The following is a 144,179-nucleotide window of genomic DNA, read 5'->3' as shown; positions in this document are numbered from 1 at the left end:
TGTGAGAATACAAGGCGAGCAATCAAGAGTTGCACAAGGACGAGGTAGGCGATCCTGGAAACAGGTATACTGGAGCCCTGTGCGGTAAAAGTCATGTCAGGCTATAAGTGAGGTGAGCTGTGAATCAGAAGTGAAAGGCTGCACAGTCAGAACACAACATTTTGGGTGTAAAACCAGTTAAGGTACATGTTGAAGGACCGTGAGAGAAGCAGCTGAAATAGGCGTGAGTAGGAGAGGAGGAGCATACAAAAAACTGCAAAACCCTGGGTCTCGGGTGCCTGGGAGTCGATCGGGGTGGCAACGTTTGAAGGGCTAGCTGAAATGAGAAAGGGGGAGGGTGAGGAGGGACAAAGAGGGAGCGGTGGTAGACCGGGTGAGTGGTGACAAAAAGAGAAATACTAACATTTGAAGCGGGGCGTGAATCCAAGCGGGTCCAGGGGTATAGTCCAATTAATGGATCTGCATCTGGCGGGACAAAAAGAACAGGGAGAGTGTACTGGGCTGGAGACAAAAATTAAAGGATGATGGTAATCGAGGTCGGATTGCGGAACTGTACATACCTCGATCAATTCAAACGAAGTGTGGGGGAGGTCCGGGTCGGGGGTGGCAGCGCCTGCTGAGGGAAAGGTTAAAGTGGTGAGGTTACGCCGGTGTTGCACGGATGGCCACAGAAATGGCGTGGAGCTGAAAAGGGCAGGAGCGTACCTGAGTGAATCGTGGCTGCTGGCAGGGCGCTGGGTCCCGGGGAGGCAAGACGGCGGGGCGGCACGTAGCTTGGAACACCGACAGCCGGAATGAGGAAGTGTGGGGTTCTTGTAGCTCGTGATTGGATGCGGGGCCGCAGTGACGTCGGGAGGGGGGCGGGGTGTGGGCGGGAGGGGAGAATTAAAGGGAAGTGGGAATGAGTATGCCTATAAAGGACGGTGAAACCATGGGAACTAAACAAACAAGGTAGCAAAGCATACTGTCAATGGAATGAGAGAAGGCATCGCCCCTCCCTAATAGCGAGTTGCAAACCCTATTTTTCGATTCGATAATAGGTTACCAACTCGCAAAATAGGGTATGTGCATTTCCCAGACCTATTTTGCGGTCGCAAACGGGCCGATTTCTTGTTTGCGACCACAAAAAATGGTCGTACATCTAGCCCTAAAGATGGTGGGTGTCTTGGTGAAAATCTGGAAAATGCGTTAGGGACACACTCGGCATGTGTTGGGGATATATCTGTGCCAAGAGGATCCTATGGGAGAAATCCATATTGCTCTCTACCTGGGTTCCTCCCATGGTTCCATCCCCACAGTCAACTATAACTTCCTTCCTTTCACATAGTATCTCAAACTGGTCCCTAATGAAATTAGCATGGACCTCTGACCCTACTCCTTGGAATCCTCCACCCTCTGTCCTGACATAAATCCTTCATCTTCTATGGAAATAGTGCTGAGGTCAATTCCAAAACCTGTGTTCTCCACTGCCTATTCGGGTCACCTTTGTGCTTAGAAACAAACCAATTGCAGTACTGTTGCAGATTGGAAATGGCCAATGCCACCTCTGCATTTTTGGCATCTAAACGTTAAGCATCTTATCGCTTGCTGCCAATAGTTAGACCCCTTTCAGAGGGCTACTGGGCCCAGCAGGGGTGGTTGAGGCCTTTTACTCCTAATGTCCTGGGGCCTGACCGACTATGGAACCCTAGCATCTGGGTCAGATACCCTTTCTTCACTTGACTCTCAGTGATAGCTGAGGGCGAGCAGTCAAAGGGTGTCTTGGGCAGGTGAGGCAACATGGGGGGGGGGGGGTTGGTGAACACGACTCATAATTCAAAAGGCACACAGTACAAACAGTAGACCAATATCCAATAATTACTTTTATTAGAAAAAGTAGTATTTTTTTCCAACTCTACACATGCAAAGGTCAGGGCTCTAGTATTTGTCAGGAAAATCCCTGTCCCACCCTCTTCCTTGTAACGTGTTCAGCCCCACTGACTGGTGGCTGCATCCAGGGAATACTTACTAGGAGGCTTTACTAAAGAGTTTCCCATGGACTCCTTAGTTATTAGTCAAAAATGTCTATGGTGTCGCGGCACCATTAGCAGCGAGTCAACTGGAGTGAGACAGGCCCAATTCCAATCTTACCTGTTCCAAAGGTATTGAAGCGTTCAGAAGTGCAGTGAGTGCCCTCTCTGTGACCACTCCTGAATTCAGATCCTGTTCGGCAGAGACGGGTTGCATGTGGTTCACGTGTCAGCACCTGGCAGGGGCAGGCTCTCTCCTCCAAGAGGTGCTGCCGGTTCGTTCTTGCATCTGGAGCAGCGCCCACTCGGCAAACATGAAGGGGCATATTATCAAGGGGCCGCGATAAAATTATTTCCGCTTTAGCGTCCGTTTTCGGGCGAAATGCGGTGATCATTTTATCGCATTATCATCAAAGACACGCCAGCGCGTGATTCCATGCCTTAGAAGCTAAGAAGGTAAGTGAAACTTGTTTTTTCATTTGTAAATGTAAATGTTTATATGTATGTTTTTTTATATTATTTATGTTCACAATCCAGTTTTTAGGGTCACCAACCGCAACTGGTAGTAGGTAATATTATTTACAGAATTCAGTGCTGCTAGTTTAAATGTTATAAATGTAGTGCAGTCAAACAATTTCACATTTCAATAGTCCCTTCACATTTTGTGTTACAGCAGTTCATTAAATTTTGGCACTAGGGTTGTTTGTCCAGGGTTTTGTGGACCTGGTGGGTTGAGTCCAGCAGGGCCCTGGTTTGGGCATTTTTACTAGTTCAAAAGAGCATGCACTGCACTGCACTACCTCTTTCATGTCATGTATCCCTCGCAGCTACACATACACTCAGCACTTGCACTAATCCCACATGTACTACACAGCACTGCTCTGTCTCTGGACTGTACCCTTGCTAAGCACACATGCATCCAGATGTGCAGTCACTACACATCTACTTGATGTAGGCCAACGGCGAGCTTAGCACACAGCAGCAGCATTTTTTTAAAGTGAGCGAGCCTGTGGGCCTCATTGCAGTGAGAAAATGATATAAAGGACATGTTCACTACTAATAAGCACTGTACTGAATGCTGCCACCAGCGCATTTGTGCAACTTAATTCTTGGTGAAGGCGGTTAATTTACACCACTCTGAGGGTATCGCTTTGTGAACCCTCCAGGTCCAACAAGCCTGCAATTGGTGAGACAGGCCTATGTCATAGGGCATATGCATGGTTCTTGTGTACCTATGACACAAACATCAGCATTAGAGATCCAGACGACAGTAAAGTTGGGCACTCAGAGCACAATAGTACACGTCTTTAACCATGCAGAGGGTTCTTCCGTCCCAACAAGGCCTTTAGCCCTTTGTCTGCCTGTGTGTGTGCTAGGGATAAATAATACTCTGCAGCACATCTGGTGCCTGTTCTTGGTCTCACTAATGCTCCAAAAACAAACTTTCACTATACATTAGCAAAATCCAATGGCTTTTTCATTTGTTACTTTTTACTGTGTTTTCACAGCGACGAATGTCAGCGAAAAAAAGGCTTCAAATGAGCAGCTCTTGCCTAAAAAAATCGGCACGTACTCTCTTGTCAATTGATCAAGCTGAAAAAAGCACACAATGAAGAAATTAGCACAATGGATGCCTCCAAAGACCAGGCAACAACTGCATTAAGGTTCAAATCTGCTTCCAAAGATGCACCACTCTAATAAGAAGCATTGGCAAGACCAATGGGTCTGAATTCAATATCTTTATTTTGCAATTTTAGTACATTTAAAACAATATACTCCATATGGCAACCAGCAGTAGCAGACAGGCTGTAAAGTAGTCACTCATGTAGTTCAGTGCAAGCACTGGAGTGAGGGCAGACCAACACATCAACTAGCCAGTAGCATTTGGTGACAAATGAACAGTCCATTGGACTGAGCCAGGACTTTATTGACAAAGTCTCCATCCAATGGCTTAAAGAGGCTAGTCAAAGAAAGCCAATGGTTGAAAGTGGCAGACCCAAAACACACTCGATAGACATTGCTAGAAATAAGTCTGTTAAACAGCTAGGCTGTCAAACCCATGACCTGAAAATGAACCGGCTGCATTCCACATAATGTCTCAGCAATCAGACAATTGATGCATTTTGTGGGTTAAAGCATGCGTCCTGTCATGTATGGCCAGTCAGGAGTGGTCACAATTGCCTCGGTGCCCTTGTATTATTCCTAGACATCATGCTTTCTTAGGATAAGTACTGGTAGTAAACCGCCGGTAATACCTTCCTTGTCAGCCATGCATGCACCTGTCTCGTCAGATCCTATATGTCTCATTGGAAGGTGAGCAGGTCGCCAGCCAGCATTTATTTAAGCACATTACACGGATCAGAGGGATAACCCCTCCTAATCCAAAAGAGTTCAGGAGTCTCATACAAGGAAGGAGATATGTAATGCATAATTCTCTGTGACAGGGCGAGTCGCAGGCGGGAAATCCTTGTGACGGCTGTGTCCCTGGGATGACGCTACACAGGGTTGTCACCCCAGGAGCTGGTGTCTACTGACGGTCAAGTGACTGCTGACAAATGACTGCATGCGAAGAGAGGATTACCTTTAGCTTGTGGATTCGATGTTCTCCACAGTGTGTCTGCTCCTGTCTTCGCAGTAAGGTCTTTGTGACAATGGACAGACCCAGGTCAAGTGGTGGCAGAAATGACCAGCGTAGATACCCAGAGGACGAGAGTGAGTTCCTCACCCCCTGGAGTCGTGGAAGCCTGCGCATGGGGCGCAGGAGGTCCAAAAGTGCCAGTTCCTTCCTTCTTCCCAGCATCCCTGAATACCCTGGCTTTCAGGACATCAAGGTGAGTGAGAAGAGTGAGCCACCTCTGATGCTTTCAGCGACACCTAACACTTGGCAATTGCTTCAGTCACTACTGAAGCAACTGCTAAAGAGCATGTGTCACCACATTTCACAGTGATCGCAGATAAAGGCAAAGCAGTGGGTGTTGCTCACACTGACACTTGGTGAAGGTCACATGTACAGTTGTTGCTGCTCCTAATTACAAAGGTGGTGCTCACAGGTACCACATGTACAGCTAATGGTGTGTGCAGATGCAGTAAGTGGTAGTTGCGTGTTTCGTAGGCATAGTTGTACCGTGGGTTCCACAGATGCATTTGGTGAGGTTGGCAGATAGTCCATGTTCAAATGGGGGAGGTAGAAAGTAAAACAAAACAAGCATTCGCAATGCAATCGATCTCACATTTGTGGAAGTTTGAGCTGTTGGAGTTGTAAATGATATTGTTTTTTATTTATGTTTAGTTGTTTGTAGTGGAGTGGATGTATGTTGTTTGCAGTGGAATTATGTGGTTTGAATTGGAATTGTTAGTTGTGGAACTGTGTGGGGGAATTGTGTGGTGTGTAGTGCATTTGTCTACTGGAAATATGTGATATGGTGAACAGATAGTGGTGGGTGCTGTATAAAAGAGATAGAAAGTAAGAATGAGAAGGATAGGTAGTTTCTGTATGGGCTGTAAAAAAGTAGCATGAATAGCCTGTGAGAAAGAGATAGAAGGGGAGAGAATGTTATAGCATAAAGAGGCAGCAGTTTGTAAGTAGAAGAAACTGAAAGAAGAGGCGGAGAGTACGTGTTTGTTGTTTTTATTATTTGAAAAGCTATGGTAAAGGAAGTGTGCAGAGAGACCTGAAGTGAACCAATATGAGAAAGGCTGGATTAGTGTGTGAGAGAGTAAGGGAGTGGAGAAAGAGAGAGAGAGAGAGAGAGAGAGAGAGAGAGTTTGGAACCTTATAAGAGATTAATAAAGAGATGTCCTTGCCTGTACTTAGAGGTGTGGTTGTACATGATTTTGGGGCAGGGTAGGATTGGGAACAAAGTTGGGCCTGGGCACCGAAAGAAAATGTGTCCCACATTTGTGAATAACAACCTTTCATGAAAAGTTGGTTAGTATTGGGAGTAATTTTGGGAGAAAGCTCTGATAAATTAAGCTTTCTAAACTCATGGGGTCACTAGCATTTGCTAAGAATAGGCACACCACTAGACACACCATTATTCCACTGCAACCCGCCCACAGGTCACCTCACCTAATATTCAAGCCAGAGCGGCTGACTCTGGAAGCAGGGGGCTCTTGGTTTGATCTCCGGCGGCAGCGCAGCTAGAATCCCATTACTCCGGGCAATAGCTCACTTAATCTCCCCGACGGCCCCCAGCGCCTTAAAACCCTTAAGGTGGTGATATGTGTGTGCTTAACAAATAGGAATTATTATTATTACTTCAAGTGCCGAAATTTGTTAGTCACCTTTTGGTCTCATAGTCTGTGCTTCCCCTCCCAAAAGATCCTTTAATGTCATGCCTTATATCAGGCCAAGAGTCAGAGAACCATATGCATTCTTCGTGTCTGGAGGCTTCTATTCAACCTCTAGCATTCTTATCATCTCTCCTCTAGGGAAACATCCTTTACAACGCAACTTTTACCACGCAGTGCCTTTACGACGCAACTTTTACAACGCAAACCATTACAACGCATTGCGCTGGGGGGCGCTCTAGAATAGGGAATAGGTTTAATGTACTATCCAACACCTTCCCTACTATCCACGGGGACTGGAGTTGGAATAGTAAATTAAACTATTCACTATCCAGCGCCCCAAAGCACTATGCGTTGTAATGGTATGCATTGTAAAACTTGCGATGTAAAGGTAGGCGTTGTAAAAGTATGCGTTGTAACGTCATACATCCCTCCTCTACCTTCCCTTTCTTCCTCCCTTGATTTCCTTTTCCTCTTCCAATATTTTTGTCTTTCCTCACCAGTCTGTTGTCTCACTACTCCATTTGTATTGCTTTTCATTGCTCTCCTCGCTCAATCCATTTTGTTACTCTCCTGCCATGTCCATTCTTCCTTCCCTTTTTCGTTTTGTCCCTGAATGAACGTTTTTTACAGTAATGTTTTAATGTTAAAAAAAAAGAACTGCTTTGTGTGTGCAATTCTTTATTCTTTTTGCCCATTTTGGTTGTTTGCGTTGTTTTAAAAAAAACTTTTTTTCAGTGATGAGCAGGAGCCTCCTCCCAGTTTTTAAGATGACGAGGTGGGAGCGGGCTGCCTGCTGCTGGAGACAAAAGCAGAGCCTCTTATATGGCCACCTCTTATAATCTGTTTCTGTGCACAGGCCCCTTTCGCCCCTCCACCAGGTAACCTTACTGCTACCTGTGATGCTCAAAAAGAGCACATCCACTCCAAGTGGCCTCATTATCATGAGACACTAGGGAGGAGGGGAGATCCACCACTTGCTGTGCCTGCTCAGTTTGGCTCACTGTCCTACTGCACAAGACAACGAGCCAGCTATTATCTGTACTTAGTTATAAATGAGTTCCAATCTTTCCTCTAAAGTTGCAGCAGCCTTTAGGGTCAAGCGCCAGCGGTAAGGCTGGCCCAGGCATATGTGATTTCATCTACAACTCACAAAAACAGCCCACCAGCTGGCTTTGGCCTCAGGCCCCTCGGGCAATGGCCGATTGCCCGCCCTGCCAATCTGATGCTGTTTGGGGGGGAACAGTGGTTTGTTTTACCCAAAATGTACCCTGGCATTTAAAGTAAGTATTGAAATTGTTAAAGTGCTCTGAAACGCACCACAAGGGATTAAATGGACTCGTTTATTTTTGCCACATGGTTTACTTTGACAGCTGAACTCTAGCCAGAGCACCACAGTTGAATAAACAAATAAAACCTTTCAAGCTGCAAGGAAGCATGTTTGATTAATTTCCACCTTTGGGCCAAAGGGGGTGCAGCTCCTTATGTGTGAAAAAGGCAGCTTTAGTGAAGACAGGTGCACCTCACAATGTTAACCTTGGCCTTTGCCTTACAAGATCACACCTCACTATACATTTACTCACCTACATTGACTCCTCCCCCACTCTTAAGGTTCCCACCCTTATTATTTCCTTGCAACTATTTAAAACCCCTACTCAGTCGTTAACTATTGATCTTTAAACCCTGTAACCTCTTACCTACTTCTCGAAACATCTACCTATCTAAGTATCTCCTTCTTAACTTCTTCTTATTGCTTGCTCCTGGAGTAACTTGTTCAGAACCATAAACTTAACCTGTAACCATGTAAAAACTACCTACCAACCGTCACTCAGAAAAGTCTCTCCTTCTCCCTGACTTTTCTATCCCCCCTCCCAGAAGACTTAGGGTACCTCTTTATGTCCACGGTCCTGTCCAGCTCCATCTTTTATCTGAATCAGATACAGTTCCATCCTGAAGTGAGACAAGTGTACTCCATCTCCCCTGAAGAAATCAACCACTGCATACTTTAACGCGGGGTGCTCTTCTCTATCGAAACCTTCCTCCCTACAAAATACTCTCATGTCCCTGTTGATTTTCTTCCTTGCTTTGTCAATTGCGGCGGGTGGCTCTGTCCCCCGCCACTGTCCCCGTGGGATTAATTCCATCCACATGACGAAACATCCAGACCATTGCTGCCTGATCTCCAATAAATCAATTTTCATTTGTTTCAACGACACCAAACTTTTGCATGCTACCAGATAATTTTCTCCTAAATGCACAATTAAAACATCAGGGCAAATGTGTTGTTTCAGTAAATTGCTCAAGCAAGGCAGGAGCTCAGGCCATCGCATACCATCCTTCTTGTGCCAAGAGATTTTAAATAACGAGGTGTTCAGCCCAAGGTTCAAACCTTTCTTCTTTTGAATTTTATGTTGTTTAGCCCATTTTAAGAACGAATGTCCAACTATCCATATGGACGCTCTGCCCTATCCGGCCCAACTAGCTAACCTGAAAAGACATACGTGAAAATACATGGAAATCTACATGTTGAAGTACCCCTGCTTCCCCAACCTGACATATCTATGAAAGCAATCAGAAGTCCTACGCCTTAATTCCATGATCCTGTCCCTACCCCAACCCTGCTGCTCTGCATCTGTAGCTACCCCGATCCTGAACGAGTGAGTGCCATATTCACCAGGGGCTTCACCAATCGTAACAAAGCTCTCTGCATCACACACAATAACTGCGCAGCATTTTCCACCTGTCCAGAAACCCTGCAGAAGACAACCCGAAACCCTTCACCAGCTATACTTCTCAGTTTACACCCCTGTAAGCGGCGCAATAACCCGGGGGACAGAAGGGAATACCGGACACGCACAGTAGAGGTTTTTTGGGATCTTTATTTTTCTATGGAGTAACCGTTTGCGGGAACTTCGTTTTGTCAGTCCCATAGGACCCAAATGATGTGAACAAAGTACAGGTACACCGTCACTAACACAACAAAAACATAAGAGACAGCTGGGGATCCTCTTCTCCCACTTGACCGTCTTCTTTGGGCCTTCCGAGGATTGGTACCGGAATGGCCGTTGGCGTCGGGTCATCGGTTAGCCCGGGCAGTCAGAATAAAAGGGGAAGGAAAACAAAACTGGGATTAGCTCGCAGTCCTCTTTTCTGTATCTAAGTGCTACCACCACCAGGACGCCGTGCAGGGAAAACGGGGAATAGCGTGTAGGTGCCTTGTGCTGGAAAGTGCAAAAACAACAATCACGCATGCCCTAATTTCCCGTGCTGCCCCACCACCACCAGAATGATACCTTTAATACTACTTGCCTTGGCCCACAACTCGGGATCAGAGCCGTGGCGTTGGGACCCAGGGCGTCCTCTCCCTTCTCTGGGCTGCCGGGTTTATCCGCAATGTACACAGCTCCAGGGGTCTTTAGTCTTCCTTCAGGATCACCGCTGGGCTCCTCTTCCGAATCATCACGCTCTCCTCTCTTCTCCATTGCCTCTGTATCTCGGATGCCTTTCCCTTCACTCTCGTCAACGCTCTCTCTGAGGTTTGAATCTCCGCCCTTTTGTTGGTTGGCCTCAGATGACGTCAGGATGTCCTTGTTGAGTTGACCCAGCGCCACTAGACCGCTGGGATCTTTCGGTGCGTTTACCGTGTCCAGGCCCACTTCCTTCCTCTTCTGGTCCGTCGGATCCTCAGAGTTCTCACAACCCCCAGGCAGACTGCAGACAAAGCTGGATCAGCGATGGCCTTCATTAACTCTACTTTACCTGTTCCCCTTTGGTCTGTCTTAGATTGTTTCAGCTTCACCGCTACCATCCCTAGCTCCCCCTCTCTAACCTCTACCTCCCTCCAATCCAACTCGGACGCTCCTTTTCTCCCCAAAAGCTCTGACACACTGAATGTGCCAAAATACAGCCAAGACATCAACGTAGAACACAACACTGTCTCCTCACTACCCTTGCATATCCCCAGTAGAACATCTAACAGCATGGCTAAAAGTGCTTCCGACACTGGCCTTCTGACCTAGGCCTGTTCCCCGTCTCCCTGGCCCATCCCTTTGTGTCCTATTGACTACATCCCCAAGTCTTGATGGTGTCCATCTCCACGGCCAGCCCATCAAACCTCTCCCACTATGAACAAAACAAAGCGTTCCCAATGTCATTGTCCACCCCTGGAACATGTCTGGCTTGAAACACAATATCATGTTTCACACAATTCAGGATGAAAACTCTCAGCAACCTAAGAACCTGCCCATCCCTGGTTGACTGTCTGTTGACCAAGTGCACGACCGCCATGTTGTCCACCCTGAAAATGACCTTCTTCTGGGCCCATATTGTGACTGCCACCACTAGAGGAAAGAATTCTAAGAACAACAATACTCCTGCCCCTATGCATCCAGTACCTTGGCCACTCTTCAACTCACCACCTACCCTGGATGTACAGTCCAAAATCACTAGCTTAGGTGCTGTCAAGGGAATGCCATTGAACTCCTCCAAAAACCTGCACCACATGCATAAGTCTTCCTTAGTGCCTGCGGACAAGCGCATGTGATAACGCGGCAGCGTAAGCCCCACCAATGACCTGCTCAGTCTCCTGCAAAATGTCCTTCCCATCTGTACTACTCTACATGCAAAAGTCAAATGGCCTAGCAGAACCTGTACTTCCCTAACTGCCACTTTATGTCTGGCCAACATGTCATCTAGCAGCATTTGCATGAGCAACTTTTTAGCTGTTGGTAGGCGTGCCTCCATTGCCACCACGTCCAATTCATTTCCCAGAAATGACAACACCGTGGTTGGACCTTGTGTCTTCTCTGGTGCCAAGAGGCACCCCTAGTACTCCCACGAGCTCTTGAAACATTGGCAACTATGAATGACAGTCCATAGAACCGGGTTGGCCAACCAGGAAGAAGTCGTCAAGGTGGTTATGTCACCGTCTCTTTACCAGTTTTCCAGAACACCCATTGTAGAAATTAACTAAAATGCTCAAACAAGGCACAGAAGAAGGAAAAGCCCATAGGTAACGCTTTGTCCATAAAAACTTGTCTGTCAAACTGAATGCCCAATAGCTGGAAATCATCTTGGTGTACCAGTAGCAGCCAAGAGGCAGACTTTCTATCGCATTTTGCCATCTCAGCACCTTTCCCCTCCTTCTCAACCAGTCCCCTGGCTACATTCACTAATGAATTTAAAACAGATACGAAATCATTTAATGAAGCTCCCTCAAGCCAAGACAAGTGCTGTATCAATCTAAACTGACCAGGGTCTTTCTTCGGGACCACCCCAGTATGTGAAATTATCAGGTCTCTAATCAGTCAATAAGTAAATGGGCCCTCTGTTCTCCCCTCGTTAACTTCCTTGAACAGCTTCTCCCGCACTACTGTTTTGTGTGAATTCACCGACTTTACTTTTTCTGTCCACCTGGTGGGCCATGGCCCTTCGTACCCCAGCCTAAACCCCTCCCTGAAACTGTGACTTCACAACAAGGCATCCTCCCTACTGGGATATGATGCTAACAATGCATCCAGGTCAAGAGCTATTGTGTGGAACCCTTGGCCAGGCTGTTGTCCTTGGCTGTTGTAGCCCAATTCGAAGCGTTGTACAAGGGGGCTCGCCCTGCACAGGTCAAACATTTGTGTCTGAATTGCTTTATTCTCTCAAGCAGGTACCCTTATTGAAATCGCAACCGGCTCCCTGAAAGCCCCCTTGTTTTTATGTTGTATATCCCCCTCCCCCTTGGGTAGGGCAGCTTTGAAAGGGGCGGTAGACTAATGGGAGCCCACTAGCTGTAGATTTGTTCTTCCCAAACGTAACTGACCCCCAGTGGTGGCCGCCACTAACAAAGGGTGGGAGCAGCATTGGGGTGGGAGAGAGAGCAAGGGGGGGACATGGCATGTTTTTTTGTTTTTTTTGTTGAAACCTTTATTGATGGCAAAAGAAGGGTAATACACAGCTTCACGCCTACAACCTGCTACGGCAGGCCGGCAGCTACCAACGGGGGGGATAGCGGTGACAGTTAGATGGTCAGGCAGTAAAACATTTTGACACAGCATGTCGCCTACAACCCAACAGGGCCGGCCGCGATTCAAAGCTAAAATAACCCGCTGAAATGTGCATTGCAATGCCTGTATGGAAGCAACATATAATCCAGCAGCAATATTCTGAGGTTTCTTTCTTCCTTTTTTGTAAAGAAACTACAAACAAACAACAAAGACGATTCCCTCCCATGATAGACCACCATACGCAGTATGTGGATCAGAGGACACTGAGATGAGGAGCCAGAGAGTGTCAATGAATGTATAGAGGGTCCTACGTAATCAGGAGGAGTGCATCTCCCCATCCATTGGATACTTCTTGCTGACATGGGAGGGTGGGGGAGGGGGGACTGGGGGGGGAGGGAGGAGGGGTGGGAGGCGGGAGGAGGGGGGGTGTTACACCATCAAATCGGAAAGAGTGAGAACGTGCAAAGGCCATGGAGGTTGGGACGTCCAACATATACATGTGAGGTGAGTAAGTAGTCCGATCCGAGGGGGGTGCGTTTTACATATCGGTCAGACGCTAGGCCTCGTGAGTCGATGAGGCTAATGGTCAAGTCGTTACCTGGTGCAGAGTGTGGGGCAATGTCCCGGGAGTGTCACCATAAGGCATCGGGTGCAGCTTAGACTAATGATAAAAAGGACGCCCAGGAGGGGGGGGGGGGTGGGGGGGGGGAAGGGATTCGGTGTAGGTCAGTGCCACTTGAGTTATGTGTCCGATAAATCCTCTCCCTGTTGGCGGAGGAGGTAGGAAGTGAGGGGGCCCAAAGGTCCTTAGGGCGGGATTTGTGTGGCAAGAGTTCAGCATAGTTATGGAGTTGATCTTGCCAAGTAGACATTGTGTTTAGCCACGTCTTGAATTTAGGCGCTCGGCCCCTGCCCCATCTACATGCCACTTGGCGCTTAGCTAACAGGAGGCTCAGTGCGAAAAATTTCCTGTGTGATTTTAGCGTAGGGACAGCATGGCCCAGCAAGGCAACCTTAGGACAGGGGTCAACGGCTACCCCGACCATATCGGACAGGGCACTAAATATCTCGCGCCAGTACTCTACTACCGCTGGGCATCTCCACGACAGGTGGAAAAAGTCAGCACCTTCGCCCCTGCATCTGAGGCATTTGTTGTTGTCTCGTAGACTGAAACGGAACAATTTGTAGGGGGTATAATACAGTCTGTGCAAAAATTTGAAATGAATTCGTCGTAGGCGGGCATTACCAGTCACTGCATTTGTGTGTGAGCAGCTGTCCTCCCATTGTTCGTCCGATAGCGGAGCGTCGAGGTCGTTATCTCAATCCCTACGAGCTTTTAACGGTGGGGGTGACGGGGCAGGTTGCGCATGTTTGTATAGCATAGACACAACATGTTTGGGGGTGTCCGTTTGTAACAGGTTGTGGAGGGGTGCAAAGATATCTGGCTCATCAGGGAATGCAGGAGTGACAGCTTTGACATTCTGCCGAAGCCGGACATAAAGGAACATATCCATAATAGAGGGGGGATACTCTCCAAAGAATTGTGCTGATGAACGGAACTGCCCTTGGAGGTAACGATCTCCCCACTTATGCAGCGCCAATTTCGTAAGTAGTTTACGGCCAATTTCCTCGCAGGAGACCCGCAGACGTGGGTCATGCGCGAGAGGCATACATGGAGAGTATAGGAACTCGACCTCCATGTGGTCCGCCAGGCGTTTCCATGCCTGAACTGTGTAGTCCACCGTAGTCGGGTCACGGTCTATGATACGCGTGGTAGCGTATAAATAACCCGACGGCTGCAGAGGCCGCATATATCCGTCTTCCACCGCCAAATGGGCCATGAAAGGAGGAGGATGAAACCAGTACGCTGCGAAGTGACACTGGGCACAGTCATAATAACATTGAAAGTTAGGGACATCAAACCCGCCTTGATGATATGGTAACATGAGGGTCTTCAGGCTAACCCATGCCTGGTTGCCTCCCCATATAAGGCGCGTCATTTGGGAGTTGAGGGCGCGGAAAAAATGGGGGCCTGGGCTGTATGGAATGTTAGTGAAGAGATACAGCAGCTTGGGAAGGACCACCATCTTAATCAGGGAGATGCGTCCCGCCATTGAAAGTGGGAGGTGAATCCACTTAGTGATGGTGTCGGTCAGTTTATCCAAGACTGTGCCATAGTTGGCCCTGTTGAGAGCCTCACGGTTCCGTGACACGATGATACCGAGGTATTTTAGTTCTTCAGCTTCCCATATCAAAGGGTAGTCCAGGGGGAATTGCGCGGTCTTATCTGTTAAGGGGAATAGACCAATTAATTTGGATACCAGATATGGCACCAAATTTAGTAATTTCACGGAGCAAGGGATTGAGGTTGTTTTTCGGCTCATAAACATACAAAGTTATGTCGTCGGCGTACAGCGCGACGAGTAACTGGCGCTCCGGGTATATTAGGGAACGGTGATTATGGTGTTGGCGGAGTTTGGCCGCTAACGGCTCAATGGCGATCGCGAAGAGGGCAGGGGAGAGAGGACACCCCTGTCTGGTACCTCTCTGGATCCCAAAGGGAGACGACCTAGCACCATTCAGCAGGACCGAAGCCGTGGGGTTGCAATAAAGTAATTTGATCCAGTCCAGAAAGCTATATGGAATGCCCATTCGCTCAAGAAGAGCCAGAAGGTAATCCCATTCAAGGGTATCGAACGCTTTGGTAGCGTCCAGGAAGACCGCAGCTGCTTCACAGTGAGGGTTAATATCTTGTAGCACTGCCTGAAGGGTACGCAAATTATGAGATGTCGCTCTGTTGGGGACGAAGCCTGCTTGGTCCGGCAAGACCAAGCGTTCCATCAAAAGGTTGAGGCGCGACGCTAGAACCTTCGCTAAAATTTTAACATCGGTGTTGAGCAAAGAAAGGGGTCTGTAGGAGTCGCATTGCTCCGGTGGTTTGCCTGGTTTTAGGAGGGAAGTTATGAGGGCTTCGCGCATGGTAGGCGGCAGAGTACCCTCCTCTAGGGCCGAGTAGTAAACTTGCTGCAGTATCGGGGCCAGAATATGGATGTAGGCCTTGTAAAAGTCTATTGGCAACCAGTCAGACCCCGGTGATTTGCCCGACTTCATGGACATGATGGCATCTTTTATTTCGTCCACCTCAAGTATATGGTGCAGGAATTTTTGCTGAGATGGACCAAGCCACGCAATGGCTGTGTCCTCCAGGTATGGGTGTAGGTCGATGGGGGCCAACCTTTGAGAAGTGTAAAGGGTGGAATAATGGCTCGTGAGGATGCGGAGCTGTTCTGTGAGATCTCGCTGTGGGAGTAGGTGTTCGTCCAGTAATATTGAGAAGAAATTGTTATATCGAGGGACTCGAATGGCGGATGCGAGCGCCCTGCCCGGTCTGTTCCCCTCGCCAAAAATGAGTGCAGTGTGCTGTCTTCTGAGGAACTTACACTCTCTAGCAGCGGCTTCTGTGTACTCGTTCAGCTTGTCCCTGAGCCGGGCATTGGTAGCGTGTCCTCGAACGTTGCGGGTTCTGCTTTGTTCCAGTTCGCGAAGTTCGGATTCTAGCTTACGCAACTCATCGCGTAGAGATTTAAGGACCCCTCCCCCCTTAGCGATGCACCAGCCCCGCACCGTGACCTTAAAGGCCTCCCACACCGTCGTGAGATTCGACACCGAACCTACATTGCGCTCAAAGAAGTCTTGGATATCCTGTTTGAGTTCCGCCCTAAAGGCAGAGTCTGTGAGATGGGCAGGGTTGAGGCACCAGCTCAGGTAAGGGGAGACCTCAGTGGGCAGACGTAGCGATACTAGGACCGGGGAATGATCAGAGAAGGTCATGGCAAGGTGTAGGGCGGTAACCAACCAGGGAGCCAGGATTGCGGAAAGGAGCACATAGTCTAGACGTGCCCACGTAGAATGCACGGCAGAGTAATGAGTGCCCTGTTTGAGGGACAGGTGTAGGTGTCTCCAGGCGTCTATGTAGTGGTGTTCAGCAACAATGGAGGACAGAATGCGTTGGGTATGGGAGTAGTGTGAGGCCTGGGGGACAGATCTATCTAGGCGAGGGTCTAAAGCAGCATTAAAGTCCCCACCCAATATAACACGACCTATTCCCAATGTTTGAATTTTGCCCCACATTGTGAGAAGCGAAGAGGTGCCGTCAGAGTTGGGGCCATAGTAGCAGGCGAAAAGGAATGTGTGTGTGCATGTAGTTTCCCCCAGACCATGCAGTATCTTCCGCATGAATCCGCATCCGTACCCGAAGGTGTAAACCTCACCCCTCGTCTTACCAAGATCGTGACCCCTCTAGCATAATTGGAGTAGGAAGAGAAAACCTTGCATGAGGCGAATAAGGGAGAGCTATCAGGCAGCAGGTGAGTTTCCTGGAGCATGGCTATTGATACTCCTTGTCTGTCAAGGTACCCCAAAATTTGTCTCTTTTTCCTGGGATTATAAAGCCCTCGGACATTCCAGGAGGCTAGTCGAAACTGGTGTGATGGTTGTGCACCCTCTACGTCACCCATTCACACAAATATCGAATTATGTAGCATATAATGGCACGGGCCAAGGCCAAAGCACAATTGATGGTATGGAAAGTACAGTCCCCCCTTAAAATCCCCCCGCAGCCCCCACCCAAAAGAAACATGTCAAACCTTGCAATAACATTAGCAGTAGTTCGAAGCATCATCCCACCCACGCCGGCAACCCCAACTAGCCAGGTATACAACAACCACCCACATACCCAGAATCATAACAAACCAAAGAGTATACCAGATACTACGCTTGCCCCAACCTTGAGAAGGGACGGGGAGCTTGGAGGGTTCGCCCATCGGGGGACCACGACTAGGGGCGCCAAACCAGCCAACCACCTCCCTACTTGCACCCACAGGCAGTCGGGTGTACCCCGGACTCCTAGCGCGGGACGGAGGTGGGCGACCAAGCGCTAAGGTATTCTAAAGACCAGCGGTATACGTGCAGATCAAGCATCTCATCTAAAGTTCTAGAAATTAGGCTACACATAGACAAAGGGTATAGCTCGCAGCTCTAATTGGATCAATATCTCAGTATGACAATTCAGTCTTGTTGTGACATAGGTGAAGGGGACCTAGATTGCCGCTGAGCCGCCTCCTCACCGTCTCTGTCCTTCCTATGCTGTTTAAGAAAGTCTTCCACCTGTTGTGGGTTTTGGAAAAAGTGATGCTTGCCGCCGAGCATGATTTTCAATTTAGCTGGGTACAGCATGGCGTATGGGATCTCCTGCGCTTGAAGTTTCTTTTTGACCCCAGCAAATTTGCGCCTGGCCTCCTGGACTGTAGGGGCAAAGTCAGGGAAAAAAGAGAGAGTCGTGTTGCAGTAGTGCACAGTTCCCAGTTCCCTAGAGTGTCTTAACACCGCATCGCGGTCTCTGTAGTTTAGAAAGCGCACAATGATGGGACGTGGCTGGGCACCAGGAGGAGGACGAGCTGCCAGGGATCTGTGGGCCCTCTCGACGATGAGATGTGAGGAGAAGGATTCTTTTCCAAACAGGTCCGTGACAAGAGTCTCTACAAAGGTCTCCATCTTGCCAGTGTTTGTGGATTCCGCAAGGCCTAGAATACGGACATTATTACGGCGGGAGCGCGCTTCCAAATCTTCATTCTTGTCTGCAATGAGTTTGAGCAGCTTGTCCATTTGAGTGACCTGTTTGCTAGTCGAGACAGCGCCATCTTCCAGAACCGAAATCCTGTCTTCTGACTCCTTGATGCGAGTGTCATGTTGCTCCAGCTTGGTCACTACTTTGTCCATGCGCGAGTTTATGGAGTCAATTTTGGAGTCTATTGTGGATAGGCTTTGCCTCATGTCCAGCAAGAGTGTCTTCCAGTCCTCCTCCTGCGGGCCCGAGGCCGCAGGACGGCCCTCCGTCTCTGGCGCAGTTTTCGAAGTTTTTTATCGTTGCGGCCCATATCTCGCCTGGGCGTCCGCGACGCTATATGAAGGGTGGAAGCCAGAGCGAAAGAGGGTCCAGACAGAAAGGAGGGGACGGGCCGCCCTCGACTCGGACAATGGATCGGACACTCGTGGGGCGCAATGGGAGCAGCAGGCGCCAGATGAAGAGAGGAAGGGTTCCAGGCAGGTCAAGCAGCCAAGAGGCGCGATTTCAGGGCGGCAGTAGTATTGCGGACCGACGTCCCACGCGATATCAACTGGTAGTGCCGGCCGCGTGGTCTGCAGCAGCGCTGCCTCAGCCCCAGGTAAGGTCAGCAAAATGAAGACGATGTAGCGTGTGGCCCTCCACCCAGGGGGGGAGGGGGAAGGGAGCCCCTCCGTGCAGACCGCCCCAGGGGGGGGGCGACAAGGTGTGGAGTGGCCGGCAGATAGGGCGAGTGGCAGACCGTGGCGGCGTAATGCCGATGTAGATTTGGGTGAGAGGGAGCCAAAGGTACAGCGGGGGTTGCCAGGGAGCCCCCAAATGAAGGTGACAAGGCAGTAGTGATAAGGTTACCGCAGAGGCAGCAGCAGGATCGGCAACGGAGCAGCAGGCTTTGATTCCGTGCGGGGTGCCTGCCACGTGGTCAGGGGCTGAGGGAGCCACCAGTCGGCATGGCGGGGGGACAGGCAGCGTCCCTGACAGGAAGAGTGACCGCAACCCCGGAGCTGGGATTGAGGGCGGTGATGGCCACGAGGTGAAGAAATGAGTCCCAGACAAAGGGGATTGCAGGTGGCAGTCAGGCACCTGGAGCGGGAAGCGCGATACGGAGCGAGCACCGCGCCGGGGGGGGGGGGGGAGGAGGTAGCGGCAGGGGGACGGGAGCAGACTAAAGGCCGCGCTCACCCGAGGTGTCCGTTGGGGCCCCCCCGGGCGTGAAGGAAGGCTCCGTTGATCCAATCTGGGAGCGCTCTCCCGCAGGCGAAAATCTCCCGGCAACGTTAGGTAGGCCGCAAAGCCGCGACCTTTCCTGGCGGCGTGGGCCGGCGCGCGAGAGCAGTGCTACCAGCGCCGCAGCCCGGTCAGTCCTCAATGGCTGCTGGCAGTGCACCGGATGGGAGTCCCCGGTCTGGAGAGGTACCGCTGTGATGGCCCAGGTGTAGCGGAGGCAGCGGTGCGATGCTTGCCCAGTTTTACCCGGTCAGATTGGCTGAAGGATGATGTAAGCGCTCAGTCCGGCGGGAGCCTCACGACAGTGCGGCCATCTTGGTCTGGCACCACCTAGCGCCCCCCATGGCATGGGTTAATAATCTAAAAACATATCTGGCACTACCCGCTGCCACCTGTGTTGCGTCACTCCTGCTGACCTCTTCCTGGGTCCCGGCAGCCCCTGGGACAGACTCCCAGCCAATCCATGTGATGCAGAGCAGCGCAGGGATTGGTCGGAGTGGGCTAAATAGATGCCCTGCTCAGATCAGGGAGTCTGTGGGGGGTTCTCCAGCCCGGCTGCTGAATGCAGCAGGGCTGGAGAAACCTAAGTGAGCATGTGTGTTTTGGTCTGCCTTAGATGGCCAGCTAAACACAAGAGCACTTAGGAAGTGCACGAGCAGTCCTCCTCCACCCACCCATGCCTCTCCCCTCCATGCACAAGTTGGCAAATGAACAAAATAACAATGCTAGAGCTTTGTTTTATTATTAGTTTGCTGGCTCTGCACCAGGCAGTGGGATGACGCTCCTCCGCCACTGCTGACCCAATCGTCTATTGGTACATATCTGTATCCATCTCGCCCAATTTGGCCTCCGGGGCCCAGGCAAGCCTGGCCCTAAACTCCTCATCGTATTGTGACCAAGAGTACCACCCATATGTTACCTGTGCCCTCCTAATCACATCCATGTATTTTAAAAGTGACACACACCTGTCTGGATATTTTTCACAATAAACACTCATCGGGAAGGCTGCCGTCCAATTTTCTATTGTCATAAGCACCTTAAGCCTCTTCGACAACTCCAGTTCCTCTTCCTTCGACCCTTCTTGTGCCCTGTGAAGCAATTTCAGCATCTCCACATATTCCCCTTTCCATATTTATTCCTTGAATGCTAGCCAAACGTGTGCGCCCTGGGGCTTTGTCGCCAACACGTAAGGAAGCTTCTTATTTTTACCCTGTGACTTTCTTTTGCCCCATCACCTTGTGACCTATTGCTGTCCATCTCAACCTCTTTTCCGTCATCTTTGTGTGTTGCCGTCTCCTGTCCTTTGTCTCCCGGATGCTCTGACATCGAAACCTGTGCTGTCTCCCCCCCGGTTTCTGTGTCTCTACGTGCCCACCCCAATATCTTTAACTTACAAACCTTTCCAGAGATGGACCTCATCATCAACCTCCTCTCCACCCGCGTTAATCCTCACTGACACCCTGTCAATTAGGAGAACCTTATATACACACCCCACAGTACCACTACCTTGTGTCAAGGTCGGCGTTCGCACTGGATCCAGCTGCCTAACCAGTCATGCATGGGCTCGAATGGCATCAGCCTGCACAGGGTATCCTCTTTTTCTGCAACAGACTAGGCACAACATTGTTACTGTGGCCCCCTACTCCCTCCTGTGCCCTGCCCCCCTGTTTCTTCCTCAATTATCTCTTCCATCGATACTCCCCTCGTCATAATCGAACTGCATGGTGTCAACTTTCCCACCCCTGAACCTGCCTGCCCGTTCACTTGTGCCTCAGCACTTTCCTGCCTGTGGTGAATTAATTCATAGAGATCTATCACCGGGTATCGATGGGCCGCATGACACCCTTCAGCCCCAGCCACGTGCTCTTGCCCTGCCCACCTCACCGATGACGCTTTCACATGGCAACGTGGTGACTGTCCCTCGATGCACTCCGGCTGGCCTCCCCAGACCGTGCCACCCCTTCACCTCGGTGTCAAGGTGTTGCTTGAGACTCACATGAGTCTGCCTTATCCTGTGGCTGCTGCTCTTGCAAGGGAAAAGAGAGGTCCAGCAAGCCTTGGTTAGTAGCCCTACCTGTTTTTGCCCTTCTTGAGGCCGGAGACCAGAACCAACAACCACTGCTCAGGGGTCACACTATCCTTCCCACTCAGTTCCTTCTCCCCACCTATTCCATGCTGTACTACCCCCATCCTTCACACCCCTGTCAAGTGTCCTCCCCTTCGCGCTGGGCCCTTACCCTCCCCTTTCCTCTGGCACGTATATATTTTGGGCGGTGGCATATGTTCTGCTATTTGGCTGCCCACCGGGCCCCTCTCTTGCTCCTCATCCTCGCTCTATGCCAGCCCAGCTGTCACTATGACAGATGCTGGGCCCCATTCCTGCCCCCTCCCTGTCTCCTCCGCACTCTCCCCTCCTCCCATTGTTCCCTGGCTACTGAATGTACTTCTTGTTTCCACCCCTTCCTCAAACCATCGCGACCTGAGCCCCCAAGGTGACCTGTCGAACCACCCTTACAGCTCTAATGATGCCGGGGATCAACACCAAGGCCCCACCGGATCGTCCCTTTTTAAACTTCTTACCGAGCCGGCCCCTCCTCGCTCAATGTCAGCTTCTGTCCGCTGCCCCCCACCGAAACTTAGCTCCTCGGCAGTGCCAGCCCCCCATCTTGTCATCCTTCCTCCCAACCGGCCGCTCACCTCCTAACCCCCCTCCCCAGACCTGCCCTTCCTGTTGATTCAACTTAGAGCCCCCATCACGTGAACCGGGGCCCCCTCCCCTACCACATCACCTGCTGCCACGTGCCTTGAAACCTCCCCCACCACTCCCCCTCACAAGGCCCTGCTCCCTCTTTTACACTGCCTATGTCAGGCATGTGTACAGCACACCCCTCTCCCTCCCTCGCTGCCTGTGCGGCTTGCCCGGCCACAGAATCTCCCATCAGTCTCGTGGGATGCACCGTGTAATGACACCGCCCTTCCCTCCGATGAATTGGAGAGTGGGACGCCGCATGGCAGCCCGCCCCGCCCCGCCTTCTTATAACCCAGGGACACTCCTCTCCCTCTCCCGCAGCCCCTGGGACGTACCGTCTTGGGCAGGTTGTGTTCCCTGGGCCTCGGCGGTGAGCATGCCAACACTGCCGGCTGCACACGGAGCAGGCCCCACCTTCCGCCGGGCTATCAGATTTACGAGGTACATGTGCTCCGCCTCCACAAGCAGGCACTTGGCCTCCTTCACCCTTGAATCGCTGCTCACCATTCCTGAAATTAAGTATGTTTTATAGCTAACTGACTGGCTAAATTAACCTCCATTTGCCCAGCTGGCTTCCTTGTCACCTTACACAAAATGGTGACATGGAGCCTGAAATGCTGGCTAAATAACCCCACTTCCAACAGCCCAAAACTAGCCCAACGAGCCCAATTGGGCCTGGGCCGCATCATTGGCCCAAAAAAATCCGGGATGCAAGCCTCCCTAGTGGTCGGCTGTCCCTCAAAACCCCATTTGAATGCCTTAACCCCTTCCATGCTGCCGCGATTCTGCTCCTGTGCTGAAGATTTTGGCGCGGGTGCGGTCAATACGGCCCCCAGCCATCATCAGCACACGAGCACTGTAGTGCATAACGGCTGGGGGCCGTCATCAGCATGCAAGGGGTTAAAGTCGCTTTTATTTTTGGGTCCGGTTCAGAGACTGCTTTAGCCGAAGACTGCCAGATGATAGACGGATATTTACACATTGTGTGATTGGCGAATTTGATTTAAATGGCTGCGAAGAGAATACAGCATAGAGTGCATTTGCCAACTTCTGGGCTATGGAAGAGATGATAAAACAGGATGAGATGGTGTAGGGTTCTACTAATGACAGTCCATATATATAATACAGATATCTAGTGTAAAAACATTGTAAGCACAATGATAAATGCTTAACAAAATAGCAAAAAAAATACCAACAGGCGAATGCAACTATAACCCTGGCAAAATTACTGATGCCAGAGCCCTAGAGCATCCACTTAGTATGAACACCAATTAAGCAGAGCATAAGAACTAAGGGGCATATTAACAAGATGTGCGTTAAAAAACGCACATCGCACATTTCACTATCGCCGGCTATCGCTGGATTTTTTTCGCCGTGTTAGCGCGTTATTATTAACACGCAACTCGTAGGCGATAGTAAATCCTGCGATAGCCAGTGATAGTGAACATTAGCGCGTGAAAACAAGCGTTGTTTTTACGCGCTAATGTGTGCCTTGATAATATGGGGGGGTGGATTCAGCTTTATGATCCACACCCCATGTTATCAATGCCTAACACCTGGTCAGAGCAGGCGTTGGGAGACCTGCGATAAACGAGTTTATCGCAGGTCTTTTCCTCCCAACATATCCAAACAATAGGAGTCAAGAGGGACATAAAGGACTAGATCGCCCTCCACTCAATCAAGCAATAATCAAAAATTGACCCAGTCCTCAAGGCAACACAGAAATATGTGGGACTGTAAACAGTTCTAGATTGTCAAAAGAGCATTCTAATTATATCTCTAATTATAGAAGTTATAACTCTGTTTCAGTCTATTGCCAAAACAAAAAATAAGCCCATCTCTGATAAACAGAAACCCGACCAACACAGTACAAACATCCACTAGAAGGACAACATTTAGAAAAAGGTGTGAATAGCTAGATGACACCTCACGGGCGCACCACCAATGGGACCCCTGGTTGGTACTCACCAGGTTGGCCCTGTTCTCATCATCGGTGTCAAATAGCTTAACGTAAACGTGTCCAAAACCCAAAGTAAAGAAGAAAACAGTGAATGGTGCAGTGTACACACAACATATATGTGACACGGACTAACAACGTTCAACATATAACACACACACTACTGCGCAACAAGATACAACTCTCTCTTTATTTATATTTTCTTGTTGCATTGCAGTAAACATGTAATATAAAAGGGGGAGTTATGAATACTACCTATCGTCTCATACTCAGCCCGCAGCCGACATGTTTCATTGCCTTAGGTATTGTATCAGGCAATTTCTTCAGGGCAAACGTAAATTTAAGGTGCCACTGCCAGCAATACTGTGCTTTAAAATGCTGAAAATCAAAAACATAGAACACATATATATATATATATGTAGCCATCTGCCGGTAGCATTACTGCATATTTAACTCTACATTGCACCCAGTAATAGACAAAAATGCTCGTTACCTAGAGACATCTTTAGCTTTCATACCATTACCAATCTGGCTCTGTGAAACTCTTAGACCCACTTCCAGTCGGTAAGTGTGGTCTTGCCTCCCTTCTATGTTCGCCTGGACAGGAGACACGAAGGGAAGACGCCATACGGGCGCGCATTAGAAACAGCTTTTCTAGTCTCACCGTCTTAACGTTATGTTGTCCTGCATCTGCGTGCTTACTAGTGGAGGGACTTCCAACGGCGTTTTCTCAGCACCGGAGCGCCGGGGCTAAGACGCGTAGTGTATTTATCTGTATTTCCGCATTGTATGGCTCTGATTGGGCAGTAATACCACGTGAAAGGCAAGACCCTGATTGGACCCGCAGATCACGTGACTGTCCTAACCGGCAAGCACCCGATGTTATAATTAATTTATACACTAGCATTCTATTATATTTTTGCGGTGGGGCAATCATAAATACAGAACACTACGACCTCCGCGGGGCATATAGAGGATCGGAAAGCATTGCCGATCCTCAAGCACAAAAGCCACATAATAGATCTCAGAAACTACGGGGGCCATATTGGAACGGTGTAGCTTCACGAAGTTATAGCTGGCTACAAGGGAGAACACACCTCAGTCTGCTAATTATCACCCACCTCGCTTAATTCCTAAGTCCCATAGAGAGCCTAGTGTATTAAAGCCCAGGCATTTAGGTGGAGGGATGTTTTCAGTATTTACATTTTAAAAGATGAAGGCCAGCTACACTGGGTGTCTGATATAATAATCAAAGGTACTAAGTAGCCAATAGAATCAGATAAATGAATAATTCCTATATTTACAGTGTGATATATATGTCATCGGATTTTGGATTATTGAGCCAAGGAACAACTATGTCATCGTAGCTTGTTCCATTCCAATAACTCATTAAGTCCTTGCTGTTCGCTAGATTCCTGGAAAATCCAGCGCGCTTCTTTAGTTGCCAACCGCTTTTCCATAGACTGCGCCTCGCCCATCACTCTTTCCAGTACTACCCATGTAAAGGTGTGTTTGTTACGATGACAGAGAAGAAACAGCCAGAAGCCTCGACGGTGCCTAACGGCCACTACCCCTGTGGGAATTGTTCCGTGTGCCACATCACGAATAAATGCAATACCATCCAGCTAAAATCCGGAAAAACCTGGACGTTAAATCATTTTAGCAACTGCAATACTACGAATGTAGTCTATAGATTGAGCTGTGAGTGCGGCCTCGAATACATCGGCCTTACGTCACGTAAGATCAAGCTTTGTATTCAAGAACATTTGAGCACGATACGACAGGGCAAGCTAACAACAAAGCTAGTGCAACACTGTCATCGTAACAAACACACCTTTACATGGGTAGTACTGGAAAGAGTGATGGGCGAGGCGCAGTCTATGGAAAAGCGGTTGGCAACTAAAGAAGCGCGCTGGATTTTCCAGGAATCTAGCGAACAGCAAGGACTTAATGAGTTATTGGAATGGAACAAGCTACGATGACATAGTTGTTCCTTGGCTCAATAATCCAAAATCCGATGACATATATATCACACTGTAAATATAGGAATTATTCATTTATCTGATTCTATTGGCTACTTAGTACCTTTGATTATTATATCAGACACCCAGTGTAGCTGGCCTTCATCTTTTAAAATGTAAATACTGAAAACATCCCTCCACCTAAATGCCTGGGCTTTAATACACTAGGCTCTCTATGGGACTTAGGAATTAAGCGACGTGGGTGATAATTAGCAGACTGAGGTGTGTTCTCCCTTGTAGCCAGCTATAACTTCGTGAAGCTACACCGTTCCAATATGGCCCCCGTAGTTTCTGAGATCTATTATGTGGCTTTTGTGCTTGAGGATCGGCAATGCTTTCCGATCCTCTATATGCCCCGCGGAGGTCGTAGTGTTCTGTATTTATGATTGCCCCACCGCAAAAATATAATAGAATGCTAGTGTATAAATGAATTATAACATCGGGTGCTTGCCGGTTAGGACAGTCACGTGATCTGCGGGTCCAATCAGGGTCTTGCCTTTCACGTGGTATTACTGCCCAATCAGAGCCATACAATGCGGAAATACAGATAAATACACTACGCGTCTTAGCCCCGGCGCTCCGGTGCTGAGAAAACGCCGTTGGAAGTCCCTCCACTAGTAAGCACGCAGATGCAGGACAACATAACGTTAAGACGGTGAGACTAGAAAAGCTGTTTCTAATGCGCGCCCGTATGGCGTCTTCCCTTCGTGTCTCCTGTCCAGGCGAACATAGAAGGGAGGCAAGACCACACTTACCGACTGGAAGTGGGTCTAAGAGTTTCACAGAGCCAGATTGGTAATGGTATGAAAGCTAAAGATGTCTCTAGGTAACGAGCATTTTTGTCTATTACTGGGTGCAATGTAGAGTTAAATATGCAGTAATGCTACCGGCAGATGGCTACATATATATATATATATGTGTTCTATGTTTTTGCATTTTAAAGCACAGTATTGCTGGCAGTGGCACCTTAAATTTACGTTTGCCCTGAAGAAATTGCCTGATACAATACCTAAGGCAATGAAACATGTCGGCTGCGGGCTGAGTATGAGACGATAGGTAGTATTCATAACTCCCCCTTTTATATTACATGTTTACTGCAATGCAACAAGAAAATATAAATAAAGAGAGAGTTGTATCTTGTTGCGCAGTAGTGTGTGTGTTATATGTTGAACGTTGTTAGTCCGTGTCACATATATGTTGTGTGTACACTGCACCATTCACTGTTTTCTTCTTTACTTTGGGTTTTGGACACGTTTACGTTAAGCTATTTGACACCGATGATGAGAACAGGGCCAACCTGGTGAGTACCAACCAGGGGTCCCATTGGTGGTGCGCCCGTGAGGTGTCATCTAGCTATTCACACCTTTTTCTAAATGTTGTCCTTCTAGTGGATGTTTGTACTGTGTTGGTCGGGTTTCTGTTTATCAGAGATGGGCTTATTTTTAGTTTTGGCAATAGACTGAAACAGAGTTATAACTTCTATAATTAGAGATATAATTAGAATGCTCTTTTGACAATCTAGAACTGTTTACAGTCCCACATATTTCTGTGTTGCCTTGAGGACTGGGTCAATTTTTGATTATTGCTTTTCCTCCCAACGCCTGCCTTGGTGATAGGGTGTTCCCACCTCCAACCACATTTTACATGTGGTTGGACGTGGGAACGCCCAATTTGCATGTCATTAGCGATGTTTCTCGCTGACATGCAAAGTGGGCTTGAGGCAGGCGTTGCAATGCCCTTGTTAATAGGGCGCTGGAAGTATCGCCGCTTTCTCAGCGAATTGTGCCGAGAAAGCGGCGATACTTCAGCTTGTTAATATGCCCCTAAATGCTGTTCTCAGGAGTAAAACATTCAAAGGCCGCATGCATTCCAATAGACTCACATTGTAAGTAATCCACACACACAAAAATAAAAGGATGCAGTCAATCTGTCTGTGTATGCCAGAAGTTTTCAAACTTTTGGAAGCTGAGACCCCCCCTGACAAATATTTCAGACGTAAGGACCCCCTCCTGACAAAAAATTCTAGAACTTGGTACTCCTCATCATCGACAACCATTAACACTTTCCAGTTCCCACCGAAAATCATTTCTACGGCGGGGAAATATTAAACCATGTTTAGCAAATCAAATGCTTGTGGCTTTAAAGTCACAGGCTAACTACACATAAATCAACAGTAAAACAATCCACCAGACCATAAAACAGGCCAGCAAGCAGCCAAAAAAAGCCCACACACTGACTGGACTGGCAACCCCTTTGGGCACTGCCAGACTACCCTATAGGCAGGGCTACTAGAATTATGAGGCAAGGGAGGTCCAAATTATGTGGCAGTTTTAAACTTGTAAAGGCCGAGCTGTATAGGTGTTTCGCTGGGTATGGGAGACAGCATGCATTTGTGCTTCCTGCTGACAATATTTGTGGTAATAACACAGAAATCAAGAGTAAAAAATAGTCTACAGACCATAAAACAGCCTAGCAAGCAGCCAAAAAAGGCCCACACACTGACCTGACTGGCAACCCCTTTGGGCACTGCCAGACTGCCCTATAGGCAGGGTTACCCGAATTATGAGGCAGGGGAGGACCAAATTATACGATAGGGTCGTCTAAATTGTGTTCACTTAGGTTCAGATGAAGTCTCAGCCTTCAGGGATGATACAGAATGGTAAGGGCTATGCATTGTGGATAATGGTTTCCTTAAGGATTCACAGAGATCCCTGGGACATTTAAGAAATACTGCAGATTGGAGTGGAGGAAGAGAGATTAGGATAAAAGGGAGTGGTTCTCGCCAGTTTAGAGAGCTTGATCTATTGTCTTAGAGTTATCTGAAAGGTGATAACCACATTAAACAACAACCATTTTCATTGCAATAGGTCCTGCATTTGCAAGAGTTTACACTATTTGCACAGTAAATGACAATGCGTTTTATTTTTGTGTTTTTAAACCCAACACACATATAAAATGCATTATTTATAATTTCAATAGCTCAAACTCTGGCAAATGGGAGACCATTTTAATGGCGGCCACGCCCTTTCCTTTAGACACTGCTCGCCATATTCAAGTTATAGTGAGCAGGGTCTAAAGAAACGGGCATGGCCAACATTAAAGTGAAAGCGCGGTATGAGGCACTTTCACCCAAAAAGTAAATAAAGGTTCTGTAGCGCGGACACTAAAGTTAAAGCAGACTGCGCTGGAAAATTACATTTAAAAAAGTGCGGCCGCTATACTTAAAGTGGACTGTGCTGCAAATGAAATAAATAAATAAACGCGCTCGATATAGTTAAAGCGAATCGCGCTGCAAATTAAATAAATAAGCTTGGGCGCTATATTGAAAGCAGACCCGCAGCTATTACTATTAAAAATATAAAAGTGGGCCGTGTGCTGGCTGCCTTATAGGATAGCACCTCGTATGTGGAATACTGGAAGATCATTAAAGAAAATAGGACTTACAGAGCAGACAAAACAGCACAAGTAAAAAGTCCGGTCTTATGGGAGGTTGCAAATGCAGACAAGGCGGTACCAAGGAGGGACTAGTAAGCCTATTCACGAATGAAAAGCAACGATTTCACAAAGACAGTAACAGGAGTCAATTGAAAAGATGAGCTTTGAGTCCATACCTCAATACAGCATGCCTCGCAGAGCAGCGAATGCGCTGCCCAGTCTCGTCCTAAAAAGGGGGGCAGTGGATGATGTTGATCTCGAGGACTGGGTCACTTTCCTCAACACACATGGATTATTAGTTGTTCGGACGAGGAGTGTTTATCTGTTCCAAAGCTGTTGGCGGAGACTATGGAGTGGATTTGGCGAACAGGATGGAGGGTGTATTGGCATTGTTTAGGTAGTTCTGACGAAGGGGGTTAATTTGTGAGGTAAGCACATTTATCCCACTGTTATTATGCCCGAGTTTCGCTTTAGCATAAAGCAATGTCGGGAATGAACATCATTCCTAAACATAGACTCACCAGGAGAAGATCTGCACAATGCAAGAAAGAACCTTAGAGCCCTGAACCTTTGCTATGTCCATCTCACATTCTACAACCTAAAGCTTTTTTTATGTCTTTGAACTATAATTCTCTGACTGCAGCCATGAGACCATCAACATTCATAAATGGCCTAACATCACAGCGTGGGTGCTATTAATTTGAAGTGTATGAAACTTTTGCCAACAATTTAACCGCCTCCGTGACTAGAGCTGAAGTGAACATCCTTCAATACTGGCGGTAGAGCACCACTGTTTGGGAGGTTTCAGATGTATTTTGTTCAACATATTTCACAGCTTCTGGGTGCTTGGCTCAAACCTTAACGCGGAGGTATTATTAACTTCCATGCTCTCCTCAGACCCATACAAAGTGCCATACAAAGTTATTTCACTGGACCCAGGACGGGAGTTGAACGGGAGCTAGTAGAGTTTGCAAACAGAGGGTGGTACATAGCCTCTGCACTCGATAATGGCTACATTATTTTCAATTTATTATAGGCTGCACAGATTAACAGACCCCGAGGTGTACGCTAAGGGAGAGTTATAACAGTCCAGCTTGTAGAGGTAAACATTTGGAAGGCAGCCGGAGTGGGAGTGTTTTCAATTTTCACAGGATTTTCAGGGCGCCAAGGTGGGATGAGTAGTCTTCTTGAGTTCAGCTGTGAATGAGAAATGTGATCAAACAGACTCCAGGGAAAACTGTTGCTACACTGACCTCTGGGGATGTGAGAAATTTGGACAGGTATAGTAGAAGTCATGGGTAGCAATTTACCCAAATTCCAGAGGTAGTAAACGTGACAAAGTATATTCTTTAGCCCCCAATGACATTACATAGTTGACCCTTTGCCACCCTTGAATAAAGAGAACAGGCATTTGCAATGCAATAGGTTTATGCGACTTTAAACTATAACATTGTAAATTACAATGTCTTTTATTTATGTTTTGGTTTTTAAAACAAAAGGCATTGCCATTTGCAATGCTAGTAGCTTAAACTCTCACAAATGCGATACCTATTACATTGCAAATGCTTGTTGCTGTGAGCCACCAGGATGCTTCGGGAAAATGAAACTGGATCCAGCAGAACCAAACCACGACCCTAAAGAAAAGGGTTGCGGATTAATCTAGGCAATAAGCCAGAATACTGATTCACATGGTTAGAATGCAGGATTGCAGTTGAATAGAGGTGCAGACCGATGCCGGACCTGCTTAATGCACCTGTTATGGTCTTTGAATCCTAGTGGTGGCTGTGGGGAGTAGAACATTGCTTGGACGACGGTGTCTGGCGAGTTTGAAGTCTGTTAGATGAGAGACATTAGTACATGTTCAACTACAAGTGCTTTCATGAAGCTTTAAGGACCAGCAGTGGGACGTCCTATCATTCGTTGTCTTGCGTTACTCGCTGCCTTTGTTGCCCTCACCACTTCCCCAGTCTTACCCCTCACCAATCCTTAGATATATTTTCTATTTTCCAAAAGCACCACAGATGCCCTTTAGTGAGAGTTCTGAGGTACCCTTGGCACAGCCCTTCCTACCCCTGCTCGCGGGATGAACAACAAATAAAGTTTGATTCGGTTTTGTATTTCCCACTCCTTGCCCTCAACCGGCCACCCTGCAGCAAAAGGAACCATGAATGTGGGAGAAGAGGCGAACTGTATTACGTCATTGTAGGTCAGGGGGCATGCAATCTCACTTCCACCGCCCCAGGCAGACGTGGGAAACCGATTCCGTTTCAGATTACGCATGATACGATTCACTTTCCACGTCCCCCCCTCATGTGTAACGATCTCAGTTTACAGGCAAGAAAGCAACATATACAGTTTTTTTACAGTTACCAAAGAGGTTCATTGACATCTTAAGTAGAGCGGGCACCTTTCCAGTAGCCTCGTAGCACTGAGCGCCTCCCCTCTGATGCGATGCTCTCTGTAAATCAGTAATTCTAGATTGAAACCAGACCCTTTTTCCTCGCCTCTCTGAGCAAGAGAACGACAGAAGTAGCCTGTGGTGTTAGGGAGGGCATCTCAGCCATGCGCACGTTGAGCCGTACACGTGCACATCGCCCTTCCAGGCACGTGCACATCTCCTGTCGCCCTTTCAAACAAAAATCGACGACAATAGATCTCGCCAAGGCGAGCAGCGCATGCGATGTGTCTCTAGGCAAATCCTAAAAATGAATAAATTGCACGGCTACACGTCGTCCAGGCGCTAAAACAACAGTGCAGTGGAGAAAGTCACAACAGTCTAGGACAGTGGAGAGATGACTTTGACACGTTTACTGAAAGAGAAATGTTTTGACAGAGATCTCAATGAAACAAGCATTTGCCAAACAAATGCGACAGCTATTGGCTTTGGCAAGGTTGTTTTTGCCATGTTGTACACCATGTGGCTGCTGTTCAGCATGGCTAAAGATTAGTATAGTGGCGTGGGTTGGGGTGGGGTAGATTGGAGTGTGGATAGTGGGGTAGATTGCCGCAGAGTGGAGTGGGATAGATTTGCATAGAGTCAAATGGGACTAGAGTGAGGTAAAATGGAGTGGGGTGGATTAGGGTAGATTGGAGTGGGGTAGAGTATGACGGATTGGAGTGAGGTAGATTGAAATGGAGTAGATTGGAATGGGGTAGGTTGGAGTGGGGTAGATTAGCGTGGTAGATTGGAGTGGGCTAGATAGAAATGGGGTATATTGGCGTGCAGTGGGGTAGAATGGAGTGGAGTAGATTAGGGTAGATTTGAGTGGGGTAGATCAAGATAGACTGGTGTAGATTGGATCGAGATATATTGGGGTAGAGTGGAGTGGGATAGGTTGGGGTCGATTGAAGTGGGGTAGATTGGGGAACAGTGAGGTACATTGGGGTAGAGTGGAGTGGGTAGAATAGGCGTATTATAGCACGGTAGATTGGAATGGAGTGGGGTAGATTGTGGTAGTTTGGAGTGGGGTAGATTGGAGTAGAGTAGTTTGGAGTGGAGTGGGGTAGATTGGGCTGGAGTAGATTAGAGTGGAGCGGAGAGGAATTTGATAGATTGCAGTGGAGTGGAGTGGGGTAAACTGGAATGGAGTGGGGTAAATTGGACTGGGGTAGATTGGAGTTGAGTGGGGTAGGTGGGAGTAGAGTTGGGTAGAATGGAGTGGAGTGGGTTCGGTAAGGGGTACATTTGAGTTGCGTGGATTGGGGTTGATTGATGTGGAGTGGGTTAGACTGAGTAGATTGGAGCAGAGTGGGGTAGATATGATTGGAGTACAGTAGATTGGGGTGGGGTAGAATGGAGTGGGGTGGGATTGACTGGGTTAGATTAAGTGTAGTGGGGTAGATTGGAGTGGAGTAGAGTGAAATGTAGTGGGGTAGACTGGGATAAAGAGGAGTGGGGTAGACTGGAGGGGTAGATTGTAGTGGAATGGGGCTTATTGGATTGTAGTGAAGTGGACTAGAGTAGACTGAAGTGGGGTACATTGAAGTGGGTTACATTGGACAGGGGTAGACTGAAGTGCGGTGGGGTAGATTGGAGTGAAGTGAGGTAGAGTGAAGTGGGGTAAACTGGGTGGAGTGTGGAGTTGGGGTGAGTGGTGTGTCGTGGAGGGGCATAGAGTGGTGGAGCATGCTGTGTCGTGGAGTGAGTGGCGTAGATTGGAGTGGCATGGAGTCGAGTGGCATGGTATGTCGTAGAGAGGAGTAGTGTCATAGAAGGGAGTGGCGTGGCATAGAGTGGAAGGGCATAGGGTGGAGAGGTGTGGTGCAGCGGCCAGGGCAGCTGACTTTGGACACAGGGTTCACAGTTCGATCCCCGTCGGCAGCTCAGCTCTGCACCATGAGACTCTGGGCAATAGCTCACCTAATTTGCACGACGGCCCCAGCGCCTAGAGACCCGTAAGGGTGAGTAGTTCGCACTTTACAAATACGGATTTATTAATTTATTTTTATTTTAGAGTGAAGTGGAGCGGCATCGGGTGGCTAATGCATGGTGTGGTAGGGCACTGCCACTACAGACAACACATTTTCAATTGAAATGACCATTACATTTGCATCGAAACACAGTTTTACTGCACACAAACGATAATGATTGCAAATGTCATCACCTACTGTATTGATGCATTTTGAACGTACTCAAATATTTGATTCAACCACACTTCAGAATTACAAAAAATATGTGGTCCATTTGCACTAATTTTGATATATTCTGAAACATCAGCACAGTTCTTTTTTTGTGCTAGGAAAAAAAAACACCCTACACTCTCTCCTCTCACATGGGTATTCAGCAGGATTGTCACAAATTCTCTCACTTTTAAGTTAGTAAACGAAAAGTAAACACCAAGCTCCTTCGAAAGACAGCTTGACATTTCACCTCTGTCTTTGAATGCACAGCAAATGTGACGAGATAAGAACAAGATTTAAAGGCCTGTTTATAGAAAGCAAGTTCATGGAAGAATACAGTAAACAGGGTTTGGAAACGGGATGGACAAACTCAAGCTAGACATCCTAAAACATAATAAAGCCAGCAAATAGAAAGTCAGAAATATGTGCTACAAACCACAATGCCAATGGTCAGCAATAAACAGAATGCATTCGTAGGTCAGCTTGCTGAATGTCTCCAAGGGGTCTTCAGCAAACCAGAGAGCTGGTATGTCCGGTAGGCTTTGACCAAAAAAGGAGCATATTCCTTGTCTTGGCAGTAATCACGATGAAGACATATGCCTCTTCTTGGTACACATGTAATTCTTGGAACAACTTGGGCCCTTATCGAGCACAAATATAGAGCAGGAATCTAAGGGGTTAACAATGTTCACAAATCGACTGGAGATTGCCAGTAAAGGGATTAATGAAAAGGGGATAGTGTCTTGAAAACACAGGGTTTGTATAGCGGAAGTCAAAGTAGTGATTTAAGAAATTCGTTAGCAGTGGTTCAATCCGAGCACTAATTTGGCTGTAGAATTTGTAATAGGCTGAAGTATGATGGTGTAGTTTGGGAGTACCAGGTAAAATTTATTGCAGCTCTAGGCGAGAGATGATAAGTGACTAAATTACAGATCAGCGGCAATTAGAAGGCAGAAATGGAAGATCTTTGTAAGGGGGGTCCTTAATGGGAGGAAACGTACTGGTATTTATTGACAACCTCTTCTGAGGAAAGCTAGTTGTGAAATATGATGCCAAGATTGCAGTGGGGCACCAAGACCAGATGACCACCAATTGGAGTTGCAAGGATAAGAGAAGATTTACCAAACAGTAACAATTCTGTTTTAGCAGAGTTCAAATACAGTGAATTCAATTCCTCCGGAGTGAGATGGCACTTTTTATGCATGGATGAGGAATCAGTATCAAGTCTTAAGAATCAGTTGTGTGTTATCTGCATAGTCAAGTAGCGTAAAAGTAGAAATAAAGAAAGAAAAGAAAGCAGCAAAGGGAGCAACTTAAATATTGAAAAGCGTTGGACTCAGGGCAGAGCCCCGGGGTACACCACAAGGTACATGTTTAAAGGAAGTTTAGCGGAGAGCTACTGAAACTGCTTGGCATCTAATTGTCAAGATAGAGGAAAACCAGTCTAAGACATTGCGACATTGCCTAATATTACCACTCTTGTTAGCCTATCCAACATAATTGAGTGCAAAATAGTGTTCAATGTGGCAGAAATGTTCAGAAGATTTACTACAGGCTCACCACCTGCATTCAAGGTCATTAATGGAATTGGTGGCGGAAATTAGAATAGTTTTCATGTTCAAAGCAGCACAGAAGTCAGACTGAAAAGGGCTGCGAATATTAGCAGTCTCCATGAAGGCAGAGGGATGGCTGTTAAAAAAGCCTTCTATGAGTTTTTCAAATTGGTCTTGAGTTTCAGAGAGCAGAAGGGTCAGTCGTGTTTCTTTAATTTTATCAATAGAGTTTGCAAATCCAGCAATGGCCACCCGCAACCTTGCTCCTCACAGCCCCCTCCTCTGCAAACTGGACTCTTCACCCTGGACTTTAGAAGGTAACTTTGCTGGACTAACCTGGTCCCTGTATACGGCCTGCAGTTTATCACTATCAGCATGAACTTGTGACTTTCACTTGTTCTTGCGCGACCAGATGACCGTGAGTGGTGCTTCCTGCTTTTAGGTGCAATACTTCTCTTACATTTTTGAAGTTACATGTCTCCGGTTCTACTTATTGGATTTTTGTTGTTTTGGTGTCAAATAATTCATTACATTTTACTCCATTTTTCTAAATTGATGTGGGATGTTTCTGTGTTGTGTTGCAACTTTATTATGGTTTGTGTGTTGCATAAATTAACATAACATTGCCTCTAAGTTAACCCTCACTGCTTTTGGGCCAAGCTACAAGAGGGTTAAGCACAGGCTGATTAAGTGACTTTTTGTGGTCCATCCTGACAAGGATTGTGGCTGTTGCTTGAGTTGGGTTTCACCACCCTCAACCAACAATCCAATTTCTGACATTGGTGCCCAGTGATGGGATCCAGTATTTGTGTTTGTGCAGTGATTTATGTTACACAAAAATTCCATTTAAATAATTTTATACCACCACCAACAAGCACCAGCTCTGGGGTGAAGGAGTGTGCAGTCACAGCTCATTTATAAAGAAATGTGCAGAGTTGGTTTGAAATCTTGGTGGTTCTAGTAATGCTTTAGGTCAAGGGCTCTCTAACACTGTATGCATGTGAAGAGGGTGCACTGCTGGTGCAACTGATGTACATGAAGGAAGCTTGACATACGGCTGCACCTGCGATACACATACTGAAGATGCTTGCCATATTTCTGCCCATATCTGACAAACCATGAGCGAACAAAGGCAGACCCTTTATCTAGAATCTCTTCAACCGTTCCACAAATCAGAGATCAAATATCTTTTTTCAAAAGACAATGATCCTTTAAACAGACAAACGATCCTAGTCCTACTCCACATTTATCCAAAATTGCAATCTGTTTCTTCTCCTGAAATTGAATTGGGTTCTTTCTCAAAAAGGCCTGGCATGAATACTGTGAGAGTCGAATTTTGGTCCAATCTAATCTGGTAGCGAGTTTTAAAGGAATGTGATATTCTGCATGTTATGTTATGTTATGTTATTTTTATTTGTACCGCGCACAGCTGCCCCAGCAAAGGGGCGTCCTGGCGCTTTGAGAAGGTAAACACAACACAGCATTAAAAGCGGGCAGAAAGGAGAAGAGACACAACAGATGAGCTAAACAAATAAAAAGGTCTTGATAGCCCGTCTAAACTGAAGGAGCTCATCGATGGCCCGGATTTGTGGAGGGAGAGAATTCCACCAGCTCGCTGCCAGGACTCGAAAGGAGCGGCCACCAATTCTGCTCAACTTAAAACGCGGGACCACTGCTAAGTTCTGGCCTAGCGATCTAAGAGTGCGAGAGGGGACATAGGAGATCAGCAGTTTCTCCAAGATTTGTGGGGAAGTACCCTTGAGGATTTTAAATGCAAGGCAGAGAACCTTGAATCTAATCCTCTGCTGCACAGGGAGCCAGTGGAGAGAGCGCAGGGCATTGGACACCGAGCACCGCCTAGGCATAAAACTGGTTATGATGTATGTGGTATAAGTCACTTAATCCTCTCAAACAGGAGATTTAGACAAGATCATTCAATGGAATTTAATTACATGCGCTCTCCTACCCGTCCTCACAACAGTGTAATCAATAGGGTATTAGCTTATACCTTTATTATACAAGTTGACCGTCAAGGCAGAATATTCAGAACCAATAACCAGTCCCAACCAGCCTGCAAAACCAATGAAGTTTCTTGGACTTGGCTCTGTGGCAAACTTCACAAAAACAAATCAAACATAGTTTTCAAACTTCCCTTTTAACAGTAACTTTTCCTGGAACTTAGCAGGGGTGCAAGATGAGAAACTCAACACACTAGTAAATTTAAATCAGTTAATCATCTGCCTTGAAGAGGCCTGGTCTACTACCAAATATACTACAGGCACTTAATATACAATTGATGTTCCTGCACACATGGTAAAGAAAGGGCAATGTAGAGGTGGTGTTTCTATTCTACTCTCTATAAACTACCACTGGGACTTTGGACATTATTACAAAGAAGATGTATGATTTCAATCTATAAAAATCAAAATACTGAAGATAAATAACTCATATGCAAATGTTCTCCTTTTGTTTAACCCCTTCCATGCTCATGACGAGCTCAGCTCGTAATGCAGTACAAAGCTTGTGTGCTGATGACGAGCTGAGCTCGTCATGAACAATGGAAATAATGGATCTGTAGCACAGAGCATGAATTGCTGTAGCATTCATGTGGTTAATATTTATATTCCTACAGGTCTGCAGTACAATTCTCTTTTGATCCATATCTTTGACTAAATGTAATCCTTTCTAGAGTTTGAACAACATTTTCAGATAATAATGATGGACGATTTCGATGCAAAAATACTGAATGCTGTACTAAATGCTCACAAGGAACTTGATGAAGTGTGCAATATTCCTGAAAACCGTTGACACTCAAAGATAAAGGAGGAACGTTGCGCTTTGATTTACTCCTGGGCATAAATGGGGTGATCCTAAATGGTAGAGTTGATCGGGAAATCCTGGCATCATTCACAAGAAGAGGTGTCACAGGTTGCCCTGTTTTGATGATGAAGGCATCCTCAGGTATGACTTGTATTGCAATTTTTCACAGTTCAATTTAACCAAGCAGTGGTCATGCGATCATCCATTAACTCTTGAGTTCCAGCTCCAACCAAATTCAAACTGGTTGCTAAACGCTGGTAATAGAACCACAGGACACGATCTAAAACAAAGTCAAATTCCTTGGAACTCTTACACTATCATCAACATGAATAATATAATCACCTTCTCTTGTGATTACAGTTTATCAGACAAAGGAAAGTAACAAATATATATATATATATATATATAAATATATACATGTGATCAAGGCCATTTTGGTGCGGCCGAAATGCGTCATAGACCGCTAATTTTATATATAATAAATTCACCATTTGTAGCACCGCATCATACGGAGTCCGTGCCCGCTTCTTTTGACGTTAGCCATTTTCGCGATTTCTTTTGGATATTTGGATATATATACACACACACACACACACACACACTTTGGGGTCGATTCCGATTCGGGAAAAAAAAAGTCCGTACGATTTGTATCCGGAGCCCTCTCCGTACGAATCGTACCCGTCCGTCCGAGTTGCGTAGTACGATCCGTATTCCGTGAACCTGTCCTAATTGTCGCGATCCGTACGTATTGCAAGGCTAAAACCGTGAACCGTACGACTCGTACACATGCGTACGACTCGTACATATGCGTACGACCCGACGAGTACGATCTGGAGCGGGGTATGAGGACGCGATTCGTACGGTCCACGTCAGGTAAGGGCGAGTCGTATGGAAAAGCACACAAACACATACACACAAACACGTATGGTGGGTACCCCTGCGATCATGGGGGTACGCACCGTACCCGGGGGCCGTTTCGGCACGAACTCTGCTTTTACGGCTGTTTTCAGCTCCCATAGAAAAAGGGTCGTACGGTGCGTACCCGATATGTATCGTACTTGCTGGGTCGTAAAAACCAGCCGCGAACCGTACAGATGTCGTGTACAGCGGGTTCCGAGGGAGAATCGTACGGAGATTAGAGTCGTACGGTCTCTGTACGACTCGTACGGAGTATGGCTCCTGGTACGAATCGTACTTTGTCGTACGTACGGGGGACGTTGCAGGGTATGATTCGTACGGGGAACACGCTCCGAACGGCTATTCGGAGCAGTTTTTCTCGAATCGGAATCGGCCCCTGTATGTATATATATCTATATATTTATATATATATATATATATACATATATACATACACACATATATATCCTCTGGGATTGAGGGCAACCTGGTCGAATAAATTAATGCTGAATTTTAACACCTTGAGTCCGTGCCTTCTGCCATGGAGTTTCTGTGGGAGCTGGATTTTGTTTTATATATATATTACATATATATATATATATATATGTGTATATATATATATATACACACACACACACACATACACATATATGTATATATATGTATATATATATATATATATATATATATATATATTTTTTTTTTTTTTTTTTTTTTTATTGGCTTGGAGTGCTCTCATTGTAAACCCATGACTTGGGGGTTTCAGCGTTGTGCAATATATATATATATATATATATATATATATATATATATATATATATATATATATAATTACCTACTGGCGGTCGCCAGTAGGTATATATAGTTAGGACCTAGTTACCATAGGAAATCCGCAACATTCTATTGGGAATAACTTTGGCGCTGGTTGATGAATCTTCGCCAATTTCTCAAAGAAGATGGCTCGCTCCGCTCCTCACCTTCCCTGAAAGTTTTGGGGGGATTAGTCAAGTGGGGTATGAGAAAAAAGGGGGGTCCCAAAACGTGTTTTCCCCATGTTAATTTCCATAGGACCTTTAGACACGGCTACAGCTTGAACCGCTGAACGGAATTACACCAAACTTGTCAAAATGGTAGAGTCTGGTACGCAGATCATGCTTTTGTTTAAATAATGTAAATCCCTCCAGTGGTTCCTGAGATATTTAAAAGAGAAAAAAATTATATATCTGTAAGCGCGCACCGTGCGCGCACCCCGCGATTTTTCCGAAAAAAAATTGGGGGGGGGCTTGTCTTTTATTTTAATGTGTTTATTTCAAATCTCGAGGGTGCCCACCCCTCGTTTTACCCCCGAGATCACCGCCGCGGCCCGAGCCGCCTTAAGATGGCCGCCGCCTGGTTGTGGGCGGGGCCGGGAGGACGTGGTTTCCACTTCCCCCTGCCTGGGGGGAGCCTTCGATGTGCCCGCCCGGTCCCCCGTGCCGAGGGGGAGACCGGGTGATGCTGCCGGCTGGTGCGGGGCTCCCGTGTGCTGAGGGAGCCCCGGGAAAAGCAGGCGATGTGGTCCCATAAATTATCCGGTCTCCCGTGCCGAGGGGGAGACCGGGTGATGCTGCCGGCTGGTGCGGGGCTCCCGTGTGCTGAGGGAGCCCCGGGAAAAGCAGGTAGGAGAAGGGATATGGTAGTTGGTCAAGGGCGGTGTTCCGACTGATGCTGCCAGCTGGTGCGGGGCTCCATTAAGGCAGAGCATTAGACAATTGAGAGAGGTGCAATTTAAAAAGTAAAACTCATTTTCAGGCTTCAGGTGGAGATAAGACGTGTTTTCATGTGATCACTTGTCTTCAGAAAAGATATATGCTATTACTCTTCGCTACCTTTTACCTAGTTTATTTAGGTTCATATAAGTTTTGCTGTTGGGGTATAGGAGAATGATTTTCAGAAAGTTTCAGCACCCTGTTGTCAGCTGGATACCCTATGGGCTTGAACTTACATTTCGGTGTAAACTATGCAGTTGCATTGTTCAAAGAAACAGAAAATTGAGTTTATCCACACTGATCTGCATATCACAATAGTGAAAGAAGAATACACGGTGTATTTCCTAATGCAGAAATAGCAAATGCGTAATTCCTAACCTTTCTGAACGGTAACTGTTACGCAGAATGCTTTCATTTTGTCAGCTGAAAATGATAAGAAATATATTTTTTAAATCATAGAACAACAATGTATTTGAATAGACTGGATTCGCTTTCTCTGCTGTGTAAGGATTTATACATGCTTCGGTGCATGTATGCCGAATTTTTCAATCTGAAAATGTAGAAAGAAGATATTTTAATTATTTAGAAACATAATTTTACGGTTTACTTTGCATTACAAATGTGGGGGCAACCGTAATCTTTTCAGTGCTTAGGGCCCCCAAATGTTTCAATTTTGCCCTTTAGGCTAGGCTATTTTAAATTGAAAACTAACCCCAGAGGATCAGCTAAAGAATCACTGGCCTTACTCTGTGCTATCTCGGCCTTTATCCATATTTGAAAGAAAAAGTGCACGGAAATAAGGAGTTAGATTGAAGGGAGTGCAGATATCAGTGGTACCGCCTACTTTCCCGACATCTCATAAGCGTCCTGTTACTTTACAGGCTCTAGATCTATCCTATGCGCCCTAGAGGTGCCCTAGTGTTAAAAGGGCCCGAGGGAAAGTTCAGAAGTTGGTGAGGAAGGTGCCACATCACTCTAGTTCTTAGAGCATCCCTACTAACTGGCCCTGCTATTCCAGAAGCATTGCAGAATAAATGTGCCTTGCCATTAACTGCAGTTTTATGTTTTAGAAAAGGCATAATCACAAAAGTATGTATTAAGTTAGTAAAATATTGAGATTCATCACACTTTGGTAAACAATATCTACGTGTTAATTTATTGACAATTCGTATAACTAACCAGCTCCTTGTATATACTGCACTAGGAGGACTTCCTGTTATTGTAAACAAATGTGTTATATCTACTCCAATCCAGGATGTGGTTTTGGGCGCAGGAGAGGTTACGGGTGCAGGAGCATGCCCGGATACTTCCTATACATCTGATGGTCTTTGCAGACTAACCTCTGATACCCTTGATGTCCTCAATTCTCCTCTCATTGGTAACATGTCACATTTTCCCACAGCCGATGGCTCCCTACTATCGGTGACTGACGAGTTTAGTAGACTGTCAGAAGCAGCTCTTCCATTACTGTTGCTGGAAATAGCAAGGCTTTCTCATTTGAAACTTGCAGGCATTATGAATAAACTTACTTGCTCTGACTGGTTCAATTTTGTGGACCAATTTGAGGCGATCTATTGGAGGCATGTAGATGGAGGACTGTACAGAAATAGGAGGGTGGGCTCTCTGACTTTAGCCTTCCTGAAGTTTAAAGATGTTTGTTCTCAGCAAGAGTACATGCATGCAATTCAACCCCCACGTGCAAAAACTTTGCACATCAAATTTAGTATTGGAATTCTGCTGTTTCGTACTGTAACTGCCAAATGGCAATGATTCTCCAATGATTCTGACATGACCTGCCCCTTCTGCCCTGAGGTAAAGCAATGCATTGACCAAGTTATATTCAAGTTGTATGTACAGGAGGAAATGGATACTGCAACTGTGTAGTCACATAGGGGCATATTAGCAAGAACCTTGTTAAAATTATCGCTGTTTTAGCGGCAGGAAACTGCTGCTAAAACAGCGATAATGGGCTTCCAAATTTGCGTTATAGAATTCGAAGAGAAGCCCAAGTTAGATGGCAGGACATCTAACCTGGGCTTCTATTGGAATTCTATAACGCATATTATCAAGCCCATTATCGCCGTTTTAGAGGCAGTTTTCTGCCGCTAAACCGGCGATAATTTTAACGAGGTCATTGCTAATATGCTCCCACAGGGACCAGAGTCTATAGAATAGCTTCAAGAATTCTTGGATCCTACACAGCCCCTCCAGTTGAATTTGCAGTCTCCAGGTACCTGATGTGTGTGTGGAGATGTAGGCAGAGGAGATTAGTATAGTGCTTGCTCTACTATGGAGATATGCAATGGCAATATAATCAAATTGCCATTTGGTCATGCTAGGGGATCACTATTACATTCATGTTTTTATTCTTTTTCATCAAGTAGATATATTATGAATGTTGTTGCGCAAATCCTAATTTGAGGCTGGATTTTTAGCAGATTATCTTTTTATGTGTCTCTAGGAAATTATTTTAACTATGGATAATGTTCAAATGTTATGCTGATGATCCATTGAACATGTTTTAAACGATATTCTTTTTTTATTGATGATTTTAATATTTTATTGTATCAAGTTTCACGTTTTTATTCGTATGTGCTTTTATGGCATTGTTTGCCTAATAAAGATAGATTGATGTTGATGTTATTATGAAAGTAGATCATTACCCTTTTGATGCTCTTTGGCAACATTCGAACTAACATTGGCAGGTGTTAATTATGCAAAAGCTTTAGCAGTGGTCATTTGAGGATATAAAACATTATTAATGCTGAAAATCTTTGAATTACTTTATTTTTCTTGCTGTATCATCACCTGGAAGTTAGACAAGCAAAATAAAGTGATCCTTCTCTCCCTACTGTATGCATGCATGCTTATACAGAAGTTTAAGGAAAGAACATCATACGCTACTTTAGTGGCCTCTTGACGCTGTACGCAGTTAGATGTTTGGGGAAGAACAAAGCATGAAGAATAGTAAGCCACGGTCTATGAAAATAGAAAGGCTGATGACTTGATTTGAAGTAATACGTGAATAGTTTGCTTCTTCTAACATTAGCACAAGGATGCAGCTGGGCTGGCGGACAGTCTCAGCAGAGATATAGGCGATCTCCATGCACTTGACAGCATGTAGCATGGACGATTCACCAATGTTAAAAAGCTTAGTAAACAACACACAGAAGGTTGATTCTACCCTGCACATTACAGAGAGGCAAGGCAGGGCGTGAAACGCTGGAGTGCTATGGTTTGTCCATCTTAGGTCACAGAGTGCCGCACACCACAATCTGTGAATTTGTTCAAAAGGTTAAGCGGGTTAATCAATAATTTAGCATCATTTAGGGCCTGATTTAGAATTTGGAGAGTGGAATAATGACCACCAGGGTGATGTCATAAATTACTTGGCCACTCAAATCAAAATCATCTTCTGCTGACCGTATATTTGAAATAATGTGTACCAAATTGACAAAATAGCCATCCACTCTCCTGTAATTCTTTTTATGTATTCAGGTCTCAATAAAAATAAAATGGGTGTACGAAATTTACAAGATACAATGATCTTGAAACATGATTGCCCAGTGTACCATACAGAGTGCCTTGGATATATATATATATATATATATATATATATATATATATATATATATATATATATATATATATATATATATATATATATATACACAGTTTCTCCATTAATACAGCCTTTGACCACAGCAGGGCGGCTTCGTCAGACAGGAACGGAGAATCCTGTCAAAAATATCCACAAACCATTTCTAAACAGAAATGTGACGACTCCAGGTAGGTTGGATTAAAAACATTTATTTCCACTTCGAGGCAGGCTGACAGTCTATTCCGAACACTTCGCCCTTAACTCCTTACGCGTTTCAGCTTCCCTTTCAGCCTTGGTCACAGGAGGGCAGTTGCATTAAACTAGTGCCTGGATCACGTGCTTTATGTAGCTCATCAGACCATCCTATTGGCGAAAGTCTGACCATTCAAGTGTCCGTGTTTAAATGCATGTACATTCAAATTTCGAAGAACAGGTTTCCTTTAACTGCTGACTGATAAAGCATTTCAGAAAAAGGCAGTTCAATTCATCTCATGTGAATGTGTAAAATAAAAAGTGTGCTGGACTTGCCTTTCGCATTTCAGTCTCGAGGGTTTGTTTAAAATCCTTCCAACCCAGCAAGCAGAGTGGAATACTCTGCTTGCATCCCTTGCCCGACTTTCCTTGACAATTTCAGCTGGGCACAGTCCCGTTTTATATTGTGGAAGAGGTCAGGCGGGTCAGGCTCCACATCCATAACTCCACACACAGTTTCTCCATTAATACAGCCTTTGACCACAGCAGGGCAGCTTCGTCAGACAGGAACGGAGAATCCTGTCAAAAATATCCACAAACCATTTCTAAACAGAAATGTGACGACTCCAGGTAGGTTGGATTAAAAACATTTATTTCCACTTCGAGGCAGGCTGACAGTCCATTCCGAACACTTCGCCCTTAACTCCTTACGCGTTTCAGCTTCCCTTTCAGCCTTGGTCACAGGAGGGCAGTTGCATTAAACTAGTGCCTGGATCACGTGCTTTATGTAGCTCATCAGACCATCCTATTGGCGAAAGTCTGACCATTCAAGTGTCCGTGTTTAAATGCATGTACATTCAAATTTCGAAGAAAAGGGTTTCCTTTAACTGCTGACTGATAAAGCATTTCAGAAAAAGGCAGTTCAATTCATCTCATGTGAATGTGTAAAATAAAAAGTGCGCTGGACTTGCCTTTCGCATTTCAGTCTCGAGGGTTTGTTTAAAATCCTTCCAACCCAGCAAGCAGAGTGGAATACTCTGCTTGCATCCCTTGCCCGACTTTCCTTGACAATTTCAGCTGGGCACAGTCCCGTTTTATATTGTGGAAGAGGTCAGGCGGGTCAGGCTCCACATCCATAAATCCACACACAGTTTCTCCATTAATACAGCCTTTGACCACAGCAGGGCATGAGATGAATTGAACTGCCTTTTTCTGAAATGCTTTATCAGTCAGCAGTTAAAGGAAACCCTTTTCTTCGAAATTTGAATGTACATGCATTTAAACACGGACACTTGAATGGTCAGACTTTCGCCAATAGGATGGTCTGATGAGCTACATAAAGCACGTGATCCAGGCACTAGTTTAATGCAACTGCCCTCCTGTGACCAAGGCTGAAAGGGAAGCTGAAACGCGTAAGGAGTTAAGGGCGAAGTGTTCGGAATGGACTGTCAGCCTGCCTCGAAGTGGAAATAAATGTTTTTAAACCAACCTACCTGGAGTCGTCACATTTCTGTTTAGAAATGGTTTGTGGATATTTTTGACAGGATTCTCCGTTCCTGTCTGACGAAGCCGCCCTGCTGTGGTCAAAGGCTGTATTAATGGAGAAACTGTGTGTGGATTTATGGATGTGGAGCCTGACCCGCCTGACCTCTTCCACAATATAAAACGGGACTGTGCCCAGCTGAAATTGTCAACGAAAGTCGGGCAAGGGATGCAAGCAGAGTATTCCACTCTGCTTGCTGGGTTGGAAGGATTTTAAACAAACCCTCGAGACTGAAATGCGAAAGGCAAGTCCAGCGCACTTTTTATTTTACACATTCACATGAGATGAATTGAACTGCCTTTTTCTGAAATGCTTTATCAGTCAGCAGTTAAAGGAAACCTGTTCTTCGAAATTTGAATGTACATGCATTTAAACACGGACAATTGAATGGTCAGACTTTCGCCAATAGGATGGTCTGATGAGCTACATAAAGCACGTGATCCAGGCACTAGTTTAATGCAACTGCCCTCCTGTGACCAAGGCTGAAAGGGAAGCTGAAACGCGTAAGGAGTTAAGGGCGAAGTGTTCGGAATGGACTGTCAGCCTGCCTCGAAGTGGAAATAAATGTTTTTAATCCAACCTACCTGGAGTCGTCACATTTCTGTTTAGAAATGGTTTGTGGATATTTTTGACAGGATTCTCCGTTCCTGTCTGACGAAGCCGCCCTGCTGTGGTCAAAGGCTGTATTAATGGAGAAACTGTGTGTGGATTTATGGATGTGGAGCCTGACCCGCCTGACCTCTTCCACAATATAAAACGGGACTGTGCCCAGCTGAAATTGTCAAGGAAAGTCGGGCAAGGGATGCAAGCAGAGTATTCCACTCTGCTTGCTGGGTTGGAAGGATTTTAAACAAACCCTCGAGACTGAAATGCGAAAGGCAAGTCCAGCGCACTTTTTATTTTACACATTCACATGAGATGAATTGAACTGCCTTTTTCTGAAATGCTTTATCAGTCAGCAGTTAAAGGAAACCTGTTCTTCGAAATTTGAATGTACATGCATTTAAACACGGACACTTGAATGGTCAGACTTTCGCCAATAGGATGGTCTGATGAGCTACATAAAGCACGTGATCCAGGCACTAGTTTAATGCAACTGCCCTCCTGTGACCAAGGCTGAAAGGGAAGCTGAAACGCGTAAGGAGTTAAGGGCGAAGTGTTCGGAATGGACTGTCAGCCTGCCTCGAAGTGGAAATAAATGTTTTTAATCCAACCTACCTGGAGTCGTCACATTTCTGTTTAGAAATGGTTTGTGGATATATATATATATATATATATATATATATATATATATATATATATATATATATATTCACAGAAAAAACCATAGGTTTTAGGCCTTATATAGTTAGGAATTAGCATTTAAAAAACCTTTGAAATTCACTGAAAAAACCATAGGTTTTAGGCCTTATATAGTTAGGAATTAGCATTTAAAAAACCATGAAAATTCACTGAAAAAACCATAGGTTTCAGGCCTTATATAGTTAGGAATTAGCATTTAAAAAACCTTTGAAATTCACTGAAAAAACCTTAGGTTTTAGGCCTTATATAGTTAGGAATTAGCATTTAAAAAAACCTTTGAAAGTCACTGAAAAAACCATAGGTTTTAGGCCTTATATAGTTAGGAATTAGCATTTAAAAAAACATTGAAATTCCTCCTATATAGTTAGTTGGACTAACTATATTTGGCGCACCCGCAATCCACTGCTGATGATGTCACATATTACATCAATCATGACATGGTCAGTGACATCACTGATGACATCTCAAATGACATCACTGATGACATCCCTGATGGCATCTCATTTGACATCACTGATGACATCACTGATTACATCATTCATGTGATAATACGATGCACCTCCTCACACTCTAATATAACCTTTGATACACCCAGTGTTAAATACAGACTATGTAAAACCTAAAGGTCGGGGACAATCGATATTTGCCCGGCGGTATCGCCTCTTTAACCCACGAAACATTAATCAATGAAGAGGCAGGCGCTGGAGACTGGAAGGCAGGAAACAAGGTTTTATTTTCTCCGGAGGAGAAACACATCAGTTGGACAGCAGGTATCGTTCTGAGGTGCTCTACCCGCATCTCTGAGGCCTGGCCTCTTATACACAAGTTTGTCACTTTATTGCATGTAACACATTCTCGTTAATACTTTGATGTACGGAAAGACATCCCCGAGATCTCCCCCTCGGGCCCGTTCCCACACACATTTACAGTAGAAGTCCCCACCCTGGTCACAACAGGTGATGGTTATCGCGCAGCTGGATATTCCGCCGATTCATGGAATGTGGGAGGTTCGATTTGATCTCGAGGGGTGAGGGCTTTGATCAACTCGGGGGTCCTTTGATGGGGGAAGCTTCCTACTGTACGGAGAGGGGCGAGGAATAGTATCGGCAGAGCTAGGTGTTGGCCTGGGAGCAAGGAAGACAAACGGGCACAGGAAAAGGGGGTTTTTGTATCAAAGGGCCGGGGACTATAAAAAGAATGAAGGGAGGGGTCGCGCTGGGAACAGGATGGGGCTTTGAGGCAGAGCTGCGCTGAAGAGGGGTTTATGACTCAAAGCATGTGCGAGCGAGGGGGGGGTTGGTCAGCGTGCAGGCTTGGTGAGGGCGAAGGGCTATGTCGGGGGCCAGTGGCATGCAAAAAGGGCTGTTCCGATCAAGGCACCTAAAATGGCGGGCGCGCACGACAAAAGTGTGGCATCAGGGGAAAAGGCAAGATGGCGCAGATAATGTTCACCAAACCGTACTAATTTTCCACAGTCCTCCCTTTAACATATTCAAGACATCTTGCTGATCTATTTCCTATGCAAGTCTATTATGGTGGGCATAAGAAAAAAGCAGTAGGAACCCAGGTGAAGGAGTCGTAAACATTTCATTTAAGATCTCTAGTTTTAGAAGGCGGGCCTATTGATAAACTTTGATAAACTTGTTTGCAGGAAAGTCATAGTAATGTAATACAAAAAATTATTCTGTAGCGGGCAGTGAGTACATTGCATACAGGTTATTATATACGGGCTCTATATATATTTGGTTGGAGCATAATCAATACAATGGTGGCTGGGAGAGAAACGAGACGTAGCAAAAACGATGATTGAGGGTGTCAATGTTCGAAGTTAATGAGTTCTCAGTACTGTTTGTCGTCCTTTGTTGGCGCTGTGGAGCACCGGCGGTGGAGCTAAGGGTCCAGCTCTATTCTAGGTCCCGTGTTGCAGGGCACGACCTTTTCCTCGCGTTTCTGGTCAAAAAGGTCCTTTTCGCCCTGTGTCCTTTGGAGTCGATAGTCAAAAAGTTCAGATGGAAGAAGAGTGTAAAAATAGTCCATAGGGTAGGTCGGAGAAAAAGGGGGATGGAGCAAAGGCCAGACCGAGAACAGACTAGGGGAACGGAAAATTTCAGGTTGGCGGGCTCATGACCGAGTTTAGGGAGCGGGGACCTTTCGGCACACATTTGAACATTAGGCAGGGGCATCAGGTTAGCCCTTTCCTCTCACTTTGTCGGAAATAGTGCCTCGTCCTGCAGCTCCTTTCTGTCGCGGTCTCGCCTCGGCCAACGTCGCAGGTGTTCCAAGATCTGTAGTCAGGCCACGTGCTCCCACATCCGGTCCTTCTTTCCTCCGACAGTCGTACCCTTAAATGAGTTCAAAAAGACAGTCTTTAGAGAATTGGCAGAGGAAGGTAATCACATAAGTCTATTTCTCTCCCAGCTCCAGGTGAATGAGAATAGAAACGTCCGTTATATTAGGGTTCACAACTGACATATAAATGATCGATGGTGGGCCTGCTGGATTTACTACGACTTTCCTTCACAACTATTTATTATAGTCACAACAGTTCATCTGATGGAGACCCACCTTCGTAATACAAGCCTGACAAAGCTATACAGTTCTCTAGGGGTTTATATTTACAAAGGGTGTTGCGAGCTATCAACATGGTACTAATAGGTATCTCGCTGAGGGACGAACATAGGCTAAACATCTTTCATCTTATCAATGCATCCTGCCTTTTAACTAAACATTTTCGCTTTTCAACAAGGTTCATTGTAATGGTTTTCTTCGCTTAGGTCTAGTCTTTAACTTTGTAAAACATCATTCTGGTTCCTATGCAGCCTCTCACGGCCTGATTACTAAATTAGAAAAAACAGGGGTCTCATGGGAAGAACAACTAGGGGCATAGAAAACTGCAGTGAGGGACTATCATCTTGCTTTGTGTTATGAGGGCATTATTTAGCAGAAGGCCACAGTTCGGTCGGTAAGCGTTCAGTGATATTTTTCGAATTCCCAACTCTGTAGTTCGCTCATCAACAAATTATTCCTAGGAACAATGGCTGGCCTGCGTTAGTCGTAAATTGACCCATCTCTTACAACCGGGGGGTGAGGGACAGTAAAAATCTCATCTAGGGCAGCTGATACAAAACTGGGGCGTTCTGGGAAGATGGGGATGTTTCGATCACCATTACTGCTTGGGGTATGCGACAATTCGGGACGGGGAAGGTCGCGTTATCTGGGGCACTCTATTCCATCAGGGGAGCCGCTGACATGTAGTTCCCTTATTACGGGTCAGATTAGGGAACCTCAGTCGTCTTACCTGTCCTTTCCCTTATGGTCAACTCTCGGTTTCGTCAACTTAGCAGAAAGGAGAGGTAGTGACACGGTCTCATGGTGATTTTATTACAGACAGGTTTTGTGCAAATACTGGCGGTATTTGGAGCCAATTGGGTGGTGCGCTAGGGGTGGCAGTACGCCAATTTCGGAGCTAATCGCTCGGAAGAGTGGGAGTGTGAAGGAGAGAGAGAGAGAGAGAGAGAGAGAGAGAGAGAGAGAGAGAGAGAGAGCAACAGCAGGCTAAATAGTACACGTGCGACATGGAGAGTGGCAGTGTATTTAAGAAAGGCTATTTAATGCATTACACAGCAAAGGGCATTTACGGGTCTGCGTTAGAATCTTGAAAGCATGCAATTTGAGGCGGACGAGCATTAGACAGGGTAGAGGGGACATGCTTTGAGAAAGAGGAAAAAAAGGGTACCACTGTGTCGCATTTTCTTGCATTCTTGGTCCTTCGACCAGTTGAGTCAACGCTTCAGTCACACACACACATTCTCTCATAGTTTCGAACATACGTGACATGGGTTCATTCGTGCAGCATGGGTTAAGGGTGATCATTTTTCATCAGATCATACTAAATTTATGGGCTCGTTAGCTACGTGAGTAGTTTGTGGGCGTGCTTAGGCGCCACCTTGCAGCGTTGGTCCGCTTCGCGTATCGGACGGGGCGAGGCTTCAGATCCTCGCCATACCTCGGTTGCGGCCCCTGATGTAACCTGTAGAGGGAGGGAAAAGAGGGGAAGGGAGGGGGACAACATTCGCGCATATCAAATACATGTATTCGAGAGTCCTTTACTTACCTCATACTCATCTTTCCTCCTCGGGGTAGAATCCCTGGGGTATGGTTTCTGGAGTCGGGGGGGGGGGGCAGTGTGTCCTTATAGGTCGTGTGCAGGGAAACGTAAAAAGGAAACCAGAGGTACCTAGTGTGAGGTATCTAGTTCGTAGATGTATCTCACTATCGGGGTCCTTAGATCTCCTTCAACGCTGTGACGTTCTAAGGTTCTTCAGTTCTTTGGTCAGCTCTGTTCCCTAATACCTCTGAGCGTCGTACTTTATAACATTTACATAGTTTTATTTTACCCTTTTTTTACATTCCATCATTTATACCGTTTCGTTTTACCCATCCTCAGAAGTCGAGGTCTTTCTCCACGCGAGAGTTCATGAGTCAGTCGCGTACCTTGAAGGCAGAGTATCGTGTCGTAGATCCGATCCTTCCTCCGGGGCTGGGCAACCATCTTCTAATAACCTTAAAGAGGGAGCAGAGTAGGGTGCACAGAAAAGAACTCTCCCGCCGATCCCACATTTTTAAATAAAGCATGCAGTACCCGTTCATAATTTCGAAAACCTTTATTTTGCAAAATCATTTCAGTACGTGGATTTTATGAGGGTGCAATCGTATTTGGCCGGACACGGCAATGACTAAAGTGCGTACAGTGGGGGTGTTGTTTTGCAGCAATAAAAACATTCTATCAAGTGGTTGGGGGATCGGGGGCATTTTATTTCATAATAGTCAGACTAGTGGCAATCAGATTTCCTATATGCATACCGTGTGCGCGCGTCATAAGCGAGGTTATACATCAGTTATAAAAATATAATACGTCGTACATTTGTAATCAACATTTTTAACGGGGTCCTTTTACATGTTCGTCGAGTGAACTCTCCTTCTTTCTCGTCAAGTGTACAAAGGATCATATACATGTCTCAGAACATCAAGTTTTTTATTTAGCAAAAAGAAACACCACGAGGTGTTCGTAAGTTCCTATTGATACCGGCGCCATTTTGGGCGGGGCCGGGTCAGTCCGGAAGTAGCATCAAGAAAAAGTTTCCTACAACCGGCGGTTGGACCAGAGTCCTTTTCGGCAGTTCTAGAATTCATGCTAACAGAAGGAGTGGCAATGTCATGTTTATTTCGCTGGTGATCAAGGCAGTTGTCCCTTACCGGAAGCCTGCAGGGGCCGAGGGCTCCGCCGGGGACCTTCGTAGACTCTTCAAGGCTGTGGAGATGCTGTCGGAGGTGGGAGCTCGTGCTCCGGTGGGCAAGCGACCGAGTTATATTGCTGGTCAAAGTTACTCTAGCGGCCGAGGCCCGCCTTCTAGCGGACCCAGACGCCATTTTGAGGCCCTGCAGTAGTCCCCTCTCGTCGAGTCTGCAAGAGTGGAAGAGACCTTCCTGAGGACAAAATAGGGAACGGAACTCTGTGTCGTGGAAGCGAGACGTTCGGCTGGGGTGCAGCTGTGATGCCCCCACTTGGGGGGCGAGGGAGACTCGTTCGCGCCGTCTCCTTCTCCCGGTGCACTCCAGGCCGCTCCCTTTCATGGGCATGCACGATGGTCTCTCCACACCCTGTGCTCCACAAGGCCCATGCCCAGTGCTACGGAGGTATGGCCACCTGCGGCGCACATTCGGTGCTGCGCAAGTATCGGTGCAGTCATTGCATATTCGGTGCTCCGAAAATATGGGAACCGTTGCATGTTCGGTGCTGCGCAAGTACTGGGGCGCCACCATGGTATGTTCGGTGCTATGCAGGTATTGGCACCGCCGCCTGGCTGGGGGAGTTCGGCGTTGGGCCGGGGGCTGGGAGACCTCCTATCTATGGAGGTGGGAGAGGCTCGTCCGCGTCGCCTCTCCCTCCCAGCCCAACTTGGACTAAATTCCATGGAGGTACGAACAGGACATCCCGCCGTCCAGAGTTGCCGCGGCCATGGTTCATAACAGAAGTGGCGCCCGGCGTGTTGCTGCTGCCACAACGGAGGAGAAAAGGAAGAGGTGTCTCGTCCTTCTCTGGGCCGGGCTTCCTTAGGTTATCGGCTGCAGCCGGATCCAGCTGGCCCCGGTCCCTGGCCATGGGTGGTCGGACCGGGGGGGGGGACATGTGGCGGGACTGCCTGCAACTATCCAGGGCCGCTGTGGCTGGGCCGGGGAGGCATGTGGCGGGACTGCCTGCAGCTACCCAGGGCCGCTGCGGCCGGACTCCGCTGGCCCCTGCCTCTCCTCCGGCTCCCCCATATGTTAAGATTTCCTGACCGAGTGTTGGCAGCGGGGCCCGCCTTATATGGGTTGCCGCCGGTTGGGCGTAGCCGTAACCCTGCCCTACTTTGGAAGGTTCCAGAATGTGGGGGGGGGCGAATGTTCTGTTGACTTTCATTTTCTACAGTTTACCGTTCTTGTTTCTAGCGTTATTGTTTCTTGCTTGTTATGTTAAAATAAAAGTTTGTGTTCATCAGTGGCTTACTGATTTCGTTTCCCATTCCTTTCTTTCCAGGTTGTTTCAGGCTAAAATTTCTGTTAACAGAGTTTATGTAACACGGAAGCACGTGCAGAGGGATGACGCAGATTCATACATTACGTACACACAAACTCAGACGGGGAGACAGTAAAAGTATGACACACAAGATCCAAAGACAAACATAAAAACAGGTTTTGGCCATAATTATCTTTCTCCGTCTGTTAATTTAGAGCTAGGCTGGGTTCCCGTCTTTACATTGTCCGACCTAGGAAAACTCGAACATGTCGCTGAAATTGTTCTGGCGAAATCTGTGCCATCGGGCATAATCAAACGTGGTGGTTCTATCTGGTCTGTCCATGTGAGTCTGATTCTTCTTTGTCTCGCGCCTTTTCCCTTTCTGTCGGCCTGTTATTCCTGTCGGCCCTCTATTCCCACTCTTGCTCAGCAGAGTCGGGCATTGTGCTTTCCAGTGTCCGACACATCTACAAAAAGCGCATTGGTCTTGCCCTAAGTCTGGCCGTCCTGCGCGTAGTGTCGGGGGATAACTTTCGGGTCGTGGTGTCCAGGGGTTGTCCTGTCGATATATTTCTCTACCTGCTCTGTCCTCGTCTTTTTTCTGTCGTTGCATTGCCTCTTTGCGCCACATACCGAGACTGTCGAGCATAATAGGCGTTGTCTTATTATTGCGAAGAGCTATTTCTAACGTTTCTATTTTATCAAGCTCAAAGGATCCTACCAGTGGCCACTGTTTGTCTTGACTTTCTTTGGTATACCTGTGCCACAATTTATTATAGGCTATGGTAACTAATCCATAGTTTATGAACATGTCCTTATTAGGGGTGCCTTCCAGCGGAGCTAGATGATCCACCTCTAATAAACGGTCCGGGCTGAACCAATTATCAATCAGTGGGGAGAAGACAGACATGACGGCTCGCAACGAGGGACAAAAAGTCAGCACTGCCTATCTTATCACTGTGCGCAAAGACTAGACAGAATATTTCTATTCTACGTTGTTTGCAGGCAGTGAATACCTCATGAACCAATATTAAAGAATAACCAATAACAAGGAACAACCAATAATAAATAAAAATAAAATAAAATCAGTGGGGAGAGTAAGTAGGGCGCAAAAGTCTGCGTCCTCTACCCTTTCACTATCCGTAAAGAGGAATCTGTTATTTCCTGTTTGCGGACAGAGAATCTCCAGAAGACAATCCGTGAACAGTAGTTCGGGGTCAAAGAACCCAGTTAATCAGTGTGGGAGAGGGAATCTCCCGAAAACCGTTAATAAATAATAGGATTCAGTGGGGGAGAAAAATAGGCACGACGGCTGCGTTACCTATCCTTCACTGTTTGCAAAAGGGAAAGAGCCTACTGTTTCTCCGCGTGCAGACAGTGAATCTCCAAATAAGTTAACAAAGAGTAATACTAGTATTTTCTTGAACAATCAGTCAATTATTTTGCAGTTTGTCGTGTTTACACGACCTTACCCGGACCGCATGGACAGTTTCTTGTCTTCCGAATCCAGCGCCCGATCGTCCTCTTTTTCTCGTATTCCTCACGGCACTCCTAATGGTTCCCAGTCAGGACCGTAGATCACTCGAGAGAGGTCTGTTCGGAACTAGTGAAGTTCGGATGATCGGCTGCCAGACGAGGGTCTATTGGGCAAGAGCTCTCCCGATCGTTGCAGTCGTTCACTCTGTCGTCAGGACCTCTCCCACTGGATCCACGAGTCGCTGATGGGCCCCACGCTTGGGACGCCAATTGTAAAACCTAAAGGTCGGGGACAATCGATATTTTCCCGGCGGTATCGCCTCTTTAACCCACGAAACATTAATCAATGAAGAGGCAGGCGCTGGAGACTGGAAGGCAGGAAACAAGGTTTTATTTTCTCCGGAGGAGAAACACATCAGTTGGACAGCAGGTATCGTTCTGAGGTGCTCTACCCGCATCTCTGAGGCCTGGCCTCTTATACACAAGTTTGTCACTTTATTGCATGTAACACATTCTCGTTAATACTTTGATGTACGGAAAGACATCCCCGAGATCTCCCCCTCGGGCCCGTTCCCACACACATTTACAGTAGAAGTCCCCACCCTGGTCACAACAGGTGATGGTTATCGCGCAGCTGGATATTCCGCCGATTCATGGAATGTGGGAGGTTCGATTGGATCTCGAGGGGTGAGGGCTTTGATCAACTCGGGGGTCCTTTGATGGGGGAAGCTTCCTACTGTACGGAGAGGGGCGAGGAATAGTATCGGCAGAGCTAGGTGTTGGCCTGGGAGCAAGGAAGACAAACGGGCACAGGAAAAGGGGTTTTTTGTATCAAAGGGCCGGGGACTATAAAAAGAATGAAGGGAGGGGTCGCGCTGGGAACAGGATGGGGCTTTGAGGCAGAGCTGCGCTGAAGAGGGGTTTATGACTCAAAGCATGTGCGAGCGAGGGGGGGGTTGGTCAGCGTGCAGGCTTGGTGAGGGCGAAGGGCTATGTCGGGGGCCAGTGGCATGCAAAAAGGGCTGTTCCGATCAAGGAACCTAAAATGGCGGGCGCGCACGACAAAAGTGTGGCATCAGGGGAAAAGGCAAGATGGCGCAGATAATGTTCACCAAACCGTACTAATTTTCCACAACTACCATTCTTGAAACTATTGACACACCAATACCAGTTACTACATAGGCACTCACTGATTTCTAGGTTTACTCACACATCCACTTATTCACCCATACAATCACTCATACATACAGTCCCTCATCAATGCAACACTATCATATGCACTCATACACCTATGCAGACACTCGTACACTGCCACTTATCCATGGAGTTACTCACACACCTAGTTAGTCATGTAAAGAATCAATCACACTTCCATTTCCTCATCTATATAGTTATACACACAACACCTTACTTATTCAGTAAGTACACATTGATCTGCACAGAGTCACACACCTCCCAGCCAGCCACACACACACTCAGTCTCCCATACAAATACTTGGGCAACCAATCAATAATCCATATAGGCACTCATATAGCTACTGATCAACACATGCAGCAGCTTACACAACAACAGACATACTGATGCACACATTCACACAGTTTAGTCACTAACCTATGCATTCAGTAAGACACATTTAATCACTCACTCATACAGTCAGTCACGCACCTACTAAATCCTTCATGCAGACACTTATACATCCACTCATTCTTCAATATGTAAAACATATTTAAACCTTACAGAAAAACACAGTCACTGGATGATGTCATCAGTGATGTCATCAGTGATGTCAAATGAGATGTCATCAGTGATGTCATCAGTGATGTCATTTGAGATGTCATCAGTGATGTCATCAGTGATGTCACTGACCATGTCATGATTGATGTAATATGTGACATCATCAGCAGTGGATTGCGGGTGCGCCAAATATAGTTAGTCCAACTAACTATATAGGAGGAATTTCAATGGTTTTTTAAATGCTAATTCCTAACTATATAAGGCCTAAAACCTATGTTTTTTTCTGTGAATTTCAAAGTTTTTTTTAAATGCTAATTCCTAACTATATAAGGCCTAAAACCTATGGTTTTTTCAGTGAATATATATATATACACACATATTTAATGTCTGCAGCTGAAAATTAGACCCAGACATCCAGAAACGCCATTTAAGAAGGCAATAATGCAAAAAGATCCCGGGAATGGAGAACATTTCCTTAAACTAGAGTAATTTATCAAATTTTCGGCATCCACTGGCAAAGAAATTCAAGTCCTGAAGGAAACGAAACTAAAAACAGTCACTGTTAGTTCAATAAAAAAATAGCAAACCAAAATTGGTCAGATCTCCATCAAGGAGCATTAAAGAAAAATTATACCTTATTGCAAAGTTTACAGAAAATAAGCAAGCCGCTCCACCATTTCCATCTCAGCCTTGGAGTGGCTTGACTATTTTTCTAAACTATATGAAGAAACCCTGATCAAAAAACTCTCCACAGAAGTTCAAAGCACACATTCTCAGTGAGTAAAATCTCGAACAGCTGAGCAGATGGAAGAATACATAAAAAACAAGACATTCCACAGCCATGGGTCCGGATTAGATTCTGGTAACAGTCCTGAAGGAGGCCACTGAAGTCTGGAACTGTTCTGTTGACATACTGTTACGAAAAAAGGGCAATTCCTTTATTCCTGGACCGGAAGGAACGTTGTCCCATTGTATTAAAAAGGCTCTCACTCCCTATCAAGTAACTATCACAAAATCGCCCTTGTTGATGATACCAGAAATATCTTTGCAACTAGTATCTTTAAGCACTTAGAGGAGTGGGTGTGCAACAGGTGTCAGTCCCCAAGTCTAGACTGGCTTTAGATCTAAACATTCAGTGACAGACAACATTACAGTAGTCAAAACCCTGATCGATAAATGTGTGGTGTCAAAATCGCAAATTTTGTACTGTTTTGCTGATTTTTCAACAGCGTTCGACAGGGTAGGCAGACCAATCCTATGGAAGAAACTGGTCTGACTGGTAATCCCTTCAAATTTACTAAAACTGATCATCGCATTACAGTCTTCCAACTGGTACAAAATTTTAATGGATGGGAATAAGGGGTTGTCCCCCAAAATTTCTACTGAGAATGGTTTGAAACGGAGCTGTATACTAGCTCCTCTTCAATTTTCCATTTATCTCTATGATTTACCAGCCCAATTCACCAATATCAAGAATTTTCCTCTAAGAATTGCTCGCAAGCCCTGCAAGTTTTGATGTATGCAAAGTTGTCATTTTTGATCTCACCCAAATTGGTCTCCAACAAAACTTGAATGCTTTAGAATTGTATGCAGGGGAAAATGTTTTGAAAATAAATATTTAAAATAGTAAAGTGAACCCCTTTCGAGGAAAAAACCTTGTCGTACATTTCACTGGAACCTCAGCAAAACTTCTCTAGATATTGCAAAAACATACATTTATTTGGGTAGAGTCTTTACACAGAACTTAGAAAATAAGTTGCAACTATTACATATAGGGAATAAGGCTCTAGCTCACATAGGGTTTTGAATACTATAATTCTTCCGAAAGGCATGATTTTAAGTTCTTATTGGAAATGTACAAGGTAAAAATCCACCCCACCCCACCCCCAATTCTATCTTATGCACTCAAGTTGCCAACAAATTCATACGAAGGAAAGATTCTCCCAAAATTACTTTCTCTTAGTGGAGCAATCCCTGTGCACTTACTAGTGTGTTTTCTTTAACTATGACAACCCTAGTTAGATGGCCCTATAATTCAATACATGCTGCTGATGGCACTTTGTGCGATTTATTAAAGGAGGAAACCTTTGACATGTATAAAAGCTCATTTACAATGTACAATCGCCCACTTGCAGATATGGACTCCTGCCCATCTGAAGCTATCTTTAAAAATGCAACAGGCTAAGTTATTCTAGTGATTTCACCCACTGTCTGTCTTTAAAAATACACACATTTAACCCTGACATTACAGCCTTTATGCAGACTCAAAAATTATTTACTTTTAACTCTGGACCAGAGTCTAAGGAGAACAATACTCATGCTCAGATTGGGAATTTTGCCTCTGAACGCGTATAAAAGGCAGTGGTCCGGCATCGGCAATGCATTCAGTACATGTGATACTTTGCCATGGCAGGGTACAAGATCTAAGACACGTGCTCGGTTTGTTCAAATGTGGCTGTTGGTGAAGCTAGGAAACATTACATATTTCCATTGTACTTGAAATGCAAAATAACAAAAGGTGATAAATTGATTGACTTGGTAAAATTCCGTACAAAATTAAGTATATAGGTCTCATGGTTCCTGAAATATTACATTATCACTCAAACACATCCGCCATTTTTAAAAATGTAGTCAAGGAAAATTTGTCCCAGATCAGCAAAGTCAAATCAAGCTAAATTACTTCTCTAATGATCCAAAATCACAAATCAAAAATAAAAATCTCTGGACAACAATTTTTTTACCCAAGGTATATTAAGGGGCCAGGACTATACCGGTCCTCCTCCCTTTCCTAATGTCCCTTTATCCTCTCATTTTATAACGCTTCCTCTTATCACTCTCTTTCTCACTGTCGTTTTCTTGTCCTTTTATCTCTGTAGAATGGACTGCTCCTTTCCTTTCTCTTTTTTCATCTTACCCTGTCTTCTAGCACCCACCTTATCCCATCTCTACATGTCTCTTGCTGACTCTCCTCTTTCTATCCTCTAAATCTCCCTCACTTCCTTTTCTTGATTTTCTCACACCTCTCTCTTCTTTTCTTTTTGCCTTCTGTTACCTTCTTGTGTTTCCATTTATTTTCGTACCTCCTTCCTTCTCTATTGTTACCCCTTAGTCTCTTTCTCTCTCTTTCACTGTATGACACAACAGCTTTTCAATGTAAACTTCAAACGTTTTGGGGATTAAATCGAGGCTTTTGCACACTCTCAAACATGTACAGTACCTGCATGACATATGCAACTTTCACCATGCCTTTAAAAGGTGAACCCTGTTAGAAGGAACTACAGTGCGAGAGCTGCCATCGATACAGAGATGAAGCCTCTGCCCTTTGTCCAGCTGATGAGCCACCATAGTCAACTCTGTTCATTACACTCTCTGTATAACACCCCCATGTCAGTAGAGGTATGATGTTGTCATCCAATTGCCTGCCAGTACTAGGTCTAGCTAAAACACCTGGTGGGGATGCAGTGAATAAACAAGAAGAATCCTGAATACACCCAACCCCCTCCGCAGCCCCGCCCCTCCGACTGAGCATTATCCTAGAGTCCCTTGATCTCAATGAGAGACAAGTGTCCCAATCTCTCCGGTAGTGAACACCATGGTATCTGCAGGGTTAAGGTATACTTCCCTGGATAGATCTGACAAGTAAACATTACAGCAGCAGGTATTGAACCAGCCACCTAAAATTATATGTCTGCAGACCAAAACAGCTGGTGTTGAAGTTAAGCATACTTGCATCTTAATCATGGATCTCCACTGCATTGGATAAACAGATAACGATAAGACGACAACCAAGGTTAACCACAAAAAGAACACCACATGGATTAATGATAACATCAAAAGAATAGACACAAGTCAACATGCTACAACAAAAGTAGAGAAAATCCACAAAAATACAAAATCACACTACCGCACTTTAAAACAGACTAGAGAAGAGCCAGCAGAACCACTAAGAGACAACACTACTCAACAGGAATAACTGAAGCCCACTGCCCCTCTAAGTAACTCTTCTAGACTAACAGAAATTGTCAATCCTGAGTGGCAAAACACAGAACCACCATAATCGTAAGAGTTTTGTTACAAAATCTCCATGGAATTGATCTAAAAAGATACAAAATAACATTAACAAAACAGACAACACTACCCCTACATGTGTTAACCACCACTGAAAAAGCCGCCAAAAGCACTTTTCTACCACTAAATACATTCAATACTCCCTCAGAAAAATATTTCCTTCAAATTATCATAGCAAGCATACAATTTTGCACACCTTCATAAGCAGCAGCTCCAAACATCTCTAAAGATACTGTTTGTGCCACCTGTACAGACGAAGCCGCTAAAAGCTTACTCAAAAAGTCCCTGGAACTAGGTTCATTCCCACCCAAGCTGAAAACCTACATCAAACCATTTCTCAAGTTAAACTCAAGCAACACAAACAGAACTCTGCACTCCAGGTTTGCACCATGGAATATCATACTACCTTACTATAAGAAACACATAGGAGGCACTGCTTTCTCAGTACAAGCGCCAAGCTTTGGAACTTGCTACTAGCAAGATTCAAAGTGTTCAGGAGCATAAGAACTTCAGAAGACAGAGGAAAACATGCTATTTCTCACATAACTACAGCATTCCACAAACCTGAAATAGAGCTGTGGAATATATAGTACCTTCATGTGCAATCTGCAGTTTTCAGCCCACAGATAAGTCCCAGCCTAACCAGCACACTACTTTCTATATCAGGTAAGATAAGGGTTGATCTATGGCTAGCCTGGGTATTCTTTTGTAGCACCAATTCATATGTTACTAGCTTCTTCTCTGTTAAATGCACTACCTCTTTGGGGAGATCTGCTCCCAGTGTACTAGCCTTAAGACATTGTTAAGGGAGCATCTGTTGTTTATTTGTAATGGGGATTGAGCGTTGGCTGCTGCTAAATTTGGTATTTTACCTTCTTTTGTAACAGACATGTGATGATTGTATAGTGCATTTGAGGAAAAAGATATAATTAATTAAATAAAGAATACATTAATTATTCCATGCATCCTCAAGAGTTTGCTTCTGCAAAAGAGTGAAGTAACTCTCAAATTTGGGATCGTGACAGGGGGGAGCGGGCGTGGGGGGGGGGGGGTCAGGATCTTGGTGACATACAAGATATGGGTTTCAAACTCAGGACTCTATATGGTTAGTATTTGCCTAGTGCCTGAAACCATGTATTCCTTCTGCACCACTTAAAGCACTTGGGGCGTATTACAATAAGTGCCCCGGGGGCGCAAAGGGCATTTGTGCCTGCTTTAGGTGCCCCCGGGGTACTTTGGTATTACAGAAGGGGGCGCAGACGCATGTACGTTCCCTTCAGTAATACTACCTTCAGGGGGCATTCTCTCATTTGCATAGGGGCATGCCCTATGCAAAAGAGGGAATTTCTCTGCGCCCGCGCCATATTAGAGATGCAGGCACAGAGGCAAAGAAGCTCTCAGCGGGCGCACTCACAGTGCGCCACCTCAGAGCAGCCCTCTCGAGGGGGAAAGGGGGTCCTCCCCAGACATCCCCTTGCAGGCGGGTGCAGTTGCTCACTGCACCCATCTGCACTGTGTAAACAAGGAGCGGCTGTGTTTTCACATGAATGTGCTGGGGGCATCGCGAGTTCGCGATTGTCCTAGGAGCAGCGCATACATGGTAATAGGGCGCATTGTTGGGCCCCAAGTGACTTTAAAATGGATATTGCTCTTTGGATTCACCGACTGCACCAACCTGCCCACTGAATACAATGCATCAAAAGGGAAGACACAGTCATGACTGCTGTTGTAGCTGCAGCTGTTGAAGAGGCTGAAAACAATGTGCCAATGAGTAGGTATAATCCTATCCCCTCTCCTCAATAATGGAATAGTGGCATTTAATAGTTGTTGGGAAAGAAATCTGCCTTGCAGTGCTGGATTGTTAAGACTAGCACAAAGTTTTGGATGAGACTTCTTGCCCTAGACCTTGATCGCTGTGGTTTAGGGCCTTAACCATGGATTAAACAAGAATTTGGAATGGTGGTGGGTGGAAGGGGGTGGGGAGCTGGTTGCAACAATGCCTTCTGAATCAATCTCAATCAAGCGCAGCCAATATGCATGCAGATTACACATCTTGGACGCTGCCGAAGAGGTCAAAGACCAGCGTTTATCACAAGCAATGCTCCACAAGTCTGTGTGTAAATAATTAATCAATCAGTCAGTCACACAGACTGATCTATCCAAACTTTCTACCCAAAATGTTTCAAGTCCATCTGTTTGGGCGTGGGAGTCAACCCCATACAGTGCATGGTCGAAAGCTATACTCAGTGAGGGAGTTGGATGAATATGATAATAAACTTCAGAAAATTACAAAAAAAAACAAAGGTTAAAGTGATGTTACAGTTGGGTAAGGTACTAAGATTTTAGCTTAAAAACCCTAGAAATTCACTGATAAAAAATGACAAATGTTAACGTGACTTTACAATTAGACCTTGTAATAGTATTAAAACTATCATTTAAACAAAACAAAAAACACTGACATTCACCAGCTTTAACCCCTTCGGGGCGGATGACGAGCTCAGCTCGTCATGGGCGTAACCTGCGCTACGCGGATGACGAGCTGAGCTCGTCACGTAACGCGTTTTTTTTTTAAAATCGCAGCGCGCAGTGGGAAAACCGCTAGCGCGCATGCGGTTAAACCGTCTATAGCTTGATTGTATTAAAAAAGCATGCCCTGTAGTAACAGCAGGATACTGTACCATTTTTCATCTTGTGGGCTGAAGGTCAGTAAATATGTTGCCACTTTACAGTCATAAAGAACCTTTGTAAATGTTAGGTAGACATCCACCACTACTGTTCAAAAATAACCAGCAGTAAAAGTTATTTATATTTGTTTTAATGGAGGACTAGGCCAGTGACCAGCTGTTAGTGTGGCCCCATGTGAAACACTATCTGCCCTTTTGGCCACAAGAAAAAAGGGTTTGTGAATGCCCATGCTTTAGAGCTTTATAAATTATCCATGAAGATTTAGGTTAAGATGATCTTGAAGCTCTTCAGATAAAGGCCAGTAACAACCTGGAACAACCTTCCCAACACGAGCAGTGTAGATAATATCAATAGGACAATTAAAAAGAGCTTAGAAAGACATAGGGGGTTTACTTTAGTGCACATGCAAAGAGTGACAAGAGCAAGTCTGTGTTTGTGCAGTATGAGGAAACTGGCTAGACTAGATGAGTTTACCATCCCTCATATTTCATCACCATCAATGTATCTAGCTATAAGATGCAATTTTGCATTTAAATATCTTAAAATAAGTTGGTAAAACCTAAAGACAGAAAAACAGACAAACACATGTATCTCCAGTGCTAATGGTATTTTCTTTTATGTCTCATATTCAACAGGGACCAAGAAGTCTTCCAGTCACCGCTGAGTCCAGTCCAGTTTCCCAGCGGAGAGGTTCACCCATGCCAAAAGTCCTTCTACAGCTCAAGCCAGAGCCACCGGGCATTCTATCTCTGGTCCAAAGCACCCTTCTCTTCCATGGAGAACCTGGAGTCAAACACCTAATGGGGCAACCAATGCCCCAACCTCAAGAAAAAGTCACAGACATCTTCCAAGGCCAGAGCCTGGAGGAATACTTCCATGAGAGGCTGAAGAGCCTCAAGAACTATGAACCACAGAAATCAAAGCCAGATTCCAGTGGGAAAGGAGTCAATGATGTGCAACAGGCACTTGGGATTAAATCTAGGCGCCATTATAATGTTCCCTGTCGGCATGGAGACACAAAGGTTGCTCAAAAAGCTCAACATTTGGAAACTTCTATCTAGCAGACAACTGTGGATGAGTACCAGAGTTGACAAAATCTGGTTATGGACATTTTTAAGCAATGCAAAGATAGATCCCTGAACAGCCTGAGTGGGAGGTAACACAGAAAGTAAAGATGAGGAAGGCACGTCATTAATATCTTCTTTCTTCCAATGGAGGGTGCTGAGAGCATAGCAGCAGAGCACAAAACATGGCACAAATCAAAAGCCATGCAAAAAAGAACCTTATCTCATTGTAGGTAAAGACTCAATGTGCTGCCCATCGGCAATACCTCGATGCCCCCTTCACTGTTGAGGATATAGTCCGGACAATTCAAAGTATGCCTGAGTTCAAGGCTCTGGGACTCGACGGCTTGACTGTTGCCTTCTATAAGGAGTATGCCCAAATACTTGCCCCCTACCTCTTGGCTGTCAATGATGAGGCTCTTCAGTTGGGACGCCTTCCTCCTACAATGCAGGAGGTGCTGATCGTTACAAGTTAGAAAACAGGGAAGCCCTCCAGTGCATGTGATTTTTATCGCTTCCTATCCATGATCAACGTGGACACCAACATCTTAGTCAAATTGCTTGTGACTTGGCTAATGCCTCTCATGCCAAACATTGTACGCCCTGGTCAATCAGAGTTTGTGCCTGGCCATGAAAAATAACATAACTTGGGTAAAACCATTCATGAACTTCATCGATCCCAGCTGCAGGCTGCAGCGATACTGCTCGATGCCACTAAGGCGTTTGACTCACTGGAGTGGCACCTCCTACTCCCGCAGTTACAGAGATTAGGCTTCAGCCCCCATTTTATTAATTGGATAAAACTCCTTTAAGAGTCGCCATCTGCTAGGCTGCACATCAATGGTGTCCCTTTCCAATCTCTAGGGGCACCCAGCAAGGTGCCCCACCTTACCTTTGCTCTTTGTCAGAGCTATGGAGCCATTGGAGGCCCGCTTGTGCCAACATCACTCCGACACGGACCTTGCATATCTTAATAAGAACATTGTGGTTTCCCTAGATTTGCAGAGCACTCCTATTAACATATTCCCGATGGTGCGTGAAGTGATTCGGATTGGAGGCCTCTCTGGCATCCATAACAGCTGGTCGAAATCTGTTCTGTTTCCCCTCACTGCTATGACAGACAGGTTCACCTCAAAATACCTGCTTCAGTGGACAGAGGGACCCGTTCAGTATCAAGGTACATGGGTAAGCAGGGTTATCGAGCAACAATGGAGGGCTAACTATGGCATCCTGATTACTTGGCTGGAGGTCTGCATTCCATCCTGGGTTAAATTGTCACTTTCCATGGTTAAATTGCCACATTTCCAGAGCCGCTATTAATATGCTTATCCTTCCCAAATTCATACATCTATTCATCAACATCCCTATACCTCTCCCAATATACTTCCTCCGGAGGCTCCACACAAATGTAGTCTCGTTGGCTTGGGCTGGCAAACAGCTGCGGTTCTCTTGGGATACCCTCACCCTCGCCTTTAATCAGGGTGGACTCTGTGTCCCAGACATGGAGCTATACTTTTATTGTGCTCATGTGCACTCCATGCATTACAGGCTCCATCCTCCACCCTTCCAGCCTCACTTAGCTGTGGACGCGAATAGTGTGACTCCCCACCCTTTGGTGGCAGAGGAGCTCTATGGACCCAACCGCAGGCTGAAACTGACACCGTAGAGTGCATGACCTGGACATGGAACAGACTTCACATTTGCCCCCGCTTAGATCACTTGTACTCGCCTGGCATCCCTCTGAAGGGCCACCTGATGCTCCAGAGAGCTACGGACGACGAGGTCTTCCGAAAACTAACCAGCCTGCTGCTCTCCACAATGGGCGATTTACATCCAGAGGGTACATTTCTCTCTGTGCAATGTATTTTTGACCTCCCACAGCACTTGATAACTTCACATACATCTTGCTCCAGGCAGTGCCCTGTACCGTGCACACTACATTCCCTTCGGCCCCCTAGTTAGTCCCTGTACTCCACCTGTACCTGACCAGTACATCTCCTCAGAAACTGATTACCCGACTATATACTGTTTAACAGGACAAGTCTCCTGTATGTACTCCTGGGTATCCCCTCAGTTGAGAAGCTGACCTAGATCCCCCTGACTGCCACGCAATGGAAATACTGCTCTGAACCGACTGCAGCAGTCTTTCTCAATTACAGATTGAGTCTGGTCCACATTAAAATGTCTTCACAGAATGTACCGCACCACTGCCCAGATGCATTGCATGGGACTTGCGACAGATGCAAGCAGGATAATGCAACATTCCTCCATCTGGCATGGGAGTGCTTATCGGTGGCCTGCTTGTGGTTCATGGTATATGAAGCTATCACTTTGATCACAGGAAATTATCCCCCTAAAACCCCCACTGGTGGATTGAGATATGTTAAGGAAGTCCCAAGGAAATCCCAAGGGGAGTCTGACGGCAATGCTACTACTCCTGACGAATGGCAGAATCGCGATTTACTGAAGCGTTCCCCTGCGCCCCAAATAGACAACTGGGTGCGGGATGTGACATATTATCATGACTAACTTACTGCTTATTGGGAGATGATGCCCCTTGGATCCAGGCCAGCAGATATCTGGCCACCCATTGTTTCCTGCATGGCATCCTATGGAGCCTCGATGGACACTCAAGATTTCGCATCATTTAAAAACTAGACATTTTTGTAGGTTCTATAACTATTTTCACTTTCATACAGGAGGCTAATAGTTAACATTTGCATAATTTCTGTAGACACAGATTGATTTCAATGGCTTCCAAAAACATTTTTAGAATGTTATTTTTTCTTGATTCCTAACTTTTGGAAAGAAATTCCTGTTTCTGTCGCAAATGATTAATCATTATTATGATTTCTTAATGTACATAGCATATTATAACATGATAGAATTCCATGCACAGCCATATTAACAGGATTATGCCACAAATCGGCACTCACGCATTTTTACTTCAAATACATTGCTTGCAAGTTATGTTACTCAGGATGTGAAACCATCACATCTAAGATAAGTGACATTACAGTTAAGGTACATTGTGACCCCACCATGCACAGTGCTGTCATAAGTGATGTCATTTCAGATGTCATCAGTGATGCTATCAATGCTGTCATTGAACATGTCATGTTTGACGTGATATGTGAAGGAGCAAGCAGCGCATGGTGATGGCGAGAGTTATAGTTACTTCAGTTGACTATGCCTTGTGAATTTCAGTGTCTTTTTTAGTTTATAATGTTATGTTGCAACTGACTTTGTTACCCAACTATAACGTCACTGTAAACTTTGTTATTTTTCAGTGAATTTAAAAGTTTTTTTGAATACCTAACAATCACTGTCACCTTAACCTTTGTTTTTTCAGTGGATTTCAAGGGTTTTTCCTATTGTAAGTCACTGTCAATATATAAAAGGGAGAGCTATTGGTTTTGTCAATGGAACATTGCAAAGTTTATCAATAAACATTTAAATTAATTTGTATTAAAAACAACATTGAACATGTGTCAGAGTCCTTCTTTTACGTTCCTCAGGCCACATAATGCAACCATAAAACCAACCATAAGAGGTCCCTGCATTTCCAAACTGAAGAACAAAAGCTCCAGCTCTGAGAATGCTTATTCATTAAATGTTCCTGGGGTCATATTTTAACATAGGGTTAATTTATTAAAAAGTATTTCTGGGGGGTGCTGCTGAAAACTGCGTAGCCCCCACAATACTTAAAAAAAACAAGTTGGTGGTACCCCTGCCCAGATTGGTGTACCACCATGCAGCAAAATATATGTGTACATTAGCCCAGAAAGGGATTATGGAATGCTCCTTACCAGGAGCAGTAAATAATAAATGAACAGCTCCAGCAACTCATTTATCACTCTTTCCCGATTTTTTTAAAATGTGTTTTTTCAGTAGGTGTACTGGTCCCACCTGGGACACTCAGAGCTTTCTTTTTTGTTGGGGACCACGGGGAACCCCAGGGTCCCTGCGACCCAACAGCTTCTTGCAAGCAGCCTTAATCAGTAGGGCCGCACTTGAGCCAGCTACACGGACCACGGATCCACACTATTAAAAAAAAAATTAATATTTTTGCCGCAATCGGGTCCGACTGAGACCTCCAACTCCCACCTGGCCTAGGGGGTCAGGGTATCTTTAACCTGCCCTCCTATAAGTTTTTTTTATTTTTTTTATTTCAGAACACGGGGACTGAGTCCAAGAGTCCTAAAACAACTGCTGCAACGTCTTTGTCTATGTTGTGACAGCTAATAAGATCATTATCGTTGATCTGCCAAGTCCTTCAATCCTTTGCGGCATGAAACATACATACATTTATAACTTTTATTTCTCAAAAACTACTGAACGGATTTACACCAAATCACAAAAAGCAGGCTTTCTGGGTAAAGACCAAGCTTCCTGCCAAATTTGGTGTAATTCTGTCTGTTTTGACTGTTGTGAAGTCTAATTTGCCTATGGAAAACTGCATAAGGAGAATGCATTTTGGGACACTTTTTTTCACCCCCACTTGACAGATCACCCTGGAACTTTGCAGAAAGGAATGGAGATGGAAGAGGCTCTTTTTTAGAACATTTTGTGAAGATTCGTCAAACGGCACATAAATTATACGCAAATCAAAAATCGATTTCTTAAGGAAATGTAGTCCTGTTTACACCTACTCCATACTGACCAACCCAGGGTCTTATCTCCTTGGTGTGGGTCAGGAACCAGTTGAGCCAGTACAATATATGTTTGAGGGGAGCCTCCCTGAGCCTTCTTGAGATCTCAGGGACCCTTTACCCAGGGCAGTGTTATTGATATTTAGGCTCATGTGCTGCATGGGATTGGTGGCTAATGGGGTTTCAGGTACAAGGCATGCCTGCAGCTAGACCCTGCACCCTAACCCCCGCCACACATATCTGAAGGTTGTCTGGCACCCACGAGGGGCTTTGGCACAGAGTATACTGGCAAGCCAGGCCCTGCGTCTAACGCCACGCCACTTATCGGGATGGGCATCTTTCTTTGCATTACAAAACATAACAATTCACCGAAAAACAAAGGCTCACGTGATGTTATAGTTAGGAATTATAATATTGTTACTTTACATTAACAAAAACTTAAGAAATTCAATGAAAAAACCAAAAGATTAAAGGAACTTTATAGTTCAGTTAAAAAAGACAGTTTTGAACAAAAAAACTACTGAAATTCACAAGTTATAGTCATTTCAAATAACTATAACTCATGCCCTAAAATATCTATAACTCACGCCCTCACCATGCACTGCTAAATACTTTAGATATTGCAGGAATTGGGGCATGCTCTATGATGTCATTGATAAAATTACTGCAACATATGAAATTAAATCATTGAAAACAACACTGTGCATGGTGGAGGCAAGAGTTATAGTTTCTGTAGGGCACAAGTTATAGTTACTCTAGTTACTCGAGATAACTATAACTGGTGGGTTTCAGTGGTTTTGTTAAATAAGATGTTTTAACTGACATTTTCACCTAACTATAATGTCCGTTTAACCGTTGGTTTGTTCTTGGAAAGTTTTACGCTGATCCGTCAACTGAAGGCCAAGAAAAAAGTGGGGTCGTAAAATCATCTGTTTCCCATGTTAATTCCCAAAAGAAACTCGGCTCTCCAATACAGGAATAACGACCCAGCGGAATAACTCCAAATGTGCCTGAAAGTTAGAACTTTACTCAGAAAGCCTGCTGTTCGATATGTGGTTTGAGAAATGTATGTTTAAAGAGATGCTCAGGTAGGCATGAAGGGGTTAATCTCCTAGAAACGTTAGGGATATCTTCATTGTTAAGTACTGTGTCAGTCACCTAGTACCAAAAGAGAACAATAATACTTGAATCCCATTGGCTGAGGGAGCTTTTTACCCTCTCAGCTAATGCAGGGCTGTGTTACCCAGGAGCATAGCATGGTACTTACAATCTGATTAGCCAGCTGCAAAAGCTCAAGTAACTGTTGCAGCTTGATGACTCATTCCTCAGGTCCTGAAACATTGTTTAAACAAGCATTAGAAATGCAATCGGGCTCGGATTTATTTGAGTTTGAGCTAATGGCATTGTAAATGCCAATGTATTGTTGCTATGTGTTATGGAGTGTGTTCATGTGGTGTGTACTGCCAGTGATCTCCTTGTGAGTGTGAGAATATTGCACCGTTACTGCCTGTGATGTCCTTCTTGTGAGTGTGAGAAGCTTGCACCCCTGCTGCCTGTGGTCTCCTTGTGAGTGTAAGAAGCTTGCACTGCTGCTGCCTGTGATGTCGTTCTTGTGAGTGGGAGAAGCTTGCACCTCAGCTGCCTGTGGTCTCCTTGTGAGTGTAAGAAGCTTGCACAGCTGCTGCCTGTGATGTCCTACTCACTACTCTACTCTACTCACTACTCTACTCACTACTCTACTCACTACTCTGCACTCACTACTCACTACTCTACTCACTACTCACTACTCTACTCACTACTCTGCACTCACTACTCTACTCACTACTCTACTCACTACTCACTACTCTGCACTCACTACTCACTACTCTACTCACTACTCTACTCACTACTCACTACTCTACTCACTACTCTACTCACTACTCTACTCACTACTCTACTCACTACTCACTACTCTGTACTCACTACTCACTACTCTGCTCACTACTCACTACTCTCCACTCACTACTCTACTCACTACTCACTACTCTACTCACTACTTTCTACTCACTACTCTACTCACTACTCACTACTCTACTCACTACTCACTGCTCACTACTCTACTCACTACTCTGCACTCACTACTCTACTCTACTCACCTCACTACTCTACTCACTACTCTACTCACTACTCACTACTCTACTCACTACTCTGCACTTACTACTCACTACTCACCTCACTACTCTACTCACTACTCACTACTCTACTCACTACTCTATTCACTACTCACTACTCTGCACTCACTACTCACTACTCTACTCACTACTCACTACTCTACTCACTACTCACTACTCTACTCACTACTCACTGCTCACTACTCTACTCACTGCTCTGCACTCACTACTCTACTCTACTCACCTCACTACTCTACTCACTACTCTATTCACTACTCACTACTCTACTCACTACTCACTACTCTGCACTCACTACTCACTACTCACCTCACTACTCTACTCACTACTCTACTCACTACTCTATTCACTACTCACTACTCTGCACTCACTACTCACTACTCTACTCACTACTCACTACTCACTACTCTACTCACTACTCTGCACTCACTACTCAACTCACTACTCACTACTGTGCACTCACTACTCTACTCACTACTCTACTCACTACTCTACTCACTACTCTGCACTCACTACTCAACTCACTACTCACTACTCTGCACTACTCTGCACTACTCTACTCACTACTCTACTCACTACGCTACTCACTACTCTACTCACTACTCTACACTCACTACTCACTACTCTACTCACTACTCACTACTCTACTCACTACTCTACTCACTACTCTACTCACTACTCTACTCACTACTCACTACTCTCTACTCTACTCACTACTCTACTCACTACTCACTACTCTACTCACTACTCTACTCACTACTAACTACTCTACTCACTACTCACTACTCTGCACTCACTACTCACTACTCTACTCACTACTCTACTCACTACTCTACTCAATACTCACTACTCTACTCACTACTCACTACTCTGCACTCACTACTCTACTCACTACTCACTACTCTGCACTCACTACTCTACTCACTACTCTACTCACTACTCTACTCACTACTCTACTCACTACTCACTACTCTACTCACTACTCACTACTCTGCACTCACTACTCTACTCACTACTCACTACTCTGCACTCACTACTCTACTCACTACTCTACTCACTACTGTACTCACTACTCTACTCACTACTCTACTCACTACTCTACTCACTATTCACTTCTCTACTCACTACTCTACTCACTACTAACTACTCTACTCACTACTCTACTCACTACTCTACTCACTACTCTACTAACTACTAACTACTCTACTCACTACTCTACTCACTACTAACTACTCTACTCACTACTCTACTCACTACTCTACTCACTACTCACTACTCTGCTCACTACTCACTACTCACTACTCTGCACTCACTACTCTGCACTACTCTACTCACTACTCTACTCACTACTCTACTCACTACTCTACTCACTACTCTACTCACTACTCACTACTCACTACTCTACTCACTACTCTGCACTACTCTACTCACTACTCTACTCACTACTCTACACTCACTACTCACTACTCTACTCACTACTCACTACTCTACTCACTACTCTACTCAGTACTCTACTCACTACTCTACTCACTACTCACTACTCTGCACTCACTACTCCCTACTCTACTCACTACTCTACTCACTACTAACTACTCTACTCACTACTCACTACTCTACTCACTACTCTACTCACTACTCACTACTCACTACTCTGCACTCACTACTCTACTCACTACTCACTACTCTGCACTCACTACTCTGCTCACTACTCTACTCACTAATCTACTCACTACTCTACTCACTACTCTACTCACTACTCTACACTCACTACTCACTACTCTACTCACTACTCACTACTCTGCACTCACTACTCTACTCACTACTCTACTCACTACTCTGCACTCACTACTCTACTCACTACTCTACTCACTACTCTACTCACTACTCTACTCACTACTCACTACTCTACTCACTACTCACTACTCTGCACTCACTACTCTACTCACTACTCTACTCACTACTCTACTCACTACTAACTACTCTACTCACTACTCTACTCACTACTAACTACTCTACTCACTACTCTACTCACTACTCTACTCACTACTCACTACTCTACTCACTACTTACTACTCTGCACTCACTACTCTGCACTACTCTACTCACTACTCTACTCACTACTCTACTCACTACTCTACTCACTACTCTACTCACTACTCACTACTCACTACTCGCTACTCTACTCACTACTCACTACTCTGCACTACTCTACTCACTACTCTACTCACTACTCTACTCACTACTCTACACTCACTACTCACTACTCTACTCACTACTCACTACTCTACTCACTACTCTACTCACTACTCTACTCACTACTCTACTCACTACTCACTACTCACTACTCTGCACTCACTACTCACTACTCTACTCACTACTCTACTCACTACTAACTACTCTACTCACTACTCACTACTCTACTCACTACTCTACTCACTACTCACTACTCACTACTCTGCACTCACTACTCTACTCACTACTCACTACTCTGCACTCACTACTCTACTCACTACTCTACTCACTAATCTACTCACTACTCTACTCACTACTCTACTCACTACTCTACACTCACTACTCACTACTCTACTCACTACTCACTACTCTGCACTCACTACTCTACTCACTACTCTACTCACTACTCTACTCACTACTCACTACTCTACTCACTACTCACTACTCTGCACTCACTACTCTACTCACTACTCTACTCACTACTCTACTCACTACTCTACACTCACTACTCACTACTCTACTCACTACTCACTACTCTACTCACTACTATACTCACTACTCACTACTCTGCATTCACTACTCACTACTCACTACTCTACTCACTACTCACTACTCTACTCACTACTCTACTCACTACTCTACTCACTACTCTACTCACTACTCACTACTCACTACTCTGCACTCACTACTCTACTCACTACTCTACTCACTACTCTACTCACTACTCTACTCACTACTCTACACTCACTACTCACTACTCTACTCACTACTCTGCACTCACTACTCTGCACTCACTACTCTGCACTCACTACTCTGCACTACTCTACTCACTACTCTACTCACTACTCTACTCACTACTCTACTCACTACTCACTACTCACTACTCTACTCACTACACTCACTACTCTACTCACTACTCACTACTCTTCACTTACTACTCTACTCACTACTCTACTCACTACTCACAGTACTGGTAGTACTGGTGGTGGTGGTGGTACTGGTAGTGGTAGTACTGGTGGTGGTACTGGTAGTACTGGTGTTGGTAGTACTGGTGGTGGTGGTACTGGTGGTGGTGGTAGTGGTACTGGTAGTACTGGTAGTGGTAGTACTGGTAGTGGTAGTACTGGTGGTGGTGGTACTGGTAGTACTAGTGGTGGTGGTAGTGGTGGTGGTGGTGGTAGTGGTAGTACTGGTGGCTGTAGTAGTGGTAGTACTGGTGGCTGTAGTAGTGGTAGTACTGGTGGTGGTAGTACTGGTAGTAGTGGTGGTGGTTGTGGTACTGCTAGTACTGGTAGTGGTAGTACTGGTAGTGGTAGTACTGGTGGTGGTGGTACTGGTAGTACTGGTGGTGGTGGTAGTACTGGTGGTGGTGGTAGTGGTAGTACTGCTGCCTGTAGTAGTGGTAGTACTGGTGGCTGTAGTAGTGGTAGTACTGGTGGTGGTAGTACTGGTAGTATTGATGGTGGTAGTACTGGTATTACTGGTGGTGGTGGTGGTACTGGTAGTGGTAGTACTGGTGGTGGTGGTAGTGGTAGTACTGGTGGCTGTAGTAGTGGTAGTACTGGTGGCTGTAGTAGTGGTAGTACTGGTGGTGGTAGTACTGGTAGTACTGATGGTGGTAGTACTGGTAGTAGTGGTGGTGGTGGTGGTACTGGTAATGGTAGTACTGGTGGTGGTGGTACTGGTAGTGGTAGTACTGGTGGCTGTAGTAGTGGTAGCACTGGTGGTGGTAGTACTGGTAGTACTGACGGTGATAGTACTGGTAGTAGTGGTGGTGGTTGTGGTACTGGTAGTACTGGTAGTGGTAGTACTGGTGGTGGTGGTACTGTTAGTACTGGTGGTGGTGCTAGTACTGGTGGTGGTGGTAGTGGTAGTACTGGTGGCTGTAGTAGTGGTAGTACTGGTGGTGATAGTACTGGTAGTACTGATGGTGGTAGTACTGGTAGTACTGGTGGTGGTACTGGTAGTGGTAGTACTGGTGGTGGTGGTAGTGGTAGTACTGGTGGTGGTGGTACTGGTAGTACTGGTGGTGGTGGTACTGGTAGTGGTAGTAGTGGTAGTACTGGAGGTGGTGGTACTGGTAGTGGTAGTACTGGTGGTGGTAGTACTGGTGATGGTAGCACTGGTGGTGTAGACACTATAAGGTTTTCAAGCTGGTTCAGAAGAGGAGACGACTGGCCTCGTATCGTGTTGTTGCATGAGTGGATCATTCCAGATACGTTCTCCTTTATTTCCTTTTTATTAATAACATATTACGCGGCTGAGACATGAAAATCCACACACTGACTGGTTTGACTTTGAAACCGTAGACGAAAAAGGCTGCCCTTTTTGAAAGGCCTTTCGTGTGCTGCGCCGGAAATCCTGCATTGATGCACAAACCCAAGTTTATACAGAGAACAAGAAACTACAGACAAAAATAGTGCAGCGCAGCGTGCGAGGAAAGGAAGGAAATGCCGGCCTTTGGAAATGAGAGTATTCAGGAAACACAAGAACTACAGTGTGGACGAGCACGTGTGAGTCATCTTCTGTGAGCCTCGCCTGCTGCCTCGCCTCTCGTCATTTTACATTGAACGCGCACACCGCTGAGACCATCTGGATTGCATTACACGGGCACTCTGACAGCTCCTAATTAAAATTAATGGTCTGCCGTGCACGTAACCGCACAGAATATGCCAAAAATGGCCGCCTACCATTACATATACCCTATGGCATCAAGACTACTAAAAAAAGAGCACCGCGACGACCAATCACTATTAAGATAATAAAATAGCGCACTGAAAATGCACGAGCAAAGAAAAATGTATCCAGCATGAACGAAAAAGCCGCTACAATACGGCTCGCAGCTCCTCCCCACTTCTGACGAAGTGGTGACGTCGCCGAGCCCGTAAAAAGGGCTTTAGAGGGCAGGGTAGTGACAGTCTGAGCCCTAGGGCGCTTGTGGGAGGAGGGGCAAAGAGATTATGCTGCGTAATCAAGAGAGAGAGGTAGGACCAGAAAGCTAGTCCATGTCCCCGGTTAATATATGATTAAATCAAAAAGAGACTAGCGTGCCCCGGGTGTGCTTCAACGCCTGACTACAGCGGAGCTGGTATTTTGCTCACACATAGATACACTTTAGGGCGTGTAGACACATAGTCTCTCCTACACCCCCACTAGTTTATTTGCACTCACCTTTTATTTAGGTCCTGAAGAAAGCCAGTTTAGTCATAAGGCACTGGCTGAAACATGTTGACCCATTGGATGTGAGAGGTCGTAACTCGCCCCTTACATCCCCTTGCCTTATTTTTAACCGCTGACGGAGGCCCAGGTATTAAAGTCTAATTTTACCCTCGGGTACTGGGACCACCGTTCAGCCGTTTTAACATCACTTCCTTAACTATCCTCACCGCACACTCAGCAAAATACCAGCTCCGCTGTAGTCAGGCGTTGAAGCACACCCGGGGCACGCTAGGTGCCACTGGGTGGGCCCGATGATGAAGCATGCCACCAACTAGGTTGGTGGGTGAGGGCTTTATGAACACACCTGCCGGGTGTTCACACTCTGTGACAAAACATACCAGAGTCTTCCCCCTCCCCTAAAGTAACTTGAGCTAGTCTCTTTTCGGGCAAAGAGATTAGCCACTGGTCCAATTTAAAATATGATTTAAAAAAAGAAAAGGAATTCACTGAAAAACACAAAGATTAAAGTGGCATTATAATTAGATGTTGGAATGAGACATGAGCTGACGTTAAACAAAATGCAAAAAACACTGAACTACACCAGTTATAATGTAGTATTTAGTTCAAAAACTACAACTTCAGCCCGTCATAATAAAAACATGCTTTCTGCAATCGACAATTTTTCCACAAAAATCCTAGATAAATTAATGGGCAACAGTTGTGAGTTGTGAGTGAGTCAAAGCAAGGACATGACATTAGTGCCTAGACGTATGTACATGATTCACCTGAGAAAATGCCACTTTAAGCATAAATGCACAGAAAATACATTTGTGTATATATATATATATATATATATATATATATATATATATATATATATATATACACACACACACACACAGCAAAGGTGTATTTCTAAATATATTGCATGAATCACTTTCACTAATGTTATTATATGAAACCTCATTCAACATTTCAAGCACAAAACACATAGCATCACAAAGCAGTACCTTAATCTGGATGAACATTTTTAGATTATCACCCCATGTCGGAGGTTCTGTTAATATACGTTTGAGGTTGAGAAGAGATTGATGGTGGAGCAAGAAGTATAAGCTTGGTATTGTTGAGTGATAGACTTTTGGCTCAAAGGGACAACTAATTTTGGTAGAATGTGCTTGACAAAAAACTTAAAAGACAAGGCCTTCATTGCATTAAAATGTCCAACAGATGAAAATATTACCACTCACCAGAAATCCTATCCATAAGTAGGAGGTGTCACCAGCAGTGAAGTGCAAAGAATGTTATACCACTACATAGTATGACAGACACATGAATCAGACAGCAAACCAGATCGAGGTGGACTGCATGTTCCATAATAAAAGTCCAACTGTTGCACACACGCACTTTGCCATATGCTAAATCTGGGTGAAGCTATAAATTTCATTGGTATAACTGACGAATTCTTCCTTCACAAAATGGGGTGACATTACCTGGTTTCACCCTACTGCACCGAGGTTTAACTGCACCATGCTGCCCATTCTTTGCAGCCCGATATCCCGCCCTTCTGGGTGATCAGCAGCAGTGCAGCGGGACAAATATTGCTTAGCAGGGGTACTTTACTTGCTACTACTCAGGACTGTCATGACCCTGAACTACAGTAGGTGAACAGATGCTGCTAAGCAGCCATCTACTGGTGATCCATGATCACTGGAAGTACTGTCCCTTACAGGGTCAATCAATCAATCAATCATGCCATTTGTATAGCGCACTACTCACCCGGGAGGGTCTCAAGGCGCTTGGGGGAGGGGTATGCTACTGCTCGAACAGCCAGGTCTTGAGCTGTTTCCTGAAGGCGAGATGGTCCTGGGTCAGCCGAAGGTGGATGGGGAGGGAGTTCCAAGTCTTGGCAGCCAGGTAACAGAAGGATCTTCCTCCGGCGGTGGCTCTTCGGATGCGTGGTACGGCTGCGAGGGCGAGGCTGGTGGACCGTAGCTGGCGGGTGGGCGTGTAGAAGGTCAGGCGGTCGTTGAGGTACTTGGGGCCCAGGTCGTGGAGAGACTTGTGTGCGTGGGTGAGGAGCCGGAACGTGATCCTCTTATCGACGGGGAGCCAGTGCAGGTTCCTCAGGTGGCTGGAGATGTGGCTGCGTCGGGGGACATCCAGGATGAGTCGGGCGGAGGCGTTCTGGATGCGCTGGAGTCTTTTCTGTAGCTTGGCTGTGGTTCCGGCGTAGAGGGTGTTTCCGTAGTCCAGTCGGCTGGTGACGAGTGCCTGGGTGACAGTCTTCCTGGTCTCGGTCGGGATCCAGCGGAAGATCTTGCGAGGCATATGCAGGGTGTTGAAGCACGATGAGGAGACGGCGTTGACTTGTCTGGTCATCGAGAGGGAGGGGTCCAGGATGAAGCCCAGGTTGCGTGCGTGGTCGGTTGACTTGGGTGCGGTGCCCAGGGCTGGGGGCCACCAGGAGTCGTCCCAGGCGGAGGGCGAAGATCCCAGGATGAGGACTTCCGTCTTGTCCGAGTTCAGTTTCAGGCGGCTGTCCTTCATCCACTCGGCGACGTCTTTCATCCCTTCGTGTAGGCAGGTTCTGGCGGTGTCGGGGTCTCTGGTGAGGGAGAGGATCAGCTGGGTGCCGTCGGCGTAAGAGATGATGTTGAGGTTGTGCTGGCGTGCGATGGCTGCGAGAGGTTTCATGTAGATGTTGAAGAGGGTGGGGCTGAGTGAAGATCCTTGCGGGACGCCGCAGATGACTTCGGTGGCCTCGAAGCGAAACGGGGGGAGGCGGACTCTTTGTGTTCTTCCGGCGAGGAACGAGATGATCCACTCCAGTGCCTTCTCTTGGATACCGATGTTGCTGAGGCGCTGGACTAGGGTGCGGTGGCAGACCGTGTTGAACGCAGCGGAGAGGTCCAAGAGGATGAGGGCCACTGTCTCCCCCTTGTCGAGCAGGGTCCGGATGTCGTCGGTGGCTGCGATGAGGGCGGTCTCGGTGCTGTGGTTGGCTCTGAAGCCGGACTGCGAGGGGTCGAGGGATCCGTTCGTCTCGAGGAAGGCGGTCAGCTGTCTGTTGACGATCTTCTCGATGACTTTAGCAGGAAAAGGGAGGAGCGAGATGGGGCGGAAGTTTTTGAGATCGGTGGGGTCCGCTGTAGGTTTCTTCAGGAGGGCGCTGATCTCGGCGTGCTTCCAGCTCTCCGGGAAGGTGGCGGTGTTGAAGGAGGCATTGATGATGTTCCGGAGTTGGGGTGCGATGGTGGAGTCGGCCTTGTTGAAGACGTGGTGTGGGCAGGGGTCGGTCGGTGATCCGGAGTGGATGGTGTTCATCGTGCGGGCTGTGTCTTCGGTGGTCCAGGTGCGAAGGGTGGCGGTGGGGGGCATTGGTTCGACGGTTGGGTGCGTGGGTGAGGCGCCGAAGCTGTTGTGGATGTCGGCGATCTTGCGGTGGAAGAACGAGGCGAGGGAGTCGCAGAGGTCTTGTGACGGAGTGATGTCGTTGGTGCCGGTGCTGGGGTTGGAGAACTCCTTGACGATAGTGAAGAGCTCTTTGCTGTCGTGGGCGTTGTTGTCCAGTCGTTCCTTCAGGGATTTCTTCTTGGTGGTGCGGATGAGCTGGTGGTGCTTGCGGGTAGCGTGTTTGAGGGCGGTCATGTTGTCGGTGGTCCGGTCGAGGAGCCAGGCTTTCTCGAGGGTGCGGCAGGTCTTCTTGGAGTCCTTGAGGTCGTCGGTGAACCAGGATGCCTTCTTGCTTCTGGGTCTGCTGGGAGGGTTCTTTAGTGGCGCGAGGTCGTCGGCGCAGGCGGTCAGCCACTGTGTGAAGTTGCGGGCTGCTTCGTTGGGGTCCGTTGTGTTGGCGGGTGGGCTCTGGCTGAGGGAGGTGGTGAGCTGGTCTGCGGTGATCTTGCTCCAATTCCTGTGAGGTACCTGTTGCGGGTGGTGGTGGGTCGTGGATCTTTTGAAGCTGAAGTGGACGCAGCTGTGGTCGGTCCAGTGGAGTCCGGTGGCGTGGCTGAAGGTGATGTACTTGCTGGAAGAGAAGACGGGATCAAGCGTGTGGCCGGCATAGTGGGTGGGGGTGTTGACCAGTTGCTTGAGTCCGAGGTCGGCGAGGTTTTCCAGCAGGGCGGTGGTGTTGCGGTCCTTGTTGTTCTCCAGGTGGAAGTTGAGGTCCCCGAGGAGGATGTAGTCAGTGGAGGGGAGGGCGTGCGGGCTGATGAAGTCTGTGATGTCTTTGCTGAATTGTGTGCGTGGTCCCGGGGGTCTGTAGACGAGGGTGCCTCTGAGGGTCGTCTTAGGGTCGGTGTGAATCTGGAAGTGGAGATGTTCCGCTGGCGCGAAGGAGTCGTTGGCGTCGGTCGTGATGCGGATGGTGTTCCTGTGGACGATGGCGATGCCACCTCCGGTCTGGTTGATGCGGTCCCTCCTGATGATCTTGTACCCGTCCGGGATGGCGATGGCGATGGCGATGTCGGGTGCAGAGGAGGCGTTCATCCAGGTTTCCGAGAGGAAGGCGACGTCCGGTGATGTAGCGTCGAGGAGGTTCCAGAGTTCCACGTCTGTGGACGGAGCGGGTGTTGATCAGGATGCACTTGAGGTCGCTGCTGGTGTTTGTCTTGGCGGGTGCGGGGCAGGTTCGGAGGCAGGTGAACTTGCAGGTGCAGCAGGTGAAGGGTCCGTGGGTGCGTCTCGGGGTGGCTCGGCAGCAGGCGTGGGTCCGGCCGGCATTGAGTGCGTTGAGAGTGGCGGCGTCGTAGGTCAGTCGGGTCGTCTTGCCTCGGTGGGGAGGGCCAGTGGTCCTGGCGCTGGGCGCGGGCCAGGCGCGGACGGGCGCAGACGGGCTTACCTTTGGCGCACCTTCGGCGCTCAATCGGCGCTCCCGCTGCGCGCGGCCGCTGCGCGGTCGCTCTGGGGGCGTCATAAGTAAGGAGCCGGGAGGGAGGAGCAGCTGGGTGGCGGGAGCGGGGCGGCGAATGGAATCACAGGGGGGCGGGGCCGCAGGGAGGCAGAGGCGGGAAATTCCAAGAAGCAGCGGGCAGCGGGAAATTCCCAGGAGCAGCGGGAAATTCCCAGGAGCAGCGGGCGGCGAGCGAAGGAATCTGCAGGCAGGAGGCGGCAAAGGCAGGCAGGAGCGGCAGCAGTGAGTGGGGCGACCAAGCCCTGTGGATGGCTGAGCAGCAGCGGCAACAAACTTGTAGTCCTGAGCAGCAGCAGGAATGTTTTTCTGCTGACTTAAAGAGGCTCTTTCTCTCTGCTCTACCCTCCCTACTTTTTAGGTCGTACCTACCAGGCAGGACAAGCTATTTTGTTGCAATATACCTATTGTAAACCTATCTACAACTTACAAGGTCTTGCTGCCCGCCCCTTGCTTACCATTGGTTGCCTTTATTGTCTCTCTCATTTACTTGCTTCTTATTCAATCGCTTCCCTTGTGCCAGCTTGTCCACCTCGTGTCTGTCCCTCTGTTGGATAGGCTATTTAACATCTCTCAAACTGGATAGCTTATTTCCTTCTACTGCTCACTTCTAGGGAGCAAAGGATTTATTTTTGCCTAGGCACGCCATAAAAGTGCATGTCTTTTCCTGCATTCTACCTCATGTGTTGTGTAGTTCCTACAAATCTATATATGATCTGCACGTTTAGACAACAAAAACTAAGGGTTTGGTGACCAGACTGATTCCAGCCACCCCCACAGGATATGTTAGTCTGTTAGTCGTGCTAGCTCAGAGTGCCACTACGAGCCCCTCTTACCAAGGAGCAAATCTTTTCTGGCAACTATCGAACATGACAACCCTGACCCCTCAGGGTTCGTGAAAACAGTACAGTACATTTTGCTCAGTCACTCGTGCTCACTTTGTCTCAGAGAGCTACAAAAAATAAACGGTGGGGATGTTTTCAATAAGCATTTATTGAACCTGCGTCATTCTATGGTAAAATAAGTGTGCTGCAAAAACCATGAGACAGAAACAAATGCATACAGTTATAGCACCAACAGAGTAAAGAAAAGGTATAAATCTACCATAGTGCTAAAACAATTAATAAATGCAGGCATATAGATACATGACAGAAATATTGTGTACTCCTATGATGCAACCCAAACTAAATGTACCTAAGTGCACCTAGCATGTACGTAAGTGTGTAGCCAAAAATCTCCTTAGGATAAAGCCAACCCCATTACCTGATGTGGGAGAGTGAAGGACCCCGTCTTGGTCTCAAGAAGGACACCCCGTAAGGGTTGTCAGACCACTGCTTGCTGGAGTATCTGCATGCCGGTACCTCAGCATCTTGTCAGCATGAAAGACTTTTTCTCCTCTGGTTTGCCCAGCGAAGATGTAGTGCTTATATACCCGAAAGGTAAACCTGGGGGGTTCTACCTAAAAATATACTGTGGGCATGTCGGGCAAGGATGACGATAGAGGTGACCCTTATACCGAGTTATTATGCAGGAAGGTAATCCTGCTGTGATACTGAGAATCCTTATGTATAATACATGAGGCTAGTTTTTCGGAGAAAACCACACGACAGTCATGTAGCACCTAACTAGATAAAAGGTCAGCGTCAGACCCATTATAGATCAATGGTAGGACAGATTTAATGAAAGGTTGTGTAACTGCCTAAGTCTATATTGGTGTAAATTGGGGTTCATAACATACATGTTTCTCTGCACGCAGCCAAACACCTGCCCTGTGCTCCATGCTGCTCTCTCCCTCATGTTGCAAGCTCTCACTTGTGTGCTTCTCCCCAGCCAACCGCCTTCCCTCCAGTGCTCCGTGTTGCTTTCGCATTCATGTGCTTCTCTTTTCGCTGCAGTGCTGATCTCCTTCGTGGGATGCTTTTCACCTCCCCACACACTTCCAGTTGCTTCCGTCTCACCGGCTCCTTTGTTGCTATCTGTCTTTTTTAATTAGGATGCAAATTGCCATTGCTCTCTTTACCTTTAAAAAGAAAAGCACTTTGAGCTACTACTTTTTAGTTTTTTATCTTCCAATAAATCGCAGTAAATAAAAAAAAAGGCACCTGCTTCATTTTGTAGGTTTGCATGCGGAATGACGCATTCATGCACACACAATGTCACGCATAAGCACCTAACAGAATAATGCAGCCAATGAAGTGGCGTCATTGTGCTTTTTTAGGCCATACTGCACAGACACCTTTGTAAATGCTTCATTAAAATTAAGGGCCGTATCAGGATAATGGCGGTTAGAGTAAAACCTGCAGGGGGATTCTGACGAGGTTCTGTCGGAAAGACAGCATAATCCCTTAATGACGGCAGTTCGGCCGTCGGGATTATGATGTCTGTTTCCGACAGCCATTCCATGTTAGCCTTTCCGACATAGAAAGGCTGTCAGAAAGCGACATTGAGGGCCCCTAGCAGGGCCCCTTCCCGCTGGCCCTCCACAATGGGGCCTGGGGAGCCACTATGGTGCCCCATTAAACATCCCTGCACCAGGTGGCAGGCACCACATGGTGCCTGCCACACAGTGCAGGGATGTTCACAAAAATCAATTTTCCAATGGAAGGTTGTGTTGCGGGCCTATACTGTCCGCCGCACAAGCTTCCTTTGGAAAATGGATGCTTGAGGTCGGAACCGCCAACGTAAGGTTGGGCGGTTCCAAACTGCAACAGTGTTGTGCAGATGAAAGTAATCAGGCCCTAAGTGTGAAGCTGTTGAATTGAGAAATACTTAAAACAAATAAAAGACATGAAAATGCAAGACAATTGTTTGCAAATGTGCACACCATTATAGTACCACTATAGCCAGATATTCTGACTTCACACAGCCTCCAGACAGCTAACTTTATACTATTAGGTGACCTAAATATCCATCCTGAGGATATAAAAATGCACTAAGGCCGTACACTTTCTGAAGGACTTGTCAGCGATTCACCTATTTCTGGTGATCACCACTCCCTTTCAACCTGGCCGCCCAGTTCGCCCTGCCGGTTTTAGCACTATACCTATCTTCTTTTGCGACTTCAGCTATACTTATTTCCACTCTTGGTCCTAATTGTACCTGGTTTTTAACTGTACTGCATCTACCTTATTTTTGGATCTCGTTTTTTGATTCTGTTTTTTGATTCCATTAGTCTGTGCTTCCACCGGTAGATATCCACCTATAGTCCTGTTTCGATTCCTCTCAGTATGACCCTCTACCCTTCCAATATGGTACCCACCGCACACAGTATATGTACCATGTTCCAGCTCCTGGACGTCTATTCAGGAAGTAGATTAGGATCCACCATCACAGGGACTCCATTCCGGCACTGGCAGGGGAAGGACGGAAGACGCACTGCGCTTCGACTCTGTAAGTAATCAACCCCCCTACCCTACCATCCACCAACCACCCCCGACTCGTCCACACTTGGACGGCTAGCTGCCGTGATTACTCCCCGTCCCGGCCGCTTCCTGCGTCTGTCACTCTTTTCACGCCAACCCTTCCGCATGTTATTGAACGGTGTCTGCCTCTCTCATTTCAGCACTGATGGCACGCGCCATGCGCACACCTTGCTCGGTCCGATTGGGGCCGTATTCTTTGATAATTCTGGGTACGTTTTACCCGTTCTTTTACTGCTTCCTTTGTCCATGGGGGCCAGCTCCTAACGATGTGTGTTTCTGGTTCCTGCTGCGCCGCTCTGTGTTCTTGACGGGGAGTATTGACCATGCATTCTCTACACCTCACAATATAACAATGTCCAATTGAAAGCCAGACATAGTAGATAAGTAACCCAACTGGTGACATATGTGACTGCACTGTGAAGAAGGTCCTTTCTGATATCCAGTAAAATAAATGAGCGAATCAGGATATGTTCATTAAAGTTGAAAGGTTTATTCTTCAGTTAAAGTCAGCATACACAGGAGCACAGCTGTTCAGGAGAAGGTCCAACTGCTGAATGCCTGATTCAGCAGTTGGAGTTTCTAAGGAGAACAGGCACCACCAGCAATGCACCTTTGAAGGTAAACATTCCTTCAAAGTGCGCACGCTGTAGAACATGGAATGGAAAGGATTAATGAGATAAACACAGAAGAGGAACTATATGAAGTACACATTAAATGAAAACAGTACATTACATGCACGCATCCTATTTGCTTGTTTTACGTCTGATGATGATGCGTTTACAAGAATTACGAACATCTGTCACCACGGCACTGGTGGTTCTCCCATTTAACTGTATCTGTATATAACTATGAATATTTTTAACTTTTCCCTTGTACCCTCTTGCTTCTCCTATATCTAGTTCTACACCCAGGTGATATAATGAAAATTCATGTACAGTATACAGGGGATGGTGAACATACTCTTTACCTTACCATCCTTGTTAGTGTAGAATCAAGTCTTCTTGGTCCTGACGAAATGCCATGATCCTTCAAGACTATAATAGGCATTAAACATGTTAAACTTTTGATTTACACTTTTTGCAGCTAAATAGACCATTATATCTATGTTATGCTTAAGTCACATTTTTTAACAATAACAAAGGGACCCTATTATTACAACTGAGGTCTTGTTCAGACACCCTTAGTCATTTGTATACACAATTCCGTCACCCATTCTACTCACATTTGTTCACTTACCCTCACAAATCTCATCGGCAAAAAAGAAAAGTCCTCCGGTAAAGAGCCCCCTCAAGGGGACCTGTTGGGCATTGCAGCGCTGGCCCAATGAGGAGCTGCCCGATGATGAAGCATGACACTCCTTGGGGTGTGTGAGGGCCCTTGCTTCTAGGACTTCCCTCCGCCTATTACTCTTACTAGACCTATACACCCCCTCAGGAACTGCACACTGCTTTTTCTCATAGCTGTAGGGGCACGTATGCTGGACCGTAAAATTTGCCCGAGTCCCCCCTTTCTTGCATTGATTCATCTTTCATCAAAAATTGAAGCTTTCACATCAGCGAGGTGCCCTTTCTCTCTACAACCCATCAGATAAAATGTGGAGTGACGCAGGGCTCCTCCTTTAGCCCTATGCTCTTTAACCTGTACGTCCGCCCTCTATCTGATATCAGATATTCATTAGGCTTCACCATGGTTTAGCACACAGATGATACGCAGATTATTGTCTCTCTCTCCCCTAACGTAGGCATCACCTCCTAAAAACAAAACCTGCAGTTAGAACAGGTCTCTAACTGGATGGCAGCTAGTCACCTGAAATTAAATTGCGACAAAACGGAGGTCTTGGTGGCCGGCAACAATCCATTATCTCTCGCCTCGACTATAGCAGTTCTCTCTATCTGGGTAGCCCACTCTCTGTCACCAACAAACTTCAAATCATCCAAAATGTAGTGGCTCGAATACTATTGGGTATTCCCAAAACCCAAACAGCAGGCCGACCCCTTACCATCCTTCACTGGCTACCAACTAGCAGAAGGGTACAACTCAAAGCACTCTACATTACACATCAGGCAAAACACAAAGCAGGATGAGTATCCTCTATCCCCTTGTCAATCCCCACCAGGCCAATAGAGATCTTTGGTCTAACAACTTATGGCTTCTCGCGGTCCCCAGAATTAAGAGAGCCAGAGGCAGCCGCTTGTTCGCCTACCTCGCTCCGAAAATTTGGAACTCCGTACCTATCATCCTGAGACAAGACGACAACCTACTGAGCTTCCGAAAGCAACTTAAAACATATCTGTATGCATAAACATTCACCACTCTAGCCATGACTGAAAGTGCTGGGAAGCCTGTTTCGGGTAGCCATGCATTCTACAAGACATGTGAATAGAATAGAATAGAATAGAATAGTATATTCTGCCACAATATTGTCTGCCACATAACAATACACACTGTCGAGCTGAAAATCACAATATGTGAGAAGAGGCTCTTTGCAGAGTGTAGACAGGACATAAGAGGTATTACTCCTACACAGCCTATAAACTAGCTGTTATAGCAGGAGAAAGATTATCTACCAGGTACCTTATAATAACAAACACGAAAATTATTGTAACCACACAATTATGTGCAGAAACATAGAGATTGCAATGAGGGGCAGTAGATATTGCTGGCAATGACAGCAGTCAACCCCTACAGTAGAATCAAGAACCCATTGTGGATGATGATGGCAAAGTAGTAAGCTTAAAAATCAAGAGGAGCCTTAAACTACTAAGTTAAGCTATATGGGCCAAACACTTGCAAGACAACGTACAAAGGCAAGGGTCAAAATCTGGAAAGCGAAGCCTGAAAAACCAAATCAGGACACTGCTGACACCCGGCGAAGACAGAGGGCACTATTTTGCTGGGTCTTGCCTATGATGTAAAGACCTTTGACCTTCTTCTACGGTAGAGTCCAAGGCTGCGAGGCACTTGCCCCTAATCAGGATTGAAAACCCCACATAGAACAGTGAAAACAAGGTCTCTGTAGAGACCATTCCATCTAGTATCAGCCTGCGCTTCCTGTCCACCTTCTTGGTCACCAATTTAGGAAGTTACCATTTTGCGGAATCTTGATGAAGTCTGAAAGAACGACATCCACCAGCAAGGGTATAACATTTCCTCCCATATAACTTTTATATTAGGGAAGGACCGAGTAGTCTGCATTTTTTCATCACCCTTGACCTCTTTAGCATAATCATGTGTATGCAGCATGTGGAAAAGTAAATTTTGCCATGTTCTGTGTCCCTACGTGTTCCCCATCTTATGTTATGTGTGCATGATTAAATATGCATATGTATTCCCCATGATCGATTAAGGACGCAATTATAGTTGTGTCCATCTCTAGTATGCCAGTTTCCAGTTCTCGTGAACACTACGAGTATCAGGCCTATGTAAAGTTACGTTGCCACGTTTCTCAGTGTGCACGTTATTTCATTGTAAAGTCCCCGTTTCTAGGCCTCAAAAGGGCCCGGACACCAGATTCAGCTCCTGTCTCCTGAACCCTCGCTGAGGAGCGATACAGCCCCCACCTGTATCCTCGACCCTTCACTTACTTCCTGCCTCACAGTGCCCGGCTCGGCCTGGCTCTGCTTACGAGTCTGCCAAGAGTATGTTATGATTCTAGTTATCAGTCCAGCCCTCCTTCTCTGCATTCCTAAACTACTGAATCGCATCAATAGTTTCCGTCATTGTCTAGCCTTTACGTCTCCATGTAGGAGAAATACTGCATTTAATGGTCATTTAATATTCCTCAACACGCACTACATGTAGAATAATGCATGCTCCAGTCTTAGAGTCTGTTAGCCTTTACCCCGATAACTTCTGGATTCTATCAACATGTTCTCTAAACATTAGATACTAGATAGGGTTTAGGTACATGTCGCCCTGACTCTCCAGACTTCAGTCTCTACTCCTAGCGCAGAGTTCATAGCCCCCAGCTTCTCCTAGTAACACGTCATTGTCAGTTTGCGCGCACCATTAGGTCAGAGGTCCCGGCTCCTTAGGTAGCCCCCTCCATGTTTCCGCCCCATTTATGACATATTCTGTTACGTTTACATCACATGTCTATGTATACGCCTCTTGTTACACCCACTTTCACCCTTATCTTTCGCGACTGCTATTGACCACACCCACTGCTCCGCCTACTGTATTCACTGTAATGCAATTGTTTTAGTATATATATGTTGTACATTGTTATTAAAGTTAGCGCGCTCATTCCCTGTCCCCCCTGCAGGGCCCTGCCATCCCATTCCTGTGCAGGTTGTCCTGTTCCTGTCCTTTATGCTGTATTAAACCTGCAAACTCCTACTACCTCGAATCTTGACTCTTATTTATTGAGCTATCTGTTATTGCTATGTCCAGTCAAACCTAGATCCGGTATTATTTATTTATATACCACATAATGGCGCCCGAATAGGGACTTGCCCTTTCCCCACGCGCCGGTGAAGCCACGCCGGCCCCCTGACCCTCTGCAGCCGTGACAGAACCATACCGTGCACGTGCAGATATTTCTGCTTCAAGTATCCCTCAGGCCCACGGAGGAGACGGAGGTGGCGGTCCAGCATCCAGACGAGGCGGTGGAGGAACGCGGCGAGTACCGACCAGAGCCCAAGCCGAGAGTCCAAGGTCCGAGGTATCCGGAGGCCCACCCGTAACTGAAGTCCGAAGTTCGCCCGTCCGGCGTCGAAACAGTCCAGTCCAGTCCGAGGCCTTCCGTTCTTGCTGCCCGGTGAGTACCGTTGCTGGGGTAGTATCTAGACAGGGTCAATCTAATTGACTCTGGTCCGTGGGTTTTGGTGGTACACAGACCCAAAACGAAGTGTCCACTTCGGTGGATGCGGGTCCTGACGTGTCTCTTTATGAGACCGGTAAGTTTCGTACTGTTTTAGCAGTGCATCTAGTTTCTGTTCTAGTCAGTTCTGTTCTCGAGAAGATTCATGTATTCTGTTTTCAGTATTCCAGGTAGTATTCTGTTCGAACTGTTATTTTAAATGTTCTTCATGTATTTTAATGTCGTGGTATGAAAGTGGTGTAGTTATCGTGTTCATTGTGTATTGTATTGTGTCTAGATTACAGTTCAGTCATGCCCTTATTTTCTAAATTACGTCAGTTAAAAACTAGAAAAGGTCTGTTAGAAGAAGCAGTTCCTGTCCCGCCTAGGGACAGTCCAGGTCATTTTATGTATCAGAAGCATGGCATAAGTGCCATATTATATCTAGATTTATGGGTGGAGTACACCAAAGAGTTAGAAGAAAAGTATAGATGGCCTGTATCAGGCACATGGGATGCCGAGTGCATCATGCGAGTAGAAGAAGCATTATGGAAAAAGAAAGCCAGACAGTCACAGAAAGATGCCATCGAGTTATGGCGCAAAGAATCTCATAAAAGAACCGAAAAAGAAATCAGAAAGTCAGAATTAAGTAGAGAATCCTTAGAACGAGCCCAAGAAAGGGAACTAATCGAGATAGGTGAACGAGTTAAAACCGAACAGTCAGACAGACAGAGAAATGCCCTCATTAAGGGTGTGTATCCTCTTATTGCAGAGGGCTTGCCAAAAGCGACCCCGGAGGCATCTAGTAATTTTCCGCCACCATTAGTTCCGACCAAGCTACGTCACAAACCGACCGCAGCTGATATTTTCATTTCGTCCTATTTGGACGACACAGTCCCAGAATATGCAAATCCTGTTCCGCCAGCTCCTGTAAATAATGTAAATCCTGCTCCTCCAGACACCGGAGTACCTGCCACGGTACCCCCGGTCCAGCCCACATTACAATTTCCCGCCGCGCCAGCACGAAGAGTATCAGTCGACGATTCTAGTTTAGGGGCCGCAGGAGGAGGTCCTCCTGGTACCCCGCCGCCACACCAACGAGTAACGTTAGTCGAGTTACATGAATGTGCGTTACAGCGTACGCCCAAATACAAGTCCGTTGCAGATATCCGACGAGCTCTCACTGAATGCCGCTATGATCCAGTTGCAGGTGATGATAGTACAGTTATATATTCCATCCGTGTAAGACGGGTGACCGGGTATTTGGACACCCTACCGAATATGAAAGAAGATCTAGACAGAATATATCGTTTCATCCGTACAGGGGATGATCCAGAAAGTATTGGCGAAGCCATGTCTCAAAGGAAAGCTGAGATCCAGCTCATGATATTAAAGTTTCTGATTAATTGTTTAATAAGGGAACAAGATTATCCGACCAAAGATCCGGCCGAAATGAGAATCCTGACAAGGTGGAGTGATAATATAGCCGAGGGTAAACACAGAACTATCAGTAGTATAGAGAGTATGTACAAGAGAATTCGTAAGGAAATAATAAAGTTACACGAACAACGTAAAGCAGCACAAGTAAGCGAGAAGGAGAATGACTCTTCTACAGAAGAGGTAGAGGACGAGATTCCCGCCAGAATAGCGTATGTAGGTAGAACTAGACTTTCCGACCGACATTCACGTCTAGACTACAAGAAAACTGTCCCTCATCCAGTACCAGAACAAGGTTCTCTAGAACAAGTATTTCAAGCTACCGATCACATTCTGAAATCACGAATCGGTTACAGTGAGTTAAGTACTATGCATGAACAAGAACTAGCCCGATCAGCAGTCCGATGGGCTACTGATTCTACCACTTTTCCAGACGAAATAGTGGCACAAATGTTTCTGAAACTGCCCCCAGCCGAGCAACGACTGGTGGGTATGTATATGATCCAGCACCTCATTACTCTGTATGAGGGTCAACATTCTGATCCAGGTCCGTTACATGATGTCCTGAACGAGTTACTCCAGTATAGATGGAAAGGTCTAGGTACAGATTTACTTAGTGTCATTCTAGAACAGCGCCACAAATATAGAACGTTCCTGAACCCGCATTTTGTTCATGTCTCACCTCCAGAAAGTAAACCGTTTTACATAGATAGACAGAATCCGTTACGAGAAGTACACCCAGTCAGGACAGCGGATGGTGAAATGCAACGAGTATTTGTTTACACTCCGATTACAAAGATGGAACTCTTAGAGATGAAGAAATTAATTCCCTGTCATGACAAAGATCCAGCAGGGTTCCACCGAGAATTAAAAGACATGCTCCGTATGGGAGAATACACGTATCCAGATATAATTAAAATGCTAAAGGTCCTGTTGCCCGCAGGGGTATATGAGAAACTCAAGGAAAAAGAATGGGAGGTGGGAGAGAAAAAGATCGATTGGGCAGTTCTAGAAGCTGAAGATAAGATACGAGTACCAGGTACCGGTCTTGGAGAGAAATGTAAAGAATTACCTGAATTATTGATACAAGTTTTGCCAAGATTATTAGCCACTAAAAAGGAAGACTGGGATGCAATCTCAGCCTGTAAACAGAAACAAGACGAAGACACTAGTGATTTTTATTCTAGATTTGAGAAATGCTTTATTATTAACAGTGGCCTCAAGACAAGTAGCGAGTCATACCCTCATCTTTTTGTTACTAAATTAGTCGAGAATTCAAGTCCACAAGTTAAGAACCGAGTTTTGAAAGTCGAAAGTACCTGGCAAGCTAATACCCCGTCCCAAATGTTACAGATGCTTCAGTATCACCAGAATAGAATCAGAGAAGAGCAAGATCATGAAAGAAAACGTATGAAAGACACGAAAATGAAAGTACTAGTTGCACAATCTGTTCCACAAGACAGTCAGAAGAGGGGTACGAATCAAGCCAGTCATCCTGCAGTTCCCGTTAAAGGGACATGCAATTATTGTAAACAGCCAGGTCATTTTATAAACGAGTGTGCAGTTCTGAAACACAATATAGCTACTGGTAAGACTAAAGAAAGACCACGTCCGCCTAGACAAGAACAAGTTTCACAGATTTCTCAGCCACAAAATGCACAACAGATAGTTCCAGCACCGCAGCCTATTGCTGCAACACAGCATGTTACACAGCAGATGTACCAGTATGCACAGACAGAGTATCCAGTGTATCAACAGTACTCATGAAACAGCCTAGAGAGGGAGGTAGGCTTGCCTCTCATCGAGATTCCTGTAGATCAAGAAGGTCCCTATGTTCATAGTCAAGTATTAGGGAAAGACAGAAAGTTTCTGATTGATACAGGGGCAAGTAGGACCACCATTAGTCACGCCGAGGTTCCAGGGGCTCCGCTCTCAGGCTCTAGAAATGTTTCCCTTGGATTTTCAGGAAAGCCTATTGTAAACGAGATATCTAAGCCAGTTACTCTAGAAGTAGGTCCATTGTCCCGCACTACTGATCTGTTACTTACAAAGTCGTGTCCAGAAAATCTGTTAGGTATTAAGACACTGAAAGAATTAGGTGCAGTTATTTGCTGCTCCCCAGAGGGAATACGCCTGTTTCTACGTGACTTCAAGGGTCACTATGTATTACGAGATTTTGATCCGAGATTGTCCAATGTTCCGCAGCATCTATGGGCGCAAGGTCCAACTGATGTAGGTTATATGCAAATCACACCCCATCGTGTGACTCTCAAGCCAGGTGTAGTGTTACCACGAATCAGACAGTACAGACTGCCACCTGAGGCTGTAACAGCCTTATCCAAAATTATTGACGAGCTCATCGCTCAAGGAGTAGTTGTAGAAACTGACTCCAATATATGTAATTCTCCGATCATTCCAGTCATGAAACGTACTGATCCAAATGCACCCCCAGTATATCGATTAGTGATTGACCTTCGAGAACTCAATAAATGTATTATTCCCCAGTACCCAGTTGTCCCAGATATCTCTTCCCTATTGACAGCCATTGATTCCGAAGCCTCATTTTTTTCAGTCATAGACCTCAAGAACGCGTTTTTCAGTGTCCCCATTCATCCAGACAGCCAGTTTCTTTTCGGATTTTGTTTAAATGGAAGGGGCTATATGTTTACACGAGCTCCTCAAGGTTTCACAGAAAGTCCTAGTATTTACAGTCAAGCACTTAAGAGACAACTAGACAATATTCACATGCCAACTGACACTGCCCTGCTCCAGTATGTCGATGATCTACTGATCACAGCCCGTTCTGAACGTGCTTGCGAGCGAGCATCACTTACAGTCTTGTATTTCCTTGCCGAGATGGGGCACAAGGTGTCCCCTTCGAAGCTTCAATTCTGTGTCCAGCAAGTGATCTATTTAGGCCACTTACTGTCCAAGTGGGGTAGGCAGTTGACACCAGACCGTATCCAGTTAATAGCGAGTCTTCCTCAGCCCAAGACCCAGAAGGAGGTACGTGCTTTTATCGGCCTTACTTCTTATTGCAGACAATGGATTCCTCAGTATGCATTTCTAGCCAAGCCACTGATACAGTTAACGACACAGGAGGCAGCCGTATCGACTGTCCTCCCTTGGACATCTGAACATACACTTAGTTTCAATGAGTTAAAGAAAGCCTTATGCCAAGCTCCAGTTCTAGCTACACCGAACTACAGTAAGCCTTTTACACTTTTCGTCACAGAACGTGAAGGTACAGCATTATCTGTTCTTACACAAGATCAAGCAGGACAGTACAAGCCCTGTGCTTATTTTTCGAGCACATTAGATCCTGTAGCCCAGGCTCTGCCTGCGTGCCTCAAGTCAGTTGCAGCCACAGCACTAGCTATCAGACAAAGTGATTCCATAGTATTAGGACATTTCTTGACAGTACAAGTTCCACACTCCGTGGAAGTTCTTTTAAACCGAACACAGACTCAACACTTGACAATTGCACGTTTAACAGGTTATGAACTGACACTGTTCCAGCCACACATAGAAATCAGACGCTGCAACGTTCTAAATCCTGCTACACTGTTACCGTCAGTTAATTCGAATCCTGCCACACACGACTGTGTGGAAGTAGTTAATATTATGACAAAGCCAAGACAAGATCTGACAGATATTCCATTACCAGATCCCGACCTGACACTTTATGTGGATGGTTCATGTATGAGAACAAGTACAGGAGAACTAGTAGCCGCGTATGCAGTGACTACAGACACTGAAGTTATAGAAACACATCGTATTGACACTCTGTCCGCTCAAGCAGCAGAGCTAGTGGCTCTGACCCAAGCCTGCATACACGCCAAGAACCTGAAAGTTAATGTTTACACAGATTCACGTTACGCATTTGGAGTCGTACACGACTTTGGAGTGCTCTGGCAGGAGAGAGGTTTCATGACTTCTCATGGAACCAAGATTCAGCATGGTCTCCTTATTCAAGCTCTGTTAGATGCCATACACTTACCGACATCTATTGCTATCATGAAATGCAAAGCACATACGAAAGTTACTGACACTATTTCTCAAGGTAATGATCTAGCAGATCGAACAGCCAAGCTTACAGCACAGACTCCAGACATGTCAGTTAATCCGACACAGACACATACTCCAGATCCGACTACCTGTATGACAGTTAAGGACCCCACTCAAGATGTCATAGATATCCAGTTACACGCTACTCCCGATGAAATCAAGAAATGGTCCGAACAAGGAGGGGTCCAGACAGATCAGGGATGGGTAACGAAGGGAAAAGCCACATGGTTTCTCCCCGACTCTATGGTTCAAGTCATTATCAATACCGCACATAGTCCAGCACATTTAGGAGAAAAAGCTATGTTAGATAGTATCCAGAACATTTGGTTCAACAAGCATTTACGAGCTGCAGCCAAGCAGAAAGTCCGTACCTGTATGATATGTTGCCAGTTTAATCCAGGTAAAAGTGTCCCGGTGGAACAAGGTGGATTCCAGCCCCCTGACCACCCTTTTGAAGTCCTCCAGATGGATTATATTCAGATGGAGCGATGTCGAGGTTTCAAGTATGTCCTTGTAGTTGTATGCGCTTTGTCCAGATGGACAGAAGCATATCCAGTCCCAGATTACACAGCCGCGACCACTGCCAAGCAGTTGGTTCGTGAATTCTTCCCCCGTTATGGACTCCCAAGGGTCGTATATTCTGACAACGGCCAGCCATTCTCATCTGAGCTCATGAAACACATCTCCCTGTTGTTAGGGTACCAGTGGAAGTTCCGTTGTGTACGCCATCCTGAAGCAGCCGGTCTCGTAGAGAGACATAATCAGACCCTGAAAATCCGCATCGCCAAAGTATGTAAAGAGAAAGGTGTGGACTGGCTAGTAGCTCTGCCAGTCGCTTTGTTTTATATGCGTATGGTCGCACATTCCAGATCAGGTCTGTCCCCGTACGAGGTCGTATTCGGCCGCCCCCCTAATGTGTGGGGTACACCTAGACCCCGAAGTATTACAGATGTTTCAAGTAATATGCTGACAGATTACCTAGCTTCCTTGATGTCTGCCCTACACTCTTGTCGTTCACAGGTTGCCGCCGCATTTCCAGACAATACCGAGGTGGCACCGCATGAAATCGTTCCCGGATGCATGGTTCTTGTCAGGAACTTTGATCGTTCAAGTCCGCTGGAGCCTCACTGGAAGGAGCCAAAACAGGTCCTCCTGGCCACCCGTACTGCCGTCAAGCTGGAAGGCAGGAAGGGCTGGGTCCACCTGTCTCATGTGAAAAGATTTTACGGACTAAAGACTGTTTCAAAGAACATTTCCGAGGATTTCAAAGATTGCCAAAGTACTATTCTCAAGGACTGTCCCGCAAAAGACAATGATACAGATTCCTCCCTGTTAGAGAAAACTCCGCAGCAGGAGTATAAGAAAAAATTAAGGTCTAGTAAAATAAGTCAGCCAGTTTGATTGTCTAAGTCCTCCCCTAGGTGAAACGGTTAGACCGGTTTCTGACATGTATATAATAGACCCCCACAGAGAGAGAGTTAGTGAGAACTCTAAAAGTTGCACTATTATTTTATGTTTTCTGCTACATCTCAGCCTTATGATTACCTGCACATGTTATGCATTTTATTTGTGTTTTCCAGTTTCTCATGTAAATAAGTCTTCTATTGCTACAGTAGAGCACACGTTTAGTGATCTGCCTCCTCATGAACTATCTTATCGTCTTGCTATGCGTAATAATTCTTTTATCCGCATGTTACATTATTCACACCAGACCAGCAATGCCACTAATTGTTGGGTGTGTGGTCGACTCCCCCCTTTCCAGACACCGAAGGGAGTTCTGCCACTCTTTCCTTATCCATTTTCACATAATGGTTCGTGTGGAGCATGGTCCACGTTAACGTCATCCTCAACAGATATGTCTTTTCTTAACAGTACATGTTTCCCAGACAAGCAAGGTCTTCCCCACAGAACAGGGTTAGATCTAGAAAATGAAGTTTATAATTTGGGTAATTATTCTTCGAATTTTATGGTCCTGAATGTTCAGTCTGATACTACTCCAGACTTACCTGCTATATCAGTATTACCAGTAAAAGGTGAATTATGTGTCCGAAATAATGGTTCCGTACAAGTAGGACATAGTGATTGTACTACTATTGTCAAGTATAGTGACAGTAGGAAATCTATTTTCAAAGCTTCACGTCATTCTTATTTTGTTTGTGGTCAGACCGCATATGTTCGTCTGCCCCTCGATTGGGAGGGAACCTGTTACATTGCCTTCCTACTGCCACCAGTTTTTCTAGCCCCACCTGACTATCATAGGAATTCCCACCTAGTACATACTAGACACAAGAGAGACCTTCCGATTGTCGATTATACTGAAACTGCTCTAGAACAATACATAGATATCAATAAAGGTGTATTTCCCTATTTAGGTACTGTTGTGAATAGTAAACTGATACGTAGATTAACCAGAACCCTTGAAGCAGTAGTGATTGAGACTACTTCTGCTCTAGGTAATTTAACCGAAGAGCAATCCTTTATGAGAATTGTCGTGCTCCAGAATCGTCTCGTCCTTGACGTCATACTGGCCGATAGGGGCGGGGCATGTAGAGTCATCGGATCTAGTTGCTGCATTTTCATTCCTAATAACGCGCCGTCTGTTTATTCAGCTATTACTAGACTCCATAATATTGCCCATATGTTACACCAAGATCCAGGCACCTGGACATGGTCCGGTTGGTTCTGGAATATAATTTCCGCCTGGGGATGGAAAGTATTATTCTTTCTAGGTATTGCAGTAGCGATCATATTCAGTTGCTGCCTCTGTTTACAATGTGGCCCTGCGATTTGTGGCATTTGTGCTACCTCTTGTATTCCTAGTCCCAAGTCCCGTTCTAAATCCAGTTCCAAGACAATTCGAGACGAACAAATGATACTGTATGAAATGATAGATGGTATCATGAATATTGATGTTTCCTGATGGAAACGTAGTGACAAGGAGGGAATGTGGAAAAGTAAATTTTGCCATGTTCTGTGTCCCTACGTGTTCCCCATCTTATGTTATGTGTGCATGATTAAATATGCATATGTATTCCCCATGATCGATTAAGGACGCAATTATAGTTGTGTCCATCTCTAGTATGCCAGTTTCCAGTTCTCGTGAACACTACGAGTATCAGGCCTATGTAAAGTTACGTTACCACGTTTCTCAGTGTGCACGTTATTTCATTGTAAAGTCCCCGTTTCTAGGCCTCAAAAGGGCCCGGACACCAGATTCAGCTCCTGTCTCCTGAACCCTCGCTGAGGAGCGATACAGCCCCCACCTGTATCCTCGACCCTTCACTTACTTCCTGCCTCACAGTGCCCGGCTCGGCCTGGCTCTGCTTACGAGTCTGCCAAGAGTATGTTATGATTCTAGTTATCAGTCCAGCCCTCCTTCTCTGCATTCCTAAACTACTGAATCGCATCAATAGTTTCCGTCATTGTCTAGCCTTTACGTCTCCATGTAGGAGAAATACTGCATTTAATGGTCATTTAATATTCCTCAACACGCACTACATGTAGAATAATGCATGCTCCAGTCTTAGAGTCTGTTAGCCTTTACCCCGATAACTTCTGGATTCTATCAACATGTTCTCTAAACATTAGATACTAGATAGGGTTTAGGTACATGTCGCCCTGACTCTCCAGACTTCAGTCTCTACTCCTAGCGCAGAGTTCATAGCCCCCAGCTTCTCCTAGTAACACGTCATTGTCAGTTTGCGCGCACCATTAGGTCAGAGGTCCCGGCTCCTTAGGTAGCCCCCTCCATGTTTCCGCCCCATTTATGACATATTCTGTTACGTTTACATCACATGTCTATGTATACGCCTCTTGTTACACCCACTTTCACCCTTATCTTTCGCGACTGCTATTGACCACACCCACTGCTCCGCCTACTGTATTCACTGTAATGCAATTGTTTTAGTATATATATGTTGTACATTGTTATTAAAGTTAGCGCGCTCATTCCCTGTCCCCCCTGCAGGGCCCTGCCATCCCATTCCTGTGCAGGTTGTCCTGTTCCTGTCCTTTATGCTGTATTAAACCTGCAAACTCCTACTACCTCGAATCTTGACTCTTATTTATTGAGCTATCTGTTATTGCTATGTCCAGTCAAACCTAGATCCGGTATTATTTATTTATATACCACAAGCATTGTAATTTAGTCCCTTAATTTTTCCAGTCCTGACATACAACACATTTAGTACCATATGTGCCAAGCATTGTGTATGTAATCAATACCTTCTTTTGAAACACTTTCAGTGGTTTTAGTTCAAGAGAAGCAAAGGAATTCTACAGGTGACATAGGGGCAGATTTATGATGACTGGCGCATCCCCAGGGATGCGCCAGTCATCCTGCGCCGCTGCTCCGCCACCCATGGTGCGCCGCTTAAATGTGGCGCACCATGGGGCAAAAACGGCACAGATGCGTGACGCATCTGTGCCGAAAAGGTGGCGCATTGCTGGAGCTGCGTCGCAAGCGCGACGCAGCTCCAGCAAGGCTCGGGGGTGCCCCATCTCCACAATGCTGCGTCAAGACCTACGCCTGCTTCAAGCAGGCGCAGGCTTTTGACGCAGCATTGTCCTGAAAGTGACTGAGTGAAATCTTATAGATTTCACTCAGCCACTTTTGCGAGGCGCACCTGCCCCGGAACGCCCACCCTGCGCCAGAACGCCTCCTGATGGCGCAGGGCTTTACAACGTGACGCATCTCCTAGATGCGTCACGTTGTAAATAGGGCGCATTGTTTGCGCCGCCGTTGCGTCAAATAAAGTGACGCACCGGCGGCGCATGGCCTTCATAAATCTGCCCCATAGTGTTTGAAGCTGTAGGCTGTATAAGGTAGTAAGCTGTGCGTTACGGCACCAGTGGTAATCTCGGCACCTGAGCCGGTTATTGGTAGTCTAGGTGGTTTTGCAGCCTAGAAAAAGTCCTGCAGACAAAACACGTCTTATCAAGCCTTTACGGATGCCAACAGGCTTATCACGGTCCTGTCGACTACAAGACTATTGAAGTTGGCTTACTCTTGCGGTAGCCCCATTGACGTGTCTACATGGGCCGGGTGGCCATAGTTACGCTTTCATGGTTGCTACTTTCTTTTGAGTATGCTTTGGCCTGCAATTTAAAGGACTTATGAGGACGGGCATATTTTAGTTTGGTAGTCGGACATTGCTTTAGCCTTGAAAAAGTCCTGTGGACGAAACACGTGTCGGCTGCTACTTTGAGAAAAATGTTTATGCTTTGCACAGAAGTTTGCAACAAAGTTTGACAGAGCGCCAGGATACCCGTAGGATGGCAGCCGCGCCATACAAGAGCAAAAATACAATACAATACAATACAACAAATAAACAGAAAAATCTGACTTACCTGTTCATTGATTACATCTATTGACTTATCAAGGATGTCATGGAAACAACAGAGTGTGTCCTTCAGTGTTTTTCCCTCCAGTTGTCCAGACTGTCATACAGAATGGTAATCTGCACCCTCGGTGGCTGGGTGCTGCCACCATGCAAGCACCACCAGAAGGACTTCCTTTTTTTTGCTTACGATACTTGAAACTCGCACATTATTTGTGTCCATTATTGTTACTCTTGATAAGTTTTAATTTGAAGTGCAAGCATTTAACATAGCCGTCTGTTGTTCATTTATGTTTACAGAAGCAGGTGCTGGCTTTGTCTCGACTGTTAAACTCTTTAACATAACATGTATTTGTAAAGCGCATGTTCACCCGTAGGCATCTTGGCGCTGAATAAGAGATGTTTATTTTTAACCAACTCAATGGTACTCATTTTATCGACCTTAGAGGGATGAAAGGCTGTGTGGACCTGCCGGGATTTGAACCGGTGGCTATGAGGTCGAACACAGGCCCTTGCAGTGGAAGCATTAGTCCGCTGAGCCACCAGCCCCGAATGAATGAAGGGTGTGAGGGCTGTGTTGCAAACTTACTTAGCCTTCATCTCCTTCTCTTAAATCAACATCATGGCGCTGTGTGCCCAAAGGCAGAAGCACAAACGTGTTGTCTTTAAAGTATTTGTGGATAACATATTTACACAGAACTAATTTGAACATTGCTGCTGAGCTCTCGGTGTGGGGTAGGAGGGAAGTTAGCACAGATGTACAGGACTCGCATATCAGTCCGTAAGCCCTTGGCGCTGGGGGAGAAACAATTGACCAGACTGTGTACCCCTCTATTTGACGATCTATTGTGTGACCTGCAACTCTCTTCCTAATTGTCTACATCACATTTTCTCCTATTCCAAGTCATTTTACATTCAAGATGTTTCACAGCACCTCTTTTCTTGTGCAAGGGCTGCTTATGTCCTTGTCAATTGAACTCAAATTTTGGTATCCCAGTGCACACGAAATTTAGTATAGTTTCTCAGATGTGTTCTTATTTCAACAGTCAGTGCCGCAATGTCTGTCGCACCGTGTCTGTCGGTGGCCTTAGAAAATAAGATTGTGTGTGTTTAGGAAACTCCTAATCACTGAGGTCTTGCACACGATTTAAATTGAAACTAGTTAGTTTCTTCACTTGCTTCAAAATTTTTGAAAATCATTAATTTATTCGAATTTCCAATAGATAGTTCATCAGTGGATCTTTTATTTAGTAATTGTTCATTCAAAATTCTTTTTTCAACCCGTTATTGACTTCATAACAAGATCTGACATAATACATTTCTTATGTCACCACCCAATGCATTTCGGGTCTTGAAAACGACCCTTGAAATTTCGGGTCTATCACCCTACAGACCCCTGAGGAAGGCTCGTTTTCATAAGACATTTCTTATGTCAGATCTTGTTATGGAGTTCAGTGATTAGGAGTTTCCGAAACACCCACAATCTTATCTTCTCAGTTGAACTGCCACAGATTATGCCCCATGGCTGGTCTATTGCCTTTTGCCCTAGCTCCGTTCCAGACATGTAACTGTTGCTTACGTAGAACACTGTCTGGAGTGTAAATGTGTGCTCTAGCAGTGTTGCCTGGGGACACAGGCATGTGAGGACTACAGATAAGCTACTTTGCAGAGGAGTCTCGCAAGGGCCCCAAGCTATGTTCAGGGCTCACAGAATAGATGATTTTGCTGTGGAGTGTGGATAGCCCCATACATGAAAGGGAAGAAGTTTGAATCTGCAAAATCCCCCTAACCTCGGACCTTCCCTTTGTAATGCCTCTTTCCCTGCATGTTGCCAAATAGTTGCAAGGAATCCCCATTGTCCCTCCTGTGTCAGGGGCTCGCTATATCTAATGAGAGCACTTTGCTGGGTGGCCCTTGCTGCAGAGTGAGCCAGAAGGAGCGATGGGCTGGTCTGCTCAAGGGGTCTGCTGATCACCACAGCAGCTCTGAGGAGACTGCCCTGCATTGCAGGTGGCCCGTAACTGGTCCCCCATGCCTTAAGGGCCTTCGTTTACAAATGCACGCTTCTGTTTGCTATGAACTGGTGCAGAGCAACACCCGATTGGTAAAGGTTGAAGAGCAAGAAAATAACAAAGTCAATCTGCCTAGGTCAATCACCAACTCCATGCAGCATGCCGGAAAGCAACAGAAAGTGCTGGTGCACGTGAGGGACCCAGCTTGGCTGTTGTTTATGTTGGTTTCACTGACGTCAGATCCACATGGCCAAGAGAGGCAGAGGTTCTGAAAGTTGACCTGGGAATGCATTCTGCCCGTTGCATGCCATTGGCTTTGTGGTTTGTAACTCACATTTTCTTGCCTGTCATTTGCTGGCTTAGGCTCCCCAGGTTCACTTCCTTCCTCCCATGCCAAAAAAACATATTTTCCAGTATCCTTCTGAGAACTGCCTTTCTGTAAACAGGTCTGTAAATCTTGTTCTTATCTTGTCACATTTGTTGTGCATTCAAAGACAGATGTCAAATGTCAAGCTGTGTCTTCGAGGGAGCCTGGTGTTTACTTTGCTTTTGGCTGACTTCAAAGTGAGAGCATGTATAGGAAAGAGGAATGCAGATTGCTCTCCTCATGGAGTAGGGGTGTCACTGTTCTTTTAATGTCTATCTCTGTTAGAGAATAACCCATGGTCCTGAGCAAATTGCTTTTATCTGTCATCTGGTTTATTTATTCTTGTTAATGTTATTCTAGCCAGTCTCTGAGGTTGGTTTTACAGCATTTGCTTGTGTAGTTCTTTTTAAAAACATTTCAGTGTCATAACATCACTTCACGGCCATGACAAGTAGTGTTGTCACTCATTTTTAGGTCGCGCCTGCGATGCAGGGGCGAAAGCCCCTGCTGTCGCAAAGCGATCTATTGTAATCATTTTAGTCCTTTTCCCGTTCAAGGACTAGGCAGAGACAACAGACTGTCACGCGCACGCAGCCGGCCGGAATCGGATCAGGTCACGCGCTCCGATCCCGGCCGGCTGTTCACAACACATGCACACGCAGGCACACACGCAGGCACAGGCAGGCACACAGGCAGGCACACAGGCAGGCACACACGCAGGCACAGGCAGGCACACACGCAGGCACACACAACACACACACACACAGACAGACGCACGCACACACATTCCCCCCCTCCCCCTGCGCTCCGATCCCGGCCGGCTGTTCACAACACATGCACACGCAGGCACACACGCAGGCACAGGCAGGCACACAGGCAGGCACACAGGCAGGCACACACGCAGGCACAGGCAGGCACACACGCAGGCACACACAACACACACACACACAGACAGACGCACGCACACACATTCCCCCCCTCCCCCAAACTCACCGGGCTCTTTTAGCGTGTTCCGTGTCTGTCTCTCGTCAGCCAGGGGTAAGTCTCGATCAACGATCTCCCTTCGCAGCGCTGGTCTTCACCCGGGCCCCCTCCTGGGACCCGGGACTTAAGATGCCGCACTCTGCTTCGGCGCCGGGGCTCGGGGCTCGGATCTCGCATGCGCGGGCAGCCCCCGCCCTCACTCTCAGCCCGGGCTCTTTCGGTTTCGTAGGTGAGCGATGTCATCGCTTTTTTTCACTCGGTAGCGTTTGAATTTTTTTTTATATTAAAGCCTAGCGCCTTCTTCTCTTTGATGCACTGTGAAATTCAATATACACAGATATTTAAAATCTCTGCAGCGTCAAATAACGTAGGTTAGCGGATAGGCGTCGATGAGGCCAGATGGCTTTTGCTGTTAGTACCAGTTCAGACACTGCACCTAAAATTCGTGACTTTCTGGATAAATAAATCAATTTACCTCCTCATGCCTATAAATATATACATATATATGTTTAATAACAGTGGGAGGTATAGTGCACTTCGAATTACATTTTCTTTCCTCATCCTGGTCCGTATTAGTTGACTTTAGCCGAATACCACACAAGACACTGCTCCGTGCACGACCGGTCACGTTCATGGGTGCACGTTCATACAATTTCTCTTATTTTTTGTGTACCCTTTAAGAGAATTGATGGGGAGCTTTTCCGGCAGAGTCTTGGTAGCCAATCCCCTGGGGTTTATTTCTCTGGCTCGCTCTAGATTTGCCACGGTAAAGGGCACTCTCCAGAGAGAGGAAAGGACTGAACTATATGGGCACACTGAGGGGGGGTGATCTTTGGTGGGAAGGACCAGAAAGTTGATAGAACAGTCAAAGTGCATTAAAGAAAGAGTATAGAAACTGCGCTAGTGAGTGCAATGAGGGCGTGGTCAGTGAGTGTGGGGGAGGGGTCAAAAACATGGCTGAAAAGAAAAATGATGCTGTAGCTATTTTGTGTTTCCTGTCACCCTCAGGTAACTGCTTATAAAATAACATACTTTAAAATAAAAACAAATGCAGGTTAAACTAATTGGTGGGAAATTAACTTTTACTTATTAAACCTCTACTGGTTAACCCCTTCCATGCTCATGACGGAACGGTTCCGTCATGAGCGTCGGTTGGCCGGTGCTCATGACGGAACCGTTCCGTCATGAGCCCGTTGGCTCATTAGAACGCTCAGCACAGCGCGAAAATTCGCGCCGCGCTGAAGCGGTTAATATAGTCACTGCCAATGTCTGTGTGTGTAATCGGAGAGCCGCTGTCTGGGTGTGTAACCGGAGAGCCACAGAATTAAATCCAGTTTGGTGCTGTGGAGAAGGGTAACGTGTATTTTTAGTGCTATGTGGTCCCAGCCTGTAACAGAAAGCACCATATAGTCATTATTTTAGCCTTGCATTATACACAGTGTGAGGGAGGCTGCTGCAAAATGTGCAAAAGTTTTAGGTCTAAGCTAAGGTGAAACAAGCAGTGGAAAATCCAATAGGTTTCACCTAAGGAAAATCTATTGGCTTTGTCAATGTTTTTAACATGGTTTAAAGTAAAACAAACATTGGCATAGCCAATAGGTCTCGCTTTTGGGACCCTATAAGTATTTATTTATGCAGCACAATATCCTTGGTGCAACAACATCAACTGTTGCATGGCTAAACACTTATAAGGTCCCGAAGGCGAGACCTATTGGCTATGCCAATGCTTGTTTTGTTTATATATGAAACATGATATAGACATGGATAAAAGCAACAAGTACCAGTTGGAACGACAGTTTACATTATTGAATAATACATACAATCCTTACAGAAATAGGAAAAAAAACAGAGAAAATTTCTTGTCTCAGTCATATACAGACACTAAGCAAATATACTTCGTACTACCAACATTTTATATTGGCCTTCACAGCTTCTCATTAAGACTATATCCTGGCACCGTAGTTTTTTCACTCATATAGAGGTTCAAGTGATTCTTTTCTGCAGCAGACCTTGTTCTTTGGGACTCAGTGACTTGCCATATGTTGCAATCTACGTAATGTGCTTGGATGCCCCATTTTTTTCAAACGCTTCAGTTGAAACCATGACATTTGTGAGTACGGCACAGTGATGTAGAAATACCCACCTAGCGCCTCATAGTAGCCCAAAGTCGTTGCAGTACATGGTAAGACTAGAAGGTATTGGAGCACTTTACATTATCACCTGATACATTACACAAGTTCACTTACATTTTTCTTTTTTTTAAGCTTATCTCTTGGCCAAGATCCCATTAATCTGTGTCTAGACTCTGCTCTGCTGGTCCTGATCCTATTCATCTGTGACTAAGCGCCCTAGCACATGCTGGATTTGGTTGCAGTGTTTTAAAATATTATCATAAATAGCCTATGGCAGTGCTTCTCAGACACTGTCCTAAATACAGTGGCGGCTGGCACATATTTAGGGTTGTGTGTCGAGCAACATATGGGTGACATAAAAATAATTTTTTTCAAAGGCACTTACCTTGTAGACTTGCCACGCGACGTCCTACTCGCTCGGATGACTTTGATCCTGGAAGCTTCGGACCAGGAAGCTGCACTCTCCAAACCGGCCATGTCTCTCAGCATGAGGGACGCGTCAGGATTAGAGGGAGCACTGGAGGCCTGCGCTTTCTTTAACCAAGCTGTTTAACCCCTTCGACGCGCATGACAAGGTCAGCTCGTCATGAGCGTTACCTGCGCTACGCGGATGACGAGCTGACCTTGTCACGTAACGCGGGATTTTTAAAATCGCAGCGCGCAGCGGGAAAACCGCTAGCGTGCATGCGGTTAATTAACCACTTGCATGCTAATGACAAGGTGAACTCGTCATGAGGCACACTGGATCTGTGCTCATGACAAGGTCAACTCGTCATGTATAATGGGAAACATAAATCTCCAGCACAGGAGGGGAAAACCCCTTAGCAGCCAAGTGGTTAAACAGTTAGGTTACAGAAGTTTAAAAACGCGCATGTCTGGCAGGTTGTCAAAAGGCGGCCGGCCAAAGGGACATGCGCCCTTTAAACATAAGTGCACAGCTCCCTGCTGCCACTCAGCAGCACCGGCCCCGCCCTGTCCTGACACTCCGTTCAGGACAGGTTGCTTCAAAATAAAATTGTACTATACAAACGTTATTTTATTTTTTAGCTGCTTTGGGGCATTGTTTAGGGGGGGGGCGCACCACCGCTCTCACGGAAGCTCCTGCTTAAATAACACGTTCGGCCTGTTGCAAACCTTGTAAGAGTGCGAGCGGTTATGTGCAAGAATGAAATGCGACATGTCACTTGGGTGAGAGTAAACAGTGTGCCTTTCTCAGCCAATACACGCTCACGCCGATGGCAGCCATCCTCGCTCCCAGTTCAAGCAAACCTCCAGGTGTTCTCGCCGCTATGTGAAAGGCTGGGCAACGCTTTGGTTAACTGGTGTTTGTATAGAAAACTGATGTGGAGGTGATTGAGGCCCTGTTAGCAGCTCTGGTACGCAAGGCTTCCAAGTAAAAAATACAAATAAAACACTTTTCTGCTTTTATTACTAAAAGCAAGAACAAGCACCACCTGACCAGCTCTCCGACCCAGCTCACTTTATGAGACACCATATAGAAGGATTACAGTTCTTTGTACACTTCCAGTGAGCTGTCATGCACGTCAAAGAAGCTTATACACTCCTTCCAGTCTTTAGCACTGAGGCTCTGCCAATCTCTAAGCCAGTAGGATGACACACCGAGTTAAATGCTCGCCGCTGAAACTATGCAGTGATTTGCAACTCAAAAGTACACAGTGCAAAGATAGCAGATTGCAATCTAGCTCAGACTGGTCAAGTCCTTTCTTTTCCCTGATTCGGAGACCAAGGTAGGTATGACTGAGCAGAACTACATCATATGCATACATAAGATTGGACAATGTATTCCCTCCTAACCTCGGCGAATGTGAGTTGCAGGCCTCTAGCGACTTTGGAAGGTCAGCCATATATAAATTAAACAGGGTTGGTGCAAGCACACATCCCTGTTTCAGTCCCTTTGTTGTTGGAACTTTCGAGGAGATGTGGGTACCGCCACCTAATTTCACCTGCACCCAAGTATCTGTGTGCAGAAGTTTCAGCATTATTAGAGTAGACTGTGGTAATCCCAATTGAGCCAATTTCCCTCACAGTCTCTCCTTCTCTACATTATCGAAAGCAGTGCTAAAGTCGATATAACATAAGTATAAAGGTAGTTTTGATGCTTTAGCTGCATCGATTATTAGCGAGAATGTGAGGATGTTTGTAGATGTGCTGACCATTTTGCGGAAACCGGTTTGGTTCAGCGGTATTATCGAGTTCAACTCCACCCAGTTTGTCAGCTCCTCTAGGATAGTGCCCGCAAAGTATTTCACGTCATTGTCTTTTAGAGCTACTAGGCGGTAATTGTTGGGCTCCTACTTGTCACCTTTTTTATGAATTGCCACTATTGTTGAGCCCTTCCATGACTCCGGTATTCTGTTTAGCCGCCTGACTTCCAGAAATCGGTACAAAAGGGGGTGGTGATGGACGGAGCATCCGAACCAATCAAACACTCACACCCAGTCAAAAGATCTGGGTTGAATCCATCACCGTTCTTTAGCCCACTCTGCCACCCCAGTTCAGACATGGCTATATGCAAATCAGTCTGACCCTGTGCCTCATGGGAACAGTCCAGCCCGAACTGCCAAGCCATGCCTTTCCTGGACCGGAATCAAGCTTCCGAGGACCGGTTTCTGGCATTACAGCCGTCTTCAGCCCGGCTTGCTTGAATCCAGTGGCAAAGTGAGCAAGGGACTCACGTCTGAGCATATCCTGCCACACTTATGGCGGCCAAAAGCGGTACAAAAGGGGGTGGTGATGGACGGAGCATCCGAACCAATCAACCACTCACACCCAGTCAAAAGATCTGGGTTGAATCAATCACCGTTCTTTAGCCCACTCTGCCACCCCAGTTCAGACATGGCTATATGCAAATCAGTCTGACCCTGTGCCTCATGGGAACAGTCCAGCCCGAACTGCCAAGCCATGCCTTCCCTGGACCGAAAACAAGCTTCCGAGGACCGGTTTCTGGCATTACAGCCGTCTTCAGCCCGGCTTGCTTGAATCCAGTGGCAAAGTGAGCAAGGGACTCACGTCTGAGCATACCCTGCCACACTTATGGCGGCAAAAAACGGTACAAAAGGGGTTGGTGATGGACGGAGCATCCGAACCAATCAAACACTCACACCCAGTCAAAAGATCTGGGTTGAATCCATCACCGTTCTTTAGCCCACTCTGCCACCCCAGTTCAGACATGGCTATATGCAAATCAGTCTGACCCTGTGCCTCATGGGAACAGTCCAGCCCGAACTGCCTAGCCATGCCTTCCCTGGACCGGAAACAAGCTTCCAAGGACCGGTTTCTGGCATTACAGCCGTCTTCAGCCCGGCTTGCTTGAATCCAGTGGCAAAGTGAGCAAGGGACTCACGTCTGAGCATACCCTGCCACACTTATGGCGGCTAAAAGCGGTACAAAAGGGGGTGGTGATGGACAAAGCATCCGAACCAATCAAACACTCACACCCAGTCAAAAGATCTGGGTTGAATCCATCAACGTTCTTTAGCCCACTCTGCCACCCCAGTTCAGACTTGGCTATATGCAAATCAGTCTGACCCTCTGCCTCATGGGAACAGTCCAGCCCGAACTGCCTAGCCATGCCTTCCCTGGACCCGAAACCAGCTTCCGAGGACTGGTTTCTGGCATTACAGCCGTCTTCAGCCCGGCTTGCTTGAATCCAGTGGCAAAGTGAGCAAGGGACTCACGTCTGAGCATACCCTGCCACACTTATGGTGGCCAAAAGCGGTACAAAAGGGGGTGGTGATGGACGGAGCATCCGAACCAATCAAACACTCACACCCAGTCAAAAGATCTGGGTTGAATCCATCACCGTTCTTTAGCCCACTCTGCCACCCCAGTTCAGACATGACTATATGCAAATCAGTCTGACCCTGTGCCTCATGGGAATAGTCCAGCCCGAACTGCCAAGCCATGCCTTCCCTGGACCGGAAACAAGCTTCCGAGGACCGGTTTCTGGCATTACAGCCGTCTTCAGCCCGGCTTGCTTGAATCCAGTGGCAATGTGAGCATGGGACTCACGTCTTCCAGAAATAGCAGTTGTAGGATTTCGGTCCAGTCTTCAGTCTTAGCTTTGAACATGGCAGGTGGAATTCCGTTCGGTCCCGGAGCCCCTTCCTTCCTCCCCTTGGCAATCTGCTTTTTAATTAAGAGAGGCATAAAGCAATTATCTGTGCCTGATAGGCTATTTTCTTTGTGTATCTGCTTCCGCTCCCTCATCTCCATTTTACTAGCTGCAGCTAATTTTTCAACTTTCCTGCTAATGGCCGTTTGAGATCCAGCACTCTCTGATTGGTTATTGAAATGTGTAAAAATGTATTTTACCCAATTTGCTTCCGCAATATTTGACCCAGTACCCTTATGGCGTGGGTGGATATTCCCATTCACCGTCCTCCAGAAGCGAGCACTGTTGTTGCTGTTTGTGTCGTATAGCAGTTTTGCCCAAAGTGCCATCTCTCGCTCATTGTTGATGTTCCATTTTAGACTTTTTAATTTAGTCCTTTGTTTGTTCAAGGAGGCTCGTGCAGTGGTGTTCTCTGGGAATCTTCTCAGACTGCGCAGACTTGCATTTATTGATTTTTGAAAATGTTTCAGCTGTAAACTTTGTTCCTTTGAAATTTTATTAAATTCCCAAGCTTTCTTGGAGTTATTTTTTGTAGAAGACATTTCTGCATAACGATCTAGTAGCTTGGCAGTCAACTGTTCCCAGTGATCTATTTAGTCTTCTGAACTGAGAAATGGTGAACTAAAAAGTTTAATTGCTGCTTCGGCCATAGAATTAATATTGTTTGTTGTGCATTTAGTCCTTGGAGGTAAAGATCGTCCCCACAGTTGCATCCATGCTGATTTGTCTTGATGCAGTTGCTATTATTTGGAATTCTTGGGGGCGATGATCACTGTCGCCCTTATCCCCCATTCTATACCCAGATATATATGGGAAGAGAGCGAGACTTACAAAGGTGTAGTCCAGTATAGAACTTGTTGTAGGGGAGTAATAAGAGGCAACTGGTGGAGGGTAGTCCGGAAATCTTCCGTTTAAAGCTCAGAGATTTAGGTGTTCTAAATCTGCGAGTAGGCAGCTATTGCAGTGCTTCTTCTTTCTATTTGGTGGAAAACTGTGTGGGAATGTTATAAATTCCATTTTGTATAGCTACCTCCTCTCCTTGTGACGAGCCTATAAGATGTTGGTTTAGGTCCCGTGTCAGAATGAAGGTCGGGTTTTCCATCACTGTAGCATACTTTGCTGCCTGTTCAACAAGTGTTGTTGAATCTTTCCCTTTATGGACGTATGAATTGATTAGACACACATCCATTTCTTCGTCATCAATGATGATTGTAATTGTGGGTGCTATTGTTGCATTTGACAGCAAAACCATACGGGTTATTAAAGGTATGCTTGTGGTGGAGACGTAGATTGTCATCCCCAGAACAGTGGCTGAATCTGCCCATCCTTATAGCTGGAGTAGCGAAGCAGGTATACCCTTCAATGTGCTGAGGAGCCAGGAGCCAGGTCTCCTGTAGAAGAATTATATCAAAGGTTGTTACATACTGCAGGAAGTCTGGGTCATCTATTTTAGTTGCCAAGCCATTTTTATTCCACAAGCAAAATCCAAGGAGAGGCTCCTTCATTCTGCTGTGGCTACTGTCTTGCCTATCGCGTCAATGCACTTCTGTTCGTGAGATGATGGTGCGCGATATTGCTTCCTTGTTTGAATCTTGGTTTTACTATAGCAGCTGCCCATGGAACTTTTTCGTGCCGGTCCGTGTTGCTGCTGTCACTCTGCTGGCGAGATCTTCCCCGTGCTCCTCTAAGTAGACAATTCAGGTGTACTTGGTGTGTTTTTGGTACTGGGCTTGGCTTGCTTAGTAATGGCGAAGGATAGGCTGTTTTTTGGAAGGGGGCGATATCTATGCCCCAGCTGTAAAATGTACCCAGTTCAGCTAGAATTGCCTCTGCAGTTTTACATGTGGTCCACATTGTTTTTGTGGCTTCTGGACATTGAGGGTTGGTGGTTTATATAAACTCTATTGAGAGTAAATCTGTTGTCCTTTTACCAGCAATATTAGGTATTGATGCCGTTAACCTTAGAATGTTACCTCGATGTAGTGTGTCCTGATAACCCTTGGAGGTATATAAAGGGTAAAAGACCAGAACCACATCTTCCTGGTGGCTGGTTTGTTTCGCCGGCAGCTGTATATTTGCTGTGGCCGACGGTTCAGGTTGGGGTATATTGCTAATTGGATCTTTGGGCTGTGTTTCCGCTTTGATACTTAGTGCTTCAGCCATGGAGTTTCTAGGGGTGGGTGTTATAACCTACCTTGCTCCCTTCCACTCCCCCCCCCCTGCCTTTACTCTCGTATTGGTTCCTCCCTGGAATGTTGGAGTGAAGGCTGCTTTAGAATGTTGGCAGTGCTTCACTCTGTGGAACCTGGCTCCAGCAGCAGAGGGTGCATGTTATCTCTAATACAATAAAACGTATATTTGAGACTTACCTGAAGTGTGGACTCTTTTTACTACACTTTGTGGCGACGAGGACGGGATGCTGGGACAGGGACAGCGACGCATCCTCCCCTGTGGACTTTTTGGCTTGCTGGCAGCTTGTGGTTGAGAGGGGTCATTTCCGCGCTCATGTCCAGGTGAGGCACAGGACCCAAGATACCGTTGGCATGGTGACCTGTTGGGAGGTGTGGACCGGTCTGCTTCCCGGATGTTGTTGGGATTGTGACTGGCGGCTTTCATCACAAGCGTTCCGCCTGAGTTGTTCCATAGGCGGCGGTGAGGTGGTGAGTTGCGGGTGAATATTGGAGCCCCAAGTTGAAACCTTTTTTGCTCTGTTCATGCACCCGGTTAAGGCCTTTGCTGTTGCGGGCGCATTGTTTTTTTAGAAAAACGTACAGTGCTTTTGGTGGACTTCACATTCTGTCCCCATGGAGTCCTTAAGGCAGCGCTTGCAGCATTTCCGTATCTCCGCTGCTCTAAATGAGGAGTTTTGAGCTGTTGTGGTGGAAATTGGGGACGACGTCAGAGGGTGAAGCTGTGCAAGAAATAGTCTGTCGAGTGGTCGAGGAGCGGTACTGCGCGTTCACAGCAGTGCTGGCAGTCGGCCTGGTTTGCATGAGGAGACGGAGGAGGAGCGGCGCGTGAGGCAGCTTGAAGACGGCGAGCTTTCCTGTTCTCACAGCGTTTCTGGGGATTTCTTCCTGCTTGACCTCTAGGTGGATTACAAAGCAGAGTTGGAAGCATTTTTTGAGGTTGGGGGGTAATTCGAGGAAGATTGGAGGGCAGAACGGTGCTCTGAGGAGAACCTAAACAAGACGTGCTGGGATTTTCTTTCTGTCTTCTCCTCACATAGGAAGTTCCCGCCCTCTTTCCCTTCAGTGCTTCAGGAAGAGCTTTGTGGGTAAAGCTATAGAAAGAGGACTGGAGGAAATTCACGAGCATAAAGTGTGGTGTAACAATAAACACTATGTTCTGATAGTTATTGGGGAAAAAAAAGAAAATGAGAAATTTACCATGAAAATATTTAATTTCATATGTTGTCATTTGGAATATTCTTGTGATGTTAATGTCATTTCCTTACTTAACAGAGCTAATGTTAATGGGCACTTTTAAAAAGGTAGTTGTGTAATTTCATCCTGTGTAACGTCTCTGGGCACGGTATTTTCTCCAACATTTTCAGCTTAGGTGTTGTAATTTACCTCCCAGGTATCAAATCTACTACATATTTAACATGGCTGGTGCTGGCATGAATTAACCACCTCCTTTCTTAAATGAGTTGGGGGAGCCTGACATACCGTGGAGAAGATGGGAAGGTATTTTTAAATCATATCTTATTGCTATAGGGGAGGACATTTTTCAAACATAAGAAAACAACATATATTATTACACAATCTAGGAGTTCAGGGAAGGAAAGTTTTTGAGGACATCACTGGAAGGTTAGTCGATGATGAACCATTGGAAGAAGAAGTAGGTGGGGATGTGAATGAGTACATGTTAAGGAAACTTGAGGCACATTTCAGGGTAAAAGTGAATGTAGTCCTGGAAAGACACACATTTTTCAACGGAGTTCAAAAAAAAGAAGAGAAAGTGTCTTCATACATTGCTGTACTAAGAGGGATGTCAACCACTTGTGAATTTGGGGCGTTAACAGATTCATTGATCAGAGATCAACTAGTCAGGTGTACCAATGATCAGAAGGTACAAGAGGAGTTACTTACAAGAAATCCAGATCTGAAGGAGGCTATTAGCATTGCCAAAGGGTTAGAACACACAGCACTGTGAATGAGAGAAAAGAGAATTTCAGAAACTTCCAAGGAAAAGTGTGAAACTAAAATGTCCAGTAGCGAAGAGGCTGTTTGCAAAGTAGGAGTCAAAAGCAAAGAGGAAATTAAGAAGAGAAGTGAAGGATTACAATGCTATAGGTGTGGCAGTTTGAACCATTTAGCAAATAATTGGAAGTGCCCCGCCAGGAACATGATGTGCAGAAACTGTAATAGAAGAGGGCAATTCTCGAAGGTTTGTAATGTTTTTGGTCCCAAAGTGCATTGGGTTGAGAACCCAGAAGTAGAGAAGGAAGAATCGAAGACTTTTATTTTTCAGATAAAGGAGTCTGAGTCAGTGGAAAACACACAGTATCCCACTTGTGAAATTAGTTTGGATGGTCAGAAGTTTGTTGTGTAGGCTCATTCATGTTCTCCGTTTACACTGATTGATAAAAGAGGTTTTGAAGAGAAATTTGGTAAGAGTGACATAGAAATGGAAAAAGCTGACATTTGTCCTTCAGGTTACAATAAAGAACCCATTCCATTAGAGGGCATGGCAAGAATGAGAATTTCATTTAAAAACGGGCACACAGTAGGGAAGGTATATATAACAAACCAGGGTTCTAGTTTGCTAGGGTGGAAACACCAGAAGGAGTTAGGTATCACCCTGGATCCTAACAACCACGAACAGGTTTTGTTGATTGAGCCACCAGTAATTGGTACAAATTTGGTAGAGGAATTTCCTGATGTATTTAATGATAATCTTGGAATATTAAAAAGTGATATGCATAAAATTGTTCTCAAGGAGGGGGCAGTACCAGTTGTTCACAAAACTCATTCTATTCCTTTGATGATGAGGGAACCTTTAAAAATGGAGATTGAAAGATTGAAGAGACAAGGTGTTATTCAAGAAATTGAATGCTCAGCCTGGTTGGCGCCCATCGTCATTACGACCAAGGATGGTGGGCGGAGCATAAGACTTTGTATGGATTTGAGGTCACTCAATGCTAATATTCAGGTTGACAGACATCCTCTGCCGAGGATGAATGAAATGTTGAGCACTATACAAGGAGCTAAATTCTTCAGTGTCCTGGACCTATCCTCGGCCTATTATCAAATCAAGTTACATCATGAATACCAACCTTTGACTGCTTTCACCACCCCATTTGGCAACTTTAAATTCTTGAGGATGCCTTTTGGGTTGGCGTCAGCAGCCTCTGCGTTTCAAAGAGTAATGCAGCATGTATTGAAAGATTGTCCAAAACTCTATGTTTTAAGGATGACGTACTGATATATGGCTCAGATGAGAGAGAACATGATCTCAATGCACGTACTGTTCTTAAAGAGCTGAGAAAAGTGGAATTCACAACGAAAAAGAGCAAGTGCAAAATAGGAGTGTCTTCAGTAGACTATCTAGGTCATACGATTTCTGAAAAAGGAATAAAACCTAAGATTGATCTGGTTGAAGCTGTTAGGAGAGCTCCCGTTCTGACCAATAAAGAGGAAATTCTGGCTTTCCTGGGGCTGGCAGAATATATGTCAAAATATATAAAAGACTTTGCTATGATTTCTCAACCACTCAGAGATCTTATTAAGAAGGACGTGGAGTTTACATGGGGTCAAGACCAACTGAAAGCCTTAGAAAACATAAAAGATGCCATTATTTCAGCACCATTCATAGGGAAGTTCAATGTGGAGAAGGATACAATAATCACTACTGATGCGAGTGCAAAAGGCATTGGAGCAACGCTAGCACAAAGGCAGGACTCCAAGATTAATATTGTAGCTTTTGCTTCAAGAACTCTCTCTGGAGCAGAGTTAAATTACTCCACAGTAGAAAAGGAAGCCCTGGCGGTGTTTTGGGCAGTAAAACACTTCAGCTTCTATGTGTGGGAACTACCGTTTGAAGTACATACGGACCATAAACCTCTATTGTCCTTGTTCAGCAAAAAGGAGGTAGAAAACATGACACCCCGGATTGCTAAGTGGTCTATTAGTCTTCAGGGGTATAATTTCAAAATGGTGCATGTTCCAGGTCAACAGAATAAGGTGGCGGATTTTTTGTCAAGGGCCCCTGTTCAGAATGATTCTGTGGAAGCCAAGGAAAATGATAGAGTATTGGAAGTAAGACTACCGGCTGTCACAAAGGATCAGTGGAATGTGTATATGGAGAATGATGCTGTAATCAAAAATGTAAAAGCCTTTTGGAATGTAAGAGATGACTTATCTAGAGTAGGAGATTATTTGTACAAGTCAGGAAAAATTGTTCCTCCAGAAGGTTTAATAAGCCAAATTATTGATCTCACACATGAGGGACATCTGGGCAGGAGCCTCTGCAAGGCTAGACTCAGATCAGAGTATTAGTTCCCGAGAATGGATCAGTTAATGGAAGAAAGGGTGAAAGATTGTTACGCTTGTGGTTTGAGTGACAAAAACAGAACAATTAGGCGTGCTCCCCTTACTCCAGTACAAATCCCAGAAATACCTTGGGATAAGCTTGGTTTTGATATAACGGGGCCTATCCATGTCAAGGGCTCTCAGAAGTGGTATCTTCTTGTACTGGTTGACTATTATTCGAATTGGATCTCCTATAAATTTGTAAACAATATCAACACAAAAGCTATAATAGTTTTCTTAAGTGACATTTTCTCGAAAGACGGTATTCCCTCTACATTAGTCACAGACAATGGGGTGCAGTTGGTGTCGGAGGAGATGAGGGAATTTCTAAAGGACATGTCTGTAAATCACATACGCACTCCACTTTACTGTCCCAAGGCTAATGGCAAGGTCGAAAGGGCCAACAGAATGTTGGAAGAGTGCATACAACTCGTGGTAAGGTCAGGAAAACTTGTTGAGCAGGCCATCAGAGACATGTTATGGTCGTATCACACAACACCTAGTCTCAGCACAGGATACTCACCTTTTGAGTTGTTAAGGGGGAGGAAGGCTGGCTCAAAGTTGTCTCCCAACTGGTTGTGTCCTAAAGAATCTGTAACGGTTAACAAAGATGATTTTAAGAGGAATGCGGAGTCACGTCAAGGGAGGTACAAAGCCTGATATGACAAGAAGTGGGGTACCAAAGAGAGGTTCCTGAGACAAGGTCAGATTGTTAACATAAGGAAACCGGAAGGTCTGGGAAGAAAAGGAGACAAATACTATGCCCCAGAAAGGATAAGGGAAGTACAGAGAAATGTGGTCACATTGGAAGATGGCAGAAAGTGGAGTATGGACAGGGTGGCCACAGAGGACACAAGAGTAGAACCTAGAGAGGGCAGCAGTTCAGAGTCTCAAGATGTACAGGAAGGGGTGCCTCCTTTGAGAAGGGGAACTAGGATACGCAAAACCCCTGGGTGGCACAAGGAGTATCACAGAGAATAATGTTGTTGTATCCTGTTTACACTTTTAAATGCCTTCACGGTCTACTGCGCTAGACCACTTCAGTTTTCACTGTGTTTCCTGTCTGTTCTTTCCACGCTACTCCTTCTCAGTCTTCTTCTTTCTATCTCTCTTTCTCTTTCTCTTCATCTTTTTCTTTCTTTCTCCAGTTTCCCTTTTGTTGTATGTTCCTCTTTTCTGTCTTTCCCTCTTGCTTCTCCTTCGGGAAGGAAGAGGTGTTATAACCTACCTTGCTCCCTTCCACTCCCCCCCCCTGCCTTTACTCTCGTATTGGTTCCTCCCTGGAATGTTGGAGTGAAGGCTGCTTTAGAATGTTGGCAGTGCTTCACTCTGTGGAACCTGGCTCCAGCAGCAGAGAGTGCGTGTTATCTCTAATACAATAAAACGTATATTTGAGACTTACCTGAAGTGTGGACTCACTTTACTACAGTGGGCTTCTGTTTTCTCGACGCGGGGGAGATTAGTTGAGATTCTTGCCCCCCATACTGTGCCCATTCAGCTGGGAACCTCCAGCTGAAGCTGCCGTTAGCCAATGTAAAAAGGCCCTTTGGATTCTTTTAACAAAGGCTCCTGGTTTGGCCCGACTGGCGTGTCTGTCGTTCCACAAGCTTGACAACTGGGCCCGTATTTTGGGCTCATGATGGTGTTTTCGTGGTTGCTGTTAATTAACTAAGCAACTCACATTCGCAGAGGTTGGGAGGGAAACATTGCCCAATCTTATGTTTGCAGATGATGTAGTTCTGCTCAGTCATACCTATGTTGGTCTCCAGCACCTACTGACGGAAATGCAGAACTACGCCACAGCAAACAACCTAAAAATAAACTTGAGCAAGACACGGACAATGACAATAAACAACAAAAAGAACCTCCATAGAAATTGGTTCCTTGGCGGCACAAAACTCGATCCAGCTCAGGAATACAAGTATCTTGGAGTTATATTTGACAAGGAAGGGTTGTTTCGACGCCAGAAAGAGGATGTGAGAAGAAAAGGTCTGCTGATTGCCCTTACGATGAAAAATCTCACAAACAAACTGATGGGGCCGACCCTGACTCCACTTTTGAAAGTAGTCCAGGCTAAACGAATCCCCTCAATTGCTTATGGCAGTGAGGCAATGCGGGGAAGGGATGCTAACGAGTTGGACATTACGCAGGTCAAAGCCTATAGAATTATGTTTAGCCTTCCGTCCTACACATCACCTGCTCAAATAAGGCTGGAGTTTGACCTCCTACGGCAAGGTCTAGCTAGGTATGGTACTTATATCATCTACTTGCACCGGGCCAGAAATGCCCCCACAAACACGCTAAACAATCTGTTGTGGCGGGATATACAGAATAGGGAGCATTCCCAAGTCATAAGCTATTTTCAGCTAGCCCTAGCGTTTACCAAACTCACAGAACTCTGGGATGCACACATTTCAAAAAACTGGTCTGGAAAACCTTAAAACAAATCTCTCTGGTGGAGTACAAAGCAAGCTTCTCAAATAGATCGCACGCCTGGATGACTCTCAATTCCTATAAATCACTGGCTCCACAACCATTTTTTAGCCAGGGTTACCCGAATTCTATAAAAATGAATTTTTTGAGGCATAGGATGGGAATCTTTCTGTGCGCTCAGCATTTTCCACCAAGGCTAAGGACACTAGCTGAAGAGCCGTGCAGGCTATGCAAAGCTAAACAAAGTGACCTATTACACCTGATTTGTTTATGCAAGGAACTGCAACAAGGTAGGCAACAGTTTCTCAAAGAACCCCTAAAACAGAAAGGCATCCACACCAGGAGACAAGCTGTGCTAGCCTGTTTAAACCCAGAAAATATACAACTAAATTGCAGATTGGTAAAATTCATATGCTAGCTGATGAAAAAATGTTAAAAACAACAAAAACCGAAGCAGGCACTGGCACTGCAGTACACCACTGACAGGAACATGTCCCAATCTAGATCATACAAGGACAAACTGCCAGGATGTAAGGGAAAATCCTCGCAACGAGTGGAGCAAACCTGAACAAATCAAACGCAGCGACAGGTAAAAAGAATTCCATGGCTGGTCCAAAGGAACACAAGACTGCAATTATAGCATCAAGTTTTATAAGGACATATAACATGTTTATAATCAATCTTGATTTAATATCTGTAAAGTCTCATTTGGTTTTAACTTGAGAATTTCCTCTCATAGTTTTTAAAATTAATAATGAGGAAGTAGAAAAGGTGGAAATCATACACATATTGTTAAAAAAAATAAACATTTATATATTTTTGTATTCAGTATTTTATGCGGTAATATTGCAATGGTTTTTAAGTAATTATGCAGAAAATAAAAACATTCAACCTGATCCGGTTGACTGAACACACCTTCCCACTCTTTTCCATGTCTAGTGATAAAACCTACCCATAACAGCCACTGGAATTATGTGACTGTTGTGGCCGCAGTGTTTTTTTTGCATAGTTATAGATTTGCCGCATAATCCATCATCTACCGCATATTCTTCTGATTTTAACACCCAAAACAAGATTTCTAGCTCAAATGGTTCAAATGGTACTAAAAACGCAGCAGCATGTTTGTTGCGCAGTAGAAAGCCCTTTGCAAAGGTGGAGTGGGCAGATTTATGTTGCTTATTGCTATATTTGGGAGTTACACTAGTACTAATTAAGATATAACCCAGGCCCAGAAGTATTAACAAGTGTAAAAATAATTAATTAATACTATCACAAAATGTGCTGCATTATGCAACATAATTTCGCTTTTCTTGCCGCATAATGTACTCAACCCTGCCGCATAATCTTGTCATGCCGCATAATTCAAGAGGCCCTGCCATAACACTGTACATTTAACACACTCCCTTTCAGCCTGGAATAGTCTTTTAATCCATATGTTCAATGTCCTCAGACCACTTTGTAAAGCCAGCACTTTTTTATTCATATTAGAAAACCTCTGGAATCATGTGTTGACAATTGCTGTTCTTGCTCTAAACAAAGGACTGTGAGAATCACAGCAATATCCAGAGATGTTCCCAGAACCTCCCTAAAATGTGAAAAAGCATGCGAACCAAATGTATTAAACCATGAGAGAATTGAGAAACTTTGAATGTATTCCGTATTAGAAAGTTTCCTTTTGCTCATTCCCTATTGGTACATTGTCTGAGAACCATGTACTCATGTGAATGTATAAATGTGTTTGTTAGAAGTCCTGTAAAAGGAAATGTAGATTTCTGTGTCAAGGAGACAGTATTCCCCACCGACAGAAGGCGAATGAATCTATGCAGTATTATATTTAGAACTGGAAGCAGTTCTCTGAATGTATGATCTGTATGCTTTGTATATGATCTGTATGCTTTGTATACGATCTATATGCTTTGTATCCATGGCATGTTCTATGTGATTTGCCTATTAACCATTTATATAAAGCATAGAAATGACAACTCTTGTCTGTCATTCTTACAAAAATGTTTATCGCCTGATACTGAGCTTAATCATTTTGACCGAAAAGACAGCTTCAGTCAGGGAGTACCAAAGTCTGAAACTGGACATCATTGCTCCTGCCCCATGAGTTGGATTTTATGAAAAGTTTGCACGCTGACATATACGCAAGTCACAACACACCGGTGTGAGAGTTTGTTGTGCAATTTAGTGAGGTGGATGTCTGGGGACATTGTCTATGAGTGCAGTTGTGATCAGGAGCAAAGTTTCGGGGGTGTATGGGGTGGAACACACCTTGAATATTTTCATAGTCGGGTCATGGTGATCTGACAGTTCCAGTCGGGTCCTGATGCCTGTCATAACTGGTGCAGACAACTCCTTTTAGTCACTCACTCCACTCATGTGTGCTGCTTTGGATGACGATCCAATCCTTTCACAATGTGTTAGCTTCATGCCCCTGTCAGGCCTTGGGTGTGGCACTGGGGCAGATACCTCCAGTAGTTAAAGTTGAGTCTTCCGTTGTGTGCACTATGAAGAATCGCAGTGCAAACTAGTACAGGTACTCACAGTTCTTTAGGAATTTTTAGTTCTTACAGTTTAACATGCTGTGTCATTCTTAAGTTCTGTAAATGAAGAGATTTATGATAACTGGTTACTTGGTTAACTCACTTGTTGGAGTCCCACTTGTGTAAATGCGATCCCAGAATTGGAATGTGCATGTTAGCCCACGTCTTTAAATGTGCATGTCTACCATTTTATTTTCACTTCCACCACATTTTATGACTCAATCTGAGATGGTGCACATCTTGGAATGTGCATGCAACCTTCATATTTCAGTGCTACTGATAGAGCGCGCGAGGCCACCCGACCAATAGTTTTCGCCGTTTTCCGGCTTCAGGGCCCATATACTTTCAAATTACCATACACATTGACCAGGTGACTTCACGAGCTCTACCAATTTGTGTGTGTTCCCTACTATTTGTTTCAGCGTACCCGACTTACCATCCACTAACACGGGTACCTAATGACCACAATGAATCAGGGAGCTAGCTGTAAAGAAAAGGCAGCAAAATACAAACCCAACCAATAATGTTCAAATACTGTTTAAATGACCACGGACAACTGGAAGTTTTAAAATGTTTATCTAAAGTTCGTTCTCTTCATGCATCAAGTATACAAGAATGAGACAATCAATGACCAAGATAATGTAAATTATGTAGCTATATAAAAATAATGATAGGGTAATCATTGAAATACTGATATAAAATGCAAGAGAAAAAATACTATGCAATTCAGTAATATCTAAGCATGGGCAGACTATGTATGGGTAACTATAGGAGGGCCTATAATGAGTAACACGCTTCACTTAAAGTAAAGGGGCCTTTGAACAGTCTAGGTAATGAAGTTCTAGACCATATCAGAAAATTACAAACTGCAATGCAAAATATAATCTCTAACAAGTGAGAAGACATAGGAACAAACTTATGAAAATATGTAATTGACTTTCAATAGTTGCGGAAAGGCATGGAAAATATAACATATGCAATGATGAACTTTATTAAAGCAAAAGTTAGAAATTCAGAAGGTGCAAGATTTTAAGAGTTTCAGAGCAATATTTACCTAGATTGGTGTGGAAAACCAAACCCTGGCCACGGGTCAGTTAAGGACAGGAAACCCTCAAGGAAAGATACCCCTCAAAGGACAGCAGGTGCAGAATGGACACCCAGGACAGGACAGGATACCCTCGGGATAGGAATCAGGACAGGACCCTCAGGACAGGACAGCAAACCCTCAAGACAGGACCGCTCAGGACAGGACCGGAACCCACAGTTCGGAAGCAACGCCTGCGCTCCACCCGCTCTGCAGCTATCGATCAAGACCCCGATTGGGTCAGCGAACTCCCAGTTAAGTGCTTCGCCAGCACTTTAAGGTTCAGTAGAACCTTAGTCTATGGTCAAATTCGGACAGAGTGCTCCGCAGCTCTCTGTATCTTCAGTCACCTATTGAGTGCGTTGGGTCAGTGACAGGTCAGCTAAACCAGACAAGTCGGACGGCTCCCTAGGGGAACCCAGGGTAGATATACAGTTTGGGGACAGTGTACCACCCCCCAATGTTGCAAAGTGTCAGAAGCCCTCAATTTGGATTGGTCCTTAGGTAGGATTTGGGTAACACACCAATCACAACATAGTAATTTAAGCCTACATTTGCATAGTAGGGTACCGCCTAACTAGATTGGGGTTCCCATGAGAAGTTGTGCAGAAATACAATGGCAATTTTAACAATGTTGCACTGCGAGAACATGTGATTGGTTCAGCCGAGTTTTTCAGGTCGTTTCTCAGGAGCATCTTGCTCGTCACTGCCAACTGGCTGTGTTCCATCAGTCAAGGTCTGCTGTGCCTCGGCAAGTCGCGCAGGCGCAGAAGGGACCTCCAAGATGGTTCTCGGTACAAACAGAACCCCATTCCCCGCGGTACATGAAAAGTACGCGAAAACAAATTAATACATAATAATGTCATTATGAAAACACATCACAGGGTGTGTACCTTTAACTCATCATCAAGAAATAAACTTATGCGTTTAAATGTTAGCTACATTGATACGGGTACAAGAGCAGTGGCACGAGCAGTACCACATGATAAGCACAGCTATGAATTACGCATGCGCATAAATTTCCCTCCACTTCTGCAGACGCGTCAGGACACGTGAGTGTGGCTGACGCATGCGCAGTAACTAAAATACAAGCAGCGGCCATTTTAGGTGACTCGAGTAAATTATTTTAGTAAAACACATGTGCAAGCTTCACGATCCTTATCCAAACTAAACATAAATGTTAGTAAAACATACACTTGTTACCGTATTACACATAAACGAGGTTCTTGACTTCGGCAAGCCGCAAAATATGCGAAGCTTTGCTTCATCAATCCCCTCTTTGATGATATTTACTATCATCACAAAAAATAGAACCAGATGCCAACTTTCTTTCATACTTTATATAGCTCTATCTCTTCCAGCAATCGTTCTAACTTTTCTCTCTCAGTTTTAGTAGGGTGAGAAGTCTTCACCTTTTTGTATATCTGATCATTCACTTCCTCCAACTCAATTTCATCCACACTCCGTTTCAACCCTCTTGCATTTACCTCGTGCTTCTTGGTGCGCTTGCGGCATTTACAACAGATAAAAATGAGAAATATAATAAGACCTATAATACCAATTGGCATCAGTATCTTGAACAACAAGCTTTTACCTACACTAGCAAGCCAATGACCTACATTTGAGAGACCATCTACCAGTCTCTTCCAGGCACTATCAACCTCGAGTGGTTTGAGTTCCTTTGTCAAATTAGTAATGTTTTTCACATATCTTTTGATCTGTACACTTTTATCCGGAATATAAGTGCAACAATGTTGCGCCTTCAACATCCGGCAGACTCCGCCCTCTTTCGCTAATAAGGTGTCAAGAGCAAGTCGATTCTGTAAAACCATTGATCTGATCGCAACCATTTCGGTATTGACCAGCAGAAATCCATGAGCTGTTTCAGTAGACAGCACATCCACTATAGTAGACAATTTGCAAATTCTGTGAGTGTTCAGAACCACTCCCACTCCAGGTATCAGTGCACTGAAAATACTACCCATAATTTCACCTATACTTTCTCTTTTACTACGCACTAAGCCATTAGTATCTTCATTGCTTCCAGCTTTTCCATTCACATGGTATATTTTCGGGAAAACAATGCCAAAATAGCAGCTTCCATACCAGTGATCCGGCAATTTGAAATAAGCCTTGTCCCCACAAATATAATAAATTCCAGGAAACACAGGCTCTGACCCATTTTTGAAACCCCAACCTCCAATTACCTTGTAATTATGTTCGCATTCACTGGAACCAATGAAAACATTATTATAATAGCTAGTCTTCTCGCGATGAAGACATAGCTTGCCTTTCTTTTCAAAATCCAGCAACAGAGCAGGTCCCGCCCCACCGTTTGAGGTGCCTTCCATGTTCTCTGCCCACTTTGGCTTTTTCTGACTTTCGTCATTAGCCTTCTTTTGTATTTTAATTCTTCTTTTCTCTGCCATGTTCAGGAACATCTTTTCCTGTTCACGCAAAGAACAAGTCAAGTTATCTCTGTGTGCATCTGCTATGTCAATGTTACCTATGGTCAAGAAGTAGTCTCCCATATATCTTATGGTGTCGCTTTTGGTATGTACAGGATTCAAGTTCCCACGTATAGGAAGTTCAGAAAATATTACGTCATTATTAGAGTAATAGTACTGTAACGGTCCTCTTTTGTAAAATAAACTAGCTAAAATGCTACAGGAGATTCCATATGTTAATGGCAAGTGATGGTATGTCACGCCTTCAGCCACAGAAGTAGGTAGCTTCATGCAGACATAGCAATCTTCAATTTCCATAGTCTCTACATAGTGTATTAACAAGTTTGCAAAAACATTTAAGTGTGTCCTGTTCTTAATTCCATGATAATGTAGTCCTCCCTCATCTGATGCTTCTAAGTCTCGTTTTGTTTGTCTCAGTGCTCTCTCATGTCTTGCTACACTCTGTGTTGTCAACTCCTCACTGTCGGTATTTACAATTTCAGTAGGGACAATGTTAGTATCTTTACTTACAGTGAAGGGTATAAAGATTGTTAGTCCTATCCAAATTACTATCAGTACTACTATACTACATATACACACCTTGCAGCACGTCTTGCAACGACTGCAACTCGGTCTACCATTCACAGTTGAATCAGACATTTCGGCTCAGAAGAAGTTTCTTGACCCCTCTTTGTGTCTTTACACAGCTAGCTTACTTTGTGCAAATTCACGGTGGTTCGTCTTCTTCTTCAGCAGAGTACTCAGGGACGGGCTCTCCGTCGCTTACGTCAGTTATATCAAGATCTTCAAGTTCTTCCAAAACGAGTGTCCATTCAGGAGACTTGTATTTCTTGTTTTGTCTTTTTAATCGTTCACTCCTTCTTTTGGAAGAGTTTTCTTCTTGCTCTGCTATCCGTGCACTTCTCCTTGCTTCTGCACGTTTCTCTTCCACCGTCTTTATCCTTAGCCTTAGTCTCTTTATGAACCTAGGCTCAAGGTTGTTTCTTTTCTTTAGTCTCTTAGTGGGTACTTGGACTTCACCTTCTTCTCTTATCCTCTTATCTTCTTTAGCTTGTGGCAATTCTGCTTCACTTTCTTCTTCTTCTTCCCTTATCTCGCTAGTTCCAGGGCTATCATCAATTTCTTCTGCCTGGTTACTAATCTGGCCTAGTTCAGGAATATTTTGTTTTTGGCTTTCGATTGTCTCTGTCTCTGTTTCTGTTTCCTGAACCCGTTCTTCTAACCCTATCTGATCCTGTTCAAGCACTTCGATCTCTTGATTTTCTTCTGCTCGAACTATCACTCTATGTCTAAGCTGTCCCTTATCCTCATCAGGAGTTAGTGGAGGTGTATCGAACACCTGTTCTGTCCCTGTCTGACCTTCTCCTTCCTCAGTTTTGATGTGAATCTCAGGCGGCTGAGGTTCTTCGCCTGTGCCTTGCTTTTCCTGACTAGTCCACTCTCTACCTTCACTAAGTCGCTCTCTTGTTCTGATAGGATCTTCGGTCAGATCAATCATCGGTATCCATTCTTCTGGCCATATGCTTGGCAGCTCGTCATCAGCTACTCCTGGCTCAGCTTCCTGGACCTCTTCAGCAGGCTGGATTCTTGGCAGTTCGTAGTCAACTACTCCTGGGCCAACGTCTGCTGTTCCTGTAGCCTGACTGGTGCTGGGCTGCTCGTTGTCAGCTACTTCAGGTCTGTCTCCTGCAGAGTCCTCTGCTGGTTGCCCTTCTTCTGCAAATTCTTTGTCTGGTAATACCTTCTGGGTGTGGCCAGCGTGGATCCACTGGGGAACACCTGCGACCTTCACTGCAGTGGTTGTTACCAGGATTACTTGGCGTTTCTTTCCCCACCTTGGTGCCAGACAGTTTGATCGAGTGTGCTTCTTTATTTTGACCCAGTCTCCTGGAACCAAGCTGTGGAGAGGAGTCGTTGGATTGAGGATGCCGTCGTCTCCAATCTGGCGAGAGATAGAACGCACTTGGTCACCCAATCTTCTGCAGTATTCAAGCACCAAATCATCAGTAATACTCAACAGTTTGCTTCCTGGCACCCATGCTTGTCTCATCACTCTTCCCATAATGATTTCATGGGGACTTAGGCCTGTCTTGCGGTCAGGAACACTTCTCAGTCCCATCAGGACCAGGGGCAGGGCCTTCACCCAGGTCATGCCAGTAGCATCTGTCAGCTTTGCTAGTCTGTTTTTGATAGTTCCATTTACTTGTTCCACTATTCCAGAAGCCTCTGGGTGGTATGCACAATGGAGTTTTTGCCTTATTCCAAAGGCCTTACAGAGTTCAGCCAGTATTTCATTCTGGAAATGTCCACCCTTATCTGATTCAATAATGAATGGCACCCCGAATCTAGGTATCAGCTCTTTTAGTAAACACTTCGCTACTGTCAGTGCGTCACTTTGGGGAGTAGGGTAAGCTTCTACCCATTTTGAAAATACGCAAACAATGACAAGGACATATCGCTTCCCTTCACAACGGGGCATGGTGATGAAATCAATCTGTATCCTTACAAAGGGACCCCCTGATCTCCCAATTTTGCTCAGTTCAACCATTGTCCTCTTGCCTGGGTTCATCTGTTGACATGACAGGCACCTCTGGCAGAGGGACTCTGCTACTTTCCTGAACTTCTTACTATACCAAGTCTGTTGAAATACCAGAATCATGGCATCCCTACCAATGTGTGATCCTTCATGTATTAATCTTGCCATTGTGCCAAGCAAGTGTCGGGGTAATACAGGCATACCAGTTGGGCCCAAGATGACACCATCCACACGTCTCGGTCTACACCCATCCTCCTTCCATTTCTCTCTTTCTTGCCAAGGAACCGACTCCTGCCACTCTCTCACTTCATCCCAAGTAGGCACTTCTTCAAACACCTGAAGTTGGCAGCTGGTTCCTGGCCCCCCTCGTTTTGGATTTACGATATACCGATCTTTGGCGCACCATTGGGCCACTCGGTCAGCATAATCGTTTCCCAGTGATACTTTGTCCATGCTCTTCTTATGAGCACCACATTTTACCACTGCCAGTTCCTTGGGTAACTGGATGGCCTCTAAAAGGTCATGCACAACCTTTGCATTCCGAATGGGAGTACCTGAGGAAGTCAGGAATTCCCTCTGTAGCCACAATTGGCCAAAGTCATGCACAACTCCATAACAGTACTGACTGTCAGTATACACTGTTATGCGTATGTTTTTCCCAATTTTGCAAGCTTTTATCATAGCAATCAATTCGGCTACTTGTGCAGACTTTATGTTATATAGATAACCTGCTTCTTCAATTTTGGTTAAGGAGACTACAGCATAGGCAGCACTCAGGCCTCCTAGTTCATGTCTTAGACAGGAACCATCCACAAATAATTCCATGTCATGCACAGGCAATGGCGTTTCCTTTATATCTGGGCGTGGTTTGGTACTGAACTCTGTCAGATCAATGCAATCATGTTCATCATCATCCCCACCTTCCATTTCCAGGGAGTCGGGGAGTAAAGTGGCAGGGTTCAGAATACCGCACCTAACAATGCTTACATTTGCTGCACCCACAAGAATCCTCTCGTATTTAGTCAGCCGACTAGGGGTGAGATACTGCGTTTTAGTTCTGGTCAATAGAATTACCACTCCATGTGAAACATACACAGTCACAGGATGTCCCATGACTATGGACTCACTTTGTTCCAAACTTGCACAGGTAGCAGCTACTGCTTTCAGACAGCCTGGCAACCCAGCAGCTACTGGGTCCAAGGTGGCAGAGAAATAGGCCACAGGCCTTCTGGTCGTGCCATGTTCTTGAGTCAGGACTGACAATGCGCAATTATCGCGAGTGTCACAGAATAGGGCAAACTCTTTGGAATAATCTGGCATTCCCAGCGCAGGGGCTGTACACAGACAGTTCTTCAGTCTTGTGAAAGCCATTAGGCTTTCATCGTCCCATTCTACAATGTCTGGCATTCCTCTCGTGGTCATTTTTATCAAAGGCCTGGCTAAGGCTGCAAATCCCAGAATCCATTGCCTGCAGTAGCCTAGTACACCCAGGAACATTCTGACGTCTTTTTGAGTACGGGGCAACTGCATCTTTTGAATTATTCTCACTCTTTCTGATGTGACTTTTCTAACACCCTTTTCTATCTGGTGTCCTAGATATTTCACTGATTTTGCACAGAACTGTAGTTTGTCAGGGGCCACTTTATGCCCTTTCTCACACAGATGATTTAGGAGGGCAATGGTGTCAACTACACAGTCCCTATGACCTTTAGACGCCAGTAGAAGGTCGTCTATGTACTGCACTAAGACAGAGTTCCCAGGTAAGGTCAAAGTCTCTAGACATTTTTTCAAGATCTGATTAAAGATAGAGGGGCTCTCTGTATACCCCTGAGGGACCCTGTTCCAGCAATACACGTGACCTTCGAAGGCAAATGAGAAAAGAAATTTGCTGTTGGGGTGCAGGGGTATCGAAAAGAATGCATGACACAAATCAATCACAGTGAACCACTCAGCAACCCAAGGAATCTGGTACAGAATCACTGCAGGGTTCGGGACAATAGGGCAGCAAGGAACTACAATTTTGTTTACCTTTCTCAGGTCTTGCACTACCCTATACTTGCCACTAGGCTTCTTGATGCCCATAATCGGTGAGTTGCATGGGCTGCTCATCACTTCCTGTATGATGTCTCCTTCTAATAATTTTTGTATTTCCAGAGTGACACCTGCTTTCACTTCAGCATTCATTCGGTAGGGCTTAGTGTTAGGATATACTGCATTGTCCTTGATGGCTATCTGAATGGGGTCCACATCTTTCATTAATCCCACATCCTTTCCAGTGAAATCCCACACCTCTGGCTTTACCGCTTCCTGGAGTTCTTGGGGCAGGTCCTGCAGGGTCAATCTTTTAATTTCTGAGTCAGGTCTAAGTAACAATAATTTATAAATGCCATCTTCATCCGGGGTCTGTATTTCAACACCTTTTGGTGTGCAAAAGATGGTACAGTTCATTTTGCACAGCAAATCACGACCCAGTAGATTCACTGGACTGGTGTCACAGACGACAAATCTATGCATTTGTTTAAAATTTCCAATTGAAATCTCCATTGGTTCGGTAACAGGAGTACTAATCAATTGATTAGATACACCCACTACTTGGATATTTTCTCCCGAGAGGGGTAGGTTTGGAACGTCCACTGTTCTTACAGTAGAACGGGTAGCGCCAGTGTCCAACAGAAAGGTGACATCATTTCCGTCTACCTTTCCTTCAATGTATGGTCCAGACTGGTCTACCGGCAAGGAAGCGCCAAGTACGCACTCCTCGTCCTCCCCTCTCAGGCCCCGTCAGTCCTGATCATTACAAAGGAAGGTATCATTTAGCAGATACTGTGAAGTTGCTGTATTTCTGTTCTCACCGCTTTCCCAAACTTCTATCTCCTCACCCTCTGCTTGCTTTCCCCTGTATACCTGCTTGGGTGCTCGAGGCACCTGAACTGTTTTTACCTGGGGTTGAGTCTTTCTTGGCCTGTCTTTCTGCGTCTGTGGAGTTAAATCAGGAGTATTTGCATTATCATCTATTAATTGAGGACACTCGTTACGCCAGTGTCCAATTTCGCCGCACTGATGGCAGGGAAATTTCTTCATAGCCTCTTCCCTGCTAAATTTTGGCCGGGGCTTTCCTCCACCCCCTCCCCCAGGACTTTTGTTCTCAGCATTTTTAACCATGTTACTCAATTGTTTTTCCTGCTGTTCTGCGAGCTTCACCTGAGCCCACATCACTTTTTCCTTAAGGGCCTTTTTCTTTTCTGCCATCTCGTCCTCGCAGTACTTAGCGTACCGCAGGACCTCATCCATTTTCTTTGTATGCCAGCAGATTTTATTATCTTTTATCCACTGACAAATTTCAGGTCTTAAACCATTTACAAACCTGTAAATAAAATGCGTCATGTCCTTCAAATCGATGTTATCAATACCACTGTATGTTTTAAATACCTGCAATAACCTCTCATAGAAGGAGTGCACTGTCTCGTCCCTTTCCTGTGTTGTTCTATCTATTTTTGTCCAATCAGTTTCCTTTGCGGGCACCTTTTCTTTCAAATGCTGAATCACCTGCTCATATTTTCGCATGACATCTTTTGATGGCTCCCCTGTTTCCTTATTTCTTGGGTACTCCTCACTGGGTCAGTCTATGGCTATTTTACACTGGGTCCATAAATCCACCGGAACCACAATGTCGAAAAACCCATCCAGGTCTTTCCACAGACATTTCTGTACCTTCACGAACCTTTCCACCTGCCTGTACCAGTCCACTGGTTTCTCTCGTAATTTTGGAAAATCGTTCGTAAAGGACACAATATCCTGTCTAGACCAGGGGACATGCACATATTTCCCTCCAGGTACTTCGCGCATGGGGCATAACTGTTCAGGTTTCTCCACCTCCCTTAAAGCAAATTCAGGAGTCACTTGTCGGGAGCGAGCCTCTTCCCTCTTTTTCGCCCACCTGCTTCTCCATCTTTCCACATCTCCCCATTTCTGTAGTACTCCCAATAATTCTTTAATCTGCAGCTTTTTCACTGCCACATTCAAGTGCTCTATATCTTTGTCTGAGAAGTCTGCTCTGTACGGTTTCTGTAAGGGCTTGGATTTTGAGATATCTACCCCCATACTAACTGCTGTTTCGGTCAGTTTTTCGTGGAGCACTCTGGTGTTCCTTGTAAAGCTTTTACATATAAACGACAATTCTTCTTCAGAGTAGGTATTCAATCGATCCAACCCCACATTTCCTGCCATTAATTCTTCTATTTCCACCCTCAGCTTGTAAAGGTCTAAAGGTTTCGTTTGCGGAGTCTGTTTCTCTAATTCACGACTCCAACTTTCAATTTCATCTGGAGTTACCAGAGAGACATTCCTAGTGCCTGTTGCGGATTCTAATTTAATCTCTTTCGCATTAAAAGGGTTATGCCTCTGCTGCATTCCCTTTCCGGTCGGTTTGTTTGGCAAGTCCAAGAACGCAACTTCAGACTCGCACTCACTGGACTGATCATCTATGATTATCGGTTCCTGTCTCCGGGGTGCCATGACTGGGGTCATAACTGGAGTAATCGGATTTCCCTGACCATTTCCGTATAACGGGACAACTGGTCCAATAGTTACTGGAATAGTCAATGCCTCAGGGCTGGTATTTAACTGGGAGATTTTCTGAATTATTTCTGTCCTTTGTCTAGCTAGAGCCTCTTGCTCCTTTTCCACTAGTATCCTTCTTAAAGTCGTGTCATGTAATATCTGTGGGGTCAAGGGAGGAGTAAAACTCGGGGCAGTAGGATGCGTTTCACTTGGTCCCCCACCATAATTTGGTTTCGGAAATAAAGTTCCAGTGTTAAAGGACCTGCGCTCTTCCCCATATGGAGGTTGAACAAAAGGCAGTCCTGAATTCGATGGTTTCTCTTCGCTTTCATACAAGGGTCTGGGGAAAAAAACTTTCGTACTTGAATATTTTTCTTCCTGGCTTGCGGGCACTTTGGGATATATATCCCTTGTTTCCGCCGGTTCGGGTTTCTCAGGATAGGGCAATACTTGACCACCCCCTCCCAGTCCTAAGAATCTGTCTTCTTCCTTGAGGAAGTGGCGTCGGGGAGCATCTCCTACACTGGAAGGGCGGGTTCCCTCATTATAAGGTGGCGGACTTCTGGTACAGATGTCATCTATCAGTTCATCATCTGATTCCCCCGGGGCCCCCCAATGCTTACACTTTTCAGTACTTTTCTCACCCGCTGCAGGGTTATGACATGCCGGCATCATGGGAAACAGACCCTCAACAATCATGCTCTGCCTCCACTGTTTCATCCTTTTATCCCTGGACTCCTGTTTCAGCCTGGGGTACCACTTGGTCAAACCCTTGTCCATTCGGGGTCTCTCTCTTTCAAAAGCCTCAATCTCCCATTCCTCTAATGCCTCATACTGCGTTAGTCTCGGTCTGGGATGCAATTCGTTCATCCGAGTCCTTAAATTAAATAGGATCCTACCATTGAAAGTACCATCTAACGGAAAAGCCAATACTCCGTCATCTTTTGTGTACTTCACCCAATTCTCCAACCACACACAGGTATTGTACCCTCGGTCAAACATCATGAATGAGGCAGGAGTATTAGGTGGTGGGACAAGAACACCTTCCCTAGATTTAATTGGTTTGTCCGTTTTGAAATAATTTTTCACCTTACTTACAAGGGACAATTTTCTCTTGGTTCCGTACATAATATCGTATCTATTAGTTTTCCACTGATCCCTTTCAAACCCTAGGTGCCTTGGATCAGGTCGAGTTCCTGTAGTCTGCGAGTGCCACATACGACTTCTACGCTAAACTTTGTTTACAAACTACCTCCAATCAGAACGCGCTTCAGAAATCCGTGCGACCAATGGGTGCGCGGCTCTGAATAAGCTCCGCCAATGGGTGCGCGGCCCCTTCGTGAGACAGTTCCCACGCTCTGGCGCTCACCCCTCCTTTACAATTCCAGCTCCGTTACCCGCCCGCTGCTTCTACCAATCCCAGCGCGGCACAGAGTGACGTCTGAGGCGCTTCGCGACTGACTCCCTCCCTTCACAAGGTAACGGAAACTTTCTTTCTTTTAAAGTGCTCAGTGCTTGGTTATTTTACAACAAATACACATTCGCCACAGTGCTCAAGTGTCTAGACAGAAAAAGAATTGTTTTACTGCAAGTAAACTACTTCCATTTACTTTTCACTCGCTGCGGGCAGATCTCTTCCGCCTACCCTTCACTCTAACATCGGTGAACCTGTTATTCCCCTAAACTCATCCACTTCTTTCCGGGATATATTCCGAATTTAAGGTTTCTCAGCGGACCCCTCTGCTTTCACGCTAGCTCCGAGGAACCTGCTACTCTTCCGATGTGACCCTTACTAGGTTACGCCACTATGGGAATTTTGCCAATGAACCCCGTTACTGTCATTTATTCACACATGTATTCAGAAAACCCTAGTTAGTGCTTCCCGGTTATCCTAACCTGCACCTAACTTTCCTCGAGCCTGTGACCTCAGGACAATGGATTCTATTCACCACTTGCCCTTTCAATTCCCCGGGGAGTTCGGACAACATGAAACAATACGGTTTACAAATGCATGGATTAGTACATATAACAATATAAGAACAAGAATAATAACAATAAAAAAATTCATAAGTTTCAGCAGCGTATTCACAAGACAATGATCAGGTCTCTTAGAACAGCCGCTCTTCTAGCAGCATCAATATACTAGCAGCTTCCGACTCAACTAGTTCAACTAATCCCTGCCTTACTCTCAACTAGTCCCTAACCATCCTCTAGCTACCAGTAAAACTGATAGAGCGCGCGAGGCCACCCGACCAATAGTTTTCGCCGTTTTCCGGCTTCAGGGCCCATATACTTTCAAATTACCATACACATTGACCAGGTGACTTCACGAGCTCTACCAATTTGTGTGTGTTCCCTACTATTTGTTTCAGCGTACCCGACTTACCATCCACTAACACAGGTACCTAATGACCACAATGAATCAGGGAGCTAGCTGTAAAGAAAAGGCAGCAAAATACAAACCCAACCAATAATGTTCAAATACTGTTTAAATGACCACGGACAACTGGAAGTTTTAAAATGTTTATCTAAAGTTCGTTCTCTTCATGCATCAAGTATACAAGAATGAGACAATCAATGACCAAGATAATGTAAATTATGTAGCTATATAAAAATAATGATAGGGTAATCATTGAAATACTGATATAAAATGCAAGAGAAAAAATACTATGCAATTCAGTAATATCTAAGCATGGGCAGACTATGTATGGGTAACTATAGGAGGGCCTATAATGAGTAACACGCTTCACTTAAAGTAAAGGGGCCTTTGAACAGTCTAGGTAATGAAGTTCTAGACCATATCAGAAAATTACAAACTGCAATGCAAAATATAATCTCTAACAAGTGAGAAGACATAGGAACAAACTTATGAAAATATGTAATTGACTTTCAATAGTTGCGGAAAGGCATGGAAAATATAACATATGCAATGATGAACTTTATTAAAGCAAAAGTTAGAAATTCAGAAGGTGCAAGATTTTAAGAGTTTCAGAGCAATATTTACCTAGATTGGTGTGGAAAACCAAACCCTGGCCACGGGTCAGTTAAGGACAGGAAACCCTCAAGGAAAGATACCCCTCAAAGGACAGCAGGTGCAGAATGGACACCCAGGACAGGACAGGATACCCTCGGGATAGGAATCAGGACAGGACCCTCAGGACAGGACAGCAAACCCTCAAGACAGGACCGCTCAGGACAGGACCGGAACCCACAGTTCGGAAGCAACGCCTGCGCTCCACCCGCTCTGCAGCTATCGATCAAGACCCCGATTGGGTCAGCGAACTCCCAGTTAAGTGCTTCGCCAGCACTTTAAGGTTCAGTAGAACCTTAGTCTATGGTCAAATTCGGACAGAGTGCTCCGCAGCTCTCTGTATCTTCAGTCACCTATTGAGTGCGTTGGGTCAGTGACAGGTCAGCTAAACCAGACAAGTCGGACGGCTCCCTAGGGGAACCCAGGGTAGATATACAGTTTGGGGACAGTGTACCACCCCCCAATGTTGCAAAGTGTCAGAATCCCTCAATTTGGATTGGTCCTTAGGTAGGATTTGGGTAACACACCAATCACAACATAGTAATTTAAGCCTACATTTGCATAGTAGGGTACCGCCTAACTAGATTGGGGTTCCCATGAGAAGTTGTGCAGAAATACAATGGCAATTTTAACAATGTTGCACTGCGAGAACATGTGATTGGTTCAGCCGAGTTTTTCAGGTCGTTTCTCAGGAGCATCTTGCTCGTCACTGCCAACTGGCTGTGTTCCATCAGTCAAGGTCTGCTGTGCCTCGGCAAGTCGCGCAGGCGCAGAAGGGACCTCCAAGATGGTTCTCGGTACAAACAGAACCCCATTCCCCGCGGTACATGAAAAGTAAGCGAAAACAAATTAATACATAATAATGTCATTATGAAAACACATCACAGGGTTTGTACCTTTAACTCATCATCAAGAAATAAACTTATGCGTTTAAATGTTAGCTACATTGATACGGGTACAAGAGCAGTGGCACGAGCAGTACCACATGATAAGCACAGCTATGAATTACGCATGCGCATAAATTTCCCTCCACTTCTGCAGACGCGTCAGGACACGTGAGTGTGGCTGACGCATGCGCAGTAACTAAAATACAAGCAGCGGCCATTTTAGGTGACTCGAGTAAATTATTTTAGTAAAACACATGTGCAAGCTTCACGATCCTTATCCAAACTAAACATAAATGTTAGTAAAACATACACTTGTTACCGTATTACACATAAACGAGGTTCTTGACTTCGGCAAGCCGCAAAATATGCGAAGCTTTGCTTCATCACTACCACATGTTATGCCTCATTAGGAGATCGCTCACTTCTTGGAATGTGCTTTCAACCCAGTCATTTTCATGCCATTATATGTTGTGCCTCATTCCAAGATGGCTCACTTATTAGAATGTGCATGCAAACCTGGTCAGCTCATCCTATGCGTGTGCTGATGCCAGGCCTGCTCTCCATGACCCCCCCTACATTGCAGTGTGGCAGCACTGGATTGGAGCATACAAATACGTCCATTTTATCTCACTGTGGCCCTGTGCTGGCTAAACCTACTTTTCTAGTTAACTCAAAATGCATGTTCCTAAAACTGTCCATTAAACTGGGTAGGTGCCCTAGGTCGACTTGTTTAATTGGGTGCACCACAGGCCATATTATCAAGAAAGGGCGATACATTATCGCCGCTTTTACCAGCAGGAAACTGCCGCTAAAGCAGCGATAATGGGCTTGATAATATGCCCTTGTGAATTCCCATGGAAGCCTAGGTTAACACCAGAACCTGGGCTTCCATGGGAATTCACAAGGGCATATTATCAAGCCCATTATCGCCGCATTTGCGGCAGTTTCCTGCTGGTAAAAGCGGCGATAATGTATCGCCCTTTCTTGATAATATGGCCCCACGTTATTTGTGCCACCGCATGTTATAGCTCATTCCGAGATGGCTCACTTCTTGGAGTAGGCATGTCAACATCTTATTTTCAGTGACACATCATGTTATACCTCATTCCGAGATGGCTCAGTTCTTCGACCATGCATGTCACCTTTTTATTTTTTGTGCTACAGCATGTTATACCTCATTTAAATATGGCTCACGTTTTGGATCGTGCATATCTTCTCTTTATTTTAATACTAATGTAAGTTATACCTCATTCTGAGCCGTCTGCCTTGTTGGAATGTGCATGTCACCCCTTTATTTTCAAGGATACCCCATGTTATACCTCATTCTGAGATTGCTCACTTCCGGAATATGTATGTCTTCACCTTTACATTCAGTGCAACTGCATCTTATACCTCATTCTGAGATTGCTCACTACATGGAACGTCCATATCACCTCTATATTTTCAATGCTTCTGTATGTTATACCTCACTTCTTGGAATATGCATGCCTTCCCTTTTATTTTCCGTGCAACTGTATTTTATACCTCATTCTGAGATGGCTTGTGTCTTGGAATGTGCATGCCACCTCCTTATTTACAGTGCAACTATATGTTTCACCCAATTCAGAGATGGCTGACTTCCTGGAATCTGCTTGTCCCTACTTTATTTTAGTGCCACCGCATGTTATCCCTCATTCTGAGATGGCTCACTTCTTGAAATGTGCATGTCATCCCTTTTGCTACCGCATGTTATACCTCATTCTGAAACGGCTCACTTCTTGGAATAAGTAGATCACCTTCTTTGCTACCTATGCTACTGTATGGCATACCTCATTTTGAGATGGCGCATGTCTTTGAATGTGCGGCACTGTTTTATTTCAGTGCTAGCATACACCATTTTGAGATGGCTCACCTCTTGGAATGTGGATGTCACTTCTTTTTGCTACCGCATGTTACACCTCATTTTGAGATAGCTCACTTCTTGGAATGTGGATTTCACTTCTTTTTGCTACCGCATGTTACACCTCATTTTAAGATAGCTCACTTCTTGGAATGTGCGTCACCCCTTTATTTTAGTGGTACTGGATGTTGTTCCTCATTCTGAGATGACTCACTTTTTGGAATGTGCATATCACCCCCTTTGTTACCAGTATAACCGCATGCGATACCTCATTCTGAGATGGCTTAGTTCTTGGAATGTACATGTCACCGCTTTATTTTCAGTGCTACCACGTGCTATATTTGATTCTGAGATTCTCATTCTATAAGTTATAAGCTTTCCTGTAATGTTTTTGTCTTACATCCTGCAGTGTCAGGATCACAGTTTTACATGGAAGACACAATGTTTGTCTCATTACTACCACTGGAATGGGGCATATAAGTGCACAAAAGCCAAAACCACAGTCATTTTGTAGTATCAGAATTCCCAATAGTATTACATGGAGATGCGGTCTCATCACACTGATTCACAGTGCTTTGTTGCCCAGCACGCAGATGTAAGTCCCCTGCAAGGTCATGAGCCCTATTTTTTACATTTCTCCATGTGCCAAGGCGAGCAGCTCCAAGTGCAGCAGCATCAAGGCACATGGATCCATCTGCACGTCCACATGATCTGTCCACACAGCATAGACACATACCTCATTCTCAAAGTGACTGTTAATCCATGCATAAACACACAAATTGACCATTGCTCACCTTTGCTCGAATACCCATCAATCCACAGACATCCTCTTTTAACATAGTCTTCATTCACAGACACTTACTCATTCATCTATCCATTCACACCTAAATTAATGAGCCATCATGCCTCTGACTCCCCAACTGCCCACCAACTCACTCCTCCATCCTACCACTCACTCACATAGCAATACCGCCATTCACCCTCCACTTACCCATCCACATTTACTTATTTATCAGCTCATCCATCCATACAATCCATAATCCACACAACCATACTGAAGCTTACACTTCACATAGGTATGGCTGTTTGTACTGTTGAGATAGACTGTGCTGTACCTGTTATATATAGGAAGCTTGTTTTGCTGATGTAGTGTTTGAATATTTCTGTGGAGGAGAAAATCTTCTACTGCTATTAATATGCTGTACCTGTTTGTGAGAGAGAAGTTTGCACTGCTGATGCCGTTGTACCTGTTTTGCAAGGGCTGCTTGTGCTGATGATTGTCTACTGTACTGTGAGATGCTTGCACTTCTCCACCTATGCTGTACCTGTTTTCTGAGGATTGGGCGCTAAAAATGTGGTAAACATCACTTACAACGAAACTTTTACAACGCACTACCATTACAACGCGGTCATTACAACGCAAACTATTACAACGCATTGCTCTGGGGGCGCTCTAGGATAGGGAATAGGTTAATTTACTATCCAATAACCTTCCCTAGTGTCCACGGGGACTGGAGTTGGAATAGTAAATTAAACTATTCACTATCCAGCACCCAAAAGCGCTATGCGTTGTAATGGTATGCAATGTAAAAACCGCGTTGTAAAGGCAGGCGTTGTAATAGCCTGCGTTGTAACGTCATACATCCTAAAAATGTATATAGTGTGGTATACTTTTTCTGTGTGAGAGGGAAGCCTGCCCTCAAGATGCTGTGTTGTACTTATTCTGTGAAGCAGGGAAACCCAAAATGTTTATGCCCAGCTGTACCTGCTATATGAGGGACGCTTACAGCACTGATGGTGTGCTGTACCTATTATGTGAGTTAGGGAAACTTGCAACTGCCCTTCTGTTATCTCAGAAACATTAGGCACGCATGCTATGGTGTACCTTCCTGTAGATGTCCAAGCTGAGTATGGGTTCTAAGCAGGTGACCCTGACCGTAAGCATCCAGGGGCAGCTTTACAAGCCCCCTGCGCCACTTTTGCGTCACTTTCCCCATGTTAAAAATGACGCAAAAGTGGCGCTAGGGGCTTGTAAATCTGCCCCCCAGTGTTTGTGTGTCCCCATCTTCATTGAATATCTGTATAACTGGACTCATGAGCTACTATTAGGTCAGCTCTCACTGCGCTTCCCAAGCCTGGTCTGCTCATCCTATGCGTGTGCTGGTGCCAGGCCTGCTCTCCATGACCACCTCCTCTACATTGCTGTGCGGCAGCACTGGATTTGAGCATACCAAGACGTACAGTTTATCTCACCATTGCCCTGTGCTGACTAACCCTACTTTTCTAGATAACTCAAAACACATGTTCCTAAAACTGTCCATTAACCAGTCCAGGTGCCCGACCTGTTTTAATTGGGTACACCACGCTATATGTTGGGAAATCTGAGACTCCCACCTCCCTAACATTATTAAGTAAGCTACACCCCTGGTTGTCATGCCAGGTTTTGTGTCGACGCTTGGTCGAGGGAGTTTTGAGTTAGGTTGATGTATGGTTAAACTTTCCATTTTTATTTTGTTTTAGCCTTGAATGTGTAGACTTAGAGACACCATTTATTGAAGGAAGATTGGGGGGGTGTTCCATGCCCTGGCTGTCACATGACAGAGTGCCTGTGACTACATGTTCTACATAGATAAAAAGTTGTATGTTGTCATTCTCTTTGGCCAGGCATGTGGTAGTAGGGTGTCATATTCTGTGGCCAGGCATGTGGTAGTAGGGTGTCATATTCTGTGGCCAGGCATGTGGTAGTAGGGTGTCATTCTCTGTGGCCAGGCATGTGGTAGTAGGGTCTCCTGTTAAATAAACAGGCAACTTTATATAAAGGCTAATTGATGTTGAAATCAGAAAGTAACTAGGGAATTCTGCACCAATTAACTTTAGGAACACCTTCATTTTTCAAGACATCTTGCAGCAAAAGTGTAAAAATATGATAAAGTATTTTAAGAATTAAAAAAGTGTCTTTTATCAACATTCAGGACTGTTTCACATTAATTCATTAGATTATATCCGTGCATTGAGAAGTATTTTTTAAAAGTGATAGTTTTCGAACATGAATTTAGAAACATTAATTTCCCCGCCCCACCCGACAACAATGCCAATAGTGAAATAAGTGGCAAGTCACTTGATACGTGCACTCTTTGGGTGGCCTCGTCCTTATTATACACTAAAAACACTGTATTTTATTAAATCAAACATAGGAAAAGATTTGCACAGCAACCATCCTGCGGTCATGTATTTCAAAGTCCTCTTATATATGATACTGAAGCAAAATAATTGCCTGTGGTCACACAATTTGGTAAACGAGAAGCAGGGCTCAATCCCAGGTTTTCTGGATTCTCCTCGTGCAATTCAGCCACGAGCTGTATATGCTCCACCTCCCCTACACCCACCTTACTGGCATCAATGCGGTAAGATCACAGTCCAAACTATACTTGATATGCATGGGAATGGTGTTTTTTGTGAGTGTTTATTAATTTTACTTAAGAAAGGGAGGTGTGTAGTATCCTCTGCGTTACCATTAATTGCCTGTTCCACCCAAATTATATGGAGGATGCGTACTCCTCTGAGTTGAAGGCCCTTGGCCTGTTTGCATGGACTGTGCATACTCCACTGGATTGAACGCCCTCTCTGAGTTGAATGCATATGTTCTGTTTGCATGGACGGTACACACTCCACTAGGGATAATGACCATTTGTGTTTGTGTGCGTACTCCATTAGGTTCTAGTGCTAAGTGCGGTTTGCATGGAAGGTGTTTATTGATTGGGTTAAAGGTCCTCGTGCTCTTTGCGTAGAGTATGCATACTCCACAGGGTTGCAAAAAGAACAATTGATGGACAGAATGCAGAACAATGTCATACATTCACCCCTGTACAGTGATCTGGGCCTAAATCCATCGTTTTTTTGCTCACCGTGCCATTCCAGTTTGGACCCAGCCATATGCAAATCAGTATTGACCCTGCGCCCAATGGGAACAGTCCAGCCCGAACTGCCAGGCCAGGTCCTCCCTGGACTGGAAACAAGCACCCTAGTACCGGTTTAGGGCTTTCAGCCCTCATCAGCCAGAATAGCTTGACTCCAGTGGCATGGAGAGCACGGGACTCACGTCTGAGCATACCCATCCTACTCAGGGTGACAAATGTTAAAAGAACAATTGATGGACAGAATGCAGAACAATGTCATACATTCACCCCAGTACAGAGATATGGGCCTAAATCCATCGTTTTTTGCTCACCATGCCATTCCAGTTTGGACCCAGCCATATGTAAATCAGTCTTGACTCTGCGCTTAATGGGAACAGTACAGCCCAAACTGCCAGGCCAGGTCCTCCCTGGACTGGAAACAAGCATCCTAGGACCGGTTTCGGGCTTTCAGGACTCATCAGCCAGGATATCAAGGATAGCTTGACTCCAGTCGCAGGGTTGTACACCTGTGTGGTGTTTGTGTGGAAAATACATAGTCCACTGGGTGTAAAACCCATTCAGATTATTGATGTTGAGGTTATTTTTGTTAAGTGTGGTCTGCATGGATGTGCAGCTGAGTTTCCAGTGCGATGGGGTGTGTGAGCTTGTGTGCTTTGCTATTTGCCCTGTGTGGAGTTGTGGATGGTGGTGCTTAGTGTTTAGCTTATTTCTTGTACAGTGTCTGCACGGGTAACAAGATTCTACTTTACTTTCATTGTTTCATCTTTATTTGTGTATTTTCACTCGAAGTTGCTTTCTTTTAGTTTGCCATTATGTGTTCTGTTTCTTGTGTTTTTTAGTTATTGTACTTTGTGTTTCTGTTCTTTGTTAAGGGGAAGATGTGTGGTAATCTGTCTTCTGGCGTGTCTTTAGGCAGGGCACACAAATGAGTTCGGAAGTATTTAGAAGTAAGAACACATATCAAGTGTAAGAATTGGGAGATGTGGAAGAGAGTGTAATAAAGAGATCTAGTGGAGCATGTAAGATCTATTTTTGTTTTACAAATGTATTGGTAAAATCAGTAATGCTGTCATTTTTAAAAACTGCATTCTCTGCCAAAATGACATATAACTAAGTCACCGAAAACAACCACTGTACCGCAAATTCAGTTTTCATTGGGAAAGAGAAAGCTCTCAGTAGTTCTCCACCGCCTACAGTGTTTTCATTTAAATCAGAAGTCAAGAGCTGGAGTGTCTGTAACCGGATTCCCTTTCAGGTAAACAAATATATCCCATACTCCACTCCATGTAAATATGTGCAAGTTGCTCTCAGCTATACA

The sequence above is a fragment of the Lissotriton helveticus genome, chromosome 5_1, assembly GCF_964261635.1.
Source record: "Lissotriton helveticus chromosome 5_1, aLisHel1.1, whole genome shotgun sequence".
NCBI lineage: Eukaryota > Metazoa > Chordata > Amphibia > Caudata > Salamandridae > Lissotriton > Lissotriton helveticus.
This window is presented reverse-complemented; position numbering follows the sequence as displayed.